Consider the following 144179-nt stretch of genomic DNA (forward strand, 5'->3'; position numbering starts at 1 on the left):
AAAGCTAGGATTTTTCAACCAGCCTTTTCTCCTCATCCCCTCATCCCATCAAATATTTATATAAATATATATATATATATATATATATACATATATCTTTATATGCATGTTTGTATATGTATATTGTGTAAATATGTATATATTTATGTCTAAGTATGTCTGAACATTTGCACATGTGTGAATATTTTTATGTATATATGCGTGTATATATTTATATGTGTGTATATATGCATGTGTACATGGATACACACACTTTTCCCACTGTAATCTACTCTTGCTGCCTGAGATAAGCAGGCTTACATGATTTGTCCAAGGTCAGTAAGCATCTGAGACCAGATTTGGACTTGGGTCCTCCTGACTCCAGAGCTGGTGCTCTATCTACTGCATCCAGGTCCACCTCCATTTGTCCTGATTTATTTGCTGCCACTGGACCCAGATGTCTCTGGAGGAGAAAGTCAGGCTGATGACCTTGCAGAGCCCTCCCTTACTTAAGTAAGGAATTAACTCCAATTCACGTGCAAGTGATGGTATTACCTCCTGTTATCATGGTCCTCTTTGAGAACAACCCAAGCTGTCCCTCTCTTCCTGCCTCCTAGCCCCAGAGATATTAAAACTGTGGAGTGAATTACTGAAAAGCAGTTAAAATTTCAGGATGCTGTGTGACCTTGGATAACTGCCTTTACCTCTCTGAATCTCAGTCCCTCAAGACTTCCCTCCTGACTAAACTGTTAGGGATTCAGGGAATGAATAAAGAGTTCATTTCACAGCCACACCAGCACCTTCTGGGTTGGAATTTGTTTGCTCCAAGTTCTAACCTAAAAATATTCTTCTCTGATATCAAGGACAAAATTTATAAACATGAAAGTGGTTATTATCGTTTAATCACAGGCTTGGTGGTAACGACTCCCGGCATTCTATCCATGATATTAACAAGAACAACGTAAATATGTCATTTGCTCGGTATTTTTAGTCTCCCCCACCACTCCATCCAGCGAATGAAAACTCCCCCTGCTCGGGATTCTTGTAGTTTCCAGGTCTCCCCCTCACCCCAGCCCTCGTTGTCCCAGAAGCAAAAACCAAGGAGGTTTTAGAGATAGGGAGTTGGATGGGGAGTGTGGAAATGCCAGTGGATGAGATGAGAAGAGGAGCTAGGTCCCCAGGAAGAACCTCCCTTTCGATGGGAACGAAGCCGGTCCCAGTGATTTCTGGCCATTCGTCATCCTGTTTCCCAACGGCTGAGTCTCATGCCCATAGCCAAGGATCATATATATTAGCAAGAACTTTGACAGGTGGCACATGTCCAGCATGATGAGGGAACTCAAAAGCATCCAAGGGAGCTGGGATGACTTAGCCTGGAGAAGAGAAGAACTAGGGGAATATAATCACTCTTCAAATAGCTAAAGGATTGTCACGTGGAAGAGGAATGGGATTTATTCTGCATGGCCCTAAGGGAGAGGCAGAAGTCACAAAGGGAAGAATTCATTTAACATAAGGAAGAACTTCCTAACAAATTAGAGCTGTCCAAAAGTAGAATGGGCTGCCTCGAGACATAACGGTGTCCCTACCAACTGAAGACGGTTAATCACAGACTAGATGACAACTTGTCAGGATGTTGAAAAGAGAATGACTTCCCTCCATCTGCACCTATTAAAGACTAATACATCCTGCAAGGCCTAGCTCAAATGAAGCTTTACTTTATCCCACTCTGTCTCCCACCCTCCCACCACTCCCCCTTGCAAGTTAAAGATGATCTTTCCTTCCAAGGATATCGCTTAGTATATTATTTGTATTTCTCCTTTGTATTTGCTTTTATTTTGCATTATGATTACTTCTGTATAGTACTTAAGGCTCTCCATCTCACCCTTGGCCCACCCCCAGAAAACCTAGCCCAACATCAAGGTATTTGTTGGGTTCTTATTCATTCATGAGTATACTTGATGAGCCCCTACCAATGTGTTTACTTTTACTCATCAGAAGATATAATTAGTCCAAATCAAAGATATTTCATGAAGTACCATAGTAAAGAAAATAGAATTAGAACAATCCTCACACCCCCCCCCAAAAAAAAAAAATAGGATCCATTCTCCCATAAAATCTCCACACTATTCACAAGAAAGGTTAATAGCCTTAGGAATCCATACAAGGAATGTCCCTTGTATGGAATACAAGTCTAAGCCAGGTCATTAAGTCAAAGATCTCTAATTCTGAAGACCTGCAATCAACCCTTGAGCCGAGAAGCCTAAGAACTGGGAATTAAATGAGTTCAAATCATAAAATTAGCTTCAATCAAACAAAAAAAGCGCCCAAACCCCAAATACCATTTTTTCTGCTGAAATGTGACCTAAATTAAAGTCTTTTCAAAAAAAAAATAGCTCAGTTTGCTTCCTGAAGTATTCCTTTTCATTTAAATTTTAAAATCCTCTTGTAAATTATTGAAATATTGGCCAATGCAGAAATAGCTAATGGATGGTTTAGGCAATAAACATAAACACATCCTTTGAATGTTTCCAATGGTGGTCTTATTTGATCTGTGGACATATCCAGGGAGTAACCCTTATTCATCTTATAATTGAGAACTCACTTTTCCATTTACATAATGTCATAATTTTCTCAAATCATATTCAGATACTGATTTTATCTGATTCTCCTAACACTCCTGTGAGATAGGAGGGAAGAGGTTACAGATCAGGAAACTCTGACCCAGAGAGATCCAAGCATTTACCCAGAGACTACAAAGAATTAGTGGCAGAGCCAAACTTAGGACTTAAGCCTCCTAACTCCCACTTCAGTGTTTTTCCTATTATGTGAATTCCCAGGAAACTAGGATGTGGACTAAGGAGGTATGTGTTTCCCAATTATATTTCTGTTTACTCTCCATTAAAGGTGGAAGCTCAGATAATTGTGCCTCAGGCAGAAGTCTGTAAATTACAGCTGTAGGGAGAGTAGGCTTGTAGGTGGCAGGAATGCTAAATAAAGACCAGAAATTTTGTTGCTTGCAGGTATGACATAATAAACACAAGAATGTAGAATAAAAGTAGAGCTGACAGTCCTTGCTGGCTTCACCCTTGGTTCTTGCCCCCGGGTGTGAGTGCTTGTCCACCAGGAGCATTATGGGAGTTGATGAGACTTTCCACACTCTCTCAATACATAGATCCTATGATACTCATTGGGCTTAGGGGTTGCAACAACCAGAGATTTAATGGGATTAATGGAAATTCAAAAGGAGTTTTCTAACCCCAAGTCAGATCATTGACATGGGTCAAATACATTGAATCAGCACCAGGAGAATATTAGCCTAGCTCTTCTTCTGGTTTCTGTTATCTATGCCACTAAGTATAATATCTCAGCCCTTTGAAAATAAACAAAAACTTTAGTTCACTCTTGCCAGGTAGAATCTTACTAGTTACTGCACTTCCAGAAGGTGGTGGCAAAGAACAAGAGATGCCCCTAAAAACACTGAAGACTAGCAAGTGGTAGTAGGAAACAACTCTAATAGAAATAATTCTCTTAATTCCTGAAAAAACCCCACTAATAACCCATATGATATAGATATCATATGATAATATGATAATAGAAATATCATATCCCAACAAACTGACCAAACATAGTTGTAATGATCTTTTTAGATGGATCAAATGTGCTGGGGGGGGGTGGATGGGGGAGGAACTTATCTTGCCCCTCAATTTGTTATTTTAGTTAATTAATTTTCTTTTTCTTTGAACCAAAAAAATTAAACTTTTTGGAGTCAGATCATGAGCTATAGCTTTGAAGGGATGCTGAGCCATGTTCACGATGTGCTTTGAATCTAATCTTGGGAGTATTCAGGGAAGCTACATGTGAGGATCATCCTTGGGTACTATACAGCCATCACAGACCACCATAGTGATTCTACTAACAGATGACTGCATTCAGGAATGTACTGATAAATGTTTAACAATCAGGTCTCAAAGAAATACATGCATGATACATTTGTCTTGATGTATTGCTAACTTTTTCTCCACCATTTTCTTAAGATCTAAACAATCAGCAAGATAACAAATCACAATAAATCAATTCCTGATTGTAGCCCTTGCTGATTTCTAAGGAGTAAAAGCTCATGCTGAAAATTTAATATTTGAGTCTTATGAGCTTGCTCAAGCAGGTTCCAGAATATCTGTGACTATATTCCTAAAAACCAGAACTCCCAAATTACAAGTCCCTACAATAGTATGTTGCTCTCCTAGAAACATAAATAGGTAATGTGACTCAGCTAAAAGCTTTCTATATATGTGAAGATCCAGAAGAATCACAATACTAGGACTTAAGAGCCTCAATGAGCTGACGCAGCCTGGTTCATAAATGATTGCCAGTAATAGGGGCCATTATCTCATAGTCCCTATCTAAAGGGATGTGAGTGAAATAGTTCCATTCTAACATTCCCAATAAGATGAAGCCACATTGTCAGCATCCCTGTTTGGAAACACTTGACACCATCTATGTTCCCATGACAACAAGGTACCTGGATGAACTTAGAAAATGGGTATGATTCTATTGAGGTAAGCATTTAGACTGATTGACATGCAAACGCCTGAGACTCATCCAGAAGGGAAATTAGAGCATCTCCAGTTTAAGTCAGGTTCTAGCCAGGAAGATCATGGGCAAGTACAATGGCGATAGAGGGAATGAGTGAAGGTCCCAAGGAGAGAAAAGAATTAATATTTCTTAGGTCAAGACAGAGGCTTTACCAGGATGACCTCTAAGCATAAGAAGGAGAAACATAAGCATGAAATGATGAGAAAATCAAGCCAGAATTATCAACTTTCTAGGCCAGAGTCAAGGAACCACCAGAGATACAAGTGAATAAAAGGGCAGTGTACAGGATGACAGCACCATAGAGAATACATGTTTGCACACAGATTCCTGTGAGCCAAAAGCTTTTCTAATCCCCATTCACACCCATGCAGAAGACTATGGGGCTCACATGGTGCTACATCTGACTTTGAAGAAAATGGGATCAAGTCCAGAGGACCACAGGGGTTGAGGAAATATATGGGAACTATAAATTACAAACACTCTTCTTTTATCTCGTTATATTGGTAAATGAGGATGATATAAAAGCAAAAGATGTTAACAGAATCTTCTTTTTAAAATTACAGTCATGTAAAATAAAATGGCAGCATGAAGGGAATATTTAAATAATGCCTACTATGTGTCAGGCACTATGCTAAGCACTTTACAAATGTGACTTCATTTGATCCTCCTATGGGAGATAGGTGCTATAATTATTCCCATTTTAAAGGCAAAGATCAAGTGACTTGGGCAAGATCACACAGCTAATAAGTATCCGAGGCTGGATTTTAACTCAGACCTTTCTGACTCCAGGCTCAAGATTTTAGCCACTGTGGTTACCTTAAATGGAAAGCACAATAAAAATCAACAAAACTGAGCTATATGATAGAAGCTCATATAGAACTTTAAAAGAAGTTCCATCCATCAAAACTACCATAAACTGAATAATAATTAAGTTTAGTCTCGAAGAGATATGAAAAGGCACATACCACTCCTTCTTTGCAGATATGGCAGACTATGAATGCTTCAACTGAAATATAATGTCAGATTTTTTTCAATACATTTGTTAATTTGGCTGAACTTTCCTTCCCGCTTTTTGGACTTTGTTATAAGAGACTGATCTTTGAGACAGGGTAGGGAAGGATGGAGTATGGGTAATTTTAAAACAAAAGATATCAATAAAAACTAAGGCAACAAAATCTGATCAGTATGTAGAAGAAGGGAAGCTAAATGGCAGATGGATAGAACACCAGGTCTGGAGTTAGAAAGACCTGAATTGAAATCCAGTCTCATACCCTTACTAGCTGAGTGATCCTGGGCAAATCACTTAACTCTGTTTGCCTCAGTTGCCTCATCTATAAAATGAGCTAGAGAAGGGAATGACAAAAACAACTCCAGTATCTTTGCCAAGGAAATCCCAAGTGGGGACACAAAGAGTCAGATATGATTGAAACAAGTGAACAACAACAAAACACAAAAGGAAAGGAGGCTAGAAGGATACCCATTGGATAATGAGTTCGCTTACATATGCTTCTTTTTGAAAATCAACTAAATATTTTAGTTTGTGTTTTCATATATGTTTTATCTTGTTTATTTGAATGTTTGTATTTGTTGATGATTATTAACTAAGTGTATATATTTAAACTATTTTTAAAACGAAAATATGTTAGAAGTTTGACAGTGGAGTTGACAAAGATACAGAGTAGCTATTTCATTTAACGCTTTATAGATCTGCCTTGGAAGCATGACCAAAGTCTCTCTTCTTTAAGTTTTTCCTTATCTTTTCCTAGTGGACCAGAGTCCCAAGAAAAGGTGGGATCAGTCACTTCAGCTTCTCTTCATCCTTCTCACTAAAACAATGACAGTGCAGATATTGGTGGGTCTGGAGATCCATTCTATTCCCATATCCTTCTGAGGGATGCTGTTTATGAAATGCTCTAGCCAGCAGACCCACCTATGGCACAAGGGATAAAGAAAGAAAAGAGCACAAAGTAATGTCCTCACTGGAGAAGATTTTAACTGTAGAATGTTAGAGTGAGAAGGGGGCCTCAAATACCACTCCTGTCTTCCTTCCCTGTTGCTAGAACATCATCAAGACTGGATCTACTACAAATGTACTTTGTGTAATCTTCACTGTTGTATAGTACTCCTTTTATTCTTCCCCATTTGTTTCTTTATCACAACATTCCCTTAACAGCTTTTTTAAAAATCTTATCTTTCCTCAGGTTGTCTTTGTTATCCCTAAGCTATCTTTGTTCTCCCTGTTAAGGATACAAAAGTCTCTTCTCATGAACCATAAAAGGAGCTTTAAAAGAAGTTCCATATCTTGGTGTCTCCTTCTGAAGACTTAAGGTTCTTAAGGTTCATAAGAGAGCTCACAAGAATCCAGAGATATATCATTCCCTTATAATTTCTGAGTCTCCAGATCAAATACTGATTGGAGTCCAGGGTAATATCCGTCCCTCTTGGTTGGGCAATAAATATAAAATCTACGTCAGCACCAAAGAGTACAGTGGTTTATCACCACCAATTGTCCTTTTAGATCATGAGAGTTAGTCTTATACCAACCAAGCAAAGATACTCAAATTACCTAGGATTCTGAACTATATGAAATTTTTGTATCACCCACTATGTATTTTCTAATGTCACTTTCTAATATCACAATTTTTTAGTTTAGCTTTAACTTAACAAATAAGAATTATTCTACAGGAAAATTGGGCAAAGAAATAACAAATGCTTTCTACTGGGAGCAAAGGAGAACTGCAGGCAGAGCTATGGGGAAAACAGACAGGCATTAAACTGGGAAAAGCTGGTGGTTATCTGCAAAAAGACTTCAGAATGGCAAGAAAACTGTGACAGGAAGCAGATATGGGGAATAATGATCCCATCAACTTCTGGGAGGCATGCAGGCCTACAAATAAATCAGTGAATGGCATTTCCCAATATTGCTAGTAGGCTTATAGACCAGAACACTAATAAAGAACAGCCATGAGACCCTAAGTAACAGATACATACCATGGAGCCTTGTTAGGTGGCACCTCCTACAAGCCTGCCTGGGGCAAAGATGCTAAGTGACTAGAATTATACAAGATTTTGAGTAAGGTATTTTGTCAGTGGGTATCATTTCCCAGGAGCTCTGAGAAAGTGCTATCTTTTTTAAAAATCTGTAAATAATGTTCATATTTTGAGCCTTGTGAGCTGTGTGCTTTTAAGGGGTACTAATATACTTGATGGTGTCAGTGAAACTCCCATTCTGTGTACCTGAGAACAACAAGCCAGGGAAATCAAAGTGTCATGAGAGACCCTCTTTCACAAGGGTGGTACATAGAAAATTAGGATGAGCTAGAAGAGACCTTAGAACACAGAACCTCAGAACTAAAAAGGATAAGCTTTATGATCCCCCTCACAATCCAGTTGTGAAAACAGAAACACAGTGAAGGTAAGTCACATAGCTCCCAAGTCTTTAGTTCACTGCATTAGATCCACTCTCTAAACTCCATCCCCCACATCCACTCAGCCACTGAGAAGGATTCATGATTCCTCCAAAGGAAACAAGAAACAGACAGAAGGGGAAGCAAGAAAACTTTCCCCAACACAGGAACAATTCCATGGATCAGAAACTCCCCTTCACCATATGCTCCTGCTAGCTGCCAAAACATCTAGATTGCACAGTCAACTTTTTTTTTAGAGGCACAAGAGTTTAACAACAATTTCTTTGAAAACTGGCATTCTTTCCAGCTCTATTCTTGGGAGATCCCATCTTTTGGAGGCCCCCACAGCAGGAGACTGGTACATCCTGAGTGATGTAGAGATCACATTGAATCTAGGCCTGGCTTTGGAGACATTAGCAAAATGCTAATTTTGCTTAGCAAAAGCAGGATCTCCAACCAGAGGGAATCCTTACAGTCACATAATTACAACATTTTAGAGCTGGAAAGGAGTCTTTAAGATAGCCTAAGCTAATCCACTCATTTTCTAGATAAAGAAACTGAGTCCCAGCAAGAAAAATTGACTAAAGATCATAGAGGGAGTTAGTAATAATAGCTAGTGTAAATTTGGAACTATGCTCAAACAGTTATCAAACTGTGCATACCCTTTGATCCATCACTGTTTCTACTGGGCTTATATTCCAAAGAGGTTTTAAAGGAGGGAAAGAGACCCACATGTGCAAAAATGTAGCAGCTCTTTTTGTAGTGGCAAGAAACTGGAAACTGAGTGGATGTCCATCAGTTGGGGAATGGCTGAAAAAGTTATTGTATATGAATGCAATGGAATATTATCATTCTGAAAGAAATGATTAGGAGGATGATTTCAGAGAAGCCTGAAGAGATCTGATGTTGAGTGAAATGAGCAGAACCAGGAGATCATTGTAAACAGCAACAAGATTATATAATGTCAATTCTGATGGATGTGGCTCTTTCCAACAAGATGATTCAGATCAGTTGCAATAATCTTGTGATGAAGAGAGCCAAATACACCCAGAGAGAAGATTGTGGGAACTGAGTATGGACCACAACATTAGCATTTTCACTCTCTCTGTTGTTGTTTGCTTGTATTTTGTTTTCCTTCTCAGCTTTTTTTCTTTCTTGATCCAATTTTTCTTGTGCAACAAAATAATTGTATAAATATGTATACATATATTGTATTTAACATATATTTTAACATATTTAACATGTATTGGATTACCTGTCATCTAAGGGAGGGGGTGGGGAAAAGGAGAAAATTTAGAACACAAGGTTTTGCAAGGGTCAGTGTTAAAAAATTACCCATGCTTTAATAAAAATAATAGCTAGTGTGAGATCATGGCTTTCCTAACTTATACTTCAGGGTTCGTTCAACTGTACCATGCCTCAGTTCTAAACATCCATAATATCTTAGGGTAGAACAAATGACATTGGGCTAGTCTAAAACTATCTATTCACAAGCAGGATAACAGATTATAGATGATGGCTTCAAAACTGGAAGGGTCCTCAGAGATCATGATCATCCCAAAGAGGGAATTGTGTTGAGGTCATATATTTAATAAATGACAGAATTAGAATTTTTAAAACCAAATTTTCTAATTCCACATCCAGTGCCATTCTCACTATGATGCCCTTGAAAACCCTTTTTTTCTGATCCTCTCTACTAGAGCCCATGAAAAAATATCGCCTTCTGTCACTACTGGTTAGGACTGTACCTGAGGCTATTCCAGTGGCATCACACAGCTGCAAGTCAAGGTAGTCTCCAAAAGTCTCCAAAGAATCAAAAATGAGTTTCACCCAAAGGGCAAAAAAAAAGGTACATGGTGTCCATGAGTTGGCTGTGACACATTACAAATGGGAAATTGCTAAGAGGCAGTGGGGGGGGGGGGTTAGGGTATGGGGGGGAAGGGAATAATCAAAGAAATATGTAGAAGTTAGAGGAGGAAAAGGAGAAAGAGGAAGAAGAGGAGGAAGAGCAAGAAGAATAGGTCCATTTTTTCTTGATTCCCAATAGGTCTGCTGGCTTAACCCTTAAAAATCCAGGGTCAACTCAGTCAATAACCCTTTTAAAATATGATAACCAGAACTATACTTTAGATTTGATGTGATCAGAGCAAAGAGCAATGGGACTTTTACTTCCCTCTATCTACATACATGAAATAGAAATAATAAGATCAACTAATAAGTAGAACTTGTCTCTGCCAAAGAAGGAAAGTACCTCATGGATAGTCCCTATCTTTTTTTTTCTTTTATCCCCAGTGCCTAGCACAATGTCTGGTATACAATAAGCACTTAAGAAATACTTGTTGACTTGTGATAAATTTTAGTATCAGAGTCAAATGCAAAAGAGAGCTATAAGAAGAAGCTGGAAGTTGAGAAAGAGGAATTAATTCAGATTGACTGAACAAAAAAGGAAGATGCAAGAGGAGGCTAGGCTAGAGCTGGGTAGCATCTGTTGACTAACTCTAAGGAATCAGAACTACTCTGTCCTTGCAGAACTTTTCAAGGAATATTCCTCAACTCTTCCAACTGAAATCAATTTTTAACCATACATTTGTTAAACATTTACTATATATAAAGCACTGAAAGGAATATTAAATTGGCACACTCCCTGTTCTGAAATTTACAATCCAATTTGAGGCAGGGAGAGGGGAGAGGAAAGGGCTAATTCTTCTGCAAAGAAATATCATAACAAATTTAAGAGGGAGACTTAAATGCACGGGAGCTCAAACAAAGGAATCTAAGAAATTCAGAGGTAGATATGCTTTCAAAATGAATGGAGTTAGGGAAAACTTAGTAGAAAAAGACTCGTACCATGTGCCAGGCACATGTTGCTTAGCACTCTACAAATATTATTTCATTCGATCCTTACAACTACACTGTGAGTATGTTCTGTTATTATCCCCATTTGACACTTAGGGAAATTGAGGCAGAAAAAGAATAAATGACTTGTCCAGGGTTATACAATTAATAAACAAGGCTCTGAAATTAGATTTAAATTTGGGTCTTCCTAATTCCAGGTCCAGTGTTCTATTCACTATACCACCAGCTGCACATATAGCCTGGTTCTTAAAGAAAGGAAAGCTTGACAGAGGAATTAAGGATTAGGGGAAAGTTCATTCCAGTCTGCATAAAGACAGGATTGGGATTGGTAAGTAGTCCATTTGGCAGGAATGTAAGATACAGTGAGTAGTAATGTGAAATAAATTTGGAAAGGTAACTTTTAACCAGTTTTCAAATGCCAAGCAAGGTATTTGTATTTTTATTCTGTAAATAGGAGTGAAAAAGCCCCGAGAGGCTTTTAAAAGTACAAAATCCTTCATTTTACAAGTGGGGAAATTGAGGCTCTGCTTGAAGAGGAAGCCAGGAACCCCCAACTTCATAGCTTCCAAAATATACCTTTTAGACAACTGCCTACACTTCTCCCACGCACCAGGCCTGTTCTGTTTATGAATCTTCTTAAGCCGTTTCACTCAGATAAGTACTGTCTACCCACCAAGACCGGGGAGCTCATCTTCCATGTCTGTTATCTCTTTGCAGCACCTGGTACATTGCTCTGCAGACAGTAGGCACTCAACAAATACTGTTGGCTCTCTCTCTCTCTTTCACACACACACATAGTGCTAACTTGGCTGAGAATAAACAATGGATGCTGTACCTACTTAATACCTTTTGGGAAAAAGGACAGGAAATACTGAGCTCAATTAGCAACCTTCCTGTCCTCCCAGGGTCACCTAGTTCTCCATAAGAAAAGCCCTCTGAACATCACAGCCCACACGCCTCCGTGCCCTGTGACAAATCCTGCCTGCTCAGGTTTGCTTTGAACTCTGGCTTTGAATGTCACTGTAAAATCTAATTCACACATTCCTACATTGCTGAGGGATACAGGAAGTTACTGTGAGCCCCACATAAATGGACTCAGGATGGTCCTGAAGGAGGGGGAGGGACAGTTAGAGATGTAAAAAACAACCAAGGACTGAACCAATGTGGTAGTAAGAGGAGGAGAGAGACAGAGAGATAGGATGATACCCAATATATTGGGCTTCGGTATATGTGTGAGGAAGAGAAGAAAAGGAGGTGGAATGGAGAAAGAAAGAAAAGAAGGAGGAAAAGGAGAAAAAATAGGAGGAAAAAGGAAGAGGGAGGTAGGGAAGAAAAAGAGGGAAAGGGAAAGGCTTGAGTATATATGCCTGTGACTGGTCTATGTACTAGGGTAAACTGGGACTTCTTTTCATTTGTATGTATATTTGGTTGGGCTCATGGAAAAGTTTGTTCTCCAAGATTTTGAAAATCTTATGTTTGGAGGTTTCCTGGCTCACTGTGAGCATCAACATGACAAAAGCTCCCAAGAGTGCATTTGAAAAACCTTACCTATAGAAACTTCTTCAAAGCCTGGAACATGATTCTGTCGGAAAGGATTCTATTTTCAATGGCCTGTAACGATAGCCTATCTATTTTTCTTCCACCTTTTCATGTGTGGTGTAAATGTGTTTAACCATTTTCCTGCTACCTCTTTGCCCTACTGACAAAAAAAAAAAAAAAAAACCTGTTCAGACTGATGAAGTCTCTTTAACAAAGTGTGAAATTGCTTTAAGAAGGTTAGGTCCTTGACAAGATATGAATTCCTCAAAACTGCATATGTTAATGAATCAACTAGCATTTATAAACGTAATTCTCAGTCCCAAACACTATGCTAGACACTGGAGGGGACCTAAATGCCAGGTGGTCAAATAAGGGACTATTGCAATAATTAGGCCAGAGGTGATGAAGCTTTATATTAATATAGCTATATGAATGGAAGGGAGACAGATGGGACACTGAGGGACACTGTGGAGGTAGAACCGAAGAGACTTGGAAACTGAGTGGATCTAGGGGTCAGGAGTGAGGGAAAATTAAAAACAAATAACAAAACCAAGGATGACTCATAGATTGAGAAAGTAGATGACTGGAAGAATGGTGGAAATAGGGAGATTGGGAGAAATAAGTTTAGAGGGGAAAATAATGAGTTCAGTTAGGGACATGTTGATTTTAAGATGCCTATGGGATGTCCAGTTTGAGATATTCAGCAAGCAATTAGAGATAACAGGCCTGGGACTCAGGAAGGAAATGAAGGCTGGATATCGAGATTTAGAAGTCATCTGCAAAATGATGATACTTGAATCAAGGGAGCTGATGAGACCACCTAGAGAGAAAACATAGAGATAAGAGAAGGCAATCCAGGAACAGGGCCCTGGAGTACACAATGCTTAGGAAGTACCTGAACACATCAGAAATCAGAGCCAGGGAGCAGAAAGAGACAGCTGCAATGGAGAGAAGCAAACTTCAAACTTATTCTTCAGTGGCATTGTGGATTACACAGATTATGCATGTGTGGGGAAGGAATTCCACTCTTCAGCCACAACAACTTTGTGTGTTTTCTCTATCTACAGGGAACCTTAAGCAGAGGTCAATAATTTAAGTTAATAATACTACATTAAGTCTCTTGGGAGAGTGAAGCTCACCAGAGAGGAAAAGATAAATATCTTGACTGTTAATGGGAAGAAGTCTTTACATTTTTGATTGGGTTAAATAAAGCTTGTCCGACAGTCAATATCTTGTTAGAGTGCTTACATAGGATCTGAAGGCTCTTTCTTTTCTGATGTGGAAACCCAGTTGTTGTTCAGTCATGTCCCAAATCATGACCCTATTTGGGGCTTTCCTGGCAAAGAAACAGGAAGGGTTTGTCATTTCTTTCTCCAACTCATTTTACAGATGAGGAAACTGAGGCAAAGAGGGTTAAGCAACTTGCTCAGGGTCACACACATACACACACACTGGATTTGAACTCAAGTCTTCTTGGCTCCTGGTGGAGTATTCTAGCCACTGTGCCACCCCACTGCCTTATAGAGACTTAGATACAAGTCAAACCTGGAGGTTCTCAAGGAAAACCCAAAGCTAAAAATTCTGACGTTCTCAAGTGAAACCTTGTTTGAGGGCACACACCAAAGAATACAATAACTGAATAGCCCCTGCAACTGAACATAATCCAACAATCCCAGAATCTTAGTTCTGGACCATGGATTATATTTGAATAAAAGGCACCTCGGTGTTACTCATTCAAGCAAGATCCAAATTAGCTTAGGTTGCAGTCATATCTCATTAACAATGAATACACAGCATAATTTGACTGGCTCAGGTCAGCTTCAGAGATTTTCTCCTTTAATACACAAATAGACATAAATAAACAGATCACCCATCAGACATCCTTGTGTTCCCAAGAGCACATGGATAAGGCTTAGCACCTGAATGAGCAGATCCAAGGGAGAAACAATGAATAAATTTTACACCTGGAAGTGAGCAGAACCAGAAGAATATTGTACGCAGTAACAGCAAGATTGTGTGATGATCAGCTATGACAGACTAAGCTCTTCTCAGCAATACAGTGATCCAAGACAATTCCAATAAGACTTGAGATGGAAAATGCCATCCAAAATCTAGAGAAAGAATTGTAAAGACCAAATGGGAATGAAAGCATACTATTTTCATCTTTTGTTTTGTTTTGTTTTATCTTTTTCTTGGTTTTTCCTTTTATAACATGACTAATATAGAAATATGTTTAAAATGATTGGACATGAATAATCAATATTTGATTCCTTGCTATCTTGGGAGGGGGAGAGAAGGAAAGAAGGGAGAAAAAAATTTGGAATTCAAAATCTTACAAAAGTAGATATTGAAAACTATCTCTGCATATAATTGGGGGAAAAAAGACTATTAAGTGAAAAATAAATCTATTATATATCTGGATAAGATGATTCCCAAAAATGTGAACAAGAAGGTTTTTTTAGAACATTCCAACTATGAAACAAAACAATGTCTTTCATTGCTCAATTTCTCAAATGAATAAAGGCCAAACAGACAAATAGATCACTAGCATCGGGATATATCTACTGCTGTTTCTTTTAGATTACTGCATTTTCATAGAAGGGAAAACATTACCTCAGATGAGAAACCATTCCATCAACTTCTCACCCATCCCCAGCTCCCATCTTTCAATAGTGCCCTTGTGACCTTTCTATCCTGGTGTGTTTGACAGACCCAGCCTCCATATTTTCTTGCATGATAGTCACAGCAGGGAGCTTTTGCCTAGCACACGTAGTTGTGTTCTCTACTTTCAAATAAATGCCTTAAGGCCTGTATGGAAGAAGGAAGGGAGTCGTGTCATACATTCATCAATGGCAACCATGTACAAAGCTAACAGCTCTGAATGAAGTAGTTTCAGGCCAGCTGGAATCAAGTCATTTAAAAATTAAGTCCTACTCACTGAACCAGGCTTCATGACCTAATTGTTTTTTCTTTAACTCATTCAAATCTTGTCACTTTGGAGGAACATGAAATAAGCAGTTATTTTGCATGTATTAAAGGGAGGCACATTCTCCAACAGCTAAATGAATGGTACAGCCTCCCTGAGCTCTGGGAATGGACAGGAGCTTTACAGACAATAGTTAATGTGCCATGGAGTTCGGAATTGAAATTCAAACAAATGATGTTAGCAGCAAACAAGAGAAAGTAATTGAAAAAGATAAAGAATGTTCTATAACCTTAAAAAGTTGCCCCAGGCCCCAAATGCATTTTTCATGGGGAAGCCCCTGTGTTAATGAAAAGAACAGACAATTTTTCTCTCATTTCCAACTTATAATTAGCATGTTTTATACTAGTCATGGGGATCAGTGCTGCTAATTATGGCCATCATCATTAAGCAGCCCTGGTGTTTCCCCCTCCAAGAATAGGAGTCTTGGATTTTGTCATTCTTAGCTTTCCCAATGTCATGGGAGATAGGATCTTAGAGCTAGAAAAGACCTTGGGATAAAGAATGTCAAACCTAGAAGAGGTTTTAGAGAATGTATAGGAGAATTCCCTCATGCATAAGAAACTAAAGCTTAGAAAAATTAGGTAACTTCCTCAAGATCATACAGTGAGTTAGTGATTAAGCTAGAACTAAAAATTTGCCTCAGCTCCTAAATCAATTGACCTTTTAGTGGAAAACCTGGGGTCACCTCTGTCTTTCCCTAAAGTCATCAAGCTAGTGACACAATTCTAGAGGAACAGAATGACCAATGCCCATCAGTTAAAAGAAAGGAAAAATAAGAGTTTTCTTCTTTGATAGTCTGCTGCAGCTTCAGGAGGAATATAATCAAAAGCCCTTAAGAGACATAGTTTGTCTTGCCAAATGAGCAAGACACCCCCTATATCTAAGGTAAGGTTATGAATATTGGCTAAAAAGCTCCCTGAACACATTTCCTTCAGCTTTACTAGACAGGAATAAGAGAGGGATGTGAGTTTACTCCAAGACCTTATTGGCCAATAGCTATATAACCATTGGCTAATCTAGTTGGTGCAATAAGGTCTCATCGTGGTAGGTTTTTAAGCACAATGGATGCCTGTTAACAAGGATATTATAAAGGATTTTCAGTCTTCTAATAGGGTTGGACTAGATGATGTCAGAGCTTCTTTCCAATTCTGTTTTTCTAGAATACAAACTGAATCACAAAATATTTGCACTGGAAATAACAGCATTATCAGAGCACTTTTAGGTTTACAATCTAAAAACATCTCATATTATTTTCACAACAGCCCTGGAAGATAGATGCTATTTTTATCTCTATTTTACAGATGAGATAACTGAGGCAGAAAAAAGGTAAGTGACTTGCCTATAGTCACAAAATTGATAAGTGTCTAATGCAATATTCGAATCCACTCCTCCTGATTCCAGGTCCAATACTCTATACCCCGCAGTATCATCCTGCATATCATTAGAGACCATCTAGTATTTAGCTAGTCATTTTGGGTCCATGAACTGAGATTCATAGATAAATTAAAGGAGGGGGGATATACCTTTATTTTACTTAAGTTTTCATTTCCCTCGTAACCTTAACCATTTTATTTTATGCATTTAAAAACATTTTTCTATGGAGTAGCTAAATAGCACGTGGATTGATCACTAGTCATGGAGTCAGAAAGACCTGAGTTCAAATCTGACCTCAGACACTTAACTAGCTATGTGACTCTAGGCAAGTCATAAGTGACTGACCCCAATTGCCTCGACAAAAAAAAACAAAAACAAAACAAAACACACACACAAGCACACACACACACACACACACACACACACACACACAACCATCCTTCTGAGAAAAGATCCATAGACCTTAACCAGAATACCAATGGAGGGATCCATGAAATGAAAATTATTAAGAACTCCCGATATAGTCGGACACCTTCATATTTCATTTTATTTTAATTTAATTTTTTTTTCTGAGACAACTGGGGTTCAGTGACTTGCCAGCTAACTCACACAGAGCTAGGAAGTGTTAAGTGTCTGAGACTAGATTTGAACTCAAGTCCTCAGGGCTGGTTCTCTAATCAAATTTTAGAAGAGAAAACTGCATCCCAGAGAAGGGAAGTAATGCCTAAGTTCATTCAGTTCACTAGCTCAGAATCAGGATTAGAACCTAGAACTCCTCAGACCCAAGTCATCATTCTTTCTACTTTATTATTTAAGGGCAAACTACTAGAGAATAAGGGAAGGAATGGATCAAGGAGATTGTGATCAATGCACTGAAGTTGAGATAAGAGGGAAAGAAAGGAGGAGAGCTGGTATTTTAGTGATGAGAAAAGTGTTTTATATTATCTTCCCTGAGAGATTTTTTTTTTTTGCAGATGTGAAGAAAATGTTCTAGGGAGAAATTGAGGAGAGGTTCTTGTCAATAACCAAGGAAGTCAATGACAGAAAAAAAAAGTTTCCAATACATTTATAGCAGAAAACTGAAAACAAAGTAAATTCTCATTGACTAAGGAATGACTACACTAGTTGTAATACATGAAAGCAATGTAATCGTTTATTATTGTGCTGTAAGAAACTATAAGACAGCTAGCAAGTTGGCACAATGGATACAGTGCCCGTCCAGGAGCCAGAAAAATTCTGTTTCCTGAATTCAAATGCAGCCTCAGACACAAATTGACTGGGTGATCCTAGGCAAGTTATTTAACCTTGTATGCCTCATTTCCTCATCTGTAAAATGAGATGGAGAAAAAAAATCGCACACCATTCCAGTGTCTTTGCCAAGAAAACTCCAAATGAGGTCGTGGAGAGTCAGACATGTATAACAAGAAGAACAATCGATATGATAAGAACAGAAAAGCATGGACTTAGGTGAACTGATGCAAGGAGAAGTAGAGCCAGAAAAACCACATACAGAGGGATGACAAGGTAGTTAGAACAACCCCACAAAAGCTCATTATGACTCAACAATCCATCAAAACTAAATACTGCAAATTATGAAGAACAAACAGCCCAAAGAAGAGATATGAGGAAATACCTCCCCCAACTCCTTTGCTTAGTACTTCCAATGCTTGTGAAATACTCCATAGAATGTCAGCCTTTTCCAGGGTCTCAGTGAGTTTTACAGATTTGTTTTCCTCTTTACTCTTTTTTTTAAGTTTTGTATGAGGGACAGCTCTCTGAGAGGAAGAAGCTCAGGATATCAATTTTTTTATCTTTTTATTTGTTTTTTAAAAGAGATAGGGTATTAGAAGTACAATGGGATATGGGATGTGGGAGCTAGTTCCTAACTTCACCTTATAAGAACCAGTCTAGCAGTTTTCCCTCCCTAGCCTCTAGTGTTTACAATGATTCCTGAATAAAAAACCCACCATCAGATCAGTAGAGTCTGATTCTACATCCTCTGGAGTCAGTGAAATTCAGTAGAGAGAGCCCTAAGTTTGAACTCACAAGCCCTGGGACTGAAACTCAGCCCTGACATAACTCACTATGGAACTCTGTCAAGGACATCTGCTTTGCAAATTTTAAAGTACTATCAATGACAGCCGTCCTATTTATTATTATTGCTACTATCTACTTCATAAGATTATCATAAATAAAACAATTTGTAAATTGTAAAGTTACATAGAAATGATCCATTCTTGGATGAGCTAAAAAATTAGCTTTGTCTGTTCAGAACTAGGTAGACAGCCAGCTTAGAAAGAAGAGAATCAACATCTGGATGACTTTTGACCAGTGAGTGAAGGAAATGAAAACATCTGGCTCACATATGTCAATATGCCTTCAGTGCACAGCTGTCCCTAAAGTGAGTTAGTGAGAAGAACAGGACTTTGCACAAGCAGCAGAAAACTACCAGGGGAGCTTGCTATAGGCTACCAGGGGATCTTTGCGTTCTATATGAAACAACAACAATAGCTGTATGATTAACACTGGCACCAACCTGTAAAAATGACAATTACAGAATTTCTGTTGGAAAGGACCCTACTGAGCATCCGGCCCCACTCATAACTATAAAAGAGTCCCTTCTACAATATATCCAATGAGCATTTATCTTAGTGTACAACACATATTAAGCACTTCATAAATATTTGTTGACTTGATAACAGACTTTGCTTGGAGAAGTCCAAGAGAATCTACAATTCCCTGAAGTAATTGTTGAGACAGTTATAATTCCATGCAATCTTTCCTTTTATCAAACTGAACGGTGTCTTTTCATCACTCCCATGAATTGTTCCTAGTTCTTTCCCCATTGGAGTCAAGGAGAAGAAATCTAGGTGAGAACAGCAAGATGTGCAATTGGCAGCTAGGCAGTACAGTAGGTACTATGGCATTAACTCAAGACGACCTGAGTTCAAATTTGGCCTCAAACACTAGCTGTGTGACTTTGGGCAAGTCACTTCACTTCTGACTTAGTTTCCTTATCTGTTAAAAGGAGATGATAATAATAGCATCTACTTCCCAGAGTAATTGTGAGAATCAAATAAGATAATTATTGTAAAGTGCTCATCATAGTTCCTGGCACATAGTAGGTGCTATATAAACAGTATTATTATTATTATTACTATTATTATCTTTCTATGTACCAATCCTTCGAACACTTTTAGTCAGCTCTCACGCTCTCCCTCATATCTTAAATAATCCTCATATGGCATGAACCTAAGGTCCTTTAATAACCTGGTTACTCTCTTTTCTAGCTTATCAATGTCCTTCCTGCAATATGGCACTAGAATTAGACATACTACACCAGATGTGGTCTGAGCAAGGCATAAAACACCCAGGATCATCTCAATGTAGTCTAATATAAATAGCTTTCTGTCAGTTTTTTAAGTCTCAGTCTGGAGTAAGAAGGATTTAAGTTTTAATCTTGCCTCATATACTTATCAATTATGAAACACTGAGCAGGTCACATAACTTCCCAGTCTCAGTTTCCCCATATGTAAAATAATATGATAATACCACCTACTTCCCAGTAATTATGAGGACCAAATGGTTAGAGGTAATGAGGACCTGAAAGGGGTTATATGTGTTGATTTCTGCCTAATTAGAGAGAAGGGGAAAAGATTGAGAGAAGGGGAGGAATAACCTTCAAAATTTGGTAATCAAATGAGATTTAATTGTAAGGTGAAGAAGGTAAGGAATCAAGATGATATTGAGATTGTGAGAACCAGAATGGTTGTAACCTTGACAGTAAAAGGAAATTTGGGAAATGAGCAAGTTTGAGCCAAGAAATCATGCAAAAATATCTGTGATCCAGATCACAATCCTTCCATGCCTTTTTATCTTTTGTGGTTCACTCTGTCCTACCCAAAGAAAAAGGGTTCAAACAAGGTTTTTACAGCTCATTGATCCCAAGCACCCTCTGAGGGGCAGCATTTTCCCAATGGCACTTGTGAATTTGCTATGGGTTGTATCATAAATCATAACTTCTCTGGAAGGCAGATGCCCTACTTAAGAAGGAAGAAGACTGAGAACTTGTCCATCATAGAAAAGGAAGGATTGAGGAAGTGGATTTATAATAAATAGGCTTTCAGACCACAAACTTCTCAAAATCTTGTTCAAACAGACTGTTACCACACTTGTTCTTTCTTACTCTTTCAGCATTGATTTCTTGAATTCTTTAAATGTCATCCCCTGTTTTTTTTTTTCTTTTATCTTAATTGTTTTCCATTGAGTTAATTATCTTCGTGTCATTTTTAAGTCTGGTAATTATGTCATCTCTGACTTACCCAAATTATTGATAAAAATTAAATAGTACAAGGTCAAGAACAGATCCCAGGGGCATTTCAATAGAGACCTCCTTTCTATTAATGATTATTCTTTGAATCTTGCATTTCTAACTATCTCTTTAATAGTATATTAACACCCACTTTGGGCTATTTTCCAAACTTGTACTCAGACTTACAGTGGTTAAATCCCAAGAGGGCTGCTATTTACATAAATTCTGTACCAACTCCTATTGCTATCATTCATGAGTCCCTACCCATGTGCTTCTTGGTAGCAGTCAGCCAAAAGAAACAATTATTAACAGAGGCATAATAAGAATATCTACAAAATATTACTCATATTTTTCTTAGTATATGCTTTTCCATAAATATGAACAGTATCTGAGAGAATAGGAGCTACAAACTTGAAGTATAATGGTAGTGAGACATACATGGAAAAACCAAAACAACATGACCAAGGCAACTCACAATTCCAGAACCACAAGATGCACTTAATGTAAAGTCCTCATAAAGTTCAATTCTCAATTGTTAATGCTAGCTTGAGTCTATAGCCAATTCCCTCCTATACTATAAGGGTCATGCTTCTGAAAACTGTTTCTGGCTTTTTCTGACTGCCTAGTCATACCCATGTCTTTTTTGGAAACTATTCATCGTTGCTTCTTGCTGGATATGTATCTGCTGTGCTTCCAACTGTTTCAAACTAATGAATACTCAAACTGCTGATTAGGTTATCCCCTACTAGGACAATTAAGTCTAGTGCTAAACACCAAGGCTTAGGTAAATGAATGAGTGGAAATCTCTCTTCCTCTCTGCAGGGGTCACATTTACAACTGCTCTGAACCCATATTCACCTAAACTGCCAGTATTCTCTCGTGCTCTGCTCTTTAAAGCCCTTGCTCATCCAAAGACATTACTCCCTTCCAACTCACAGAAAGGTGTTTATGCTTCATAAAAAGATCACTGGATATATTAGGACATTAACAACATCTGTGGTAACATTCTGTGAGGACGTCAATTGAGCTAAAAGGATATAATTTATAGCATGCTTTAGAATTTTTCTAGGAATCAAAGTCAATATAATTGGCCTATAGTTTATAGACTTTATCTTTTTAAAAAAGGTGAAAGGGGAGAATGTTTGCTCTTTTTCAGTTTTTAATGATACCTCTCCCATTCTCCACAAACTTTCAAACATCACTGGCAGTGACTCAACAATTATTCTGCCAGTTCTTTTAGTATATTAACACCCACTTTGGGCTATTTTCCAAACTTGTACTCAGACTTACAGTGGTTAAATCCCAAGAGGGCTGCTATTTACATAAATTCTGTACCAACTCCTATTGCTATCATTCATGAGTCCCTACCCATGTGCTTCTTGGTAGCAGTCAGCCAAAAGAAACAATTATTAACAGAGGCATAATAAGAATATCTACAAAATATTATTCATATTTTTCTTAGTATATGCTTTTCCATAAATATGAACAGTATCTGAGAGAATAGGAGCTACAAACTTGAAGTATAATGGTAGTGAGACATACATGGAGGAACCAAAACAACATGACCAAGGCAATTCACAATTCCAGAACCACAAGATGCACTTAATGTAAAGTCCTCATAAAGTTCAATTCTCAATTGTTAATGCTAGCTTGAGTCTATAGCCAATTCCCTCCTATACTATAAGGGTCATGCTTCTGAAAACTGTTTCTGGCTTTTTCTGACTGCCTAGTCATACCCATGTCTTTTTTGGAAACTATTCATCGTTGCTTCTTGCTGGATATGTATCTGCTGTGCTTCCAACTGTTTCAAACTAATGAATACTCAAACTGCTGATTAGGTTATCCCCTACTAGGACAATTAAGTCTAGTGCTAAACACCAAGGCTTAGGTAAATGAATGAGTGGAAATCTCTCTTCCTCTCTGCAGGGGTCACATTTACAACTGCTCTGAACCCATATTCACCTAAACTGCCAGTATTCTCTCGTGCTCTGCTCTTTAAAGCCCTTGCTCATCCAAAGACATTACTCCCTTCCAACTCACAGAAAGGTGTTTATGCTTCATAAAAAGATCACTGGATATATTAGGACATTAACAACATCTGTGGTAACATTCTGTGAGGACGTCAATTGAGCTAAAAGGATATAATTTATAGCATGCTTTAGAATTTTTCTAGGAATCAAAGTCAATATAATTGGCCTATAGTTTATAGACTTTATCTTTTTAAAAAAGGTGAAAGGGGAGAATGTTTGCTCTTTTTCAGTTTTTAATGATACCTCTCCCATTCTCCACAAACTTTCAAACATCACTGGCAGTGACTCAACAATTATTCTGCCAGTTCTTTTAGTGTCTGAACACATAATTCATCTGAGCTGAGTGACTTGAACTCATCAAGGGTAGATAGATGCTCTCCTTGTCTATTGTGTATCAACTCTGCTTTCCATTTTTGTTCTTTTCTTTCCAATCTAAAGTCCATCCTTGGCAGAGAAAAGAGAAGCAAAATAACAGCTGAGTAGTTATGCTGGCTTTGTCATCACCTAGCATCATACTAAATAATATGAATAGTGGTCCATTACCTTCTTTAGCCTCTTCTTTTCTCCAATATAACTAAGAAGAAAACAAAAATATCTGCATTGTCATCTTTAACTTATTAGCTTCAAGGTCCATTGTGAATTTTATGTTATCTAATATTGCTCATAGAGAATCATACTTTTATATTCATTCGTGATTGGCTACTTCTGTTTACATTTTCTATGTGTATTTTTTAATCTAATTTGGTTTGTGAATTCCATGTATATCTACATCACTCTGTCTAGACAATTCCTCTTTTACTCTCTCATTCATGTCTCCAAATTCATTTTTAAGAACTTCACAGTCCTAAGCTAGTGTCCTGGGGAAAAATAGTCCATGAATTCCTATTTATCCTTCTCAATGCTTTGCAACCTGCAAATTGTTCAGACACCATACTAGACTTGCTACAATTCCAGAGTCTAAGCGCTAACCTTCACTCTTCCAATGACAAATTCATTGTGTGATCTGGTCAAGTCCAATATCCACTCTGAATTTCAATTCCCTCTACTAAAAATGAGATTATTGCACTAGATGATCTCTAAGCACTCTTCTAGCTTTGGCATGATATATTCTAAGATCTTTTCTACCTTTAACATTTTATGATTCCTCCAAATATCAGTGCCCTGGAGTTCACAGATTTTCACCTTTCATTTGCCCTGAAATACATAATTTTCTCTACTCATTCCCTTTCTAGAGAAGCGGGATACTTTAATATTTGGCCACTATATCTACTCTTTTTGATACAAATCACTTCTGCACCTACAGAACTAAAACTGATAAAGGACAAATGAGACTTTGTCCCATCGTGCCTACTTCCAATATATGCAGGATCATACAACTAGTAATTGTCAGAAGTTGTATTTGAACTCAAATCTTCCTCCAGACACATGTTCTATCTACCATGCTTCCAGCTACATCAATTAAATCACACATACAAAAAACAATAACAAAAGTTCTGTGCCACCCTAAAGCTTAAAAGGCACTTTTGTTACAACAATTCTGTGAAATGAAGTATCATTGTACCCATTTTATAGGTGGGCAAAATGAGTAGCAGAGATTTTTTAAGTGATTTGCTCAGTTTCCGGTCATTAAATGATATTGTTAGGATCTGAAGCAATGTCTTCTTATTTATCATTAAAGGTGACCATGAAAAAAACAAAAAATAAAATAAAATAAAATAAAAAAATAAAAATAAAAAAACAAAAAATAAATAAATAAAATTAAAACAAGCAAACAAACAAATAAATAAAGGTAACCATGAAAGACTTCTTTGCAGAAGATGGGAGAATACTTCAGTCTTGAAGAAAGTCAGGGAAATCATAAGGCAGATATGAGAAAGAAAAGAATTCCAGTCATGTGGAATAGCCAATGAAAATACTTGGTGTCTAGAAGTGTAATATTTTGTGAAAAGAAGAGTAAAGAGTCCAGTATCACTAGAGTACTTGGGGGAGGGGAGAAGGGGGGGATTGTTCCTAGTTCCAAGGTCAACATTCTGCCCACTGTAGCATGCTGCTTCCCATGTCCTTGATCTATGCAATAATGTAATGGGCATTGTATACACAATATCAACTCTAACCAAGTCCATCCTGTTCCATGTTAGGAATCCTAACCATAGTCAATCTTATCACACAGGCCAAATTCCTGGATCTAAGGCTTGCCTAAGGCAAACTCAGCTCATCAAATCAGATAAAGGATCCTCCTTCCCCTGAGGAGGTACAGTAAACACATTCTCACCTTGCAAATAATCTTTGGGACCAAAGCACCCTCATTATCTTATATTATCATACTCTATTTCTTCTGGTCCCATAACGCAGTTGCAGATATAGACATAATATAAATGTGAGTTTGTTCTCAACTAGGCTCTTCCCTAACCCTCCAAACTTATTTCCCCTCTCCTTCTTCCCTCTGACCTTTAAATATCCCCATTCACTCATGACCCACTGCTAAATTGCTTTGATTTGCCAGTGTCTCTTTTTATAATAAAGAATACTTTTTAGCTATGAGAATGCCTTTGTGAGTTGCTCTGCAAGAACCTGGTACTTCATCATATATACTATTTAGTTTCTATGGAAAGAGAACCACAAACTTCAAGCAGCCATGTACTCCAATGCCTACCCAAAAAAATCCTTCCTGCAATATACCTGACAAAGACCACCCAGATTTTTCTTGAAGATCTCCAGTAAGGGGCTACCCATTCTATTTTTGGATAGCTCTAATTGGTAAGAAACTTGTCTTGACATCAAACCTAAATTTTTCTCTTTGCAACTTGTACACATTGCTCCTGCTTTTGCCTTCTGGGGACAAAAGAACCAATCTAATTCCTCTTCCATATGACAGCCCTTCAAATAAATGAAGGCAGCTATCAAGTCCTCCTAGCCTTATCTTCCCCAAGCTAAATGTACACATTCCTTCAGTTGATCTTTATAAAACCTGAACTCAAAGACTTTAGCCATTCTGGTTGATGTCCTCTGAATACTCTCCAGCTTATTGGTGTCTTGAATGCAATATTTCAGATATGAGCTGACCAAGGAAAAGTACCATGAGATTATTACTTATTAATGAAAGATAGCCTCTCAAAAAAAAAAAATCCCAAGTTAGCATTCATTTTTAGGTTGCTGATGAATGATATTGAGCTTGTCACTCACCAAAATGCCTGACTCTTTTGATAAATTTTTGTCTAACCATGTCTCCTCCCTCTTATACTTATAAAGTTGATTTTTTGAGCTGAAGTATGACTTCATAGTTATCCTTAGGAAATTTCATTTTATTAGATTCAACTTCACATTCTCAATTGCTGTCAAAATCTTTTTAGATCCCAACTCTAACATCTAAAAAGTTAGCCCTCCCTCCAATCTTTGTGTCATCTGCAATTTAATAAGCACAAAAGGTAAATCTTCAAATCTCATATTATTGGAACTCTCTGCTTATTGTATGCCATACAATTTCACAACACACTTTATCTGCCTTGTTGTAAACCAAGTAGTCCTTCAGTCTCCAAAAGAATTCCTATCAGGCTCCCTTGCTTCAAGGGAACTGGCCATCTAAACAAATCTTGGAGGATAAGCCTTGAGCTCCTTTCCCATAGATTCACCCCAGAACTCAGGGTCCTTCTTCCTATTCAGATCCTCTATTGTAGGTGGGTTCTAATAAGTTTAGCTTTCCTGAAAGTCAGACTGCTTATTAATGGTACATTGTTTGGATTGGTTCTTGTTCATGCTACTCCTTTTAAACATATAGAAAAGCAACTGAAATATGGGTCAATATATAGTTATGAGATATTCAATGACTCTGTACACTATATGAATCAGTCACCAGAGAGTGCTTTCCTCAAGTTTCCCTTAATGGCAGAGGGCTATTTTTGTTCATAATGTTCCATCAGACAATCAATAAATATTTATTAATCACCTAGTATGGGCAACTTAGTCCACCCCTGGGAAAAGTTTAGTCTCTTAATTTCTCTCCCTTTTTACACAATAAATTCAGACACGCAATGTGTGCATTGTTATGGTTTTAATATACATGACTACATAGGGATAGAAATTGAACCTGTGATTTCATTGTTTATAGAGAATTCCCAGGTAAGGAAAGTCCCCCGTATCAATATACACTGGCACTTTCTCTGTCCTAGAGAAGGAATTCTTGACTTAGAACCCCTGAACTTTGTGGATTGCTTTCAATATTTTGATTAAAATTTCAACATGATTTGTTGCCTTCGTAATCCTATGTATTTTACTTATTTAAAAACATTCTTCTAAGAAAGAATTTATAGGCTCTACCACACTTCCAAACAAAAAATGTTAAGAACCTCTCATTTAGGTAGCTGCCTAGAGCAATGAATGATTAAGAAATACCTAAATTCACAGACAGTGCTCTGTATCAAAACCAGAACCTGAACTCACATTTAAAACTAGCTCTTTATCTGTTATGCAACTTAAAATTAAACATACCAACTCTCCTACTCCTACTGAGATGGGCGTTGGAGTTTCTTTCTTTTCTTTTCCCACCCACTCCAGTTCTGGGGAAGTCCTCATGCCCTCCTACAGAAATGGAAAATGGGAAAAGGGAAGGACCTCCTTAGCATCTTTCAAAGACAAAGCAAAGTAAGGAAACGAATATCTGCCCAGATCACCCAGTCCAATTACTTATCAGGATCCATGACAGCTCTGGATTCATAGTCTCTAGTAATTCTGAGCATAATAAGACATTTTCCTACCTTATACATGTGACCCTATGTGATCCCAGTGTTTCTACCTTTTACCCAGCTAGTAGTCTCTTGGCTTCATCCCAAAATTTCAAAAATAAAAGCTGCAAATTATAACCATACATATTTTATTGCTTCCTTTGTCATAGAGAATTAGCATAGTCCCAAATTCCCAGAAATTAAAAAGGCTAAGATAGTGAAATAAAATTTTCCGGAGTTATACCAATTAATCAACAAACATTTAATAAGTACCTTTATGCCAGGCACTGTGCTAATCACTGGGGATACAAAAAGAGACAAAAGGCAGTCCCTGTTCTCAAGTAGCTTACAATCTAATGGTGGAGACAATATGCAAACAAATATATACAAAGCAGTTATCTATAGGATAAATAGGAAATCATTAACAGAGGAAAGAGAATAGAATTTAAAAGAATTAGAGAATACTTCCTATAGAAGGTATGATTTTGGCTGAGGTTTAAAGAAAGCCAGGGACATCAGTCCTCAGAGTAAAAGAGGGAGAATGTTTCAGGTACTGGGGACAGCCAGAGAGAAAGACTAGAATTAAGAGATGGAGTGTTTTGTTCATGCAACAGCCATCAGCCCAGTAGGATTATATGGTATAAGAAAACTGAAAAATAGGAAAGGGGATAGGTTATAAAGAGCTTTGAATTTATTCCTGAAAGCAATGAAATCATTAGAGGTTATCTGAGGATTGGCCCGTGGGGCTTTAGGAAAATCATGTTAGTGAAGAATAGAAGATGGATTGTAATGGGAAGAGACTTGAAACAAGCAGACCCACCAACAGGCTATTGTAATAATATAGGCATGTGATGATAAAGGTAGTACTAGAGTGATGGCAATATCAGAGGGAAAAAGTGGGCATATTTGAGAGATGGGGCAAAAGTAAATTCCACAGTTTTGGCAACAAAGTGGATACAGGAGGTGCCTCAAGAGATAGGAAAAAAATCCAAAATGTTTCATTGCAAGCCTTAGGGCCTGAGAGGATGTTGTTGTCCTCTATGCTAATAGGGAAGGTAAGAGGGGGAGGGAGGTAATGGAGGGGAAAGGATTTCCATTTTAGACATATTGAATTTGAAATATCTATTAGACATCCAGTTCAATATGGCTGAAAGGCAAGTGGAGATTCAACATTGGATATCAGTGGAAAGCCTGGGATACAATAGCCAGAATTGAAAATCATCACTTAGAAGTGGTAATTAAATCTATGAGAGATGATAAGATCATCAAATAAATGAATATAACTGAAGATGAGAAGAGGGTCCAGGACAGAACTCTGAGGAATACCTGTGTTTAGAGGGCATGATTTGGAAGAAGCATTAGCAAAAGAGACAAAGAAAGAGTAGTCATATGAGTAGTAAGAGAACCAAGAGAGAATGGTATCCTAAAAATCTAGAATAAAGAGAGTATCAAAGAGGAGAGAGTAATCAAAGTGTCAAGAACTTCAGAAGTCAAGGGAAATAAGGATTGGGGGGAAAGGCCACTGGACTTGGCAACAAAGGGTTCCTTAGTAACTTCAGTGGAATGATAATGTCAGAAGCCAAATTGTAAGGGGTTAAGAAGACTATAAGAGGAGAAGAAGCAGAGATATCTTATGGTAATCTTTTGGAGGAGTTTAACTTCAAAGATCAAAAGAAAGATAGGATAATAGCAGGAATAAAAGAATCAAATGAAAGTTTTTCATGATGGAGGAGAAGTAGCATATTTGTAGGCACTAAGAAATAATCCAGTAAACATTGAATGACTGAAAATAAGGGGAAAAATAGAGGAGAGGAGGGAAATCTATTAGAGGATATAGGATAGAATGGAATTACTTGGATAAGTAGAGGGATTAGTCTTGGCAAAGAATAAAAACCTTTCTTACATGAGAAAGAGGTAAAGGAAGAAAGAGTGACAGTAAGAAGGAAAAGAGGGAGTTCATAGTAGTTCCACCATAATATTTAGGAGGTGACTTCTTAAACCTAAGGTCAAATGCCATAACCAGCTCTATCACAAATTGTCACTGCTCGTGTTCTGCAGGGCTACATAGTAGTTCAATTTTTCTTTAAAATATAAGATTCTCAGTTGGGAGTACAGGAAGGAAGAGCCACAAAAAAGTTTGAAGAGGAATAGAGAAGTTTGAAAGAGCAACTATGCAGCATGGTGTGGTAAGTTGAGAAGGCATAATAGAATTATCTAGCAGCAATGAGAGCCCAGTTGAGATTATGTAACATAAATTTGTATTGGTCCCAATCAAAATGCTTCCATGATTTCCTCCATCTTTGTTCAGCAAAACATGTGTAGGAGTGAAGGCAATGAGTTTAAACACCAGTTTTAAACTACACACACTGACCCACCAAACAGAAAGTTACACTGATATTAGACTGGTATAGGTCTATCTTCCCACAGGCATATACCATGTACCTATATTTAATTTACACCAATTTTCACCAATCTCTCTCTCCTTCCCTCTCTCTCTCTCTTTCTCTCTCTTTTTCTCTCTCTCTGTTTCTCTTTCTGTCTCTCTGTGTCTCTCTGTCTCTCTGTGTCTCTCTGTCTCTCTCTCTTTCTGTCTGTGTGTGTGTGTGTGTGTGTGTATGTGTGTGTGTCTCACACACACACACACACAATTCCTAACCACCCAAATCTGGAACAGTCCATACTCACTTTATCCAAGAATGGAACTGAAACCACCCACCCCTTTTTATCTCTTATAATCTAACAATGATCAATTACCCACAGACCTTAGGCTAAGGATAGACTGAGAAAATGTGGCCACATCCCAGAGATCACCTAAAAATTATTGAGCAAGTTCATTTCAGAAAGCAAGCTTTCCAGCATTTACAAGGATGTGCTGGAGAAGCCTTTGCTTTAGTTCTGATTAGGGATCCTTCTCCCAGTGAAGACTTCTAAGCATCAAAGCTTCTGAGGGTATTAAACTTCCTCTCTTGCCATTGATGTCCTAGCATCATCCCTCTGAACCTGCAGAGATTCTATCTTGCCATCAATATCCTAGCTACATCCTTGGATCAACTGGCAGCAGTGTCTGTATCAGAAGTAAAGGAGAGATAAACACAGGTTCATCATGTTTGAAGGGGAACTAGTTGAGAATCTCACGAAAAGGAGAAGAGAGCTTTCAGCCTCAGGAATGGGTTTGCCCTTTTTGCCACATGCATTCTCTAAATCTGGACCCACTTTTTCTTAAATTCCATATGTATTTGTGGGACAGTATGTCCCATACTTTAGCGAGGTAATGTTTTATAGCAATCATTCTTAATTTATCACCTTAATAAATATACCTTTTTAGAACTATTTAAGGCTGACTGACTAAATAATTCTCAAATGATAGTTTTGGAGGGAGGGGAAGGGCCAAGCACACCAGTGGAAACTTCAGTCTATAGGAGTAGAAAAATCACCTATTATTCCTCAGGGCAATGCCTAGAACCATAAGAGAGAGATGTAACCAAGCTCTGGGTACCCAACTCATCAGTGAGAATAACAGTGGAAATTGGGATAGAGATTCCAGAGTTTACATATTCATCTCTAAAGATTTTTTAGTAAAAGGCTGGGGGGGCAGGGAGAAGAAGGGAGGAAAAATTTTTGGAATCATTCTAACTACAGTATACAGGAGGTGAGCTCTTAAACCTAAGTTCAAAGCTGCCCATGCCACATATAGCTCTATCCACAAATTGTCACTGTTTGTGTTCTGCAGGGCTTCATTACCGAAGAGCTAGCTACCCAGGAAATCTCTGTCTAGGAGACAGAGAGAAAGAGAGAGAGAGAGGTGTTGCCAGCTAGAAACACATTAACACCCCTCTTACTCTATTCCCTGACTGCCCAAATCTATTTCTCCATTTGTCACTCCCAGATCTCAAGAGGTGGCAACCTTAAGAAAGTCTGACAGCTTTGCCACCTCTCATGCTATTGGAAAGCACCCAAGAGGTTAAAGACGAGTGGCCTGGGACTGGGGATATGATGGGGGCCTCCTTAGCTACATTTCCATTAAGCCTTAAAAGCTGCAGCTGCTCAGTCTCTTCTGAGCTGGCTGAAGACCGTGGAGGTAATTTGCAATTAAAATGTGTTCAACTAAAAAAAAAATCTGACAGTTTACACTGTTGATATACAGCCTTTGATTTCATAGCCTGGGTTTTATGTTACCTTACCTTGCAGCCTCTAAAAAAAATAAACCCACAGCAGATTCGGAATCACATTTTATTAATCATAGCTAACTTAAACAAGTCTCTTTCCTATAAGAAAGTAAGATTCAAAGGGGTTATAAAAATACTCATTTCTAACATGTATTCTATCTATGCTCCCACCAAACTAAACTCTTCATTGTCCCTCATGTACATATCACACTTTCCTCCCTGTGAATATTTGCTCACACAATCTCTTATCCCTGGAATGCCTCTCACCCATTACTCCCATCTGTAAGACTCATCCTCCCTACAATATTTGTTGAAAGCCCTCCTCAAGCCTCTTCCATCGCCCTGCATTTGATTGCCTCCTTAGACAGCCTATTTCACATTTTAAAGAGGAAACAGAAGGTCGACTGATCCTTTGTCAGTCAATAACTAACCTCCCTCTAATTCCTTCCATTTTAACCTGGAAAACATCTTTACTCCTTATACAGAAGTAACAAAATGTAAATCACTGCTTTAAACTTTAATATCTTAACATCTGTTGTTTCTTTTATCAGTATCTCATCTATTGTTCTTTCATCAACTAGGCTATACTAGAACCAACTGATTCTTTCTAACCCTAAAGGAACAACTAAAAATTAATTGAAACAATAAATTTAGCCAAGTTGCAAGATATAAAATCAATCCATGTAAATCACTGACATTTCTGTATATTGCTGAGAGAGAGAGAGAGAGAGAGAGAGAGAGAGAGAGAGAGAGAGAGAGAGAGAGAGAGAGAGAGAGAGAGAGAGAGAGAGAGAAATTCTATTCAAAGCAATCTGCAAAATATATAAATTACCTGGGAGTCTATCTACCAAAACACTCACAGGAACTATGTGGATTCAATTACAAAACACTCTTTACAGAAATAAAGACAGACCTAAATAATTGGAGAAATATTAATTACTCATGTGTAAGCTATACAAATATAATAAAATGATAATACTACATAAATTAATTTACTTATTCAGCATCATGCTTATCAAACTACTAAAGGATTATTTTCTAGAACTAGAAAAAATAGTAATAAAATTCCTCTAGTTCAAAAAATCAAGATTATCAAGGGAAATAATAGGCTTAATTCTTAAAAAAAAAAAAAAAAAAAAAAAAAAAAAAAAAAAACCTTTTTTACCCTACTGCTGCTCCCAAACTATTGTGTTATATCTCTTGGGTAAATTCCTAATACTTTTAAGTTTCCAGTTCCTAACTCCCCACTCACTGCTCAATCATTTGCAATTTGATAACCCTGTAACTACCTTCAAGATTGCCAACAACCTGTGAAATGCTAAATTTTCTCACTTCCCTAAGTAGGTTTTGATACTGTTGAACACCCCCTCTTCTTGACTCTCTTTCCTCAATTTCCATGATGCTATCCCTCTTCTGGTTCCTCTTCTATGTACCTGACATCTTTTTCAGTGTCTTTGTCTGGATCTATATCCTATTCCACAAGAATGGATGTCCCCTAAAGTTCTACCTTGAATCCTTCTCCCTTTCTTCTTCTAGACTCTCTCTTTTGATGATGGTCTCATCATCTCATAAATCTTTAATTATCAAGTTTATCTAGATTTCCAAATCTATAATGCAGCCCACTCTCTCCCCTGAATTATAATTCCCCATCACCAACTGCCTATCGAACATATTTACCTGAATATCTCAAATTCAATATTCTAAAATGTAACTTAGTATATTTGTCACTAAACCCTTCACTCTTCCAAATGCTCACATTTACATTAAAGGTCTCATGCCCCTTTCATTTACCCAACTTCAGTGATCCCTCACTGTTTTTTCTCTATTATCCATTGTTAAGATTTCCATGTCTTATAAAATTTCCTAGCAGTTATACATGTTCCTTTTTCTCCATTCCCAGAGCTACCACCCTACTTCAGATCTCAACTCCACTCACCTAGACTGTTGCAAAAACCTCCAAATTGCTAGACTGTACTCTCTTCAATCCACCCTCTACTCAGATGACAAACTAACTTTCCTTAAACATGGTGTTACTGTCACTCTCCTGTTCAAAAAGCTTTATCAGCTCTCTATTTATTGCCTCTAAAATATAAACTCTTCTTCTGAGTGTTTAAAGCCCTTCACAATATGGTTTCAAGCTCCCTTACATATTACTACTTTTCACACAGTCCCTGTTCTGGCCAAAATGGTCTATTACCTATTACCAAAAGTGAGAATTCTATGTCTCACCCCATATAATTTTTTTTGAAACTGGGTTTCCTCTTCTCTCTCTCTCTCTCTCTCTCTCTCTCTCTCTCTCTCTCTCTCTCTCTCTCTCTCTCTCTCTCTCTCTCTCTCTCTCTCTCTCCCTCTCTCTTTCTTTTCCACAGGTTGCAAATATAGTGTCCACTCATGAGCTCCTATTCCACTTACTAATGGTCAGAGGAGCTTTGGCCTGCTCTGTTTCTGACCTGGTCTGGTTCATTTATTGTTCAGTACCTTAGTGAACTACCTGCCATTTCTTGAGTGAAGGGCTCACCATTTTTGTGCCAGTTTTAGTTTGAAAATTCCGTCAGTTTTAACCCATGATAGCTCAGAACTCTCAAAGTCAAACAATCCACAATCATCAGCCAAAGGGCTGATCCCCTAATAGATGGGAAGACAAATGTGCTCTTCTTATCCGTTTCACAGGATGTGTCCCCGGCCTGTAATCTTTAGGTCCCTTCAAAGTTCAATTCAGATGCCATCTTCTACAGGAAGCCTGCCTCTTCCCTTTAGTACTTTCTTCCTGTTCAAATTACTTTTCTTTTATTTACCTGTATAATGCTATAGTCCCACCCCAACACAGTAAAACATAAGATCCCTGAGGGCAGGAAATCTTTTTTTTCCAATTTGTCTTTGTACTTTCAGCACTTGGCACAGTGTCTTACACAGTGTAAATAATAAATGATTGTTGACTTGAATTATATATTCCATGACCCAATTTAAATACTTTCTCTTTCATAAAGCCTTCTTTTATCCTCTTAGCAGCAAATAAATGTTCACATACTAGAGTCTGAAAAATAGAGCTATCTCTAGAGCCAAAGGATCTGCATTCAAATCCTGATTCTGATGTTTTGTTTCCTGTGTAAATTTGGACAAGCCTTCTGTCTCCTCAATTATAAAATGAGAGGAATATATTGGATAGCCTCTGAAACCTCTTCCGAGTCTATAGTCTACGAACCTATGGCCTCAAATAGCACTTTGCTTATATCTTATTTGTGTAATTAATTATGTTCTGTTTTGAATCATTATAATTTGTTTGCATGTCATATTCCCCCTGCTAGACTGTAAACTCCATGTCTCATTTCATCTTTCTATTTCCTGCATCACCTAACACATTGTACTTGACATGGTAATTGTTGAAGAATAATGATAATGACCCACATTTCTATAACACTTAGCAGTTTGCAAGATATTTTCCTTGCAACAACTCTAAAAAGTAGATATTGCATAAGTGCAGAGCCCTTGTAACCCTCTCTAGGGACAAGGACCTCTCATAGTCAAATTTAAGGAGATTGAACTAATCTGCAGCTGACCACATCTGACCACAACTCTCTGCAACACTTATTTCCACAATGCTGATACATGTTGTCTGTAAGCTCTAAAGGAGCAGGATCCAGAAACCTGAGCAAACACCCTGGGAATATTCCAAAGAAAACCCAATGGAAAAAATGCTAGGTCCAATGCTGCAGACACTGCTGTATACCTCTCCACTGAAAGCAAGCTTTCCCCTGGACACTAAGTACTGACTTTTATCAGGACACCCACTGACACGGACCAGACTTTCTCTTGCCATCACATGCTTTCCTGTTTCAGTATTAGCCAGTTTAAGAAATCACAGGTTTCTAGATTTGGAGATGGTTAAGTTGCACATTTGATAGAGCATTGGGTCTAGAATCAGAAAGACCTGAGTTCAAATACAAACTCAGCCATATCTCACCAGCTGTGAGATAGTGGGCAAGTCCCTTATTTTCTGCTTGCCTCAGTTTCCTCATCTATGAAATGGGGATAATAATAGCATCTACCTCTCAGGTCTGTTATGAGGATAAAATGAGATAATTTTAAAATGCTTAGCATAGTATCTGGCACATAGTAAACACCATACAAATGTTTCTTGTTATTCAGTAGTTTCAGTCGTGTCCAACTCTCTATGACCCTGTTTTGGGGTTTTTCTTGGCAAAGATACTGAAGTAGTTTTCCATTTCCTTTTCCAGTTTTTACAGATGAGAAAACTGAGGCAAACAAGTTTAGGTGACTTGCTCAGGTTCACACAGCAATTAAGTGTCTGAGGCCAGATTTCAACTCAGAAAAATGAGTCTTCCTGACTCCAAATTTGATACTCTATCCACTGCACCATATAGTTGCCCCATATAAATGTTAGCAATAGTTAATATCAGGGGAAGTTAAGTGGAAATGGCAAAGCACTCCAGTATCTTTACCAAGAAAACCCCAAATGAGGTCCCAAATAATTGGAGGCAACTGAAAATGACTAAACACCAAAAACATTGCTAATATCATTTAGATCTGGAAGGGATCTTATTCCCTCCTTTTATATAAGAGAAAACTGAGGCTTGGATGCTTTGATCATAAGGCTCTATGATAGGAGTAGGATTTGAAAATAAGTTCTTTTATTAAAAACACTATGAGTGGTTTTTTTTTTTCTATTGTACCACACATAAATCTATTGACCCCAGTCCTTTCCTACATCCTGGCATCTTTAAGTGCTCTAAATGAAATGTCATAGCCATCAATGGCTCCTGCCTACTGGGACAGAAGGGACTCTCCATGCTACATCTGGCACTGCCTCTTTCCTCAATACCTCACAGCCCCAATCCATAATACCTCAATTTTCTGGTGACAGGTAGTATAGGTACTAAGCTAAACAGCAAAAAGAAATAATGACTTGTTCAAGGTCATACAGCTAGTGCCAGAACTAGGACTTGGATCTGTGTCTTCTGTTTATTAAATTGAACCCTTTTATTCAATTGTTCTGTTTGTTCTATTGTATTGAATAAATTCCAGGGTTCTGTTTATTAAATTGAGTTGAACTGAATAAAATTGAATGTCTACGCTGTTCTCTGTGTCTCAGTGAATAGAGTTGATTGGCCTGCAGCTACTAAATGTTCCCTTTGGGAGATGACATGAGGGAAAGACCAGTCAGGAAGGTATCAGCAGCCACAGCAGCTTTTCCCACCCACTCCCCCAACCCCCACCTTCCCTAGCTCTCCTGATTTTATATTTCTCTCTCTCTGTGAGCTCCTACTACACTGCTTCAAGCAGAGTGAGTCCCACTGCTGCCACCTTGTGTAAGGGAACACCTTACATTAATTTCTAACCTTTTTATGGTAGCTACACTTATTACTGTTAGTAGCTTTTTTCAAGGGTAGCTTTATACAAAGACAAAATGTTCCCCTGGCCCTACTGTGTGATTTGAGGGAGTTCTGGATCCCAATATATCAGACTTTGTTCCAGGTACTGAAATTTCCCACTTTGAACAAGATTATCAAAAAACCTATAATAGAATAATAGCTAACATTTATAAAGTTCTCTAAGGTTTGCAAGATACTTTATAGACATTACCTTATTGGATCCTCATTATAGCCCTGCTCAAAAAGGTGCTATGAATATCTTTACCTCACAGAAGAGAAAACTTAAAAGTCAGAGAAGCTCAATAACTTTCCAGTCACCCAGCTAAGATAACTAAAGTAGAGTTGTTTTTTATCCCAATCTGCATCTTGTTCAAGAGAGGAAACATATTAAGTAGTCACATTACACTTACTGTTGAAGAGGGAGCATGAAATTTAGTGTGAAAGAGCCCTAAAGTAGGAAATGAAAGACTTAAGTTCAAACCCTGGGCTATTCTATTCTATGTCCCCTTGGTCAATCAATCAAAAAAATCATTTATTAAAGTGCCCTCTCTGTACCAGGCATAGCACTAATCACAGGGATTACAAAAAGAGGTAAAAGATAGTCCTTGCCTTCAAAAAGCTTATAATCTTATTGAGACCACATATTAACAAACATATATAAAGCAATCCATATATGGGATAAATTATCAAAAGAAAGGCACTGAAATTAAGAAAAGTTAGAGACTTCCAGTAAAAGATGAGGCTTGAGTTAAAACTTAAAGGAAGTCAGGGAGGTCAGTAGGTGGAGTAAAGGAAGGAGAGCATTCCAGGCATAAGAGACAGATAGGGAAAATGGCCAAAGCAAACAAATAAAATGTTTTATTCATGGAACATTCATGAAGTCAATAGCACTGGATCAAAAAGTACCTGTTTAGAAGTAAGGTATAAGAAGACTGAAAAGATAAAAGGAAGCTAGATTATGAAGGGCTCTGAATGCCAAAACAGAGCATTTTTGTATTTGATTCTGAAGGTGATAGAAAAGGAAATAGAGGTGAAATTTATTGTGGGGAGGAGGGGTGATATAATCAGACATATGCTTTAGGAAAACCGCTCAAGTGTCTAAATGAAGAATGGATAAGAGTGGAGAGAGACTTGAGGCAGAATTACCTATTACCAGGCTATTACATTTATGATTTCTAGAAATGTAGCTCTGAAAAAAAGCCATACTACATTTATTTTAAATTAAGCTGCTTAACTATGCCTTTAAACCCAAATCACTCTGGTTCTCATCCAATGGCCAACCTAACCTAACCCTCAGTGACTCATTGTTTTTATTTTGATGGCTTAGAAAAGAGTGTAAATGGCAAATGTTTTCCATTCCAGCCAAAAACTCTAAGGGTATTCCCCTCCCAAATTGATAGTTTTGTGACAGGTCAACTGTCTCAATTCTTACCCAGCTCTTATTCACTGAATGGGCATTGCCTCAACTAACTCAACTAACTCAACTAACTGAGATCTGGAAAAGACCTAATTTAGAAAGGCTAAGTTCATCTACTACATCCTGGGCCAATCCCAATCATTTTGACTTTTCTCTTACCACAGGACTTAATTATTCTGCAGGAGAAAGTGAGGCTGATGACTACAATTCTGACTCACTTAAATCTAATTCACAGGCAAGTTAATTCTCTTTGAGAAAAAAAAAGATAAACAATAATCTCAATAGTCTAGGTATGAGGTGATGAAGGCCTGAACTAGAGTAGTGGCAGTGTCATAGGAGAGAAAGAGATGTATGAGAAAGATGTTGTAAAGGTAAAATTCACAGGCTTTGACAACAGCTTGGTTATGATAGGGGGTGCAGGATGAGAGATAATGAGGAGTTGAAGATAACACCTAGGTTGCTACCTGAAGGACTAGGAGAGTAGACAATAGAAACAGAGAAGGTAGGAGCAGGGGATTGGGGGAAAGATAATGAGTTTTCTTTTGGACAAGTTGAATGTAAGATGTGTACTGAACATCCAATTTGAGATTTCTGAAAGGCAGTTGGAGATGTGAGATTCGAGGTTAGCAGAGCTTGGGGCAGATATGTAGATTTAGGAATCATTAGAGATGGTAATTAGATCGAGGAGAAGTAGTATAGAGAATAAAGAGAAGCAGACTCAGGACTGAACCTTAAGGAACACCCATCTCTGAGCCTTAGTGCTCTTAATGAAATTAGCAATACACTTATACTACCTACTTTGCAGAATGGGGGTGAGAAAAATGGTTTGTAAATCATCAAGTGTTGTGGAACTGTGAGCTGCAACTCTTTTTTATTAACCAAGCCTTAGAGGAGTTTCAGCACCTGAGGTGATTGTTACAAGAAAGCTGTTTTTCTTGAAGTAAATGAGGAATGCTGATCCTAAAAAGGATAAAAAAGGAGTGAGAAAAGGGTAAGGGAGAGGAGAGGGGAAAGATGGAAAAAGAGACAGAGAGACAAAGAAGAGGATCGAGACAGAAGCAGAGAGAGAGAAAAGTAATAGAGTGCAAAGGAGAAGAGAAGGAAAAAAATGAGAAGAGAGGGGAGGGAAGGAAAGGAGAAGGGAAGAGACAGGATGAGAAGAGAGAGAAGGCTACAAAGGTGAAATAATTGGAGAGGGAGGCAAGAATATAGAGGGAGAAAAGAGTAAAAAGAGAAGAGAGGGTAGAAAATTGGAAGAGAATGAGGTGGTGGGAAGGAGGAGAAAGAGAGAAAAAAGAGGTGGAGAGAGAAAGAAACAGGTGGAGACAGAGAAGAGAGGGAGGGAGAAAGAAAAAGAGAGGGGGGAGATGGAGAAAGGAGAGACAGACAAAAAGATCCTTATCCTAAGGTTCAAAGGAAGTGATTGGTGATGGGAAAAGGAAAAAGGAGATTAGAAAGGCTAAAGCTGGTGTGACTTTTCAAAAGAAGCTGAGTCATTGAAACATACTTAATTCATTCCTGCATTTTCCCACTTACTGGTATGAGAGGGGCTCCTGAGTCTCCAAGGCCTGGAGATTCCTAGGAACTCCCCTCTTTGGAGCCTTGAATCCTGTCCCTATTGCCACTATCCCTAGGGGACCAATTGCACCTACTTCTCCCTCATTCTACTCCCAATTCCCAAATTTGGCTTTTGACTAAGAAGAAGGCAGGAAGAGACCTCTACTCCTACAAGTTCCCAGTTTTCAGTGCAGCACTGGGGCTTTAATTCCAGGAGAAACAATACAAGCATGGTTATTCTGGGCTAGTGCAAGGTTGACAACAACATCCCTATGCACTTTGCATATTTTGGTAGAAAAAAAACACTGGACTCAAAGATCAAAAGACCTAGGTTAACATTCCAGCTTTAATGTTTATTAGCTGTGTGACTTTTAGACATGTGACTTCTCTCAGACTTTTCTCATCTATATGGAAACAGGATGGTCTTTACCTCTACCTCAATTACAGCAGGGCCCAGATTTATTAGTGAATTGATCAATCAGAGGATGAATTAGATATGAACAAGAACTAGAAATCTCTACTGAATCAATCAATTGATCAAAGGTATTTTAAAAGACATATACCCCCAAATGGGGCCATGAAGAGTGAGACATGACTAAATAACATTAACAAAAAATATTGGAATGGAGCAAGGAGACTCAAACATGATCTGTGAGATTTGTCAAGCCAGCTCAGATTCTACTTTTCTAGAGATAAGCTCGAGCATCAGTTCCAGCCATGCCTCTGAGTAGGAACGACAGGGGAGAGGGAGGAGAATAGACTTTGAAAACTTCAGAAGTTGGATTTCTCATTAGTTTTGTATGTCCCAAAGGACCAGTGGCTAGTCACAGTGGTTGTGAAACTAGAAACATTAAGTAAAGGCAGTTTCAGGACTCTGCAAGGAGCCCTAGAAGAAAACTATATCGCACCTAAGGGGGATTTCCTTGAGAACCCAGCAAAATTCCAATATCATTTCCATTTTTCACTGGCTATCCCCAGTACCTAAAAGGCTCTCTCTCACTTCACCTCTAGCTATTCCTTCAAGACTCAGTTAAAATCCTATCTTCTGCAAGAGGTTTTTCGATAGTCTTCCCTACTCACCCATCACAAGTGCCTTTCTTCTGAAATTATTTCCCATTTATACTGCATTATACACACACACACACACACACACACACACACACACATAGTTTTTTGCATATTATCTCCACAATTAGTCTGTGAGCTCCCTGACTGAAGAAAACATATATTTGCCTTTTTTGTTACCCAATACATAAAAAAAAATCAGACAATTAGTCAGTACTTTAAAAATGCTCATTGATGATGATGAAAGGACTTTTTTTATTAAAGCTTTTTTATTTTCAAAACATATGCATGGTTAATTTTTCAACATTAACCCTTGCAAAATCTTGTGTTCCAATTTTCCTCCTCTTCCCCCTCCCCCCTCCCCTAAGTAACAAGTAATCCAATATATGTAAAACATGGTAAAATATATTTTAAATTCTATATATGCATACATATTTATATAATTATCTTGCTGCACAAGAAAAATCAAATCAGAAAGGAAAAAAATGAAAAATAAAATAAAATGCAAGCAAACAACAACAAAAGTAGTAAAAATGCCATGTTGTGATCCATACTCAGTTCCCACAGTCCTTTCTCTGGGTGTAGATGGCTCTCTTCATCACAAGATCATTGGAACTGGCCTGAATCACTTCATTGTTGAAAAAAGCCACATCTATTAGAACTGATCATCGTATAATCTTGTTGTCATGTACAATGATCTCCTGCTTCTGCTCATTTCATTCAGCATCAGTTCATGTAAGTCTCTTTAGGCCTCTCTGAAATCATGCTGCTGGTAATTCTTATAGAACAATGGCATTCCATAGCATTCATTTTCCATAACTTATTCAACCAACTGATGGGCATCCCCTCAGGATGAAAGGCCTTCTGGAAGCTGTGAGATAGGTCTTTTTGCTGTATGCACTCTAATCTTGAGCCTACATTTCCCTATATTTGTGGGAGAATGTGTTACAGACTTGGGGGGGCAGGATTTAAACCAATTATTTAGTTATTTTTAGTAAATACTCCTAATTTAAAGTTAATTAAATCTATCTAACTGATATCAACTGATAATTTCTGTAGGGAAGAAATCAATAGAGGTTCATGAGATATAGTATTAGAAAACTCTCTCTCCTTCCCCCATCCCCAGTCCCTCAGGATTTATCTCTGAGGGAAAACATAGTAAGTACCTACCTTCTAGAGACCTGATAGGCCAGCACAGGTGGGAACTGAGTCTCAATTAGTCTGACAATTAGCCAGAGCCTATATTACATATTACAATGGGCATATCCTATTATATACTTCTCAAGGCTGTTGTGAGGATGAAATGAGATACTATATCTAGAGAATTTTGTAATCACAAAATGCTATGTTACAATGATTATTGTCATCAACTGCTTAGCAGAGTCTCCCTAAGGTCTATCTTTATTTCTGCTAACTTGGAAACTAAGGTACAAAGAACTGTCCCTGATCATATAGCTTTAGTATTTTTTAAATGCTGAAAATTCTAGATTGTTGCTCAAGCCCTGTGCAAAACTGATTTCTTTAGTTTGCTTCCATAAATCTGATGCAGCAAAGTTCCTTAGAAACTAACTTGTTCCCAGGCCCAGTGCACTGTGTCCAGCTCATTACCCCATCTGCAATATTCTACCACATATTAAAGGACTAAATCAACGAGTTTCCCTTCTAGCTATATGTCATATAGCTAACACATATTAATATCCACTTTGTTTTTCTGATGTGGATGGCTATAACAATCTCCTTCGTGTTGCTGTGGATTCATTGTCAAGGCTTTTTATTTTGCCAGGCATCCGTATAATCATCACATTAACTGTGAATGAGAGTTTTTGAAGATCTCCATTAATAGAAAATCCTTTTTGTTGTTGTTCTTTTGAGCCTGCATATATCTTCCATGCCTGTAATTAGCAACCTAGATGAAAATTATAAATTGATAATATTTTTATATTAAGCAAACATTTTCATTGTATTCTATGATAAATTTATCTTTCCTTTCAGATAGCCTCCTTCTCAGTCTATACATTTGACATTGCTGACTACCCCAAGCCCAGTATATACTCTCCTCTTTGGGACTATGTAATACAGGTTCTCTTCCTATCTAACTGCACCTTTTCAGTCTTTGCCAAGTCATCATCCAGATCATGTCCCCTAATATGGGTCTTTCTTCTGACTCTATGCTGTATCCTCCCCTACTCTTTTTTTTAATTCTCTTTTTTCCTCTTCCCTTCTCTCTTCTTCTCTGTCTCTCTCTCTCTGTCACCAGTGCTCAAAAATTTAACTACCAAGTCTATGTAAATAAATCCTAGACATAAGTACATACATGCTCAATACAAATCCTACATATAAAAATGCATATATACAATATGTATGTATATGTACATAGCCCCATTTTATCTCCCAGGCTTCAATACTGCAGCACTAGTTTACCTAATGGACTTTTCAAACCAGATGTTACAGAAATTCAAACTGAAGAGATCCAAAACAAAACTCAATATATTTCCAAAAAACAAACTTCCCTTATTACAAATTTTTCTATTTCTGCCTAAAATATTATCATTCTTCTAGTCTCTCAGGTTCATAACTTGGTATTTTCTTCTAAACCTCATTTTCCCTGACCCAATAAATCTAAACAGCTGCTGAACCTTGCCATTTCTACCTCTAAAACATTTTTTGCATCTTATTTCTTTATTCACCCAGTTCCCACCTTATAAAGATCTCTTACCTGCATTATTGCCATAGCCTTCCAATTGATGTCCTTGCCTCAAGTCTCTCCCCACTTTAGTCCATCTTCCATACTGCTGCCAAAGTGATTTTCCTTAAGTGCAGATCTGACTGTTACTCCCCTACTCAATCGATTCCAATGGCTTCCTATTGCCTTTAGAATCAATTATAAATTCATAAATTAAAGTGAAATATAAATTAAAACCTATTTAGATTTTTAAATGGCTTCACAATCTTGCTTCCAACCTATCTTCTTGGCCCCACTAGACATTGTTCTCCTTCCCACATTATAAAATCCAGCCAAATTGGCTCCATGACTCCACCAAGCCTAGAATGTATTCCTTCCCCTTCTTTCTTCATAGAATCTTTAAGGTTTCTTAAGCAGTCAGGCCTTTACTTATCCCTTCAAATAAAAGAGCCTTCCCTTTCAAAGTACTTTGTATTTATAATTACTTTCTTTATAGTTTGTATACATTTATATATTTCCTTATTATCTCCCTCATTAGAGTATGGGCTCCTTATGAATAGATATTATTTTATTTATTGTATTTGGATCCCCATCACTTTATAGTCTCTGGTATATGCCAAGTATTTAATAAATGCTTGTTGATTGATTAACTTAATCATTTGTTTTGGCCCTTTTTGTTGTAGCAAGGAACTGGAAACTGAGTGGAGGCTCATCAATTGGGTAATGGCTGAATAAGTTATGGCATATGAATATTGTGGAATATTATTGTTCTAAAAGAAACAATCAGCAGGATGATTTCAGAAAGACCTAGAGAGATTTCAATGAGCTGACTAAGTGAAGTAAGGAGAACCAAGAGAAAATTGTACACAACAATAACAAGATTAAGGGATGATCAATTCTGATGGCTCTTATAAACAATGAGGTGATTCTGGCCAATTCCAATAGACTTGTGATGGAGAGAGAGTTTAGAGAGAGGACCATGGGGACTAAATGCAGCATTTTCTCCATTTTGTTGCTTGATTTTTGTTTTCTTTCTCATTTTTTTCCTTTTTGATCTGATTTTTCTTGTGCAACATGCTAAATGTGGAAATATGTATAAAAGAATTTCACATGTTTAACATATATTGGTTTATTTGCTATCTAGGGGAGAGCTAGGGAGAAAGAAAGGAGAAAAATTTTGGAACACAAGGTTTTACAAGGGTGAATGTTGAAAACTATCTTCATATATATTTTGAAAATAAAAAGCCATTTTGAAAAATAAAAATAATTTGCTTTGCCAACTTTCAATAGGCAATAAAATGTAGTAGAAAAAAATCACAGGACCTGAAGTCCAAAGAGATCTGTGTTTAAAATTCTGGCTTTCATGACTTAAAGGATATCTAACTTAGAGGGATCCCAACAAGTATCTTATCAGTTGTATGACCTTGGATGGGCCATTAAGTCTATATGAGTTTCCAATCCCCCATCTGCAAAATTTGCATAACTATACCACATTACCCTCCTTCACATATGTTTCTTCAAAAACCTACTGCAAGCGTAAAGTCCTTTTAAAATCAGCATCCTTTCAAAATTATAGCTAATAAGATAATGAATTTACTTTTATTAGACCAAGAAGAAGATATTTAATTAAAAAGCAAAGGATATTTAATTAAACAGCAGAGCAAAAGAAGTGACAAGAAAGACTTGTATAAGGTGATACTTTTCCATAGATTACCATCCCACCAGTGGAGGAGAAACTCCATCACAGAAACACTTATGTATGAGGAAAATACATAAACATCTACTTAGAAAATAAGAAATATACAATGCTGAGACTATAGAGAAATCAGGGTCTACTAAGTGACAGCATAGCCCAACTCTTTCCTATTTCTGCTGGTAAGCTTTTGTGAGTTGCTGCTCTCTGCTGCCATCTATTGACTATATAATGTATCTTCTTAGCTGGAGGAACGGTCTAGCAGTTCTTTAGCTTATAGTCCCAAGAGCTAGCTATCTAATTGCATTTTAATGTAGATCCCAGCCAGCCACAACTATTCCACAAACTACACACACACACACACACACACACACACACACACACACACACACACACACACAAAATAATAATAATAAAACAAAAAAAAACCTTTCAATATTCTTAACTCTCAATACAAACTTTTACTGAGTTATGGTTCAAAAGTCCTTTTAACTAACATCCATGGCTCACTAGTAGGCTCCATGGCTCATTAGTAGTCTTCTTCCGATCTTACAGGTATTTATTTCTCTTAACAAAATTACAGAGATTTTAAAGTTGAGAGGAAATGATTGAAAAGTTCAAGTGAGTTCCTGATGCAAGCATCTTGACTTTGTCCTACGGTGAAACATTTGAAGAAAACTTCATTGAATGAATCACAGGATCCTTCAAGGGACCTTAAAGATCATCTGGTCAACTTACCTCATCTTATAGAAGAGTAAAGTAGACCCAGAGAGATCAAGTTTAACTATGATAATTTATATAATGCATTAAGTCTCACAAAATTCTTATTTATATAGTTCCTTAAGGTTCATAAAGCATCTTCCTCACAACTCTGTAAGGTAGGTAATGTAAGTATTTTGTAGAGAATACTTTGAGCTTAGTTGCTGGTGGAAAGCAGAGCAAAGGTTGGCAGGTTTACAAACTTTCCTTAGCATTCCTACAATTTTATTCCTGAGTGGATTTGTATGACAGTTTGGGAAATTATAGGTACTGAAATGAATCTTCTCACTTCAATTCACCACAGCCAAGATGGCAGAATCAGGAACTTAGACTTTTCAATCATTCCCTCTGAACTTTAAAATAATGCCTCATATCAAATTCTAAAATAGCAGAGCTAACAAAAAGTAAGAATAAAACAATTTTCAACACAAGGCAATTTAGAAGATAGGCAGGAAAGGTCTGTCTCTCTAGGATGATGCCTTGGCAAGCTATCAACAGGTTTTAGAGACAGCTAAATCAATGGCACCATCCAGAGCACAGGTGGGAAAGAGATCAGACAACTGACCAGGAGGAGATGAAAGGGACCCTTTGCTAGTACTAGTTGAAGGATATTTGCATTGTCCACATCAGTTCTAGATCATAATATGAAAACAATAAGGACTACTAGAGCATGTGGCTATAGGGGACTGAAAATTTTGGTTATTGGGCAGAAAATAAAGAGCAGTAGGCATACTTCTCCTTAGATTATATCATCATAGAAGAATTGAAAACTTGTAGACCCCCAATAGTAGCTCTGAGAACAGCATCACAAAAAACCCAAAGCTTGGGATAGTTCTTCCTTCATTGAGGAACAGAGCCCACAGTTCAAAATTTAAAAATAGTCTGGAAAAAATGAACAATCAAACAAAAAGACTTTTACCATGAAAATTATTATTGTGATAGGAAAGGTCAAATATAAACTCAGAAGAAGACAACACGGTCAAAATAGCTATATCCAAGGCCTCAAAAAAATGTCATTTGGTCTCAGCTTCCCCCAGCCCCCAAAAAAAGAAATTCCAGGAAGATGGAGAGGGGAGTTTAAAAAAGCAAATAAGAGGTAAAGAAAAACAAATTATATTAATGCAAGAAAATCATGAAAAAAGAATAATAACTTGATAAAAGAGGCATGGAAAATACTGGAGAAAACAACACCTTAAAATAAATTTAAAACTAAAAAGACACCAAAATTCTTTGAGGAGAAGAATTCCCTTAAAAAGCAGAAATGGCCCAATGGAAAAAGGAGTATAAAAGCTCACTGAAAAAAAACAGGTCTTAAAAATTAGATTTGGGCAAGTGAAAATTAATGACTTTATGAAACATCAAGAAGCAAAAGCAAAATCAAAAGAATGAAACAGTAGAAGAAATTGGGTAATATCTCACTGGAAAAAAAAAGACTGAACTGGAAAACAGATCCAGAGAGATAACTTGGCAATCATGAGGCTACCCAAAAGTTATGATTAAAAAGAGTCTAATCATCATCTTTGAAGAAATTATCAAGGAAATCTTCTCTAATACCCTAGAATCAGATTGATAGAAGTTGAAATATCTAATCACCTCATGAAAGAGATCCCAAAATGAAAATTACAAGGAATATTATAGCCAAATTCCAGAGCTTCCAGATTAGGAAGAAAATATTGAAAACAGCTAGAAAGAAACAATTTAAATATTGTGGAGCCATAGTTAGGATTACATAAGATGTAGCAGTTTTTATATTAAAGGATTAGAGAGTTTGGAATATGATATTCTGGAGGACAAAAAAAAAGTTAAAATTATAACCTAGATTCACTTATCCAGCTAAAGTGAATTTAATATTTTGGGGTGGGAGGGTAATGAATATTTAATGAAATAGAGGACTTTCAAATATTCCTGATTTAAAAAAAAAAAACTAGAGTTAAATAAAAAATCTTACTTTCAAATATAAGGCTCACCAGAACCATTAAAAAGCAAACAGAATAGAGAAATCATAAGGGATTCAATAAGGTTAAATCGTTTGCATTCTTACATGGAAAGATATAACTTATAACTGTTAAGAACTTTATCATTATTAGGGCAGTTAGAAGGAATACACATAGAAAGCACAGGTGTAAATGGATTATGATTGGGTAATATATAAAAAAATTAAATTAAGGGGTGAGAAATAGGGATACATCGGAAGAAAGGGAAAGGAAGAGAAAAGATGAAGTTAACTATCTCACATAAAAGAGGTATTTAAAAAAAGATTTTACAGTGGAGGGAAAGATAAAGGAGGTAGGGAGGAAGTGCCTTAACGTTATCATGAAAATTGGCTCAGAGAGGGAATAACATAGACAGTCGAGCATAAATCTTTATTTTATACATTTTTCTCCTTTATTTTTCTTGTCTGTATCTTCTTTTATAACATGACTGGATGTGGAATATGAAAATATTTTACATGATTACATATGTATACCCTATATCAAATTGCTTGCCTTCTCATTTTTTCTTTGACAAAAGTTAGGTTTGTTTAGAAGAAAAGGTTACAAATAAAATGAAGGGATATAATAGCAAACATGAAATAGAGTGAGAGAGCACATAGAAAGGAAATCCAACAATTATGATGGAAAAAACAAGCTCTTTAGTGGAACTTAGACAGAAGAAAGGGAATTGGGGTAAGTGACCTCTCCAGAATCACACAGCCAGTAAGAATTTAGCGTGAGTTCAGATGTGAACTCAGGTCCTCCTGACTTCAAGGCCAGTTCCCTATCCATTGCTCCATCTAGCAGTCTTTCACTTTCTTGATAAGGAAAAAAAAAAGGAGGAAGAGAAGGAAATTTGGAACTCACAATAAAAAAATAATGTTTAAAATTGTTTTTGCATGCAATTGGAAAAAAATGAAATATTAAGGAAAATCTCCAGTGAAGAATCTTCTACCTTCCTTGGCAGCACATTACTCTTTGGGTCATCTCTAATATTTAGGAAGTTTTCCTTGTTTTGAATTCAAATATGTTTAAAACTAAAATCTGTCTTTCCACTCATTTCTTACAGGTATCCCTTCTGAGACTAAGTCAAAAGGAAAATCAAAATCTTCTTTCACGTGAAGTCCTTAAAAAATATATGACAACTATCATAACTCCACCTAAGTGTCCTCTTCTCTAGCTAAATAAGGTTTATTCCTTCAGCCTCTTATGATCTGTTCTCCAGTCACTTCAGCTTCATCAATACCAATCTTATGGATATAGTGCAGCTAGTCAATGTCTTTTCTAAAATGTGTCACCCAAAACTGAACATAATATAGAAGATGTATCAATTCTGTAGCAGAACTTCTCTCTTTATAGATCCTATACCTTTCTTAGGGCAGCCTCAAATTGTTGCCCCTTTAAACTACTTGTCATTCTATTGGCTTATATTGAGTTTATATTCTCCTGAGCCCCACCTTCCCAAGCTGTGTATCTCCCATCCACGTACATGTCGAACTAAGTACAGAAAGCTCCATCGCCAGAAGGCTGGCTGCCAAGTAATGAATTATTTTGGTCACATCTACTCATAAAACCATGCACTAAGGCATGGAGAGGCTGTGACCCATTCTGGAGAGAATATCCACACTGATGAAGTCATGAATCTTTTGAAGTCAGAGACAACAAAGGATATTCATTTAATCTGGGATTATTTTAAATTGCCAGGAACAAAAAAGAAAATGTATTACTAGTGTTTTGGAAAAAGGAGCTATAAAACTGAAAGGCAGCTTAGGTCACTGAGAAGAGCATTACATTAAGTGCAGAAGTCCTGATCATTTCCAACCTTTGCCCACTTTCTCTATCCAAAAGCTTTTACTGGGCAGTTATACCACCACTCCCAAAGAGCTAATACTGACCTTGGCAGATTTCAAAGAATTCAGAGAAAGCTTAGATAGGATCCCACAAACCCAAATTCTTCAGGACAAATCCCCCCTAAGTTTTCAAGAATGAAATTCTAAAAGGATCTACATGTGCAAAAAAATGTTTGTAGCAGTTCTTATTGTAGTGGCAAGGAACTAAAAACTGAGTGGATGCCCACCAGTTGGGAAATGGATGAATAAGTTATATTATAGAAATGTAATAATATATTATTATTCTGTAAGAAGCAATCAGCAGGATGATTTAAGAAAGACTGGAGAGTCTTAAATGAACTGATGCTAAATGAAGTGAGTAGAACCAAGAGAACATTGTACAAAGCTACAACGATTATGTGATGATCAATTCTGATGGACGTGGCTCTTTTCAACAATGAGGTAATTCAGGCCAATTCCAATAGATTTGTGATGGAGAGAGCCATCTGCATGCAGAAAGGATTGTGGAGCCTGAATATGGATCACAACATAGTATTTTCACCTTTTTGTTGTTGTTTGCTTGATTTTTTTCTCATTTTTTCCCTTTTTGAACTGATTTTTCTTGTTCAGCATGATAAATGTAGAAATATGTTTAGGAGAATTGCATATGTTTAACCTATATTGGATTTGCTGTCTAGGAGAGGGAGATAGGGGAAGAAAGGAAGGAAAAAAATGTGTTACACAAGGTTTTGCAAAGGTGAGTGTTGAAAACTATCTTTGCATGTGTTTTGAAAATTAAAAGCTATTTTTTAAAAATTTTAATTAAATTTTTAAAAAGAATGAAATTCTAAGAACACAGACATTACTGATAAGGAAAAGGAGTAATTGTCTAAAAAAAAAAAAAAAAAAAAAAAAAAAAAAAAAAAAAGACTGATGTGAGCCTATAGGAACTCATCAATCGATTTGGATTTTAGTCCTTTAAAAAAAAAAAAAACTGTTCAAAATGCTGGAGCCCAGAACGAGCAGGATCCAGTAAGAATAATAAAAAAGGACAAGAAGAGTTACTTTAAATTTTGCTTTACTGTATATTGCAGGAGGTGGGGGAGAGGAATAGATAAACATCAAAGTTGGGATAGGAGAATTGCAGAGAATAAATAGCAAAAATAACCAATGACTTAGAGAAAGTAGAGTTGCCCAACTCTTATTTTTCTTCTGTTTTCTCTTACTAGAGGAATGATGTTTGGACTGGAAAGGACAATACAGTCTCATAGAGAAGGTAAAATGAAAACAATCATATATAAATAAGATATATACAGGATAAATTGGAGTTAATCGATAGAGATAAGTCATGAGCAGATGATGAAAGGCTTCTCATAGAAGATGGAATTTTAGCTGAGATTTGAAGAAAACTGTAATGCCGGAGAAACTGAGGCAGGAGAGAGATTAGAGAGTTTTTAATATTTTATTAATGGGAGAGTAAGACTGACTGGACAGGACTCTGGCTCATCTCAAATTATCCAGTCAGACAAAGATAAAGATATACTGGGACCAAGGAATTCATGTTGGTCCCAGGGCTGAAAGAAACTGTATCCAGGTGCCAGCCTCCAGCAATGAATGGAGGAACCCCAACTTCTTAAATATCTTTTCTCTAAACAAAGGAAGGGGTAAAAAGTGAGGGAAAACCTCTATCAAGATGGGGAGGCCATAAATCTTGGAAAACCCAGAGACAGGATGTCTGAATACAAAGAAGTAAAGATATCAGTGAGATATCTTGGAATATTTTAGAGGGATATTGTAAATCCTTAAGGACAGAAAAGAGTCAGGAGGTCTACTCTCTTGTTTATCTTGCTAATTTATAACCTTTGAACAATAGTCCTCAGTCTTATTGGGTCAGAGGGGGATTTACAACTAAAGAGATTGAGACAGAACAGTTAAGGAAACTGAGACAAGGGAAATTCATACAGGGAAAATGAGTCAGGACAGTTAAAGAGAACTGTGGCATAACAAAACCAGAGCCACTTGCCACATTGAGAGTGGCCTTTTCTTTCCAAGTTTCTCCTTCAGTATAGTACTTTTCAATGTCCTCTCACCACTCTCACTTTAGTAACTGAGTGTTTCTTATCAATTGCCTCAGGCCTAGGCTAAAAGAGAGAAATGAAGAAAGTTCTACTTTTCTGAGAGAGTACAAACCCAAGATTAATGAGATAGTAAAAGACCATCTCATTGCTCTTTATAAGTTCTAGTCAGTAGATCCAAGTGACTTATATCCCAGAGAAAGGATAAGAAAGAAATATAGGACAGAATTTCAGTTAGTAAAAAAAATCACATTCAAATTCCACTTCTGATATTTCCCAGATGGGCAACACTGGGCAAGTTATTAACCATGCCTCAGTTTCCTCATGAACCTCAATAGCATGACCCCTAGTTGTGGGTATACCCCAAGGCTCCATCCTGGACCTTCCTCTATGTATTCATATGTAGATAGAAAGATAAATAGATAGATAGATAGATAGATAGATAGATAGATAGATAGATAGATCCAGCCTTTCAAACATATTCCAGAGCAGCCTCCCTAATTCATTATTCATCATTTAGAACTAGATACCCTGTAGGCATCTGAAATTCATTGTGTATAAAACAGAATTCATTATTTTCCCCTCCCCCCAAAAAATCACCCCTCTTCTAAACTTAAAATGATTATTGAGGGCACCGCCATCTTTCAACCTACTCAGGTTGAAAATTTTGATAATCATGAACTCCTCACCCTCACTCTGTGTGTGTGTGTGTGTGTGTGTGTGTGTATGTATGTATTGATGCATCTATGTATGTGTTTGTTTAAGTGAGGCGAACCTGAATAGTTTAGGACCAAGAGAAACTAAAGAATTGATCCCTGAAGCAAGAAGCAGAAGGTTCTGACAGAGACCAGTTTAGCTCTATGGTCCTGCCTTTTGGGGAAGTGATCCAATCTGAAATCCAAGTTAGGCCAAACTCCTGAGAGCACTCTCTGTAGAGGAATGGAGCAGTCTCACTTTGCCATGTCCTGTCAGGAATCCCAGTCATGTCCCTGAGGCTAAATTTTCCCTATAAAACAATTTATGGCCCATGACTTTGCTGCTATCTTCCTTAGGGTCAGCCTATCAGGTGCTGCCTGGTGCTGTCTTTCTCCGATTCCCCTTCCCCTCATGCCTCGTGGTGTCTTCCCTAACCCCATTCCACTTCCCACCCCCACTTCTCCTCCTTACAGCTAACCAACTCTTTGAGGGTGCTAAGTCCCTTTCAGGATTTAGGCTGCTGCTAAGGGCATGGCCCAGCCTCATGGGGTGCTCCCTATGATAATTCTGATAATTGTGAGTTCCACTCTCCCAACTCTATTTCTCATTTAATTTCTTATTTAAGAAATTTCTTAATTTCTTATTCCTCGGTGTCTATCGCATCCATTCATTTTGTCTGTAACCTTTTCCCTAAATAAATCTACCTCTTTCTAAAGAGAATGGCCATTGTGAATTCTTCATATGATTGAACCCCAACTTTTGGTGCCTGCCATTATTTGGTGCCAAACTTCAAATCATAGATCACATCATAAGTATACAATTAGTTGCCAAACCTTGCTGTTTCTTTCTCCATAATGTCTCTAGGATATACCCCTTCTTTCCACTCACACAGCCACATCTTCATAAATTCTCACCTGGTCTATTTTAGTAGTGGGAGAAAAGAATGGGCATTTATTTGGTTTTCACAGTTATGAAAATTAAATTAAAGAAATGAAACTTAAATTAGAAAATTGAAATCCAAAAAATAATCAAGGGTGGAAGTTATCTTCCTCCAAAAGAATGTAAGCTCCTTGGGGGCAAGGACTGACATTTGTGTTTAGGAGCAGTGGCCTGAGATTTGAAAAGAATCCTTTGTTCTTTATCCCTAGCCCTCCACTCTTATCTTCCTCCTTCTAAAATATAAGCTCCTTGAGAACAGGGACTGGCTATATAATGAAGGGTAGAAATTCAAGTTGTATAATTTCTGTAATACCAATTAATGGGCAATCAGGAGAGGGACTTATGCTTCAGGATAGGAAATAAAATACTGCCCTTGGAGTTTCAAAGATGTGTTTACTAACCTAGGGACCCATTTTTGCAAAAATGTAAAATAAATCTTTCCTACAATTCATCCGTGAACCTATGGAGTTCTAGGTAAGATATTATGTTGCTTACAGGAGTCTCCTAAATGGTCTCCCTACCTCAAATCTTTCCCAATTCCAATCTATCCATCAGTGATTTTCCTAAAACATAGATACAACAATTCCACTCACTATTTAGTATACTCCAGCAGCTCATTATAAAGATTATCAATAATATGAGATTATCTGGAATTTAAAGCCCTCTAAAACCGGTACCTTTCTATCTTTCCCTCCATGTTTTCTTGCTCGTCCCTCATACTCAACGAGGATCAAAGACATCACAATGTTAAAATCAAGGTATAGTGTGACTGATCTTCTACCACAGGTTGGGTCCAAATAGTCCAGTTGAATGTTTGGGTTGGAGATGTTTCTAGATTTACATACCTCATGTTTCCTTTGCACTGCTGCAATTCTCTTTAGCTCATTGAACACAGCACATTCTTTGATGCAGACAAACCATGGTGGGCAGTCCTGTGCCAGCATCTCCCATGTCTCACAATCACACACAAAGCCAGAGCTAGCTCAGTGTTTGGGAGGCTCAGAATGAAAGGGTGGGAGAGAAGAGGTATTAAGCTGCATACTAAACTGAAGTTCTGCAGAGCTGTTGTGTTGACTTCATTATTGTATACCTGTGAAACCTGAACAATCTATCAGCACCATGCCAGAAAATTGAATCGTTTCCCTTTGAATTGTCTTAGGAAGATTCTGAAGATCATCTGGCAAGATAAGGTACTGAACACAGAGGTTCTTTCTCAAGCTAAACTGCCAAGCATTCAAACTCTGCTGCAGAGCACAACTCTGATAGGCTGGCTGCATACCCCGAAGGCTAAACATTTATTTAAAAGACTATTTTATAGAAAACTCAAACAAGGCAAGTGCTCATATGGAGGTCAGAAGAAATGGTACAAGGATATTCCCAAGATCTCTCTGAAGACCCTCCATATACTCTATGGGCCCAGCCAGGATTTGTTGTTCCTCATGCAATTTGTTCTATCTCCAGTGTACTTGACTGCTTAAGGGCTGCCTTCATATCTGGAATGCTCTTCCTCTTTACTTCCAGATTTTTGAATTTCTTTATAATGTAGAGAAAGATAGCTATACATATACATACACACATATGTATCTATGTATAGATAGTTATATATTCATTCAGCCTCAGACATCTACTAGATGTGTGATTCTGAAAAAAATTGCTTAACTTCTTTCTGCCTCAGTTTCCTCCTCTATAAAATGAGGATAATAATAATAATACTTTCCTCACAGAATTGTCATGAGTATGAAATGAGATGATATTTGTAAAGTATTTAGCACAACGCCTGGAATATTTTAGATACTTACAAACTTGTTTCCTTCTTTCCCCCTTTTATTCCTTCCTTTTCTTTAGTTAAGCTGAGATTTTATCTCACTCCCAGCCAGAGCCCAATTACTCTTGGGTATTCTTGGGTCTATTCTAATCTGTATTAACTCCACAAATTTCTTTGCAGAGAAAAGGGGAACTAATTTAGTAAGAGTAAGCTAGATACCATCTTCTTCCTTAAGAGCAACTAGGGAAACAGTTCTGAACTCTTTTTACTCCTATCCTAGAATATTTGAGGAATAGCAGATAGATAAAATTCTAATCAATATCCCTCTTGGAGATAAGTGAGAGACTCCTCATATGTAGCAATCCTACCCTGAGCTCATCCTTTTCCCACTGGTATTGGCAGTGCTGGTACAGCCAATATTCTATTCTTCAAAAAGGTAGAAACTATAATTTCCCCTGAAGAATAGAACACATCAAAGATTAAATATTTATCCATATCACATATGGACCAGCTGCATTACTATGTTACATTGTCCAATCATATGTATTCTACATATAATTTACCCAGGTTTTAGCAAATTATTTGACAGTCTCATGCCACTTGTGCACAAAATAGAGATCATGGGCTACAGATAGATACATCTGGAATTGGTTGGATGATTGAATCAAAAGGATAGGTATTAATAGTTTAAGAGGAACTTAGAAGGTCTCTTATGAAATGTCTCCAGTTTCTATGCTTCACCTTGTTATTTAACATTTTTTCAAGGACTTAGCTAAAGGCAGAAATGAAAATGGAATAAACTTTGGAGGCATAGTTAGCATGTATAGAGTCAGAATTCAAAAATAATAAATGTCAACAGGCAAGTGTGCTTAGCCAAATCTGATGTGATGAATTTTCATTGGGATTTATGTATAGTCATAAATTTGAGTTTCAAAATCAACATCACAAGTACAAAGCATGGAAGGCTTGGATAGACAACAGTTTACCTTTAATAAAAAGAAAGGTAGAGGACTTTCAATAGATCACAAAATCATTGTGAATTAGTTGTGGAATATGAAGGCCAAGAAAGGTAAGGTAATTTTAAGCAGGGCAGCTAGTTGGTATAGTGGATAAAGAACTGAGCTTGGAGTTTGGAAAACTCGTTTTTATGAGTTCAAATCTTACCTCAAACACTTACTTTTTCCTCATCTGTAAAATGATCTGTAGAAGGAAATGGCAAACCACTCCAATGTCTTTCCCAAGAAACCTCTCAAATGGAATCACAAATGACTAAATGACTAAAAAGGAATCTCAAGTTGATCTGAGATGCATAGTGTCCAGATTGTAGGGGTGCTCACTGACTTCTGCTCAGGTAACATCTGGAATATTGTGGTCAGTACTAGATATACCACATTTTTAAAAGGCTATTAATAAACTTGAGACAATCTATGAAAATATAGCCAGGATGATAAAGGACCTCAAGACCATGCCATGTGAGGATCACTTAAAGGAAATGGGGATGTTCAGCCTGGAAAACAAATGTTTGAGAGAATGTGATAATCATCTTCAAGTATTTTAAGGACTATCATGTGGAAAAGGGATTAGACTTGTTCTTCTTGGCCCTAGAGGAAAGAACTAAAAGTAATAAATTGGAGTTACGCAATTTCCTAACCATTTGAGTTGTCTAAAAGTAGATGAGTTGCCTTGGGAGGTAATGAGTTCCTCCTCAGTCTATGTTTTCAGGCAAAGATTGCTGTGGGAATTGAATGATCCACACTGACTCCTCTTTGAGTCAATTCTGGATTGTCAGTTCCATTTCTATTCATTTATGGATTTAGTCCAACTTCTGTCTTGTGAGAAAACTTTATTCAGTTGTAATTGGAGCAAACCTTCTTGTATTGTTTGAACTTATCTGTGTGTGCCTGGGAAACTGGACCATTTCACCTTGTTGCTTAGAGACTTTTAGATCAGATCAAAGTCAGATCCAAAGATTGAGATGAAGAAGTTTTTTTTTTTTTTTCACAATTGTATACCTTGAGCAATCCATATGTTTTAACTGAAAACTGGCTCCATAGTGATCAATTACTTATTGTTTCCATGTTCCTTTGATTGTTTACAAACACTTGGGGGAATAGGACACTACCTTTTCTGATTTCAGGAAATTGCACCTTTTAACATTCCTCCTCCCAACTTGGAAAGGCCCTCATCTTTTATTCAAAATTTAATTAATTTAGTTTAATTATTTTATTATTATTAATTATATATTATTTACATATAATTACATATTATAGTATATATAAGTACATGAAATTATTTATAGTTATTAAATAATTTAATTAAGTGATCAGATTACTTAATGTTGTGTTGTTCCCTTTTAGTTAATTGGCCTTATGTGATTAATTGTTTTTAACATATAAAAGTCTCTTTCCCTGTATTTGAGATCCATCCCTAAGTTAAAGAGGTCTGGTTTCATTTTGTTAGGGGATCGGTAGGCATTGTTTAATAAACTGATATGCTTGGAAGCCTGAAACTGTTTTCTTCAATCAATTCATCTTTCGTCCACCATATTGTATGACCACTTGTCAGGTATATGAACTAAGGGATTATGCTTAAGTAAACTTCCAAGATTCTATGAATCTATGATTCTTTTACTGACTCAAATTAAAATTCTAAAAGATTTTACAATATTTCTTACTTATTCTGTATCAGTCTCATAGTTCACAACATTAACCTTGGAGCTGTCACAGAGCTGTCTCCTAAAAGCTATCTCTTGAGATTTCTGAAGAATCAAGTTTCCTGGGAAACCCAACTCTGTTCAAAAGAAACATGAAGTAAAAGCAACCACAACTGGCCTGAGAGCTGAGAATATCCAAGTTCTATTCCCAGCTGCCACACACCTATAGGATCATTTCATTTCTAGGAGCCTCAAGTTGTTGTTTTCTATCTATAAAATGGGGATAATCATGTTGTTACTACCTACTTCATAGGCTAATCCAACAAATTAATATAACAATCATGTGGTATGTTAAAGCACTTTGTTACCATAAAGCACTTCAAAAGTATGAAGTATCTGTAAAGTCTGATTTAAAGACACCAGAACCTGGAATTCAAAATTAGAGCTAAAGAATCTTATTATCGTCATCATTTCATCCAGTCTTCTCATTAAATGCCAGATAGGGTCATAGATAAAAGACATAAATGGAAAAAACCCCAGAGGTCACCTAATCCAAACCCTTTATTTTCCTATCACATGAAGAAACTAAATCTCAGAGAGATAAAAATGACTTGCTAGTCACCCAGGGAAATATTTGAAATTGAAACCCAGATCCAGTCATTTTAAATTCAACACCTTTTCCATGTTGCTTCTAATTCTCTTTTATATGATACCTTTCAGATATTTGAAACCAGCAATCATATGCCAACCCTAATCCCACCCAACTCTCAACTCTTCTCTTCTTCATTCCAACTTCTTTCAAATGATCATTATATGTTTTGAGTTTGTTTCTTTGGGTTTTTAAGAGACAATTGGTATTAAATGATTTGCCCAGAGTCATATAGCTAGTGTTAACTGTCTGAAATTAAATTTAAACTCAAGTCCTGCTTACATCAGGGCCAGTACTCCACTGTACATCCAGCTGTCCCTCATCATATGATATTGTTACAGTTCCCTTCATGATTCCAGGCAAACCCCTATCAATCTTTTCTAGCATATATACCCAAAATGAAATTTGTTACTCCACACACAGAAAGAAGGACATAGAGGACAGAACAGAGGGCAGACTCACTTTTTGTACTCTATGCTTCTCTTAATACAATCTATGATCACGATAGCTTTTGGTACCTAAGTTATACTGTTGACTCATGACATAATGGATGCACGTTTTTCACTAGCAAATAAATCTAAAGAGAAGGGGAGTGGAAATCCCATCTTTTGAAACAATAATAAAATCTACTTTTAGTTCTAAACCTGTGCCAAAGCCTCCATTCAAATTGAGTCAGAAAACAGTATCCAAGCTGCGATGAAGAGTTTGACATAACCTAAGAAAAAGAAAGTAGTAGCCAAAACATTGGTAGAAGGATCCCTATTTTTTAAAAAATGAGCAAAGTATATTTGGGTAGAGTCAAATTCTGTAGAAATTATAGAGATATTGATTGATGAATTGAAAGGGCAAAAATATGAGTCCAAGTAGAGGCAGAAACAGTGTGAGACAAGAGCTAGGCTGAAAACCTAGATAAGCCTGAGTGTTTTAACAGATACTTTGAGCCTATGCAAAATTAGGAAGGTCACTCAAGGAAGATAGAAAGGATGTTGGGAGCAGGAGGATTAAAGGGGGTAAAACTAGGGCTAGGACATGTCACAAGCTGAGCATGAGAATTTTCTGTGACCAGGATAAAATCTCCCAGGTCAAGAATCGAAAAAAGGCTATGTTCAATAAGTTTCCACAGAGGGAAGGACCATGACCATCCAATAAGTAGTTCAGATTCATAGTCATTGGTTCATATATACTTATGTGACCTAAATCTGAGTCTCAGTTTCTTCATGAATAAAATGACTATAATAATAGCTATTGCTGTTGCTGCTGTTGTTGTTTGTTCTTTGTTCTCAGAGAAGCAATGACATTAGGAAGTTGGTGTCTTAACTTGCAAGTGAATTAGATTAACGAGGGAGGATATTGTCCTCAACCTCACTTTCTCCTACAGAGCCATCTGGATCCAGTGGCAAGATGTAGATCAAGAAGCGTGGAGATGGCTCCAGATGCAATGGGAGACTTGATTTTTTTAAGCTAAAGTCTTTCCCAGATCTCAGTTTGACTGAGACAATGCCCATTCAGTGATTAAAGCTGGGTAGGAAATGAAACAAAAAAATGGTCTCTTTGACCTATTCAGTATGGGAGGAGAAGACCTTCTGGGTTTCTGGCTAAAACAGAAACAATTGTTATTTAACTCTAAAACCCAAACAATGACCAAATGAGGTTTATGTTTGGATCTCCTATTGGGAGGGAGGGAAGGAGGAAGAGTTATTGTGAGAATCAAGGGTGATTATATGTAAGATGAAGTGAAAAAGCCTTGAAGCCTAAATAAATGACAGTATAGTTATAAGACTGAGGGACCTACAAAAATATGAACAGACAACTTGCACACAAAGAAATTAAAGCCATTTTAGGTATATGAAAAAATGCTCTAAATCTTCTTGATAGAGAAATGCAAATTAAGACAATGCTGAGGTACCATTGTACATCTCTCAGACTGGCTAAGATGACAAAAAAAGATAATGATGAGTGTTGGAGGGTATGTGGGAAACCTGGGACACTAATACATTATTGGTGAAGTTGTGAACTGATCTAACCATTCTGGAGAGCAATTTGGAACTATGCCCAAAGGGTATATCCCAAAAAAGATCATTAAAAAGGAGTAAGGACCTATGTGTGCAAAAATGTTTGTGTCAGCCCTATTTGTAGTGGCAAAATATTGGAAACTGAGTGGCTGCCCATCCGTTGAAGAATGGCTGAATAAGTTATGGTATATAAGCATTATGGAATATTATTGTTCTATAAGAAATGATCAGCAGGATGATTTCAGAGAGGCCTGGAGAGATTTTCATGAACTGATGCTGAGTGACATGAGTAGAAACAAGAGATTATACATAACAACAGCAAGATAATACGATGATCAATTCTGATGGATGTGGCTCTTTTCAACAATAAGGTGATTCAGGCCAGTTCCAATAGACTTGTGATGGAGAGAGCCATCTGCATCCTGAGAGAGGACTATGGGAACTAAATGTGGATCATAACATAGTATTTTCCCCTTTTTTTGTTGTTTGCTTGCATTTTGTTTTCTTTCTCATTTTTTTTTCCTTTTTGATCTGATTTTTCTTGTGTACCATGATAATTGTAGAAATATGTGTAGAAGAATTGCATATGTTTAACGTATTGGATTACTTGCCATCTAGGGGAGAGGATGGGAGGAAAGGAAGGAAAAAAATTGGAATACAATGTTTTGCAAAGGTGAATGTTGAAAATTATCTATGCATATGTTTTGAAAATAAACAGCTTTAATTTTAAAAATTACTGAGGAATCTAGAAGGGACTTTTGAAAACAATTAACAAGTTAAAACTCATCATTTTATTGATGAACTATATGAGACCTATAGAGGTGGGCTTTGTAGAAAATTCATATAAGAAGCAAGTAGAAGAACCAATGTGTCAGTCCAGGTCCTTCGTATTTATACTTCAATTTACCTTATTTTCGCAACCAGGGATACCTTTAAAGTATAAACTGAGGGGCCAGAAACAATGGTGATAGCCATAATCAATCAATCAAATAGCAAACATTTATTAACTGCCTACTATGTTCCAGATCTACTGTGTTAGGTTCTGGGATACGAATACAAAGGTGAAATAGTCTCTGCACTTAATGATCTTGCATTGTGTCAAGAGGAAGTCACACATATGGAGACTAGTGGCCAAGGAAGGAAGCTTTGGTTTAGAGACAATTACAAGAATTGGAAATAATCTTTTCAGTACCCATAGTAATAGCCATTTAATTATTATTGCCCAAGGTGGAAAGTGAGGGAGATGAGTTGAGAGGTCTACAGGTTGCAGCAAAAATGACAAGATGCTCACATTAACTAGGCTGTGGTGTTCTGGTGGATAACTGGATTGAAATGTAACTTGGACTAGAGCCAGCTATACATTGAAGGGGAAAAAAATCTACCCCCTTCAAACATTAGTGTAATAGGAGCAAAATGTAAGAGGGAGAGGTGCCAGAATAAGAGTCTAAAAAGTGAACAGACGTGGTCTGATGACTGCTAAAAGCTCTAGTCCCAAGATTACTACAAGGACTTGAGTTTAGAGCAGAGTTCACACACTTTACAGTTTTACAGACACTCAATTTCCTAACAGGCACCTGCACATTCTCATGCCAAACAGGATAAGGTTTGCTCCTCCTACCAGCTGCAGCTGGACAGCTCCCTACCTTCAAGATCAGCATTTTTCTCAAAAGAAAAGGTCTTTTCTGTGTAGCAGTTGACAAGTAGAGGCTAGGAGTCAAGAGAGGCAGCATTTGGGAATAGAAGCTGAGTTTAGAGTCCTAAGGAAGATACTAATTCTTTGTAAAGAAATTCCACAATTTTCTTCTCCCAAATCAGAAAAGATTTCTTTCCAATTAACCACCTCTAAGCTTTAAATACTTCATTCCTGCTCCTTTCCATCTGGTTGTTTCAAAACTAGGTTTACCATAACAGCTGGCTTTGTTAGTAACTAGTAGGTAAATTTTCACCTTTGAAAGATAGATGAAAGAATTGGGCGAAGGGGGAGGGAAGACAGAAACAGGCACATTTAATTTCTTGCAGGATTATAAATAACGAACCACATTGTTGCAATATACAGAAAATGCCTCTCTTATACAGTAAAGCACGTGGTATTTTGTTTTTTCCAACTCTTCACCTGAGAGCAATTTCCCTTTGGAGACAGAGGGGAAGCAAGGCATATATTTTTCCACTGGCTTTATATGGGTAAACTGGTTGTCAGACACTATGTATAATTATTTATAGGACAGTAATATCCATTAAGCTTCAAATATACCAATTGGATCAGGTTTCCTTATACCAAGATAGATATGAATTATGAGAAATTTATCGTGTCCAATACATTTTGGTTAAAATCTGATTGATTCTGTGTCAGATTCTGGAATTTTCACTTTCACTTAGGGGAAGGGAGAAAAGAGGTTTGATTCAAAGGTCAAAAGGATGTCTCACTTTCTCCCCAAAACACCAGAAAAATATTTGATTAAATTCTTACACAGATAACATGTTCTAGAGAATTCTAGTCTGGGATTCAAAAGACTTGAATCCTAGTCCTGATCTTGTCACTTACAGGCTATGTGACTTTGGGCAAGCACTTCCTTTCTTTGCATTTGCTTTTTTTATTAAATGGGAGGCAGATAGTAGAGTAGGTAGGGAGTTGTTCTCAGAGTCAAGAAGATCTGATTTCAAATCCTGCTTTCTAACTATGTCACCTTAAACAAAGCACTTAGGTCCATATGCCTCAGTCAGTTCCCTGTGATTTATCAACTAAGTCTAAGAAAGATTAGGGTATTATCTTGTGATCTTCTATAAGGTATTCCCCAAACCTCATACTGACAAAATCTTGAGAAAAAGAAGGAAGGGAGAGAGGGAGAAAGGGAGGAAGTAAGAGTGAGTATTCATTAAGCCCCTGCTCTGTGCTAGGCACTGTGCAAAGCCCTGGTGCCACAAATATAATTGAGGAAGACAGATTTTGCCTTTAAGGAATTTATATTCTAGTGTTGGGGTGGGAGGGAGACAAACTCTAAAGGGGGAGCTAATAAAGTTGAAAGCTAGGGGATACATGGCTAAAAAATGGCTAGGAAGTGATGGCAAGGCCTGATTCTGGACAAAATAATTATGGGCTTACTTATCAAAGATTGGCATTCCAGGAGTGAAATGCAAGTTTTGAATGGAAGGCATATCAAAATAATGGTTGTAGTGCAGACAAACTGGAAATAAGAGGGGCAGGTTGCTGTGACTTATAAGCCCCTTCCAGATCTCTTTGATCAGATTCCCTGATTTCCCATGGGCCTTTAACTTGGATATAAGGACTCCCAACCTCATCTTAAGAACCGTAATTCAACTGTTCTCTATGTGCAACCCACTTACCAATTTTACACCCCATAGACCAGTTGTTAGCTGAAAACATGGAAGAAGGGGAAAGAGTCAAATAGGCTTGGAAGAAGAAATGAGTATCACAAGCTCCACCCCATCTACAAGGCAAAAAAATAAGTATTTAAGCTTCCTTAAGAATTGCCTCATGGTATATACTCTGGTTGCACTGATTTAACCTTTGTGCAAATTAGAGCATACTGTGTGAGACTGAGGAAGTAAGATACAAGTAAGGCTCCAATGAACTTGTAGTAATCACCATCAGATTTCTTTATTTTCTCTCTTCCCTGATGCTGTTGTGGCTGACCATCAACATTCTATCTTCAGGATAGGCAGTCAGAAGCTTTTGTTCTTGTTTCCCTAGTGATCTTATTGGATGCCAGTCATGACCTGTACTGCTTACAAATTAAACTATAGTGCATCAAAAGGAAATCTTGGAGATGATGACATGGCCCACAGATGTGTCCTCAGAGTTTTCGTATTTGTTTCTTCATGACTAAAAATCAGTCCTCCTTCACTGGGGAAAACTGACCAACCAGCACTGAGCATCTTTGTGACACACCTTGGAACCAATATCTTAGTCATATGTTTGTCTTTACCTTCAGAACTGGTCATTTTACTTCCATCTCCCTACTTCTCCTCAATATCTTAAAAAAAAAAAAAAAAAAAGCTAGTCATAAAATCCCACCCCCAAGCCACTAAGAACAGAGAGAGAGAGAGAGAGAGAGAGAGAGAGAGAGAGAGAGAGAGAGAGAGAGAGAGAGAGAAAGAGAGAGAGAGAGAGTATAGTATAGTATAATCTGAGAGACACAGGATAAGAAAATATAGAGACTTGGTCCAAGCAAAATCACAAACCTGAAAAACCAAAGCAAGAGCGAAATGACAGAAGCAATTTTTCCATGTGGGCAACAGAAAGCTGCCTGCCCTTCATTATCATTCATGAACGCCAAGAGGATTGTGGTTTAGAATTCTGAACAATTCAATTGAATTCAGCTTCTGTTTGATGTCACAAGGCATTAGCAATATATTTGCATTAGGCAAAGTATTACTACACTCAATGTAGGAGAAGGATTACAGGGAAAATAGGCATGAATTTATTAGCAAATGTCACTTAGCATATGTTGCAATGGAATTTACCAATTCCTACTATAAAGACTGACTCATAAAAATCTTTCATTGGGGTATGAATATTCTCCAGGATCAAATCAGCGATGTTTAAATACCTGTCATGCAATATTTCTAGACCTGGGTAGAGGAGGGAAGAAGGATGTGGAGAATGATACAATTGGGGAGACAAACAGCATTGGGCTTGCTTTTGAGGTGTTTCAAACTCTTAATAGAAGATATATATGACATTAGTTATAAAATACTCATACATAAATTAATTTATATTGTTGTAGGGTTAGCTAGGTGGTGCAGTGGATAGAGTACCAGTCCTGAAGTCAGGAGGACCTGAGTTCAAATTTATTCTCAGATACTTAACACTTCCTGGTTGTGTGACCCTGGCCAAGTCACTTAACCCCAATTGTCTCAGGAAAAAATACATATATTGTTGGATAGAGGCATCATGGTGCAAAAGGAAAAGCATTTTGTATTAGAAGTCTTGTGTTCAAATTTCTTGGTTTATTTGTGATTTGGGGCAAATCACTTGGGGGCTTTGGATTTCCCTCTCTTCATTTGTAAAATTTAGGAAGTTGGGCTAGATGAATTAGAGTTCTTCTATCTCTAAACCTATGATCTTCATAAAAACCCTGAGTTATAGATTCTCCATTTCATAGATAAGAAAATTGAAACCAAGATAGACTTATGGCCCATGTTCATATAATTAACAAATGACAGTAAAAACTTAAATCCACATCTTTTATCTCCAAATGCAGGGCCCTACTGTAAAACACAACTTCTCAGCAAAAAGTTTTCATGTTATATTATTCTCACAATAAATGAACCCCACTGGAACATAATCATAAAAGCTGATATTTACTTAGTGCTTAAAAGTTATAAAGCACTTTATATATTAACTTATTTGATCCTCACAACAACCCCCAATATGGTTATTATTGTCCTGTTTACAGATAAAGAAATTGATGTGACTTGCCCTGAGCCATGCAGCTACCACCTGTCTGAAAGTTGGATTCAAATCTTCCTGACTCCAGCACTCTGAACATCATACCAAGTTACTTATCCAACACACTCATATTGGACTGGAAGTTAAGAGATCATGGTTATCCCAGCTCGATATCACAATACCATGGGACAAATTAATTTCATTGTTTGAAGTTTCAATTTACTCTGACCCCAAGAAGTTTTTATCATAATTCCCTATTTATCCCTTTCTACAGGAGAGAGAGGTCACTTTGAAGATAAAGTATGGAAGAGAGTAGGCAAGAGACACTTTGGGCAAGCCAAGGAACTAAAGAGATTTTTTTCTAAGCCAAATTGGACCCTGGCTCCTATTAAGGCTCTTTTCTTCTTCCTGCAGCATCCCATCAAATAACAGCTAAGCATCCTGTGGGAAACATCTATGTTCAGCCACTAGAACAGTAAGCCAAGTCTACCCACCAGGCACTTCCTTGAGCAGCCACGTGGCATCCCACAAAGTATTCCACAAAAAGGCTCCACTATCTTTCTACCAGCCAAAGCCTTATGCAAAAATCATCTAACTAATGGTATCCAAGAAAAAATACTGAGGTATATAAAAATATTACTCTGCAACTAACTTGCTACATAGTGGGGAGCATTAGCTGGAATAGGGGTGACACAAAGGATTAGAGGGTGAGTGTTTCCATTTGAAAATCAGAGAATCACAGGCCAGTTCCAATGGCCTTGTGATGGAGAGAGCCCTCTGCATCCAGAGAAAAGAATGTAGGGACTGAGTGTGGTTCATAATATAGTGTTTTCACCATTTTTGTTGTTGTTTATTCGCATTTTGTTTTCTCTCTCATTTTTTTCCTTTTTGATCTGATTTTTCTTGTGCAGCAGGATAACTGTGGAAATATGTACAGAAGAATTATACATGTTTAACATAAATTGGATTACTTGCCATCTAGGAGAGGGAGTAGGGGAAAGGGAAGGAGAAAAAAATGGAAAACAAGGTTTTTACAAGGGTGAATGTTGAAAACTATCCAGGGGTCCTCAAACTTTTTAAATAGGTGGCCAGTTCACTGTCCCTCAGACTTTTAGAGGGCTAGACTATAGTAAAGACAAAAACTTTGTTTTGTGGGCCTTTAAATAAAGAAACTTCATAGCCCTGGGTGAGGGGGATAAACGTCCTCAGCTGCTGCATCTGGCCCATGGCCATAGTTTGAGGACCCCTGATATGCATTTGTTTTGAAAATAAAAAGCTTTAATAAAAGTTAAAAACAGAGAGAGAATCATTGAATTTTAGAGCTAGAATGAACTTTAGAGATAATGTAAGTTCCTTGGGAACAAGGACTATGTCTGCCTTTCTTTTTATCCCCATAGTCCATTTGAGAATCAGAGAATTTTAGGGCTAGAACAGGTTTAAGAGAAGATGCAAGCTCCTTGGGGACAAAGATTATTTTTGCCTTTCTTTTTATCCCCAACACTTAGCAATGGGAAGAGATTAATAAATACTTGTTGATTGTTTGACCTAGACCTATTCTAAAGAAAAGGAATCACAGCACCAGGTAGGGCAAATGATCAAACTTCTCCAAACTGAACAATGCCCCGTATAGTTATTTTCAGCTCTGTCTCCAGCTATTCCCCAGAGAGGCTCCACATGTGGAATTCCCTGACAGACTTAGTCTTATAAAGTCTACTCAGTATAATAACACCAATCTTTCTAAAACTGGCTCTTAGAGTACCATTTCCAGGCTGGCGTTTTTCCCCCCTGTTCCATTTGGTTTGTCACTGCCATCTGAAATGCTGCCCTGTGTTTTCTGATCTATCTTAGTGTTTTCATTTTGCACTTGCTGCCTGAGGAGTGCCACGATGCAGGAGATTTTTAAAACCAAATAATCAATCAGGCATGAAAGTAAGTTTTGGCCCCGGGCTGCAAGGAAATTAGGCAATGGGCCCAGAAGAAAGGACTCATACTCTGCCCTGCCGTGACTTTTTTCTTATTCCTTTTTTAAGCACTGGTAAAGTGATGTGGGGATAGCATGGTACAAGGTGGGAAGAGCACGGGGTCTGGAGTGAAAGCACCTGAGTTCGAATACCTCGGACCTTTATTTATTATCTGCATTATATAAGGCAAGACACTTTACCCTCTCTGTGCCTCAGTTTCCCCATGGGTAAAATGAGAAGATAAAGGCAAAGCATTTCTAAGGCATCTTTTGGTTTTATATTCTAGAGGATTGGGCCCTAGGCCATTTAACTCTGGAGCAGCAGGTGAGGAGGCTGGGAGTGAGGGTAGAGCAGGGGAAAGAGGGAGGCAGCAGCCCTTTGGTGGTTGTTTCCATGCTTCCCACCCCACAATCTTTTAAAACCTTTTGGAACATAAATATATAAATAATACATGGCAATGGTGCCAGCTGTTTAGCCCCCATGTTTTGGCGTTGTCCAACAGTACTTTCTTCTGCCAAGATTATCTTTCTGGGCAAGAAAATAATAAAAGCTCACATTTGTACAGTGCTTGAATGTGTACAAAATACTTTCCTCATAAGGACCTGAAGAAAGAGAGAGTGCAAGTTTTATTGTCCCATTTTGCTGATGAGGAAATCGAGGCTCAGAAAAGTGAATGATTTCACTTGTTCTAGTCATTTAAGTTAATAAATGTCAAATACAGGATGTAAAATCAGGTCTTTCAGTTCCACACTAGTGCCTTTTTCATTGTATGGTACTTCTAAGTCCATAGCTCAGGGAACCAGCTGTGTAGCTAGCTTCCTCTGAGCCCTGTTCTGACCTTGAACTATTGTTCCTTATTGGCTCTCACCCAAAAGTTTTGTAGCCTAGTTCCAATAATAGATGCTGTGCCACAGTTCCCTTTTATTGTGCTGATTCATTTTCCCCAATTGTCCTGCCTCAGTTTCCCTAAATTGTCCTGCCTCGGTTTCCCTGAATTGTTCTGCCTCAGTTTCCCTGATTGAAACCCCCCTTTTCTGCTCATTAGAACTGAGATAATTAGGACTGTGGAGATCTGGCATTCCAGAAGATAAGACTCCAGATGTCCTATCTCAGACACCTAATTGGTATTCTCTAAGCCCAGACTTCCTGGCTCTAGTTTGAACACCTTCTTAACTCCCAATTTGTTAGAACCTGTCAGAACCAGATTGATGGTCCCTGCCTGGAGATTCCCACTCACCAGAGTTTGGCTCCACCCCTCTCTGTGTGCCCCCGAGCTTAGAGCTACGTGTATATATGTCATTGAGAACTCCCATTTGCTGTGGATGTTTTGAGACATCAGCCCTGGGGGCAACATGCCCCCAACATAATCCCTCCCTCTCAGAAATCCAAATAAACTATTAAAAACTCTTTTATTTCTATCTTGTCTCAGTTTCTCCGGCATTACATAGGACCTTACCTTGCCAATCCTTCTAAAGACTAGAATTCTGCTCCTGAACCCTAGACCCCATCCTAAGAACCAAGATGGGCACTTGTCCTGTTGCCAAAGCACTTTGATGCCATCTGGCTTCTTGTCTGAATCTCCATTTATTGCCCACTAACAGACTACCTTGAAACTTCCAGGACACCCACCTGTTGTTAGATCTGATGCCAAATGACTTCCCTTGTTGCACATCCACATCTTGTTTCTTGCCAAACTCCCTGTTCATTTGGGAGGATGCCAGGATCCATCCCTTTCCCCAATCTCCACCAACACTTTCCTCAAGACCTCCCTGACATGGACCAGCATCCCATCTGGATAGCTACCTGGTATAGTGAGAAGGAGGAGGGTATGATTGAAAAGGAATCAAATTGAGAGTTAGGAGACCTAAGTTTCAATACCAGCCTGGATTCTAATGAACTGTGTGACCCTAAGCAATGTCATCTAATTTCTAGGAGCTGTGTCACATTACTAGTTCATATTAAGTTTCTAACCAACTAGAAACCCTGAATCTTTTTTTGTCTTGTTTATTATATTACCCAGGAGTTATTTTTGTGATTTTTGTTCAGTCACCTTGGTCATGTCCAACTCTTTGTGATTCCTTTTTGTTTTTCTTGGCAAGAATATTGGAATTATTTGCTACTTCCTTCTCTGGCTCATTTTATAGATGAGAAAACTGAGGCAAACAGGGTTAAGTGATTTGCTTGTCTGATATTCCTGACTCCGGGCCCAGAGCTCTATCCAGTGCATCACCTTTTTTCATATTACTTACTGCCAAACTATATCTCCCCCAGAATAAAATTTTTAAAGTAGAAATGGATTCTGGAAGTCATCTGGTCAAAGCCCTCATAAAACAGACACTTAGAATTGTAAAGAACCTCAGAAATCATCAAGTTCAGTCCTTCCCTGAAATGTGAATCAAACCCCCAAGACAGAATTTGCAATGTTATTCAGCTTCTACCTGAAGAACCGCAGGGGCAAGGCACTATCTCAAGAACAGCTCAAATCCTTTCTTATGATGGATCAAAATCTGCCTTTGTAATTTTAAGCTTTTGGTTCTAGTTCAACCCTGTGAAGTCCAGAAGAATGTCTCTAATCCCTTTCCCATAGGACAGTCCTTCAAATACTTGAAAAACAGCTATCATGACTTCAATTATTCTCTTCTCAAGGCTAAACAAACATCCCTAATTCTTTCAACCAATCCTTTTATGGCACAGTTTAGAAGCCCTGGACCCCCAGATTCTCTTCCAGTTTTGCAACAGCTTGGCCACTTAAAATGTAGTGCCCCAAACTGAACACAGCCCTCCACAAGCAGAATATCTACTTCACAGAGTTGTAAAACTCAGATGGGAGAATGTATACTAAACCCTCTGCAAACCATAAAGCAGTATAAAAAGTATTATTGTTGATATTGAATATTGCTGTAATATAAAGAATGACAAATATGAAAAATTCAAAGAAATATGGGAAATATCACCTGCATTCATTCAAGTTGTTACATTTATAACTGCACAAGATGGTGCATTGGATAGAGCACTGGACTTGGAACCAAGAAGAATAGAGTACAAATCCTACCTTAGATATGTACTAAGTGTGTGACCCTTTAATCTTTTGCCTGTCTCAGTTTTCTTATCTGTAAAAAAGAGAATAATAATAACAACACTTACCTTCCAAGATTGTTGTGAGGATTAAATGGGGGTAATTGTAAAAAGCTTTATAAACCTTATAGTGCTCTGCAAATGCTAGTTATTTTTTTAATTTTTAAAAATTTAACTTTTAATTTATAGGATAAAAGAAGCCTTTCCATGACATAGTATAAGAAAAAAAAAAGATGATTGTGATGAAACTACAAATCTGCTATGTACAACTTGCTATCTTTTTAAAATACATAATAAAGTTATCATACAAATGTCTTTTTTTCTCCCCCTCCAACCCTGCCTTAGATATATAAATATATAGGTATATATACAGCTTAAAAGAATGCATAAGCTTTTTTGGAATACTACATCACACTACTTTGCAAATTTATTTTTATTTATTGTTTAACATATAATACAAAACAGGAACATACTTAGCAATTAGTCCTCCACAAAGTAAAATCTCCAAACAGTAAAAGCATCATTAAAAAGTAACTACAGATAACTGTTTATGAAACCTTATGCTTCAGTGGTTATCCATTCAGGAAAAGAAAAGATAAGTGAGTGCTTTCTTAGACGAGTCATCTCAGTGCTTATAATTTGAACTTTGTTATCATCTGAAATGATAACATCTAATCAGTTATTGTAAATGGTGCATGTTGTTATTTTGATTCTGCTTTGTCATTATTCACAGCAAAAAGTTCTTACCATATTTCTTGGATTTTAAAAATATTTGTCTTTCCTTATGTTCTTGTAATATTCAACATAATAACAATATTAATTCATTTTATGTAGTGTTTCAAGATTTGCAAAGTGCACTAGTTTCCTCACTTTTCCTTTCACATAACACTCCCTCTCCCACTCCATGTCTTTGCACATGTTCCCAAGCCTGAATTCTCTCCTTTATCTCTATCTCCTGGCTTCTTTTAAGACTCAACTTCAATCCCACTTTCCATGAGATGCCTTTCCCAGTCTCCAAAGTCTAGTCACACACTAGAGCATCACCATCATCCTGGCTTGTTCCATTTTCCTCATTAAAAACTCTGACAATCTGGCCATGGCCTCCTAAACACATTTTCTACTGCTTTCAATATGGCCAATCCCTCCAGCCCTCAGTGCTTTCTCAGACCTTACGCTTGCTCTGCCCTATAATTAGCCAATTCAACTCTATAATAACCTCTATTTTTTAATTTTTTTACCCTTTTCCTATCATTCTTCATAATCCTGGATTATTCCTACTACTCCTACTCCCATTCTGCTAAAAACTATTGGAAGAAGTCACACAGTTGTGTAGACTGTCCCTTCAACCCACCTACTCAAACTATTATCACATATGTCTCCTCTTTTCTCAGCCAAACACCTAGAAAATACTATTTATTCTACCTATAGTCACTTTTCCTCTCATAAAATCTATAAAATATGGCTTCCCACTTCTTCACACAAGTTAAACTGTTCACCGCAAAGCAATCACTGATCTCCTAATTGACAAATCTGATGATCTATCTTAATTTTCAAAATGTCTTGATTGACAAATTTCTTGATCGTACAAATGCTTATACTTCACAGTCTATTGCACTTGATGACTTTGACCACCCTTTCTTCCTGTATATTCACTTCTTTTGTAATATTTCTAAAAGTAATTTCTCTAGAGCTTTCTCCCACATAACTGCTCCTTCTTCTTAGCTGAATTCATCACCCCATATTATACTCCCTAACTATGGGCAATTCCCCAATTACATTCCCTATGTAATTTCTGTCTTGGTAACCCCATCAATTCCCCTGATTCTATGATCATATCTATGCAAAAATTTCCCAAATCTATATATCTAACCTAGTATCTCCACAGAAATTAAATCCTATGTCATCAACTGTCTATTGAACATTTCAAACTGGGTGTCCCAGAGATATCTTAAACTCAACAACTAAACAGAACTCCTCCCCAAAAAACTTTCCCTCTTCCAAATGTTCCTATTCTGTCAAAGGTACCATTCTTCTAATCTCCCAGGTTCAAAACCTTAGTGTAATTCTCTATTTCTTACTCTCACTCACCCCACATATCCAATCAGTTGCCAAATGTGGCCATTTCTACCTCAAAATATCTGTCGCATCCACTCCATTCTCTCTACTAAAACAGCTACTACCTTCATCACCTCTGGTCTAAATTATTGCAATTGCATCTTAATTGTTCTCCTGGCCTCGAGTCTTTCCTCACTTTGGTCCATATTCCTCAATGCTGACAAAATAATTTTCCTTAAGTGCAGATCTGACCATGTCACTACCCATATTCAATCAATTCCAATGACTTCCTATTGCCTCTAAAATAGAATATAAATTCCTCTATTTAGCTTTTAGAGCTTTTCATAGCCTTGGCCCCAAACTATTTTTGCAGCCTCCTTGTATATTATTGCTTCTCCAGTGCTTTACTATCAAGCCAAACTGCTCTTTTCACTATTCTGCATTCACAACATGCCATATCCCTTCTGGCCCCACACACCCCTCTCCTTGACTTTACACTGACTATCCTTCATACCTCCTCACATTTGCCTTACAGAATGCCTCTTTTCCTTCAAGACACCTTCAAACATCACCTTCTTCAGGAAGCCTTTCCTGATCCTCTCAATTCCTAATGTCCTTCCTGGTTAACATAACTTGTATTTAACAACTGGTATTTATTCTTTTTATATTTATTCTATGTTATGTCACATATTTTACATATTATATCATAATGTCATATATTATGTTATGGATATATTTACAATGCAATATATTACATTCTGTATATTATATTACAATGTAAAATCCTCAAAAGCAGAAATTATTTCATTGCTTGTATTTTAATCTTCAGTACTTAGTGTTACATAGCAGGCACTTAATAAAATGCTTGATGACTGATTCATTATGAGATTAATAATGCAAATATGATTAAACCTCATACACACCCCTTTAATAAATGAGTAAAGTGAGAAAGTTTCTACATTTAATTTTGAAAGCACAAATATCACCAATGTTTCACAACTCATGGAGAGGTAACCTAAAATGTTGCCTCAAGGTCAGCCTTAGGTCTTTAGGGAACTAACTGGGGAAAAAGAAAGAATGAAGAAAAGGAAGATAGCATTCAGCATGATTCTAGGTATTTTGGGGACAGTCAAAGGATTAGCAATTCTAAGCAAAGTTTCCTAAAAGCTACAGTGATCTCTATGATAGTAAATTACAAGCTGTAATAATGGAGGTACCAAAGGATTAAAGTTGAATCACACATCCTTCTATTCTGTTAATAATTGGTAAACCATAAAAATGCAAAGTGACACATACTCTGAGTCATTAGCACTCTATTAGTCAGTTGTGTTTAATTGTTTTCAGGAAATGTATTTGGGGGAGGGGTATTTGAGTGTTGGGTGGCGCCTGTTGTGTCAAAACAAAATGTATAAGTAAATAACTATATATTGGATCAATTTGGCACGTCCCAGTAACAAAACTAGACCAATTCTATGAACCAACAGCAAGAAGGCAGAAGTCTCTTTCCAGAGTTGGACTTGTTCCCATAATATAAAATATCAGAGCTGGAAGAGATCTTGGAGCTTAATGTGTTAGAACCAGATGGAATCTTGGAACATACAATTCCAGGACTTCAAAAGACCTTGGGAATCAACTTCAAACACCCTCATTTTATAAAGAAGTAAACTGAGGATCAAAGATGTTGATCAACTTCACCCAGCTCTCTGCCTGAGGTTCTTTGCACTACAGCAATTCAATCCAGTCCAATAAGCTAGCACCTGAAACTCAACATGTCCAAAGCAGAATTCACAATTCCTACCCCCCACCCCATCACCCTTATCCCAAGAGATAGTTAACTTGATCATTCCTAAATTATAAATTAACTAGTTGTTCCTGATTTAGCCATCTCAGTCCTTCTCCCAGTCACCTAGATATGTGACTAATGTTCATCGTCTCATAAATCATAAATCTAGAACTTGCAAGACTTCAGAAGTTATGTAGTCCAATCTTAGCACCCATTTTACAGTTGAGAAAATTGAGGCTCAGAAAAGCTAATGACTTGCTGGAGATGACACAGGTTTTACATGATAGAACCAAGATTTAAGCTCAGATTCTATGACTCTAAGCTCTTTTCCCCCTGTACTTTGATTCCTCCTTCGTCATCCCATTCAATTAGGTACCAAGTTCTATTGACTTTAACTTTATAGTATCACCCTCCCTACTCAGGGCTACATTGGTATCAGCTCATTCTGGCTTGGAAGAGCCAGTTGTTAAAATTTCAGTGTGAATACTTATACCTCAGAAATATTAGAAATCAGAGTTTGATTTATTGTTTTGTTGGTTGTCTAAATTTAAGAAAATGATGAAAAAATGTTAATAATGTAGATTAAATTTAAAAGTGTGTCCCGTGGACTCTTCCAGAAAGCTGATTGTTAAACCATCCCTGCTTCCACCTCCCACTAAGTAACATGCACACCTCTGCAGTCCTGCTTATTGCTTAAAGTGGCAGGGACGAAGAGATCAAAGATTATCACAAAAAGGGTCTCCCAGTGATGTGACAAAAGGGTCAGGTCCACATGAATAACTTGCCCCTTCCAGATCTTGAGTGAGTTTCCCCCAGGTCTCCAGTACCATTTGAAAAGACAATACAGAAACCCCCAGCCCTGTGAGAGTAGTAGTGTGCTCACCACCTTCACAGTCTCAGCCTTATCTCTCCTTCCCAGGCCTGAAAGAAGATTAAGGCACAGCTGTTTCCCTGTGATGATAAAGCACTGCCAGCATGTCAGATTTCCCCTGCTAAAAGCTACCCCAGGATAAAGGAAACATTGGTAGGAGATCATCCCACCCACCCCCACTTTCCTTACCCCCAATCTCCCACCAACTTTCTCTCTGGAAGACCTTCCTCAACCTCTCCCCTATGTGCAGGAAAGCTGTTTTCTCCTTTCTCCACGAAATTCATCCATATTGCTTTGAGCAGAGACTTTCGAGTTACTATAGCAAGAGTGTGGTATTCATCCTTGTTGTGAGGGTACTTATTTCTTCCCCAGGAGCACCACCACAGAGTAGAGAATAGGAGAACCTCAGAGCTCCTCTATCACAAAAAGGCCACTTCTGTCTACTCTAGACCCAGTGTTCATAAACTTTGATTATTGACTACTGCAATCTGACCAATTCAGACCACTTCCTCAATTTCCCAAGGCATCCCAACAAATATCCTTCCAAAATCACATAGATGAATGTTCTATGTGCTCAAACCCAAAGTGACAAAATCCAAGAAAGATGTACTAACTCACACAGATGGATAAATTACAGAGAGTAGTCCAATATAGAAAAAAGGCCCCCAATTCGTGTAGTGTAGAAAATGAGTGTTCCTACCTGGGTACCCAAAAATGCTTTTTTTTTCAGCAGAAATCTGACAAAGCTAAATGACAACAAGCAGCAAGGCATGCTGAGGATTCCTGCTGATGATTCTTATGGGCCAGTGTTTTGTAAAGGGAAGGTTGGGAGAGGTAATCAGTTTATGAAACCATCCCAGCTGTGTGACTGCAATTGCTTCTCTTCCTCCACTTCACATTTGTGCATTTGCACATTGATGTGTGTTACAGCTGCTTCTCCAGAGCATCTTAAGGAGATGTTTAGTGGTGGGAAGTGATTTTTGCTACCCAAATGATTTATTTCTACCTTAAATATAACTTCTTTGGAAGAAAAGAAGAAATAATATCTCTGAAGAATTACTGTTTATTCCTTCAGAAAGAATGAAAAAACAAATAAGACATGAAATCACCAGTAACCTTCTCTCTGATATAGTTAGACTGCTGGAAGGGGAAAGAAGTTGGGGCAATCACTCATCTAGAAACAATAAGTCAACTCATTCCAGGTTATAGCAAAATAGCTAGGTGTCTCAGTACATAAAGTTCTAATCTTGGAATCAGGAGCACTTGAGTTCAAATTCTATCTTAAAAAACATATTAGCTTGAAGACAACTCTGAGGTACCACTAAGCACCCCTCAGATTGGCTAAGATGACAGGAAAAAATAATGATGAATGATTAGAGAGGATGTGGGAAAACTGGGACATTGATACATTGTTGGTGGAATTGTGAAATGATCCAACCATCCTGGAGAGCTATTTGGAACTATGCCCAAAGGACTATCAAACTGTGCATATCCTTTGAGCCAGCAGTATTTCTATTGGGCTTGTATCCCAAAGCGATCTTAAAGGAGGGAAAGGGACCCACATGGGCAAAAATGTTTGTGTCAGCCCTTTTTTGTAGTAGCAAGGAACAGAAACTGAGTGGATGCCCATCAGTTGGAGAATGACTGAATAAATTATGATATATGAATGTTATGGAATATTATTATTTTGTAAGAAATGATCAGCAGGATAATTTCAGAGAGGCCTGGAGAGACTTATATGAACTGATGCTGAGTGAAATGAGCAGGAGCAGGAGATCATTATACAAGGCAACAAGAAGATCATACGATGATCAATTCTGATGGACACAATTCTTTTCAAGAATAAGATGATTGAAGCCAGATCCAATGACCATGTGATGAAGAGAGCCATCTATACCCAGAAAGAGGACTGTGGGGACTGAGTGTGGATCACAACATAGCATTTTCACTTTTTGTTGTTGTTTGCTTGCATGTTATTTTCTTTCTCTTTGTTTTTCTTTTTGATCTGATTTTTCTTGTGCAGCAAGATAATTGTATAAATATGTCTACATATATTGGATTTAACATATATTTTATACTGAATTACATGCCATCTAGGAGAGGGAGTGGAGGCAAGGGGAGATTTGGAACACAAGATTTTGCAAGGGTCAATGCTGAAAAATTATCTATGCATATGTCTTGAAAATAAAAAACTTTTAAAAAATAAAGGAAACATACTAACTGGGCAAGTCATTTAACCCCCATCTGCCTCCGTTTCCTTAACTGTAATCTGAGATAATAATAATCTGAGGTATCATCTATCTCTCAGGATAGTTGCAAGAATTAAATGAGAGAATATTTGTAAAGTGTTTAACACAGCATCTGTCCACAGTAGACAACTAATAAATGCTAATTTCCTTTCTTGGAATAGCTTGATGGTGCAATGAATAGGGCACCAGATCCAGAGTCAGGAAAACCTGAATTCAAATCCAGCCTTAGCCACTCACTAGCTGGGCAAAGAGTTTCTTTGCCAAGAAACTTTCAAACAGGGTCACAAAGAGTTGGATACCACTGAAAAACAAAATTTCCTTTCTTGTTTCCACCTATGGGATTAGTTTATCTTTCACTGCACAAAGGAGGGACCTTAGCAAAACTTCAGTATACTCATCAGTAAAATAAAAATATTCCCCAAGATGATTTCTGAGGTCCCTTCCAAGTTTATATTCTACCAGCTATGACCATTGGTTGAAAACTGATACGCCAAGAGAACATTTAGATGATGATGATATATGTAAAGAAGAGGAGCATGGCAGACAATGCCGTCTAGAGGGCGCTCTAATCAAGGCAAGGCAAGGGAGTATGGACAAATCTATTGGTATAAGAAGCCAAAGGACCAAAATAACTAGAGCAAATTTGCATCCCCGAGAACAGTTAAGTAAATGAGAATCCCATTTTCCTTTCATAACAATTTGTTAAGGTGGTTTGTGCTTGTCCAGGTTGGGCTCTAGAGAGACATGGATTTAGAGACCACAAAAGTGGGACTAGAGAGACCACAAAAGCGGGATTGTAGAAACCACAAAAGTGGAATTGTAGAAACCACAAAAGTGGTGGGATTGTAGAGACCACAAAAGCAGGATTGTAGAGACCACAAAAGTGGGATTGTAGAGACCACAAAAGTCAGATTGTAGAGACCACAAAAATGGGATTGTAGAGAACACAAAAGCCGGACTGTGACCACAAAAGCAGGATTGTAGGGACCACAAAAACGGGACTATAGAGACCACAAAAGTGGGATTGTAGAGACCACAAAAATGGGATTGTAGAGAACACAAAAGCCGGACTGAGACCACAAAAGCGGGACTGTGACCACAAAAGCAGGATTGTAGGGACCACAAAAACGGGACTATAGAGACCACAAAAGTGGGATTGTAGAGACCACAAAAGCCAGACTGTAGAGACCACAAAAGCCAGACTGTAGAGACCACAAAAGCCAGACTGACAAACTAGCCATACCCAGAAGAAGGTGCCCAGAGAATTCTGTTATTCTACACTATGGAGAAAAAAGAAGTGAGGGAAGGGAGATCGTTACTAACTGGGGAAAATCAAAGCAGACAACCTAAAGAAGATAACATTCTGAGTTTTATTTTAAAGCATAAGCAAAAATTCAACAATTCTATCATTGTTGCTGCTGTTTTTGTTTTTGTTGTTGTTTGTATGTTTGTTTTTGTTTTTTAATTAGAAGAGCATTTCCATTATAGTAAATAGCACAAGCAAAGATATTAAGTTGAAAAAGTGTGATGCATGTACATGAGTTTGTGACCCCTTTTCACCCTAGAAATTTTTGTGTGATCCCAAGTATATAGGTATATAAAACAGATATACAAATCAAGCATTTACCAATAACAAAAATCATAATTTCATAACGCTCACATTCAGTTATAAGACTCCAGATGAGTTTACAAACCACAGTTTAAGAAACTGAAATCTATAATAAATAGCATTTATATAGTGCTTTAAGTTTTATGAAGAACTATCTAAATATCTCATTGATTCCCACAACAACTCTGAAAGATAGGTGCTATTATTATCGCCATTTTACAAATAAGAAAACTGAGGCAAGTCTTTGTCTATAGCAACACTTATCAAAGTGTCTTCTTAGGATCCCTAAAAATCCACAAGATCTTTTTAAGGGGATCCATGAGGTCAAAATTATTTTTATAATAATACTAAGACATTATTTGCTTATTTAAAATGTTCTCTTTTCCAACTAATGAAGCCAGATTTTCTGCATATACTTCAACCAAAACAATATATCACAACAAATTGAATGCAGAAGCAGATAGGAGAAACCAGCTGTCTTCTATTAAACCAGACATTAGCAATTTGCAAAAATATGCAAAACAATGCCATTCTTCTCACTACATGTTTTTGTATTGAAAAATATAGCTATTCTTCATTAAAAATTTATGTTAACATATAAGTTTATTATTTTTAGTGAATAACTATTTTTAAATTTTATCTATTTTAATTTCTAATATAATAATCAATAAAAATAACATACATAAACAAAAGTTTTTTATGATCCTCGATATTTGTAATATTTTAATTTAATTTCATTTAATATTTTTATTTTATTTATCTCAGTAAAGAGGTACTGAGACCCAAAAGTCTAAGAATCATTGATCTCCAGCTTGACATACATAGGACTTAAACAAAATGCTTTGTTTATAATTTTCAAACATAAAGATGATGAACCTGAGAAGATCTCAGAAAAAAAGACCATTGAAACCAAGTTGCTAATACTGCTCCATAATGAATTTCCTGCGTAGTCTTAGACAAGCCACTTGATTTTCTGTGCTTCTTTTTCCTCATCTATAAAAATAGGGAATTTGACTAGATTAGCTTTAAGGTCTTTTTTTATTTTAACATTCCATGTCTTAGAACATTGAGGTTTAAGGGGGACCCCAAAAAGTTTAGGGCTCCAGACTGGTGTCAGGTGTTTCAAAAAAAAATTGCAGGCTCGGACACATCTCCAAGTCAAAGGGCGAAGTATAATTGTAACACCAGGTGCTTCATGGCACTCTTAGGGTCTTGGAGGTGGAGTTAAGGATTAGTCTGGTATGCATCTAATTCTATGGCTCATAGGTAGGAAGGAATTTGGTTCTCTTTGACCAGATTATCAGTCACATTATTGTCTCTGGAGTTTGATCTGTGAGAATTCCCTGAGGCCAGAAGCTATCTGACTAAAGAGTGGTCAGAATCAGACAGATTGAGAGTGGGAGTTTCCAGAGGCAGAAAATCTAGTATCACTGACTTATTACCAGAACAGAAGCTCCCCCTAAAATCAGGGCACCACAAAATCATATTACATCAATATCAGATAATTTATTTATGCTTAATAGTGGTTTAAAAGTTGTTTACTTTTGTATGTTATTTACTATATTATACCACAAAAGTACTTATTAGTGAAAAATAACAATCAAAACAATTTCATTGCAAAATGGACACAGAACAAATTTTGGAAGAGAGGAGATTGGAACTCAAAATTTATTTTTAAAAAACGAATGCTAAAAATTGTCTTTACATGTAGTTAGAGGGAAAATAAAATATATATATTTTTTTAAATAGAGCCAGCTATGCTAAATTTACTAATTTATTCCTACTATCTTGTCAAGGTAAAGCTTATTCTCATTACAGATGCACATATACTGAGAACAAGGTTAGAAGACTAGAGCCGTAACTAGTCTAGGATAACCCACATATCCTTTATTCATTGGCCATTGCCTTAATTTGTCTTCTGTGACTTATCTCCTGGCTTTAAGTACTGCTAGTATATCTGATTTCTACCGTTAGAGGTAGGGAATAAGTGATGGATCAAATGAAAGTTGATGCTGCTTCTATGATAATTATTGTTACTTCTTATATATTGAAACTATATGTTTTAACCTCTATAATGGAAATTCCTTTCCTAAGTAGAAGGAATTTTTATCATAAGCATGATTTACTATAATCCTTTTTGACTGCATATAAATTAATAGTTTTCTTGGAAGTAAATGATGATATATTTTTACAATTTAAGTACTAGTGTCCAACAAGTTATTCTGCTTATAGTCAGATATGTTTGCTTGCAAAAATGCAACAATTTTTTTCCCTTTTTCCTCTACCTTTTACAATTTTTTTTTTACTCCTTCCCCACACTTGAAAATAACAATAGTTTCTGTCAAAGTCATTCTAAGGATCCTTATTAAGTATTTGGGCTTAGCAAAGTGCATATCCAGCAATAACTATCACCTTCCAATGTCATTGGCCATCTTTAGGTTAATTATGAGAACCAACATATCATAAGTTTCCCCTCAAACAGTAGCCGACATTAAAGGCTAATCATATCTTGGAAAGGTGCCAAAGTTGAGTTGCCTCAAAGACTGACTATTCAGGAATGTAGAAAAGATTGTCCACAGTTGAGCTCTGTGCTCTAATTAGCATTCAAAAAATTGTTCACAATCTCAGACACCAATTAGTAGTACTAAATCTTCAAGAATATCTGAAAACTAGGAACCTCACTGATAAAGGATCTAGGTCCAAATGGAGCTTTTTCACTGTACAAGCAAGAGGAATTCAGCCTCAAATTTCATTGCTGCTGAACTCTTTCTGCATCCTTCTGCCAGATGTTGGTACTTGAATCAGTGTGAAGAAGGCTTTTAGAGAACCAGAAAAAGCTCAACAGGAGTAGAGGTGTGTGTCTTCCATCTGAAAGTCCACAAGAGAGCCTTGGTAGATTTCTCACTCCTTGAATTCACTATCCATCTCAGATATGGTCATTTGTAAGGCTTTTACTACAATAATTCAGATCTTTCAAAAATCCAAATGGAATATAAATTAGTTATGTGGCAGGTTTTTACTTCACCTTTTTAGTGATATATGGGAAATGATTACTCCATAACTATTCATTTAGAAAGTAATTGCCATTAAATGTTGGGTAATGGTCAAATGGGACTAATCACCCCTCCAACACTTGGAATTAAGTCTACTATAGGACAGCAAATTACTGAAGAGTCAGTGGCTCACATAATCACAGCCCGATGACAGGGACAAAAGAAGTGTATAGCCAGGAGATGTCCACATATGCAGCAAAACCTCAATCTCTGAGTTCCCAGAAGCAGAGATCCTCTAGTATTTTTAGGACTTCTGATGTATGATCTCAAGAGAAGAAGCAGTTTCTTACAATCCCAGACCATATCTGGAGTATTGCATTTATTTCTGAGCACCACATTTCAAGAAAAATGTTAATAAAATGTAAAATTTTTTTAAAGACAGGGAAGGACTGACTTGATTTTTGTTTTGTCTCCAGCACCCAATACAGTGTCTGATATATGACAGGCATTTAATAAATGTCTGTTGATAAATTGACCTTGATAAGCTGAACCAATACAGAAAGAGAAGGATCTAACTAAATTCAGTTAATATTAATTAACTGTTTATTCGTGCAAGAAACTGTTCTTGCCACTGTGGGGGCAAAAGTTAAAATAATGTGTCAGGCCATTTTCTGGCCTACTAGAATTACAGGGGCCCCAGCCAAATATTACTTTCTCCTTCCTATGAAGGTACAAAATGAGAAAGTGCTGAGACATGAGCCCCATCTCCTGTCTTAGAGTAGCAGCTACAGCTGAGAAAGCCACCCAAGCATAACCAGCCAAATTTCTTTACTCTGGGAAGAAGCACACTCAGTCAGAGATAAAGCCTGAGCCTCTAATTCCATAATTACCTTTGGTTTCCAACTAAGACTCTAAGTTAGAGGAGTCACTTGAAGAGAATGTGTGTGTGTGTGTGTGTGTGTGTGTGTGTGTGTGTGTGTGTGTGTGTGTGTGTAACAGTCACATAAACCCAAAATGGGCTTCAAAAATGGCTTCAAAAATGGGCTAAAAACAAAGATCTAGAAGGAGCAATTATATGTCCTGGGAAAATGTCATCTGTTTTTGAAAGTGGAATTGTGAAGAAGAAACCAGGCCTCTGAAGAATAGATAGGACCTGGAGGAAAAGAAAAAGAGAGGGCAAGGGAGATATTTCACATAGAGGGAACATCCTGAGCAAAATAATGGAGTTGAGAAAATGAGGGGTAAGTTCAGGAAACAATAAAGTTGTATAGTTTTGCTGGCATATGAAGTATAAAGGGAAGTAACAAGAAAAAATATTGGAAAAAAAAAGTTAATTCCAAGTAAAGGAAGACCTTGAATGTCTTCTTAAGAAATCTGGGCTTTATTCTACAGTTTGTTACCCTATACCAAATAGCTACAAGCTTGATGTTCAGAAACTGACCTTATTATATATCCTAAAGTGACTTTGGGAACGCTAATACCTGCTAAAATGGGATTTCTGTCCTTTCCAATGTCCTAGAAGCTAAGCTTCCTGTTTCTTTGACTTTTTTTTTGAATTGTGAATGATTTCTGTGATATCTCTAAGAGATTACTCATACCCTCCCCTTTAGCTTAACCTCTACTACATATTCTTATTTTAGTCCATGAGTGCTTACTGTACTTCTAGCCTAAAAATGAGATACGGATAACTTGTCTCAACAAAAAAAAAAAACCCACCATAAGAAGGTTATCAGTAGCCTCCTTGACATCATCTCTAGAGGTTAAGGTCATCCCCATATATTCTAGTTCTTTTAGTAGTTAATTATGCTTCTCTCCCATAACTGAATTCTGCAATTCACCTCTTACTTTTCTGATTCTTCCCATAGCTTTATAAGACCTCCCTGTGGTTTAGCTTCATCAGCTTGGCTTTCATTCCTCAGAAGAGCTTAGAATAATCTGCAAACTTGGGAATTTCACAGTACACAACCTCCTCCAAATAATTAACAACAAAAATATTAAGTAAGAACATTCTTGACACTGATCCCTAGGAAAACCAAATGCTTATTTATATTTCTCTACCCAGAGAGATGCCCATTTGTCCCCAAACTTCATTTCAAGTCAATAACCCAGCTTCATTTTGATGATGGGCAGTATGAGATTGTTGATAAGAATAGTGAGGGTCATGGGTGTATAAGATAGGTGGAAGGTAATTGCTGCTTGTTGGTTAGATGGACAGTTTGTTATAGTTGTGGTAGTGATAGTGGCTGTGGTTTTAATTTGTTTCAAAAGCAGTCTCTTCTCCTGATCCCCATTCCCACCCTCCCAACCCCACCCACTCCTTTGAACAATTGATCTCAGTTCCCAAAATGCTGCTCCCAAAATTTAAGTATACTGTCACTAGGTGGCAGTAATGGGTTATAATCCCATCATTCAAGCATTATGATATATACCTTTTCCAAATTTGAGATAAAAAATGTCTATTTTCCCAAGATTTTTATATTTTCAAAAAATCCTTTTATGAAAGTAGCTATATAAGGTACATACTTATGTCTTATTAATCCTGTTTATCCACCTTGCTTAATTGGTACCAGGACCTTAGTCTAATTAATGTCTTTCCATTGTCGGCAACCAAGGATCACTACCCCTAAGAAAAACAAACCAGACATTTAGGGTCCTAAAGAAGTTGAGTTTAACCCAGTTTCATTGGAACTATCCATCCAAATTGAAAAGATAACATTGCCTCCTATACAATAGAATACTGAAAACAGTATGGTAGATAGCACAATTAATAGAGCAGCAGCCTTGGAGTCAGAAGATCTGAGCTGAAATCCTCCCTCTGATATTTATTAGCTGTATAACTTTCAGCAAGTCACTTAATCCCCTCAAAAAAAAAAAGTGTGATATAGTGCTAAGGACATAGCCCTGGAAGTCAGAAATTCAAATTTCAAAGTTCAAATCACAGTCTGAACCTTAAGAATTATAGTTTTACATCTAGAAAAGGAGCTAGACCCTACAAGTTATCTAGTTCAATTGCCTTATTTTAAATAAAAGGAAACTGAAACTTTGAGAGCTTTGGTAACTTGTCCTTCCCTTCTTACCAACCTTGCAATTTTGAATAAGTTACTTCTTTTGGGGTCTCACTGCCCTCATCTGTAAAATGAAGTGAGTGAATAGGATATTTTTTAAGGTTCCTTCCAGCACTATTTTCTAAGGTCCATGACAGCTATAACATTCTACCATTCTAATCAAACTCAAAAAATTCTACCAATAAACTGCCAAATCATTCCCATCTCTGAACTCCAAATTTCCTAACTGAAAAATGACAGTTGAATAATATGACTTTTAAAGTTCTCTTCAGCTCTAAAACACAGTGATTTCCATGAATTTCTGCACAGAGGGAAACAGACTTTTCTAATGGATTCAAGTCACTCTCAAATGTCTAGGCCCCTCAAAGATAGAGGCAGACTGCCTCTTCCCCATATGAGGCTATCTGAAAAGCTTGAGTAGACTATTAAAAAACAAAATTTTGTGGGGAGCCTCCATATAGCACTGCTCACTCCGCACCCCCACCTCATTGATACTCCAGCTCTCATTTCCAGCTTTAGCCAGTCTTCTATTCCCCAACACAAATCTTTAGAAAAATTTTAGCATCCCAATTCCAGTTCCATTCTTTGACAACACATCCATCCATTTCTCCTGCCACGTAGCTTTGGATTCCTATCTCCAGCCTAGCTCCAAGGAAGATTCTCAGCCCTTTTTTCATCTCATCCTGGTGTCCCAAATGTCCTAACCCTGGCCTCATCTCAGCTCTTCCAGGATCAACCTCCAGCTTGCCTGACCAAGCATCTGTCCAGTACTACTGTAATTAATCAAATACCACACCTGTGCCTTAGCTATAGCCCTCTGCTGTTTTCCTGCATTCTGGCCCATATTCTTTTGAGAAAGTCTTAGAATTCACCAAGTCAAATCTGGCAAAACCGAGCCCATCTAAAACAATTACAAGGCCACTTTTCTTCTGTGATAATAGCTAACTCAGCCTCCAAACGGTTTAGTTTTCTCCTCAGTAAAATGAGGGGAATTAACTAGATCAATAAACTAATTATTGATTCAATGCCTATCCTTATGTGGGATAGATACTGTGATGATTCAAAGATCCTTTTCCCATAAAATTCTATGATTATTTCTTTATTACTTAAAGAGATTAAATATCTTGGTGTCAAATCCTATCTAGAATTTGTGGCTGGCTAGTTGCCAAAGCCCTTGGAGGGTTTTTTTTTTTCTTTTCACATTTTGACTGTCAGGTTTCTATCTCAATTCACTTGAGCCTATTGATCCTCCCTTAGGTGTTTTAGTTAATCAAAGAAGTCAAGCCAGAAGTAGCAACATAAAGTATGTGGAAAGAAGTGAGTCCTAATCCTGCCACCAGTTTCTTCATCTTTCAAATGGAAATATAAAACATTTGCATTAAATAGTTAATAGGTAGTTATGATGAACTCAGTTCAAATCAAGTACCTTCAACGTGCAAAATCACAGACAGTGAAGTGTGGAAAAGAGTACTAATTTCATAGTGGGGAAAGAACTGGGTTTAAGTCCTCTCTCACACACATTACTAACTTTGTGACTCTCAATACCATTATTTCCAGAGAAAGTGGGGCTCTTTTGGATTTGACACAAAATTAAAACTCTAAGTAATAAGGAAACAATCCTAATTTCCTCACTTGGATCTCCCTAAATCAAGAAAATCACAATTAATTTTTTAAGTGGAAAGTATTATGCTAAATACTGGGTTTTCAAAGGGGAGGAGAGGAGAGGGAGAAGCAGCCCCTGTCCTTGGGGGTTTACATTCTACTTGGGGTAATAAGATTTGTTAGAAGGTAAATACAATGCTAGTTAGGGAATAGACAGGATGAAGAGAACATTTGAACAAAGTACTCTAGGAATATTGAGATGGGAGAGATTAACAACTAGGGAAAATTGGAGAAAGTTTTATGAAGAAGGTGGCACTTGAGCTGAACCTTCAAAAATGACCATTATCAAGGAAACTGAGGTCGGGAAGGAATGAGTTACCAGGAAGGGGACAGACAAAATAGGATACAGAGAACAACTGAGTTTGTTGAGTCTTGAGTGGAACCCTTTGTTGAAGAAAAGGTGTCAACCAAAACAGGTTATAGAGAACATTAAATTCTAGAATGAGGAATTTGTTTCTAGAGAATAGAGGTCTGAACTGGAAGTCATAAAGATCTAGTTTCAAATTCTACCTTCCACTAGTTGTGGGACCACAGGTCACTTTGCCTCTCTTGAGACAGTGTCCTTATCTGGAAAATGAAGGAAATAATATTTCTAGTTCCTACCTCACATAGATTGTCATGAAGTTCAAATGAGGCAATATATGGAAATCACTTTGCAAATTTAAATGTCAGTTATTATAATAATTTTATATTGGAGGCAATAAGAAATCATTTGAACTATTTATTTATTTATTTATTAAGCACTTACTATGTGTCCCTAGGAGACATTGAGATGGTTCAATGAATAAAGCATTGGGCCTACAATCAGGAAAACCTGACTTCAATCTGGCCTCAGACACTTATTAGTTGTATGACCCTGTCACTTTACTCTGTTTGCCTTAATCCATTAGAAAAGGAAAGAGCAAATCATTTCAATATCTTTGCCAAGAAAACCCATGGATAGCATTGGCGTGCTATGGTCCACAGGGTCACATCATGACAGAACTACCATGTGTTCCTATATTGTGCTAGGCACTGAGACTACAAAGGCAAAATAAAGACACTCATTGGTTTCAAGGAGCTTGAATTCTACTTAGGCATACGGTATATATACAAGTATAACCTTAAACCCAACATTAATTGATTCAAGACTCTTCTTTAATAAGAATGTGAAGATCTTAATGATCATTGGAACTCAGGTTATACAGGTATGTGTACACAAGGTCATATAGGTAAGCAGAAAGAACTAACACTTAGAAATGGAGGTAGAATCAGGAAAAAAATTCATAGGAAAAATGTCATTGAGGTTGTTGAATTGCTTCAATCATGTCCAACTCTTCATGACCCCACTTGGGGTTTTCTTGGCAAAGATACTGGAATAGTTTGCCATTTCCTTCTCCAGCTCATTTTATAGATGAAGAAACTGAGGCAAACAGAGTTAAGTGATTTGTCAAGAGTCATACAACTAATCAGTGCCTGATTTGAACTCATAAGGATGAATCTTCCTGATTCCAAGCCTAGTGCTCTATTCGTAGAACCACCTACCAGTTCAGGAAAAGTGTTACCCAAGCACAAACTTGAAGAGAGGTAATGTGATGAGGAAGATCATTCTAGGCATGTGGGGCAGTATGTGCAAAGGGACTCAGGAGAGAAATGCTGACTACAGGGGAATAATTTAGTCCAGTTTAACTGGAATGTGGAGTTTGTGCAGAGAGGCAATGTCTAATTAAACTGGAAAGCTAGACTGCAACCAGATTATAAAAGACTTCCAATTCCTGACTGAGAAGGTTGTATTTTATCCTAGAGGCAATATGAGCCTCCAAAGGCTTTTGAGCAGAAAAGCAATAGGGACCTGAACATTTGGATGATGATTTCAGCAACTGTGTGACAATTAATTGGAGAGGTAAGAGACTGGAAGCGGGGAGACTAATTAGGAGACTATTGCAATAGCCAAGGTGACTGGTGATTTGGGTCAGAATTAAGGTAACAGCTATATGAGTTGAGAGAAAGGAACAAGTGCAAGAGAAATATCATAGGGGTAGAATTCACTATGATAACTATTGGATAGTAGGAGTAAGAGAGAGAGAGAGGAGTTGAAAATAACTCCATGATGGGTAAATGAGAGATTGCTGAGAGATATTAGGAAGTATGGAAAATTTCATTCAAAAAAATGAGTGACTATTGGGCTACCTCAAGTCTTCAAAAGTCAAGCCCATAGACACAAACTGGAAAGTCTTCAACTTTAGCCCTGGCATCCTTCAGATCATCTGCCCTAACTAGGTTCACAGAAGATTCCTTAGTAAGATGAATACCAATTGATTAATTAGGCACTGGGAGCTATCAGTTAGTTCCATATAGAAGATGGTACTTGAACTGAGCTCAAAGGAAACTAAAGATTGTCAGAGGCAGAAATAAAGAAAGAGTACATTGAAGACATGGGGAGTAAGTGTGAGAGACAGCAAAAAGATCAGTTTGGCTGGACAAAGAGTACATGAAGGGGATTGATGCATAATAAGGCTGAAAAGGTAGGTTAGAGCCAAGGTATAAAGTGCTATTTATGACAGACAGAGAGGTTTGTTTGACCATTGTGGTAATAGGAAGCTATTGGAGTTTATCAAGTAAGGGAATGACATGGTCAAATTTGTGTGGGCTTCAAGAATATCACTTTGGCAGTTATGAAGAGAATGGATTGAAGAGTAGGAAACCATGAGTCAGGGAGACTAATTAGGAAGCTATTGCAACAGTCCAGTTGAAAGTTAATGTGAGTTTTAGTGAATAATAAGAAGGGGATGAATGAATGCCAAAGATGTTATGTAAGGAAAATAGACAAGATCTGGCAACTAATTGGAAATGTGGGGTGAAGGAGAATAAGGAATTTAGATTGACTCCAACATTACTAGATATACATATGCCTTTGCTGCATATAGTATATGTTATAGGCAAAAGGAATGTCATAAACAAAAGTACAGAGGAGATAGCTAGTATGGCATATGTACAGCATAGTAAAGAGAACAGCCCGACTAATTCAGAATCTTTGTGCTTGGGTATATTGGGAGATGAGATTGAATAGCAAAGTTGGTCCAAGTAATAAAGGCTATAAAATTTCAGGTCAAGGAAATTGAATCTGACTCAGTATATAATGTGGAGCTTTCGAAGGTTTTTGAATGAAGGAATAAAATCATCAGAGCTATATTTTAGATAAATAAATATAATAATACAGTATCATATAGGATAAACTGGAAAGACTGGAGGCAAGAAGAAATGGTAGGAGATTTGACAGGCCAATATTTCATCATTTTCCAAAAGAGGCAGTTGTTTTTCAAAAAAGATAACAAAACTATTGCCCAAACCTAATTGGCTCTCTGGTCACCTAAGGATATAAAAAATTCCACCCAAGTAATCTCTTCAACTTGGATGATATCTGAAGATCACATTGAAGATCATGTGAACAATTTTTGACTAGATACATTTCCTTATGAAAATGAAAGAGATCATATTTAAATAAATTAAGTGTCACTATGTCCTTGTTGCATTTCCTTGCTGTATGAGTGAAAAGTAAAACTCCTTTTATTTACTATTCATTGACTTAAAAGTATCTCTTTTTGCCCTCCTGAAAAATCAAATCTGAGCTAACAGGGTATTGCTATTAGGACCTATCCCTAAGAAGGGGCTACAGCAAGAATGTTAGTTAGATAATTAAAACTAGAACTAAGAGAAGGAAAAAAAAATGATGAGAAAAGTATGGATCCAAGAAAATTTTTAAAGAAAAAAATTATAACCGTTGATTAAATATTGAATATTAAGTATTAAATAGTTGTAATGCCATTGACAGAAATAGCGAGAGGATCAGATATGTACTATTTCCTATCCAAAGCCCTTCCTGAGCTCTCCCTCCCAAGTTGTTAATGCTCTCTTTTTGAATTTACTTATCCATATAAATTTGAAACATCTCCCAACCCAGTAAAATACAAGATCCTTGAGAACAGGGGTCAATTTTGTTTTTGTCTTTTCTATTTTTATTCCTAGTCCTTAGCACAGTACTTTGACATAGATGCTGCTTAAGTAATGTCAGTTGAATTCAATGGCATGGGTTGGAGAAGATCTGAATTCTGTTTTAGACTTATTGAATTTGAGGTAGTCTCAAGGGATCCAGGGAAACATGGTCTTTCCTGGGAGATACAAGATTCCTTCCTTCCTCTGTGAACTTCAAGGCACAGTAGTAGTCATCCCACTGTTAGAAATGTTATAAAAAGGCATTCTTTTTCAGGTATGGATTGAACTGAAATCCTTCTCTACTCTGATATTCTGTGATTCTGTCTTTAGCATGCCCAGGAAGTGGCTTTAGCTTTTGGGCCTACAGATCAGATGATAAGTCAAGACAGATGGAATCTTTTGGGTCATCAGCATAGAGATGATGAATTCATGAGAGCAGATCAGATCTATAAGGCAGACACTGTATAGAGATAAAAGCAAAAGGCCAAGGCCTGAGCTCTGGGGCACACCTAGTAAGGAGAAAGAGAATCCAGAAAAAAAAAAAATGGAGAATAATTGTAGAGCAGAGAGTAGAAGCAAAATAGTACATTGTCCCTGAAGTTAAGATGAACAATCAACAATTGTCAAATTCCACTCACTAGGGGGAAAAAATGAGAACTGAACAAAGATTGTTATATTTGACAAGATAGAATTTTATAATTCTAATGATCAAACAAAAGACCTGAGAAAAAGCAGTCCTTTCTCCATTAGTTAAAAGAAAGGCCTAACAGAAATTGTATATTCAGCTTCTCCTCTTTCCTAGTTTTAATAAAGTTTTTGAGGTATAAATTCTCTCTGTATATATACTGCTAACAATAGCTTCCATCCTCTTAAACTAATGAGAATAATCTTGAAGCTGGTTAAGGAGAAAAGAAGATGACCTTGGTGAGTGTGGGTGTGTCCAAAGCAATTTCATGGGCTTTGCTGCTGAATAGGTTTTGAAAATTATTTGTTTGACTGGGAAGTTACTTTTAACTTTGGTATTAAAGTGACCTCTAGTGGTAAAACAAAAGGGGGGGAAAAGACCAAAGGTTTTACAGAAAACTATTGTTTTCTCAAAACCCTGCCACGAGAGAATGGTACTAAGAGAGTTAATGTTTACCCTGAATTGAGGAGCTCGAGATTTTTCAGTCAAGTTGGGAGTCATAAATCAGCTAGAAACCCCGCAATATAAATGGTTTCTGCTAGAGAGAGTTGGAAGGGGAAAAATGATTACTGTCTTCAAATATCTAAATGGCTATCCTTTAAAAGAAGAAGCCAACTGATTTCCTTCAGTTACTAGAACCCACCCACCACCTCTACAGAAATAATTTTTTATTTATTTTCTATAGATTTTCATACTTATTTATACATGCATATGTTGTTTCCCCTGCAGAATGTAAAGTCTTTGAAGAAGGAACTATTTCATTTCTGTATTTTTATTCTCAAAGCAACACCTGGAACATGCAGGCACTTAATGTTGCATGAGTGAATGAATGAATGAAGACAAAACTAGAATAAATGTATGGGAATTTCAGGGAGACAGACTTCTACTTAATATAGGGAAAGTTTTTTGGTTTGAGTTTTTGGGGTTTTTTTTTAAGCAATTACAGTCATCCCGAAAATGGCACTGGCTGCTTCTTGAGGTCTCAGAATCTAAAAGTCTCATATTCATTCCCACCACAAATATTGAGTTCTAGGGACAGGATACTAGGACCAAGTTCAGCTGAAAAGAAAAATCATTTAGGCAGGGCTTGCTTTATAATGTATGAAAAGCTCTTTGCAAACTTTAAAGAACTACATAAATGTCAGCTATTATTATTGTTATCTATTGCTCCAGATATTGATGCACACTACATATGTGGGCTCAATAAGAACCAAGGTATTGACCTAAGCTGACAGAAACACCAACAGCCATGAATCACACACACACACACACACACACACACACACACACACACACATCACAATGATGACTCAGAAATAGATGCTACAAATAAAAAACCAGTCTGACTCCCAGCATTTAATTGTCTTTCTTCTATATATTCTCTTGTACATACTCACCTACTTCTTACACGATCATAGACTTAGGGCTGGAATAAATTTATTCATCAATAAATATTTATTTAGCACTAACACTGTTCCAGGCACTGGGGATGAAAAGAAATTAAATAGTTCTTCCCTTGAAAGAATAGTGATGCCCTTAGCAGGAACAAGAAATATATTAAGAAGAGAAGGCTTAGGGGAAAAGATAATGAATTAAGTTTGAGTTGCCCAAGGGATATTCAATTGGAATATATTCTATTGGAGGAAATGATATTCTTATGTATAAGTACATACAAAATATGTACAAGATAGTTTTAGGGCTGCACTAGCAGCTAGGGATTTCCAGAAAGATCCATGTAGAGTAGCCCTTTTATTGAGCTTTGGAGAAAGCTAGGGAGTCTAATAGGCAGGGATGAAGAAGGAGTACATTCCTGGCTAGCACATGGAAAATAAAATGTCATAAATAAGTAAGAGCAGGTTAATGTGGCTAGAATGTAAAGTGGGTAAAAGGGAACAATGTGTAAATAAAACTGTAACGGTAGTCTAAAGCCAGCTTATAAAGTATTTTAAATACAAAACAGAGAAATTTGTATTTGATTCTCCAGATAACAGGAAGCTCCAAGAGGTTATTGAGCAGGGAAGTTACATGATTATTTCTCTCATTTAGGAAGATGGCAGGGGTTGAGGCATAGAGGATGAATAAGAGAGAGAAGAGATTGGCAAGGAATGAATAATGAGGGGCCATTTCAATAATCCAGGCAAGAAGGTTCAGGAGCTATACTATGCAAGCTAAATAGAGTAGAAGATTGGGCAATAGACAGAGTGCTATATATGGAGTCTGGAAAATCTGAGTTCAAACCTTTCTCAGGTATTTTCTAACTTATGATCTTTATTTAACCCTGTTTACCTCAGTTTCCTTATCTGTCAAATAAACTGGAGAAGGAAATGACAAAACATTCCAGTATCTTATCAAAAAAAAAAAAAAAAGCAAAATGACATCATGAAGAATTAGACCCAACTACACTGAGTAAAGAACTATAATAACTATGAATAAAGAGATGGATAGAAGAGATATTATTCAGAATCATGAAGACTTGGCAGTTTATTAAATACTGAGGTTGAGAGAAAGGGAAAAATAAAGGATAACAAGATTGGAAACTTGAGTGACTGAAAAGATGGTACTGCCCTCAGCTGGAATAAGGAAGTTAATAAAGGCAGGGGGCTTGGGAGGTGAATGAATTACTTTTGGACAAGTTGAGTTTGAGACATCTATGGGGCATCCAGTAGGAAATGTGTGATTGGTTATGTAGGACCAAAGTTCAGGATGTTGACCATAGACTAGAAACAGAACTAGGAGTCAGCTGTCTAGAGATGATCATTGAATCAATGGAATACAGAAGGCATAGAAAGACAGAAGGCCTAGGACAAGACCTTGAAGTAATTCCCAAAGAGAAAGCATGGGATATGATCCAGCCAAGAAGAATAAAAGGGAGGAAGCAGACAGATAAGAGAAAATGCAGTGTCATCAAATTCAGAAGGGAGAGGTCAGAAGAGTTGAATACTGAAGAGAGGTCAAGAAAAATGAAGATGAAGAAAATGTCATGGGAATTGGAACAGATCTTAAAGATCATCAAATAAATCTATTTACTTCATTTTACAGATGATAAACCAAGTCCCAGAAAGTTGAAAGGTTGCCCACTCAATTTCTAAGTGGGAAAACCAAGATTAAAACAGAAGTCCTGATTCCAAATTAAGTGTTCTTTCCACTATACCACTCTCCCTCTGTCATCAATTGTCTCTAGCACTACTATATTCTATTAACACTAAACTTTTCTCTTTTCAAAATAATGGCAATCTCTGACTCACCACCATTTATACACCAAAACCCTTCCTGCTTTTTAGCTTCCATCAAAAACATAAAAAAAATAAGGTGCATAGGTGTTCGAGGAAGCCTAGAACCTCTGGTGTGAAGGCTTGCCAAGCCTTTTTCAGGGGTGCTCATCCACCTTTGATGTCCACCTAGCATTCAAGTCTCACCTGTGGTTCCAAGAAGCTGTAGTATGAGCAGCAGCCACACCCAAGTAAACCATCTCAGCAAATGGGTTAACCTGGGTTAGGGTAAACAACAGGCCATTCAGATCTATTAGTAAGTTGAGGGTATCTATCCCAAATATGTGAAGATTTCCCCTGATAGAATACACAGATAAAAACAATTTCTTGCAGTGACCATGAAGGCAGCTGAAGTGCCTGCACTGTGTCCTTACAACTTAGTCAGAGATCAAAAATGCCAAAGTTTTCCACTGCATCCCAGGTCTTTGCTAGTTATTCTGATTTTTGACTGGACTTCAATGACTCTGGAAGAGACAGTAAGGTTGGTGACTTTGTGCAACTCTGTTTCACTTAAATCCAATTTATGCTCAAATCAAGACATCACTCTGTGAAGTCTTCAAAAGCAAAGGGCAAACAATACAGGTGCATGCACTGTCAATGGGTCCCTTCCTCCATTCTCAAATTTCAGAGAAAATTTTCCCAAACCCCACAAACAGCTCCTGCTTAATTCTATGATATTCAACTTTAGAGAGTCTCAGTTTCCCATCTGTGAACAATACCGAAGCATCCTAGTCCAATCCATACCTGACCAGGAATCCCCTCTACTGCTCCCTGGCAAGTGGTTATCCAGCCTTATCCAGTTATCTTGAGGTCTACAAAGACAGGGAACTCACTGTTCACTAGAAGGAACCCAATACACTACTAAATAACTCTAATTGTTAATAAATCTTCCTTTATATGAAGCCGAAATATGCTTTTCTACACCTTCCACTAATCATAATCCTACCCTTGGAGAGCAAAAGAAGCAAATCAAACCCCTCTTCCACATGGCAACCCTTCAAATAACTGAAGGCAGCTCTCATCTCTCTTCTGAAAGCTAAATAACCAATTTCCTTTAGCTGGCCCTCATAGGGCAGGGTTTCCAATCTCCTTAATTTCTGATCACTATTCTCTGTGGATGATCTGGACTGGCTATACCTTTCTTAAAATATGGTACTCAGGTTGAATATAAACCTTTAAATAAGGTCTGACCAGAACAAAAAATAGTGAGACTCTTTTCCCTAGTTCTGTATCTTATTGCAACTTATAGTCCATTAGCTTTTGTGGCTACCATCTTACACTGTTGGTACATTTTAAGCTTAAAGCCCCCTAAAGACACCATAAACTGATGTTGTCAAGACAAGTCCCCCAATTATATATAATTAATATACAATTATAAACCCACATATCGAACTTTGTCCTTTTTGCACAGTGCTTGACATATGTTGTTGAGTCACTTCAGTTGTGTCCATCTCTTCATGAGTCTATTTGTGGTTTTCTTGGCAAAGATACGGTAGTGGTTTGCCATTTCCTTCTCCAGATCATCTTCCAGATGAAGAAATTGAGGCAAACAGGATTAAGTGACTTGTTCAGGGTCACATATATAATAAGTGTTTGAAACTAGATTTGAATTCATGAAAATGAGTCTTCCTGATTTCAGATCCAATGCTCTCTATTCACTGTGACATCTAGCTGTCTCAGATATATGATAAGTATTTTATTAAATTCTTGTTGCCTTGTCTGGCCCATTAAATTCCATCTTTTCAGATCTGGTTCATTGCTCATTTCTATCATCACTATCCCTTTGGATCTCAATTTTCTCATAGAAGGTATTAGCTATCCTTCATGGTTCCGTGACATCCCCAATTTTTTAAGTATACCATTTCTACCATCAGTTAAGCATTGAATAAAAACTGTTAAACAGAAGAGAGGAATTCCTTCAAATTGACAAGAATCTGTTACTTTTTAAGTCTGTCTGATCATTCAGTTACTTATGAAACCAACCAATTGTGCTATCATTCAACCTAAATGTTCTTCATAAGCATTTCAATGAGAGGCTTTATCGAATTCCTTTTCAAAATTCAGGTATATTGATATCCTTCCCCTGAACTACCAGTCTAGTACCCTGAAAAAAAAAAAAAAGGTACCCTGACATGATATGTTGGAATCTTTACAAACTGCTAACTCAGTAGAGTTGATAGATTATTGATCTGCTCTTACAAGAAGATGTTTTGGGCCAGAACCTGAAACAAGGTACTAAGTAGAACTAATTGATACAATGCTTGTGTTTGCACCTTTACTCATTGGAGTTCACACGTTTGGGAAATTTCAGGGTTTAGTATGAGATATCTGAATTCACACCTCCCTTGAAGCTCTTAGGGCCAGAGAGCACTATGGGAGAAAACCCATAATCCCTCTCTCTCGTATCCCACAATTCCTCTCTCTCGTATAAAAGAAACAGACAGAGGCTCTTGGACAGATTTCAGCGGAATCTCTCCAGAAGTCCTCTCTCCGAGGCAAGAGAGATCCATTCCAGTTTTCCACTTGGCTGGCTGGTGGTGGAAGAAGAGTTTTGAGAGGAAGAAGCTATGAGTCGAGAGTTCAGGGGAAGACAGAGAAGGCTCTCTCAGAGCCACAACCAGATTCATCTTCATCTCACACCACTGTGGTGGCTGGGCTCCTGCACTTTGCCCACTGAGACCACGCTGGTCTGAAAGACTCGACAGAAAGCTAGCAGAGCCCCAAGTGAAGGAGACAAGAGATTCATTCCATCTTTGTGCTGGCTGGAGGCTAAAGAAAGCAGAGGCAGAGGCTGAAGGACAAAACTTTGGATTTGGAGACATTCGGAGGGAGCTCTTGGAACCAAGCAGAGAGATAGGCCTCTAAGAATCAAGCTAACCGGGTTATATTAGAGACAATAAAACATCTGAACTTTTATTACCTGGCTGCGTTTTGAGGTGATTATTACTTTCAACTGATACCAAAGCTGTCTTCAAGAAAACCTCCCCCGAGAAACCTGCACCTCTCCCTCAGAGAGAACCATCATATATTATATTATTTTAAAGAAGAACAAGAACTCCAACATGATTTATTCTTGATATAACCAAGCCAGATCATAATGGTCCCCTTCTAAGTGCTTACAAGCAATTGCTTCAGGAAAATACTCTACAATTTTGCCAGGAATTAAAGTTTACGGGTGTCTGGTTTGAAAAATCTACCTTTTTTCAGAAAAAAAAAAAAATGAGTACACTGAAAATATTTAGTCTCTACTTAACCCTAAGATTTTGGAATTTGAATTAGAGAGGTGCTTATATCTACTTTACACTCTATTTAGATAGGTATTGTCCTTCAAGCCTTTATTGTCTCTGATAGGAAGCATTTATATAGTGCCTATTATGTACCAATTATTCTGCAAATATGACACCATTGGGTCTTTATGACTTCAGGCAGCAGATGCTATTATTATCCCCACTTTACAATTGAAGAAACTCAAGGAAATAGAGGTTGTATATCTCTCCTGCCTGAGGCCAAATTTGAATTCAAATGTTCCTGAATTCACACTCAGCACTCTATACATAACACCATCTAGCTGCAGTACCTCTCCGAGCTATTTAGATACCTCCTGCTTAGTCTCCCTGCCTCTATCCTGTTGGGTCTCTAATTATGTTTCCTATAACCAACAATGCATATGTCTTTATGCTCAGTTTTTATATGAGTCCTCTGCTCAAAAACTTTCCGTTGTCTATTGTTCTGGACCCAAGACAGTATCCCTGGTAGTTTAAATTTGATATTGGAATAAAATAAGACATTTGTAGGTCATTAATTTCTCTTCTACTTATTGATGTGAATTATGAAATTAGCTCATTCTCTCCCCTTCTCAGGAAATACTAAAATGTCCATACTGAGAACCTAGGTTTCTCAAGCTTGTCTAGTTAGCATTACAATCTTTCAGGAACTTCCCAGACGGTTTTAAGAATTAAAATGATGAGGAACTGGAGCTCATCTGGCTTTTTATTGTTAGTACTTCAACTTTTGATGGGAACTAAGATTTCCCAGACTCTCTTTTAAGGCAGTCTCAATATCTCAATATATATCCTAGTTCATGTCTTTATTTTCCTTCTTCGCCTGAGATTTTCCAAATTATGGTGTGAAACCTCCCCCCCACCACCACCATGTTATATTACCCCTAAAAAAATCTACTCTTGATGTGGATTTTTGCTAACTACTTTTCAGGAGTAGATCACCATGAGATTCTCTTTCCTACTCATGGTGTCTTTCCTTTAACGGCTTCTTCTTCCATCAATTGTGAGTTTCATTAAGAAACTTGCTTTTTCCCTTAACAAGGGAAATGGTTTTAATTAATTGTTTTAATTGTTAACAATTAATGTTAACAATTGTTAAATTAATTGTTTTAAAATAAAAACCTTTCCTTGCTAACTCTTGTATGCTATTCACATAACAATAGCAGCCCTTTGTAACCTGTGATGGATGCCTGACAATTTCTTCAGGTAGATTGAACTGTAACTGAATCTCTATTATAGTATTTTTTTAAAAACAATCTATTGCTCTATTTACCACTTCTGGTGCCTATTTTACCTCTTCGGTATTATGGAAATGCTTGTTTTATTTTTTAAGTTCAGAATAAAATGTTTTTTTAATTTTAAATTTTTTAAAAATAAAAATTTAATAAACATCAAGGTTTAATCACAGGGGACCCAATAAGGACAAACTGTTTGTGCTTTATATGTGAAAATATAAACCACATGTCTAGAATTGTCATTAATAATTGCGTAGTTCAAAAGAAAGATTGGGGTAAAGCTGAGTATGATGTGATTCTAAAAAGTAAAACCATCGGAAAAGATAAAAAATGTAATTATGTTATATGAATAAGGTACAGGAAGAAAAACTTGCATGGACGAAATAGATCAGGATAAGTGGGGGGGGGGGGTATTCTGGAATTCTGTTCTTATCCACAATGCATTAAAGAGGAAAATATATACATATCTATAAGGGAATAAAAATCATCTAAATGTATTTTTTTGAAAATAAAATGGGGAGGTAATAGAATAAAGGAAAAGAGAATAGAAAGGTATATAGATTAATGGGAATGATAAAAAGTGAGGGGGGAGGATAAGGGAGAGATGAGGGGAGGATAGGTTAATTAATAGCAAGGCAAGGTAGCAGGTAAAAATAAAGCAGAGGAGCCAGCAGGGATAGTATATAAGAGATACATACAAACATTATAATAATGATCAGGAATAGAATTTATTAAAAAAAATAAAAGTAGGGGTAGTAGTACTCATTGATCTCAGATAAAGTTAAAGCTAAAATAGATTTAATGAAAAGGGGAAAATGTCATCATATTTTAGACTTTTAAAAATAGAGTATTTAAAATAACTTGACAGTATAAGATTGGAATATTACTGTGGTATAGGAAATATTGAGTTGATAGACTTAGAAAAATCTTATAAAGACTTAGACTTATAAATGATATTATCCATCTTCAGAGAAACAAAGGACAAACAAGCATAGTACAGCTTTACATACTTATAATACATAAATGTATATGAATATATTTTGTGTATGATTATAGGTAACTATGTATATGTATCTTTATGTGTGTGTGTGTGTATACACACACACACACACACACATATACACACACACAAATACCTATAAATATATCTGTGCTTACCTGTAACCTTCTTGAAGGAAATGGAGAGAAGAAAAGAGGAAAAAAGAAGAAAGTAAAAAATGCTCAGCAGAGAATAAAAATATAGGATTTCTTGAAATGCAAACTTGTTTTATCTTTTGAGCCTTTTCATGTTCAATTGTGAACATGGTAATTTTTGTTTTGTTTGTTTTTAAGTTTTAAATAAATAAATATTTTAATTGTTTTTTGAAAATTTTTAAAAAGGTATTTACTCATCCAAAGCAGTAGAAGAATATTCAATCAAGAAAGGCATTGAGGAAAGGTTAAATTAGTTCAGCTGAAGAAAGATGTCTTGTCTGCAGTGTCCTTTAAGATAACCCAAATTTCAAACAACACCTATACTTCCTTATGGGTGATTGTACTCAGACATCGCCCTTTGATCTATAAGTGTCTTTGCTGGGTCCATATCCCAAAGAAATCATAAAAAAGAAAAAAGAATCCACATGTACAAAAATATTTATAGCAGCTCTTTTTGTGGTGGCAAGGAATTGAAAATAAAGTGGATGCCCTTAGTTGGGGAATGACTAAATAAGTTATGGAATATAAATATAATGGAATGTTATTGTTCTGTAAGAAATAATGAACAGGCTGATTTAAAAAAAAAAAAAAAAAAGCCTGTAAAGACTTAACATGAACTGATGCTGAGTGAAGTAAGCAGAACCAGGAGAACACTATATATAACAAGATTATGTGATGATTAACTGTGATAGACTGAGCTCTTCTCAGCAATGCAGTGATGCAAGACAATTCCAATAGATTTGGGATGGAAAATGCCAGGGAGAGAACTATGGAGAATGAATGTGGATTCATGCATAGTATTTTCATTTTTTTTTTTGTTTGCTTTTTCTTTCTGGTGGTTTTTTTACCTTTTGTTCTAATTTTTCTTGCACAATATGACAAATATGAAAATCTATTTAAAAGGATTGCACATGTTTAACCCATATCAGATTGTTTGCTGTCTTGGAAAGGGGGAAAGTAAAGAAGGGAGGGAGAAAAAGTTTGGAACACAAAGTCTTTTTTTATTGAAGCTTTTTATTTTCAAAACATATGCATGGATAATTTTTCAACATTAACTCTTGAAAAACTAGGTGTTCCAATTTTCCCTCCTCCTCCCACCCCCTCTCCTAGAGGGCAAATAATCCAATATATGTTAAACATGGTAAAAATATATGTTAAATCCAATATATGTATACATATTTATACAATTATCTTGCTGCACAAGAAAAATCAAATCAAAAAGGAAAAAAAATGAGAAAGAAAACAAAGTGCAAGCAAACAACAACAAAAAGAGTAAAAATGCTGATCCACACTCAGTTCCCACAGTCCTCTCTCTAGGTGTAGATGACTCTCTTCATCACTGCACAAGTGGAACTAGTTTGAATCATCTCATTGTTGAAAAGAGCCACATCCATCAGAATTGATCATCATATAGTCTTGTTGCTGTATAATGATCTCCTAGTCCTGCTCATTTCACTCAGAATCAGTTCGTGTAAGTCTTTCCAGGCCTTTCTGAAATCATCCTGCTGGTCATTTCTTACAGACCAATAATATTCTATTATATGCATATACCACAACTTATTCAACTAATTGATGGGCATCCACTCAGTTTCCAGTTTCTAGCCACTATGAAAAGGGCTGCCACAAACATTTTTGCACATGTGGGTCCCTTCCCCTCCTTTAAGATCTCTTTGGGATACAGGCTCAGTAGAGATACTACTGGGTCAAAGGGTATACACAGCTTGAAAGCCCTTGGGCATAGTTTCTAATTGCTCTCCAGAATGGTTGGATCAGTTCACAATTCCATCAACAGATTAGTGTCCCAGTTTTCCCACATCCTCTCCAACATTTGCCATTATCTTTTCCTGTCATGTTAGCCAATCTGAAAGCTATGTAGTGATACCTCAAAAATGGCTTAATTTTCATTTCTCTGATCAACAGTGATTTAGAGCACCTTTTCATATGACTAGAAATGGTTTTAATTTCATCTGAAAATTGTCTGGAACAGAAAATCTTTTTTAAAAAATGAATGGTGAAAACTGTTTTTACATATATTTGGAAAAATAAAATACTATTGAGGGAAGGAAAAAAAAAAAACCTTTGCCTCATTGAGCAGCTTCTGGGTACAATGGATAAAGAATTGGACTTAAGAATCAGGAAGATCCTGGGATGTGGTGATAAATGTTTAATAACTGATTCTGCAGGGGGGAAATGTACACACAACACATTTTCTAATCTGCATTATTCATGTTTTCTCCATCTTTTTAAGTCTAGAAAACAACAAAACAATAAATCAAGCACAGATTTGTAGCATGTGCCAATTTTGGAGATGTAAATACTCACACTGAAAATTTACCAGCTGGTTCTACAATACCACAGGGAAGATGACTTCAAATCCTGCCTTAAGCACTTACTAGCTGTGTGTCCTGTAGCAGATCATTTAACCCCATCTCAATCTCAGTTTCATCATCTGTAAAATGTAGATAATAATATCTATTTCAAAAAGTTGTGAGAATCAGATGAAATAACATATGTAAAACATCTTATAAACCTTAAAGCACTATGTAAATGCTATCCATTATTATTATATAGACTATTTAATTAATTTGTTCATACTTCTCAGTCCTAGAAAAATATAGTTAATGTGTTCATTCAACAAAAAATAATTATTTATTTTCTCTGTCTACTATTTCTATTTACTGTTATGCCTAATCACCTGGAGGTGATCTGGGACTCTTGAAGGCTGGACCAGCAAAACATATTCCCTGTCAGGTTGTACAATGCTAAAAAGATTTTGAATACCTTCTTAGCAAAACACTGATGGCTTTCCAAATAACAGCCTAACAAAGACCTGGGAGAGCTTACATCAATGTGATGGTCCTCTAAAATGTCATTCAATTCCCCACTTCTAGAATCTAAGTGACTCAAGATCAGGGATGAAGTAGGGCACTCACTGGAACTACATCAAGAGGACCCTCTTGCTTTTCTGATTAGTGTGAGCAGAATAGATTTCTCCATATTGAAAACATCCAGGAAGACATTAGCTATTGCTACTCTAAATTTGAGTAGAGAGTGCATTCCAGGCTTGAAGGGATGTCAAGACAGAAGATGGAGTACTGTGTGTGCAGAGCAGCAAGTAAGCTAATATAACTAATCCATAAAATACATCAAGTTTGCAATGTGTAAGAAGACTGGAACTCTAGGAAGGGAATAGGTTATAAAGAGCATTAAATGTTAAAACATTTATATATAAATTCTACTGGTAATAGGGAGTCATTGGAGTTTATTCTGCTTATTCTTAGGGAAAATATTTTGGCAGTTATATGGAGAGTGTATTTCTTTAGACAAGGAAGCTAATTAGGAAACTATTGCAGTAGTCCAGGTAAGAAGTCATGGTCTGAAAAAGGGTGATGGTTATATGAATCAAGAGAAGCAGACAAATTCAAAAGATGTCATGGAGTTACAAATCAGTTTAACAAGTGATTATGTAAAAGAGTTGAGTGAGAGTGAACAGTGGTGAATCTGAATAAGTGAAAGAATGGTGACACCTTCCCTCCTTAACAAAAGAGAAGTGAGGGGAGAAGGAGCAGGGAGTTCATTTTAGACAAGTTAAGTCTGAGATGTCTATGGCATATACACCTTAAAATGCTCTCTAAGTATTTTAGTATGCAGGATGGGAGCTCAAGAAAAAAAAAAAAAAGAAGAAGAAGAAAAAGAAAGCTCCAGGATATTTATAGATCTGAAAGTCATCTGCATGGAAATGATAAAGAATTGTAAAGATTAAAAGAGCTAGAGGTTTTAGAATTCATTAGTTGGAGAACCCCAGGAAACTTGTTCTCACCTTGCCTGATTGCTGATAAAATGCGGACTATAGATCTTGAGAAAGTCTCTTGGAATATCAGAATATTGTAGAATACATGAATGAATGAAAAACTTTCCATTAAGAGCTTATTATGTACAAAGCACCATATTAAGTCTTGGAATTACAAATAGAAAAGCAAGGCACTCCCTGCTCTCAAGGCACTGATATTCTAATAAGGGGACAAAGGAAGAAGATAGTCAATAACTTCAACTTGCAGAAAACAGCAAATGAAGACAGACTAAATGGGGGGAGAGGGGGAAGAGTTTGATCTAATAAGCATTTCAGCTTTATTTTCTTCTTTTTAGTAAAATTTTCTTTTATCATACTATGAACCGTACATTTGCAGATAGAAAGTTGGTCTCAGCATCCTGAGGGATCAAGAAATGTCAAGGAAAGTATTCATAAAGCCTGAGACACTGAGTTCATAAAGAGACTACCCTCTTAAAGAAGAAAGAGGTATTAGGGACGGTAGAACCATTAGATTGGGAAAATGTCCTTTCAGCCCCAAGTAAAATCATGTCACTAGCAGTATGAGCAATATTATCCATGGCTTTGAGATAGATATGACAACTCCAACCTGAATAGAAAATTGGCATTGGTCTCAGTATAACAGGATGTTGAAACATAGCCAATTCAGCTAAAGAGGGACCACCTTTTGGGAGAAAACAGCCTTCATTCCAAGAGCAGCTTTTCTAATTGGTTATATAGCTGGAACAGACAGTCAGGTTCAGACAGTCTTTTTTTTTTTTTTTTTTTTTTTTTTTTTTTATATAATCTCAGTAGAGGATAAAGGTCACATTTATCCACAGTATTTGATGCTATAAACTGGCTGGATTGAGAGAAGGACTCCCTTGCCTTCTTCCTCTCTCTTTTGCTGTGGCCCCAAAAATCAAACTAGGGGTTGTGTTTTCATTTGTTTTCTTTGTACTTTTAGGTTCTTGATGCAGGGGATAAAATCCCTCCTGGACCAAGGCAACCCAAAAGACAGGATCTCAGGCCAAAAGAATTAGCCAGCCCGACTGGGAAATCCTAAGAAGTCACAATGTCCCAAAAAGGACTTGGGACTTGAACTTGAGACTGAACTATATAGTAACTGAAATAAGGTATAAACCTAATCTCCTCTTCTATTCAGAATATGAGGGAACTGAAGGGGAAGTATTATGACCCTAATTGTTGCAAGAGATGTTTGTCTGTTTGTTCTTGGTATGCCATTGAAGCAAATATTTCTTTGTAAAAGCTAATCTAAATGCTAAAATTGAAATGGAATACAGGGGACCCCTTACAATTAGAAGAACACCATTGGTGGGGACTGAAGCCAACGGCAGAGAAACTAAACACATCTAAATTCCCTTACAGATACTGGAGAGCCACGAGAAAGGGCTGAAATGTAACATATTTGACCTTCAAGCATTAAGGCTAGGGTAGACACTTGTTACATGGGGAAACACTGTTCTGCTGGAAAAGAAGACCTTTAAACAGTGGAAGATATATGTTGCAGAAATGCTAAATTCCCTATTATCCACATAACCATAAAAACTGAAATGACTGTCAGAGAAAAGAAGGCCTGCATTAAGAATATGGTTGTTCAGTCATGTACAACTCTTTGTGACCCTATTTGAGTTGGGTTTTTTTGTTTTGTTTTGTTTTTGACAAAGATACTAAAAATATTTACTCTTTACTTTTCCAGCTCTTTTACAGATGAGAAAACTGAGGCAAATAAAATTAAGAATCACTAAATGCTCATACAGCTAAGAAGTATCTGAGTTCGTATTTGAACTCATGAAGAATGAATCTTTCTGACTCCAGGATCAAGACTCAAGGACTCTATGCACTCTAGGACTCCAGGACTCTATCCACTTAAATAACCCTGCATTAAGAATGGAAAATCGCCTATTATAACACTTGAAGAGGTTCTGAATGGTGAGCATAAAGAAACTAAAGCATTGATTAAAAGTATCCCCTGGGGCAAGTAGGAAGAAGGCCCTGATAGCGATCATCTTAGTTCCATAGTCCCACCCTTTATGCAGGTAACCCTCAGAAATTCAAGTTAAGTCAATTCCCTGAAGCTAAATTTTCCCTATAAATCAACTTCTGACTTTGACACTGCATGCCCTTGAGTCAGTCCACTTGCCTCATAATATCTTTCCCTTTGTCCCTCCCCCATGCCATGTGGTTTTTCCTAACCCCATCATGCCTTATGATTCCTTTCCTCTCCTGACCCCACTTCTCATTAGTTAACTAACTCTTTTAGGGTGTTAAGTCTCTTTCAGGATTTAGCCTGACAGCTAAGGGTATGCCCTAACCTCATGGGATGTTTCCTTTCTCCTGGTAAATGGCAAGTCCCACTAGGGAACTTTCCCTTTCCATCATTAATTAATAAAATCTCTTTCTATGCTTTGCCAATTTTATTTCTTATTTACCATTCCTGGTGTCTACTGTACCTTTTATTATCTGCAACCTCTTCCCCAGATAAACCTACCTTTTGTCAAAGAGAATGGCCATTGTGAATTCTTCACATAACCAAACCCCAACATTTGGTGCTCTCCTACAGCACATCTGGTACCATATCATTTGCTACACCAGCCACATCAGTACATGAATACTTGAAAGCATAAGACATTTGAGAACATGGCAAATCTTGAGATTGTAAATATCTAATTCCCAACTTCAATCTAAGAAGAGGTTGAAAAAGTCTCAAACTGTATAAAGAAGTTAGGAAAAAATGCTGTAGAAATTTGTTTAAAAAAAAAAAAGATGTTAGAACCATATTATGCTTGCTCATAGGATTAGGGGATTCTATAAAATGGACAGTCTTTGCTGTAGTCACATTTATCTCAAAAACAGAAGACAATTCCCTATTATCCACAGGTGATAGGAATTATCAGAGAAGAAAGGCAAACAATCAACAGGAATTACCAGAAGAAAGAAAGGTCAGACTAAAAGGTCCACTTGCTTCTAACTCAGATATTTAGATATTGGTAACCAGTATGAAGGAAAACTGATCAAAAAAGGTCAGGCTTTTGATCCTCCAAAGTACCATTCAAATTTTACTTGTGGAATTGAAAAAATTGAAGTTCAAGGACAGAGGTCAGCCTCTGGAAGGAACTCTACCAAGATGGCCCTCTCACTTTTCTTGCCTTCCCTCCATTAAGAAAAATAGACTAAAAGAAAAGAAAAACAAAAGACTTGTCATTTCTTTCTTTGGCTCATATTCCTACCTAGGTTTCACTAGAAAAAAAATCTATAAAATACAGTTTAGATACATTTTTGCCTAGGTCTCCCCAGATGTACAGAGTTTCTTCCCACAAAGATCTCAGGGGGACAATGGGCTTTCCTCCCACAGAAGTACTCAATGTACAACATGGGCATCAAGAGGGTAATGAGTTCCCCTCCCACAGAAGTAAGCACTCAATGTACAACATGGTCATCAGATGGGCAATAGACTGCCCACTCACAAAGATATTCAGTGTATAATATAGGCATGAGAGAAGCAATAGACCTCCCTCCACCAAAAGGTACTCATTGTACAGCTTGAGCATCAGAATGGACTTCTCTGCCACAAAGATATTCAGTGTGTAATATAGGTCTCAGGTATGATACAGCTTGTTTCTTATCATTGTTGGTAAGACCTTTACTTATTGAGTATGTGCAGAAAAATATCTGTATTTAAAGTGTACCTCATATATAATCATTCAATCCAGCACTTACTATGTGCCAGGTACTGTGCTAAATGCCAGGGCCTTGGGCAAACCTGAAACTAAGGTATGATAGACAGAATTTAGGAAGTAACAAAGGGAAATCAGACTGAGCATAGAAGTCATTTTGTTTGATTACCTATCTCCCCGTATCTATCCCTCCAAAAACCAAAGCCATTAAAAAATGTCATGGTGTTCAGCTGTACTTGTCATTATATCTGAGCCATTTTATGAGCAAGACTCCTTTTTAAGCTTCGAGAACTCCATGAACTTTAAAGGTACAACCCATATCAGTAGTATATGGTAGCATATTTAGAATTTCCAAGAGAGAACATGGATATTGGAAAAGACCTAGACACAGCTGCTATGGTGAGCAGCCCCAACTCCACTGATATTTCTGGAGTTTCCTTTTTTGACCAGAAGAAATTCAATCCTTTTCAAAGTATTTGGGGAGTAGTACAGTCAGCAAGCAGGAGTTAATTGCCCTCCTTGATTCTTCTACTATAATTTATAAGGGAATAGAAGGCAAAATTGACAGCACCCATGCAGAAAAGTTCCCTGGAACTTCAAGGCTGACAAGATTTAAGCTGTCAGCATTACTGGTGGGTTCTGAGAGATTTGGTTTTAAAGAGTGAAGAGTCTCCATTATGCAAAGGATAGAAAAACAATTTAAAGAAAAGATTCAACATTAGTTCTAGGCAGTAGAACTGCCTAGAACTTGTCTTATGTCATGCATAAGCAACGTGTAGAATATTGTTAATGTCACCATTGTTAAGGAATTTGGCTCACGTAGAACTAAAAGCAATCTTGGGGGCTGACCCCTAAAGGAGGGGTAGTTTATTCCTCTTTTCAAAATATTTTTTTCAATTAAAACATTTAACTTTTCTCTTTCCTTTTTTTTCCCACCCCAATAAAAAATCTGAAAAAAAAAAAAAAGTGGGGGAAGGTCCCTTTGGCTTGTTGTAACATTAATTGGGTTTCTCCAGAAAAATCTCCAAAATACAGCTTAGGTAAATTTGTGACTATATTCCTCAGATATGAATTGCAAAATTCCCTCTAACAAAGGTACTCGGGTACGGTATCAGGTATTATATAATTTTTATTTGACCCACTGCAAAAAATGTACAACACAAAAAACTAATACTTGCACGTGAACAAATACAAGTAACACAGTAGGTCTTTTCATAGTGACAAAGAATTGGAAACTCAGGCAATGCCCATAATAGTAAGTGGCTGCACAAGTTATGGTATTTGTATGTAATGCAATACTATTATACCATAAGAAATGATAAAAGGGTTGGTTTCAGACGGATAAACAGGTAAGTGGAATAGAACACTAAACACAGAATCAAGAAGATCCAAGTTTAAATTCTGTCTCAGATACTAGCACCTCCCTGTGGCTCAGTTTTCTCACATGTAAATGGAGAGATTTACAGTGCTAATAATAGCACCTACAGAATTTCTATGAGAATGAAATCAGTTAGTATATGTAAAGTGCTTTGCAAGCCTAAATGCACTATATAAATGTTAACAATTATTATTTCAAAAAAGCATGCAAATATTTATGTGAACATTTAGAATGAAGTGAGCAGAACCAGGAAAACAATTTATCCAATAACAGCAATATTGTAAAGACAAACAACCTTGAAATCCTTAGAAACTCTGAACAACACAAAGACCAAAGTTTCAGAGGACTCAATTTGAAATATTTTATCTTCCTCCTAATACAGAAGTGATAAGCTCAGAATTTAAATAGATTTTTTTTTTTTTAGACATGGCTAATGCATTCATTTGTTTCCTTTGATTATGTATGCTTGTGATAGGGGATATTCACTTTCTCAACAACATTGGAGGTGGGAAAAGGGAAAGAATATGGATTTGAAAATAAGATAAAATTTAATTTTTAAAAAGAACAGTATAGGCAACATAAAACACGCAAATAGACTATTACAATTGTTAAGCTCCTTTCTAAAAGGTAAAATTCCATTGTAAGACTGCTGAGCAAACATCCCTCATTCATCTCAAAATTGTATATAAACATTCTACAATATCGTGGAGGTCCAGATGGTCCTCTCCTCTCATGGCACAGTTTTAGTTGGCTATAGTGGAATCTTATTGCTGGACTTACTCATCCACAAGCTCCTTTAAAAAGCATGCCATAGAAGGAATCAGAAATTCAATGATTGCCCATTCATTGGGGAATGACTGAATAAATCATGGTATATGAATATAATGGAATATTATTGAAACAGGCTGCTTTCAGAAAAGCCTGGAAAAACTCACATGAACTGATGCTGAGTGAAGTGACCAGAACCAGGAGAACATTGTACATAGTAAAAGCAACATTCTACAATGATCAACTATGACAGATGTAGCTCTTCAAATACAGTGATTCAAGATAATTCCAATAGACGTGGGATGGAAAATGTGACCAACAATCAAAGGGAGAACTGTGGAGATTGAATGCAAATTGTAAACAATTTTTACCTTTTTTTTGTTTGCTTCTTCTTCCCCTTTGTTCTGGTTTTTTTTTTTTTTTTTTTTTTTTTTTTTTTTTTTTTTTTTGCACAGCATGATTAATATGGACATGATCAAAATGATTATGGATAATCTATATCAGATATTGTCTTGAGGAGGGGAAAGGGAATGGCGGGAAAAATGGAACTCAATCTTACAAAAATGAATGTTGAAAACTTTATATGTAATTGTAAAAATAAAATACTATTGGGGAAAAAAATCCTTCCCTTCCCCACAAAAAGCATGCCATTGCTCTGGGAGACAAGATGGTAGGGAAAGCAATAAATTGCTGAAAGTCTCCCACGATCATCTCTGGGAAATCATAAAATAGCATTCCAAGACAGGTCTTGAAACAGCAGAACCAATAAGGAGATAGGGCAAAACAGTTTTATATCCCAGGAAACTTGAAAGATCAGCAGAAGGAATTCATGTTACCTATGTAAAATATGGACAGGGGAATGCAGTCCAGAACAAAAAACTTCCCAATGAGAAATCGGGAAGCCCCACCTCAGCAAAGAAGCAGGAGATTTTGAGCCCCAGGGGGTTGGAGGAGGGGAGTAAATACCAACACTAAGCCTCTTCCCCCACAAGCCTTAGCATATAGGGAGCTGGTTGACTCCAGCTCCAGGAACCATGACATGCTTCAGTTAGCCTAGGGCAAACATGCATCCTCCAGTGGCCAGACTTCCACATGCTTCAGCACAACCTCAGGTAAACAGGTTGACATCAACCCTGTGGATATAAACTCTATACATACACCTCATACTTTAGCATATCCTCAGGCAAACAAGTAACCTCCAGAGGGTGTAGCCTCAGGGAAATACAGAAACACCCCACTGAGCTTAAGCACATACCAGGACTAGGACCTCAACCCAACACCAGGTAAACTGACAGACTCCTTGGGCCACCAGCAGCACTAGCCACTCCAAATTCTGCTCCCTTAATGCAGCACCAGTCTAGTATCCCCCACAAGCCTCAGGGCAACATCAGTGGAGCTCTAGGTAAAGAGCCAAACCTGCAGCCACGGATACGTGAAACTTGAGACAATACTCCTTCCACCTAGAAAGCAGAGATCAATTTTTTTAAAAAAGGAAAAAAGCAAAAAATTAATCTGACCATATAAAGTTATTGGCGAAAGAAAAGACCAAGACATAAACTTAGAAGAGGACAGTATCAAAATACCTATGGACAAAACTCCAAAGAAAAGCAGAAAGTGGTTTCATGCCCAGAAAAAATTCATGGAAGAACTCAAAAAGGAGCTTAAATATCATATAAGAAAGGTAGAAGAAAAATTGGAGGAAAAAAATAAGAGTGATCCAAGAGAACTATATAAAAAAGAATCAACAGCTTGGAAAACCGTTTAAAAAGTTTAATTGGCCAAATGGAAAAGGAGATACAAAAATCCACAGAAGAAAAAAAAATGCTTTAAAAGTCCAATTGATCAAATAGAAAAAAGTAAAAAGCTAATTAAGGAAAACAACATTTTAAAAATTAAAATTGGGCGAGTGGAAGCTAATGACTATGAGACATCAAGAATCAACCAAATAAATTAAAAAGAATGAAAAATTGGGGTGGAGACAATGGAAATTACCTCATGGGAAAAACAACTAACCTGAAAAATAGTTCCAGAAGAGATAATGTTAGAATCATTGGGCTACCCGAAAGCCATCAGCAAAAGGAGAATTTAGATATAAAGGGTGACAGCATGACAAATATGGAAACATGTTTAACATGTATAACCTATATCAGATTGCTTGCTCTCTTGGGGAGGGAAGAGGTAAAAGAAGGAGGGAGAAAAAAATTGGAACTCAAAATCTCAGAAAAATGAATGTTGAAAACTATATTTACATATAAATGGAAAAATAAAATATTATTAAGTAACCCCCTTTCCAAAAGCATGCCATTAATGAAATCTTTTTTCTATAAGAGACTGAAACCCAAGTCAAAAATCAAGAATTCTCAAACTCAAAATAACATGAGCTATCCCTCCAAGGATGGAAAATCTCATGATTGATAGTTTCTTGAGTATACTCAGAAAAGGAAACAGAAAATAGAAGAAAGGTGCCAGGAATTAGAGCTTCAGGAACTCCTCTCTCAGACTCACCCATGCCTTGCAACTGACTTCTCCTGCAAGTAGTCAATTTTTACTTTTGAGAAGAGTGGGATGAAAAGATAAAAACCTTCTTTCCCTCACCTTTGTTGCATTCTAGCCTATAAGTTCACTCATAAAATTCACTCCTAGAAGCACTCTTAAAGAAAAAAAGTGAAGCATCTACACCCAGAGAAAGGACTGTGTGAACTTGTGGTTCACAACATAGCATTTTCACTCTTTTTGTTTTTGCTTGCTTGCATTTTATTTTGCTTATTTTTTTTTACTGGTTTGATTTCATTCTTCTTGTGCAGCACAATAATTGTATAAATATGTATAAATATTGTATAAATAAATACATTAAATTTAACATATATTTCTACCATGTTTAACATATATTGAACTACTTGCCATCTAGGGAAAGGAGTGGGGGAAGGGAGGGAAAATTGGAACATGAGGTTTTGCAAGGGCTAATGTTGAAGAATTGTCCATGCATATGTTTTGAAAAATAAAAAGCTTTAATAAAAATTAAAAAAGGTGAGATTTTACATCTCACTCATTTAGATCACAAAGAGAATAGCTCCTCTAACTAGAATATATTCTCTTCTCCTGCTTGATCACCAGTTCTTTTGGAGGCAGCCCCACTCAGTGGAGACCAACCAGAGGAATTTTCTGGGTCCAACACTCCTGTAAAAGTGATTATTTCTAACAAAGGTCCCAGCCCTGAAATCTTATCAAGTTGACCCAAGGAAGTTATAAAATTTGTTTTTATTAAAGCTTTTTAATTTTCAAAAGATGGATAATTTTTCAACATTAACTCTTGCAAAACCTTATGTTACAATTTTCCCCCCTCCCCTAGATAGTAAATAATCCAACATATGTTAAACATGATAAAAATATATGTTAATATATTTTAACATATCTAATATGTATTGGACTACCTGCCATCTAGGGGAGGGGGTGGGGGGAAGGAGGGGATAATTTGGAACAGGAAGTTTTGCAAGGGTCAGTGTTCAAAAATTACCCATGCATATGTTCTGTAATAAAAAGTTTTAATAAAAAACAACATATATATGTTAAAATACATGTATAAATATATATGCATATATATATAGGGCATACATATTTATACAATTGTCTTGCTGCACAAGAAAAATCAAATCAAAAAGAAAAAATGAGAAAGAAAATAAAATGCAAGCAAACGACAAAAAGAGTAAAAATGCTATGTTGTGATCCACATTCAATTCCCACCATCCTCTCTCTGCGTATAGGTGGCTCTTTTCATCACAAAATCAATGGAACTGGCCTGAGTCATGTCACTGTTGAAAAGAGCCATATCCCTCAGAATTGATCATTGTATAATCTTGTTATTGCATGTACAATGATTTCCTGGTTCTGCTCATTTCATTTATCATCAGTTCCTGTAAATTTCTCCAGGACTCTCTGAAATCATCCTGGGGATCATTTCTTATAGAACAATAATATTCCATAGCATTCATGTGCCATAACTTATTCATCCATTCTCCAACTGATGGGCATCCACTTAGTTTCCAGTTTCTTGCCACAACAAAGAGGGTTGCCACAAACATTTTTGCTAATGGGTCCTTTCCCCTCCTTTAAGATATCTTTGGAATATAAGCCTAGTGGAAACACTGCTGAGTCAAACAGTATGCACAGTTTGAAAGCCCTTTAGGCATCGCCCCAAATTGCTCTCCAGAATGACTGGATCACTTCATAACTCCACCAACAATGTATTAGTGTCCCAGTTTTCCCACATTTCTTCCAACATTCATCATTGTCTTTTCCAGTCATTTTAGCCAATCTGAGAGGTGTGTAGTGGTATCTCAGAGTTGTCTTAATTTGTATTTCTCTGATCAATAATGATTCAGAGCATCTTTTCATATGAATAGAAATGGTTTTAATTTCTTTATACGAAAATTGTCTGTTCATCCTTTGACCATTTATCAGTTGGAGAATGGCTTGAATTCTTATAGATTTGTGACAATTCTTTATATATTTTAGAAATTAGGCCTGTATCAGAACCTTTGAATGTAAAAATGTTTTCCCAGTTTATTGTTTCGCTTCTAATCTTGTCTGCATTAGTTTTGTTTTACAAAAACTTTTTAACTTAATATAATCAAAATTATCTATTTTGTGATCAATATTGATCTCTAGTTCTTCTTTGGTCAGAAATTCCTTCCTCCTCCACAGGTTTGAGAGGTAAACTATACTTTGTTTTTCTAATTTGCTTATAATATCACTATATCGAAATCATTAATCCATTTTGACCTTATCTTGGTTCAATGCCTAGTTTCTGCCATATTAGTTTCCAATTTTCTCTGCAGTTTTTGTCAAATAGTGAGAACTCATCAAATTTATCTTGGTTTCCCAATCAACCCTCATTACATTAGGTTGACTAGTTTCTTATCCCTAACAGTCTGAGCTCAGATGTCCATAATTTGAATAAGAGCATTAGACAGAATTTTATTTTCTAGTTCTCATCCTGCTCATTCTATAATGACATATGGTGAGAGAATGGGGTGAGGTAGGGAGAGACAGAGAAAAAAGAGGCAAAGAGACAGACGGAGACAGACAGACAGACAGACAAAGAGAACAGAGAGAAATAACAAGTAAATCCCAAGTCTTATCTCCATGTACACTCCCTTAACATATCACAGTGACTATATAACTCCTGAAATTCACAAGCATGAACTGTCAGCCTCTGTCCTGGACTACATTAATTCTGCTATTGTGTCAAAACTCACACTTGAAACAGGTTTATTACAGCTGCTGCCTCATTTCACACTCTAGCATCCCCTGTAGCCAGAGCTACCCATCCTGTGTCACACATATCAGCAAATCTGTCCACTTCCTGATGTTCCTAAATTTCCTCTCTAGAATTTCAATTATTTCCCTTTCTAAATGTCTTCACAATTCAATTCAAATAAGATGTATTGTGTAAGTAATCTAGTATATTCATTGTGCTAGATACAAAGAGGGATAAGGTGGGGGGAGGAAGGGGGGAACAGTTCCTACCTTCTAGGAGTTTACATTTTACTCCACATTTTGCACTTAAGATGCTGGTGACATCATGAATAAAGTGCTGAACCTGGAGTCAAGAGGACCTAGAGTCTAAATCAAGCCTGGCTAATGAAGAAAGAGCTATGCCTTAGTCCCTATAAAGAGAGGTTATAGAAGGAGTTCTTTGCTTTGCCCTTCAGTTCAATTCTCCAATCATAGGGGCAGGAGCAGCTGAGTGTATTGATGAAATATGAGTACCAAAGCTAAAGCAGTCTCCATGAAGATGAGTTCCCTGATGATGAGCTTAAACCACCACCAGGGCAGCTGGTGGCAAATGAAAAGATGGCTGTATTTTTGAGCCTTCTATGCAGAGAAGCTGTGGAAGGAGACTGCTAGACCCTTCAGACAGGGAAGTTGCCCTTGTTTTTTTTTTTTTTTTTTTTTTTAACCTCACCTGAAGCATAATAAATTCTGCTCCAGCCTTTTACCTTCATTCTAAATGTATCCTTCTGTTTTAAATGTGTTTCTTACAAACAACATAGTGTAGGATTCTGGCTTTTAATCCAGTCTGCTATCTGTTTCCGTTTTATGGGAGAGTTTATCCCATTCACATTCACAGGTAAAATGATTAATTCTGTATTTCCTGCCATCTTATTTACCTCAAATTATGCTTTTCTCTTTTATTTCTCCCTTTCCCTCTTCACCAGTTGCTTCTGACCACCGCTTCCCTCAAACAGCCCTCCTCTTTTAAGCCCTTCCCCCTTTCTCATACTTTTCCCCTACTACTTCTGTTTTCCTGTCTATTAGCCTCCCTTTTTCCTTTCCTCTTTCCTGTCCCACTTCCCTGTAAGGTAAGAGAAGTTTCTCTGCAAAACCAAATATATCTAATATTCTCTCTTTGAGCCAAATCTGATGAGAGTAAGATTCATACAATGTTCATCCCCCTCCCTTCTTTCCCCTAATTATGATAGGTTTTCTTTGCCTTTTCATGAGATGTAATTTCTCTCATTTTACCTCCATTTTCTTCTTTTTCCAGTATAATCCCCTTTCTACCTCTAGTTTCTTTTTTATATTATCACAGTAAAATCAAATTATACCTGCACTAATTATACCCATAACAGAGATATAGTTCTCAAGAGTTCTTTCCTTTTTACCTTTTTATGCTTCTCTTGAGTTCTATATTTGGAGATCAAATTTTGTGTTCAACTCTGGTCTTTTCATCAAAAATAAATGAAATTCACATGTAGCATTGAATATCCATCTTCTTCCCTGAAAGATAATGCTCAATTTAACTGGATAGATGATTCTTGGCTGCATTCTAAATTCCTTTGCCTTTCAGAATATCAGATTCCAGGCCCTTTGATCCTTTAAGGTGGAAGCTGCTAGGCCTTGGGTAATCCTGATTGTGGCTCCTCAGTATTTGAATTGTTTCTTTCTGGCTGCTTGCAATATTTTTTCCTTGGTCCAATAGTTCTGAAATTCCTTGGAGTTTTCATTTGGGGTTTCTTTCAGGAAGTGATTGATGAATTGTTTCAATGGCAATTTTATCTTCTGATTCTAGGATATCAGGGAAGTTTTCCTTGGTGATTTCCTGAAGGATAATGTCTAGGATCTTCTTTTCATTATGGTTTTTCAGGAAATCCAATATTCCTTAGATTGTCTCTCTTAAATCTGTTTTCCAGGTCAGTTTTCCAATGAGATATTTTACATTTTCTTCTACTTTTCCTTTTTTTTTTTTTTTTTTTGGGTGGGGGGGTGTTTAATTGATTCTTGAAGTCTCATTGATTCGCTTCCATTTGTTCAATTCTAATTTTTAGTAAGTTATTTTCTTCAATTAGCTTTTTTATTTCCTTTTGTGTTTTGTTCATTGCATTTTTTCCATTTCATAAATTTTGCTTTTTAAGTTGTTTTCTTTTTCCATTTTGTCAAATCTATTTTTAAGGAGTGACATGCTTTTTCCATTTCACTAAATCTGTTTTATAAAGAGTTTTCTTCAGATAATTTCTGGTTTCCTTTTCCAAATCCTCTTGCAAAGTTCTCATTTCCTTTCCCCATTTTTCTTCTAACTCTCTTTTAAGATTCTTTTTGAATTCTTCCAAGAGAGCCTTGTAAGATGGAAACCAATTCATATCACCCTTTGGGATTACATCTGGTTACAATCTGCTTTTAGTGTCCTCAGGGTTTGAAATCTATTCTCCTCTCTCTCCATAAAATGTATCTATGGTCAGAGTTCTTTTTGCTTTGTTGTTCATTTTTTAAAAAGGTTGAGGTCTGCTTTAGGGCAAAGGGGAGATGGTCTAAGCTCCCTCTACAAGCAGCAGTGGCTGCCTTGGGTCAGTATTGACGAACTTCTGGTGATGGGTAGGCAATACTTTAGGGTTTAGGGGCTCACTATTTGCCTGTTGTATTTGCTTTGGATGTCTTCCAGCTAATCTGCTAATCTACTGGCTTGCAAGCAGGACAGAGTAACCAACACTGCTGTAGATTCCTCCCAGTAGATTCCTCCCAGTAGATTCCCCTGTACATGAAGCCCACACCACTCTGGGACTCTGCACTGCCCATACTCGGCCTGCTTCCCTCTGTCTTATTGAAACAGACCTATTCTGGAGATCTTCCAAATTATCTTCTGGTAGAAATTTATTACACTCCAAATATTTGAGGGTTCTGTCACTCCAAAATCAATCCAGATGCTGGATTTGCTATAAATTTGAGGGACATGGGGAGAATATGTCTCTTCTCTGCCCCCATATGCCAAATGAAAACATCATCAGGTCTTTATCCTCTACTGCTTGGAATCAAGTGCCCTAAATCCATTTGTGATTTTCCCCTCTCTTGCCCTTCCCAAATGAAGGCACCCATATCCCTACCAGCAAATAAGTTCCTCCCTTTTCCAGATCCTCTCCCCTACACTGACTTTGTTGACCTTTTCCAAAAAGTGGAGAAACTTCCACTCCACCCCAACCTACTTCTCTCCCTTGCAGCATCTGAGAAAGATGCGGCCTTTCCCATTGGAGCTATTGGTGAGCATGAAGAAAGGTGGAGGCAGAGTGGGCTATGCCAGGACAACCTTGGTAGTTCTGAGGTATAGGTGTCTAATCCTGAAACTCTAAGGAAAGGAGTTGGGGGGAGATGTATGGAGTCTTTCCCAAAGAGTCCCAAGAAATCCTGAAGGCCAGAAGACATATGAATTGTACTTCAATCCTGATAAATATTTTTTTGAAAAGAATTGTAAAGAGATTAAGAATCTGAGATGGATTGTCAAATTGGAGAAACCAATTGCATTTATTGTTTTGTGCCTCTACCTATCTCAGTGGACAGTAATGTATTCTTTTTTAATAAAGCTTTTTTTTATTTTCAAAACATATGCATAGATAGTTTTCAACATTCATCCTTGCAAAATCTTGTGTTCCAATTTTTTCTCTATCCCTTCCTCCATCCCTTCCCCTAGAAGGCAAGTAATCCAATATATGTTGAACATAGTTGAACATGTAGTCTTTAAAAAGGTATGTGTTTACATACTAGTATACACAATATCTGTAATGTCTGGTGTAAAACCTGTTACCACCAACGACCTAGTGTCTGAATGAGATATACTGCTCTCTTATTACAGGATCTAAACTTGGGAGCAAAAATAAATGGTTGTAAATTGTATGTTGTACATTATTTTAAGCAACTTGTTGCTTCCCAATATTTTTATTGCTCTAAGCTCATAACTCAACTAATTGTCACAGTTTGATTAGACTTGGCTAGCATGTGGGTGCCCTCAATACCTAGAAGAGGCAAGTAAGTTTTAATTGCATACTTTTCAATAACGCCAACACTGTAGTTTCATTTGAAATGTACTAAAAAGAGGATACTAATAGATATAATTAGAAAGCTACTCTTCTCATGCCAGGAACCTATTCAATCAGTTCCAAATGTTTTGGGGAATGATCCACAAAATATTTTCATTAAGAAAACATATAAGAATTCTCTTCTCATTAATGAATGAGATGATCTAATGGGTTGATACATTCTAATGGGTCAGAGCAATGCTCTGGGGACCAGAGAATTTCTTTAAGTACCAACTAGGGGCCATACATGATGAACTCATTTATAAATGTTAACAGTTCAAGGAATCAAGAATTCCTTCTCATCTGGGGACGTGGAATTATGCCTATAGGTTCTCAAGTTGGGAGCCTAGTCACTTACAGTGCCCTTTCTCTATCTTGGGCTCCCATGAAGATTCTGAGTCATGGTTCAAGGATCTTGGAAAGTCCCACAAGAGAAAGTGGGCCTGAGAAGTCTAGTATGATGTGTAGGAGCTCAAAACTCCAAAGGCTTCCAGTCAGTGTGTAGTAAGTTTTCTTGCAATAATAGCAGATATTTATGGAATTAGAAAATAATAACTTTCTAACTTTTACAACTATCCAGTAATAGTATACACAAAATTTTGAGATGGAAATACAGTCGTAAAGCTTGATTAGATTTGTTGGATTCAATAAATAATAATAAATATATAGAGTATTATGATTTGATATTGATTAGAGTGCAAAACTGCACTACTAGAATTAATAAAATTTTTGCTATACTTTAGACCTTTTTGAAGGTGAACCAACTGAACTATTCTTTATACTGCCATGTTCTGGCAGGCAGAAAACTAAGAGAACCCTCCCTTAGGACTATGAAATCAACCATAAGAAAATCTAGCCTCTAGGGCAGCTATGTGGTGCAGTGGATAGAGCACCGGACTTGAAGTCAGGAAGACCTGAGTTCAAATCTGGTCTCAGACACTTACATTTGCTAGCCATGTGACCCTGAGCAAGTCACTTAACCCAAAATGCCTCAGCAGAAAAAAAAAAAATCTAGCCTCTCAGTCAAGTTTTAGAGAATACAGTGGATGGGGAAAATATAGAGAATTCTGGACACAATCCAAAATTTTAGTACCCATTTTCCCAGAACCTAAGAAAGAATTCCAGAGGACTCTAAGTTTTGTAGATACCAAATTCTAACTTTGGTGTCTTGAGGGCTCAATTTTCTGAGCTATCTGCTAATCCATCTCTTTTGAGTGGGGCCTAGAAGAGGATATAGTCCCAGAAGATCTAGACTATCCAAAACTCTCTTCCTTTGAGCCCCTATGACAGCCCTTGTGAAGTCCATCTTTCTGTCCATAAAGACCAGAACAGTGAAACATTTGTCAAGCATTAGAGTGTAGCCTAAATAAAGGACTGTTACGTTTCTGCAGCTATGAGTTCCCCAAAGTGGCCATTCCCCATATTATTCGTGAAAAATAAATGCCTTGCCTAATACTGGGCCCTAATTGCTACTGAACAAATTCATACAATAGTCCTTTGCCCAGAATGTGCAGTTGTGAGTTGGTGGTTGTCAGATGGCCCCTCCAATAAGACAGACAAGGCACATAAGTACTCAATCATTAAATGCAAACAGTAAATTTGGAATGGTGCTCACTCCAGCCTCCCCAGCATTCATGTTCTTCATTACCAGGTTGTGACTCTGCCAGTCTAAGACTTCTAATCCAGTCCTTCTGTTAGCCCAATAGAGTCTGACCTGGATTTGGAGGATGCAAATTTACCTAAATTACCAATGTCCCATCAACTACAAGAGAGATCTATGGCCTTCAGCAGCTATATACCCAGTAATAGGTGATAGTCTAGGGACTAGGACTCCTGATGGACGTCTTCCAGGTGAACTATAGGGCACTTTAAGGGACAGAGTGGAAAAGAGCTTCATCTAATTAAATCCTAGATAGGTCTAGCCAAGTGTTCTGGGGCCTAGAAAAAACAGGCTCATAGAAAGTTTCTCCTCTTTGGACCAATGGAAGAATTTCGCCCATATGTTCCTCTGCATTCAGTTGTTTGTGAGAGCCTGTAAGTTTGCATCAGAGACATCTTGTGCTCTCTGCTTAAATAAACAATCAAATTGGAGCGATTAGAAAAATAGCAGAGATTGAGGAATTGATCCATTGCTAATCTAGACACAGGGACTCTGGCACTGTGTTATCCTATATCCAGGATCATGTGATTCCCCCTAACTAAAAGTAAAGATGCTATTCTTGCTTAACTGAACTCCTTGTGTTAGATGGAGCAGTCACCTAATCCAAGTGATCTTCAAACTACCCAACTGGAAAACTGACCTTTCTACACTATCTAAAGACAAAGAGTTTCCCCCTACTAATCAACAGCTGCATCATCATGCCTCTGATCAACAGCTGCATCATCATGCCTCTGACTGACCAGTTCAAGTAACTGGCCTCCTATAAGTCGTGTCTGTGATGGATTGCTGCCACCCTAGGAAGGGGAAAGGCTCTCTTGTACAATGATTACATCCAGTCTTCAAGAAGACTTACCCTATGAGGAGGTACCACTTTTGGAAATAGCTCCAGCTGACCCTTCTTGGGCCCATTCTCATTCCTTCTTTAGGGCAAAGTCAATTGTATCTTATGAACTTTCTCCTTCAGAGAGCTCCATATACCCAGGGGGAAACATTCAGGCTCCCCTCATTTAAAAGTATTTTCTTTCCTCCAGGATAGTTCAGATATAAAATGCTTCTTAAAAAGGGTTTTTCAGAGCATCAAAGGGTGAATGTGTTAGGAGGTACCTTGCTTTTTAACAGCAGGACAAAGGTAAAAAACTTACACTATTTAGCTATGATTAATGAATATAACCTTGGAAGAAAGGGGATCCCCTAACTGATTTTGTGGTAATCCTGAGTCTCAAGGTTAAGGTGATAGTTTTTTTCCCTATGGAAAAATGGGGCAAGCCCTCCACAGAAGCAAAGAAAACAAATATTTATTATCATCCCTCTAATGAGACTCTCAGAAAGCAGAATGTTTTGTATGTAAGCCAGCAAATACAGAAGGATGGCAAGAGGTAGGATGGGGGAGAACCATTAAGAATGATATAGGAAAAGTCTTATACCAATTTAGATCCTGGGACAGGTTGCCTGCAAAATCTCTTAGCTACTTTATTCTCAATAGCCCTTATGTGTTATAAATTAATGACTATGCCAGAAGTTGTACTGTGACCCTGTTGTTCTTGGTACTGCTTCTACCCACTGTCACCACCTTATATCAAGAGAACCACTGTGAATTGTAAAGATTTAATATCAGTCACCACATGGACCAGCTTATTGAGGGTGAAGGAAAATAATTTCTGATCTTCATTTTCTTGCACATCTTTAGTCATACCTTCAGCTAGACATTAAAAGTATGTTGTATGATTTTTTTGTATTTCTATCTTTTTTGTTTACTCTCACTTCCCCCACCCCACCAGACTTTTTCTGCTAGTATTGACTAGTCCAGGATGTTTGCATCTGCAAGACTGGGGTTATTCAGTAAAAACCTTAAAGCTATTTAAATATGGGAAAATCCTTTAGAACAATGGTGTCAAACTCAAATAGAAATAGGAGCCATTAGACCATTCACAAGGATCCTTGTGGGCCACATATTAACTTAGAAAATTACATATTGATATAATCGACATTCTATTGCATCTTTATTTTGTTAAATTTTCCTAATTATGTTTTAATTAAGTTTGAGCCACAAACTGAAATATTGCTTGCAAGCAATATGTTGGACATCTGTATTGTTGCTACCAAGAAGTAAGATATGATGTGATCATTATTGACCAGGGTCCTTGCCATCCCAACCATGTGGGTTAGGCTATTTTTTTTCTTTGAAAGGTAACAAAATATATAGAGACATATATTTGTATAGAAATTATACAAAATAAATATAGGGAAGAAAGGAGAACACTATCAATTAAAGTAACCTCACCTCATATAGAAAGTGGTACTTTTACTAAATCTTGAAGAAAACAAGAGGTTCTGTGGCCCACAGCTCTGGAAGAACATTCCAAGTACATGGGACAACCTGTGTGAAGACACAAAAGAAAAGAGACTAGGATTATGTGAGAGGAAGTGAAAGGAACAACAAGAAAGGTGTTTTGGCTAGACCACAGAGTATGGGAAAAGGCTGAAAGGGCTTTAAAAACCATAGTAAGTTATCTTTCACTCTAGAAGTAATGGAGAATCTAGAGTTTATTGAGCCAGAGAATAACCTGTCCTGTAGGAAAATCACTTGGGCAGATTTATGAGGGATAGATTAAAGTAGGGAGAGACTTAAAGCATTTCTACCAACTAGTTTATACTATTACAATAGTCCGAGTAAGAAAAGATGAGACCCAGAAGTAGAAATTGTGATTAGTAAAAATAAATAAATAAATAAATGAAAATTTAAAAAAGGAACACATGCAAAAGGTATATTGTGCAGATTAAAAGTATTATGGTGACTTTTAATAAGCATGATGAGGGAGTTTGGAAAATCAAGTATAATTCTGGAGAGCAATTTGGAACTATGGTCAAAAAGTTATCAAACTGTGCATACCCTTTGACCCAGCAGTGTTTCTACTGAGCTTATATCCCAAAGAGATCTTAAAGAAGGGAAAGGGACCCATATGTGCAAAAATGTTTGTGGCGGCCCTTTTCCTTGTGGCAAGAAACTGGAAACTGAGTGGATGCCCATCTGTTAGAGAATGACTGAATAAGTTATAGTACATGAATGTTATGGAATATTATTGTTCTATAAGAAATGATCAGGAGGATGATTTTAGAGAGGCCTGAAGAGAGTTTCATGAACTGATGCTGAGTGAAATGAGCAGAACCAGGAGATTATACACAGCAACAACAAGATTATATGATGATCAATTCTGATGAATGTGACTCTTTCCAACAATGAGATGATTAATGCCAGTTCCAGGGATTTTATGATGGAGAGATCATCTACACCCAGAGAGAGGACTGTGGGAACCGAATGTGAATCACAGTATTTTTTGTTGTTGTTCACTTGCATTTTGTTTTCTTACTCATTTACTTTCCTTTTTGATCTGATTTTTCTTGTGCAGCAAGAGAATTGTATAAATATGTTTACACATATTGGATTTAACATGTATAACATATACTGGATTGCTTGCCATCTAGAGGAGGAGGTGGGGGAAGAAGGGAAAATCTGAAACACAATGCTATGTAGGGTCAATGTTGAAAAATTATCCGTGCATATGTTTTGAAAATAAAAAGATTTTTTAAAAAAAGAAAAAAAATCAAGGATAATGCAAAGACTTGAAAAGTTAGAGAAAAGCTTGACAGAAATAGGAAAATTTAGTAGAAGGGTCAGTTTGAGGTAATAAGGGGACAGAAAGATAATGACTCCTGTTTGGAACATATGGAATTGGTGATGTCCGTGAGACATTCAATCCAATAAGTACTTTGTAATGTGATGCTAGAGCTTTTCAAATGAAATGATTTGAGAATTCAGAAGCAACTTAGGTTTGCAACATAGCTAAGGGATAGGGGGTTAAAGACAAGACTGACACCAGGGACGTAATTTGAGAATACACTATGTGATTCAAATTTTAAATGCAGTAAGATTTCAAAGACGGGAGAGAATAAAAGATAATCAATTATAAAATTTCTAACCTCAGAGTTATAGGGTTATAGACTTATATAGGTTATAGACTTTTAGAGAAAACTAAGATCCAAAAAAGAAAAGAGACCTATCCAAGATGATACAGTGAATTAGTAAATTATTAATGCAGAATTAAGACTATAACTTGCATCTCCTATCTACCAATTTATTGGGTTTTTTCACCACAATAAAACCATACGTATGCATATACACATATGCATACACATACACCCTTCACTTTTTTTTAACTTATATTTGAAATATTTATCATTTGTCTCTCCAAATAGACTCAAAGAGTAGACTCTAGAGGGCAGAGATCTCACTTTGACAGTCTATCCAGAAACTCACACTACTATGTATCTAGTATGATACTCAGAAATGTTTCTTGATTGATTCATTACTTAAGGGACTAAAATGAGACCTGAGATGGACCCTGAAGGACAAATGGTGTTTAAATAAATAAGAAACAAGAAACATAAGCAAAAGATGCTTGCCAGGAAACATTGAGTTTAATTGCTGATACATTATTTAAAAGTCAAATGTGAAAAGATGGTGGCAAACTAACTCTTGATTTTCAGAGAAGTTTTCTTTTTCTTTGGATAAAATCAAGTGATTGTCACTTGAAGATCTCCTAACAGTCCAAGCCCTCACAATCTCAGCACTTAGTTCAACTTTCAAGTCATAAAACAGGCAGTGTTTTTGTGTAAAAGGGTCTGAAAGTCTTCCAAGACTGAAGAATGCCATTCTATCATTCTATGAGGTCTCATCAATTTAGAGTGAAATTATTATTACTCTTGCCTCAGTCTTATAATCACAAGGAGAACAGACTTAATAAGTGACTAACATATCACTGGCCTTGCAGGAGTTTAAAGTCATAAGATGAAATGACATAAATTTGGAGCTAGAAGAGACCTTGAAGCTCACTTAGTTTAGGTTCTTATTTTACAAACAAGAAAACTGAGGTTTAGAGAGATTAAAAGTTTTCCCCCGGTTTATACAATAAGGATCATTGAAGTGATTGGCTCATATGACCTCAGTCATAGTTCAACTCAGCACAACTGAGATTCAAATCCAACTTCTCTAACTACAAAATTCAGTGTTCATTATCCAATAGCACATAGTCTTCCTTCTTTAGTAAGTAATAGAACTGGGATTCCAAAAGAGGTGAATGAGGCAGACAAATAGAACCATGGGATCACAGAATGTCAGAATTAAAAGAAATCTTTGAACATGGAATATGAAATGCTAGACCTGAAATGGACTTTAAATATCATCAAGTTCAGCCCCTTTTTACTACTGTTATTTTCAGTAATAATTTGCCCAGGATCACCCAACTTATTAGTGATAAGAGCTGGGATTAGATCCTGGATCCACTAATTCCTATTGTACTGCCTTTTCTGCTGCACCATATGGCCAATCTCAAGAAACTAACATCAAAGGTTCAGTCAATCAACAAGCATTTATTAAGCACTTACTATGTGACAGATATTGTGCAAAGTGCTGAGCATGCAAACAAAGGCAGAAACAGCCCCTGTCCTCAAAAAGCAAAGTTTGTAATAGGGAAAACAATATGAAAATAATTAAATGCATACAAAATATGAAGAGCATGTGACCTGGGTAACCTGGGAGAGAAAAGCACTAACAGCTTTGGGAAATGAGAAAGTCCTCTTGTAAAAAGTAGAACTTGAAAAAAAATAGATGAGTCTTGAAGAAAGATCATGGAGTATATGAAAGAGAGTAAAACATGAGAAGACTAGAAAAGTAAGAAAGGGCCAGGAAATTTAAAACTTAAAGATCAAACAAAAGACTTTATATTTGTTCCCAAAAGAAAAAGGATGTGACTGGATTTCACTGAGGAAGAGAGAAATAAGGCTAAACCTACACTTTAGAAAAACCACCTTGGCAGCTAAATGAAAGATTAAATTGGAGTAGGGAGGGCCTTGGAGAAGAGTCAAGCAGGCAATGGTCCATATTGGAGATCACGAGAGCCTCAAGTCAGCTTGTGTTTGTATGACTGAAAGGAAGAGACACATCGAGAGATGGTATGTATCATGTATTAACCTATATCAGATTGCTTGCTGTTTTAGGGAGGTGGGAGAAGAGGGAGAAAAATTTGAAACTCTGAATGTTTCCAAAAATGAATGTTGAAAATTGTCTGTATATGTAATTGGGAAAAAAATAGTATTAAATTTTTATAATAAATAAATTGTAGAAAAGTCAACAGATATGTTGACAGATGTTCAATAGATTAAATATATGGGCTAAGTGAGAGTGAGCAATCAGTGACACGAGTTGCAATTTGGAGAATGGCATTATCCTCAATAACAATAGGGAAGTTTGGAATGGGGAGACATTGAAGATGAAAGATATAGGATTCACAAGAGAACATTGTACACCTCAACAAGAAGATTATGTGATGATCAATTCTGATGGACGTGTTCTTTTCAACAATGAAGTGATTTAGGCCAATTCCTATAGACTTGTGATGGAAAGAGTCATCTGCAAACCGAGAAAGGACTATGGGAACTGAATGTGGATCACAAGATAGTATTTTCACCATTTTTAATATTGATTGTTTTTGTTTTCTTTCTCTTTTTTCCTTTTTGATCTGATTTTTCTTGTGCAGCATGATAATTGTGGAAATATGTATAGAAAAATTGCATATGTTTAACCAATATTGGATTACTTACTGTCTAGGGTAAGGAATGTGGGGATGGAAGGGAGAAAAAAATTGGAAAAGAAGGTTTTGCAAGGGTAAATGTTGAAAACTATCTTTGCATATATTTAGAAAATAAGTTATTATTTTTTAAATGGGGAATTAAAAAATAAAAGAAAGATAAAGGGTTCTGTTTCAGATATGATAAGTTTGAGAATCTACAAGAAATTTAATTTGAGATGTCCAAGAGGCAATTGGAGATATGATACTAACTCAGGAGAGAGATTTGGGCTTGATTATTTAGATTTCAGAATCATGTGCAAAGAGCTGATAATTAAACCCATGGAAGCTGATGAGATCACAAAGTGAAATAGCATATATTGAAAGAGAGCAGCCAAGAGGCATTTGGGGGAAAAATATTAGTGAGCATGACATAAAGAAAAACAAAGGAGACTGAGAAAGAAAAAAAAAAGTTTATCTAGAAAGATAAAGTGACAAGCTTTGCTAGATGGCTCAGCAGAAAGAGAACCAAGCCTGGAGTTGGAAAGACTTAACTTCAAATCTGGCCTCACATTTACTAGCTGTGTGACCCTGGATAAGTCACTTCACCCTATTTGCCTCAGTTTCCTCATCTGTAAAATGAGAGAAGGAAATGGTAAACTATTCTAGTATCTTTGCCCAAAAAAAACCCAAATCTAATCACAAAGTGTTGGACACAAACTGTAAACAACCAAACAGAAAAAAAAAATCATCCATAGAAATTTATGAGACAAAGTGCCATCAAAAGTGTAATAAGGAATTTAAAATAAAGTACTATGAGAAATTCAAAAAAGAAATAATTTATTTTCAACCAAGAGTATTGGGGAAGGCTATGACATTTGAGCCAGACCTTTTAAGGTCAACAGATAAGAAATGGAAAAGAGGGAAAATAAGGAAGGAGATTCATTCTTGGCATGAATCTGGGGTTGCCTGAAAAGGAGACATCTCTCTGCACACAAATAAATGAGGGCATACATTTATTACTTATTCCTATTTGGGTAGCTTCTGTACCTATTCTTGTTGCTGGTGTTCCCAAGAGGCATGTAAATAAATGTTTGTTTAATGATGGGTTTTGAAGCTACATACCAGCCCCTGGCTCCATTGAAGGCTTGAAAGTGTTTTGAGAGTTAGTGAATAGAACAATAGAATCAATGAAGAATAGTGTGGGAGTGAGGGGACAGGAGCATGAATGAGAACCAATGTGGCATGTGTGAGGCAGTGTCAGGAGCTTAAGAGACCCAGCATTTGTGTATGGGTATAGAATACAAGGATAAAGCAAAACACATACACAGAGTAGACAAGAGTAAGATGCAGAGACCAAGTTTGAAAGACAGAGACGGAGAAAGAGACAGACAGACAGAGAGGGAGACAGAGACAGAGAAGGAGAGACAGACAGATTGATGATGATGGCGATGATGATGATGATGATGGAGAATTAGAAAGAAACTCAGTGTCAGTTAAGATTGGGGTTTACAGCACAACAGATATGCAAAGTCTTGATGTGAAATGAGAATGTGTGCTTCTAGGGCTCATATAGATATGCTAAGTCCTAGGGCATACCAACTCCTACCCATAAAGTATTACTAGTATAGAGAGTAAGAAATACCAAACAGATTTTATTCATGAATAGCAAGTTTTCAAGGAATCAAAGTCTAAACATGGTAGGAACGAGTACTCCCTTCCAATCTAGAGGGATACAAGGGAACTCAAAGGGAGATATTAAGATATATAAAAAAATAAAAATTTCTGAAAAACTTATGATGAAAAATGTTATCTACCTTCAGAGAAAGAACTGAAAGAGTCTGAAAGCATCTTTTTTATTTTCTTTTTGTTTCCTTTTTTGGGGTGGGGAAGGGAGGGAAGAGTGCTATATTTTTTTTTTCATAACAAAGATTTCATAATCCCCTTGTAGGGAAATATATTTTGCAAGCTTGCACAAATTGCTTATCTTCTTAAGGAGGGCAAGGGAAAAGAGATATTTTGGAACTCAAAAAAAATTTTTTTATGAATGTTAAAAACTTTTTTACATGCAATTGGATAAAAATAATTTTTTTTAATTCTCTATCCTCAAAGTTTATAATTCTAAATGGAGAGATAAGATAAACAAATAAAAGTCAAATAACAATAAAAGATTTAAATAATAATTCAAATCTCTCCTTTATTCCATATATCCAATTGTCAAATCATTGAATTTTACCTCCCCAATATCTCTCCAATCTGCCTCGTAATTAATGTCCCTGACTCCAACTTCTCACCCCTTTAAGACTTCCTTCTCATGAGTGCCAGATTACTTTTCTGGATGTGTCTACCTGATCATGTCCCTCCTTTCCATATGTCTCTGTTACTCAGAAGATAACAATTCTTAAAGTCCTATACATTCTGACTGCAATTCATCTTCACAGGCTTATCTCACAACAGAATTGTCATCAGGCAGATATAATGAATTGCTCAATGAATTTGTACTTAAAATAATTACAATAGAAGCTCAGAGGAAATAATCCAGAAAACTATGTTAGTTTTTACTTTCATTTTACTTGCTGGCTCTCTTTTACTTATCTATAATTTCTTTTACCTGTGATGCACTTGCAGGCAAATTGACTTTTGGACATATTATAGCATTTTTTTTCAGGTATTCAAAATCCAGAAGACAAGTCAAAATCAATATCAATGGAACATTTATTAAGCACCTTCTACATACATAGCACCATGGGAGATTATGAAGATTAAATATGATAGTTCTTCCCTTCATGGAGCTTACAATCTAATAATCAGTGATGTCACATATGCAAGTAACTATAATACAAAATGATATGTGACAGGAAGAGGATTTTAAAGATCATTTAGCCAACCTAGCATTTTATGAGTAAATAAGCTGAGACCTAAGTGAGAGGGAGTTACTTGCTCAAAGTCATGTCCATGAAGAGTCTTATGGTGTTTCCCCAAGGAACTCTGCTCGTGGTACATTCCATCATCATTCCTAACACATGATTCTGCAAACCAGTTTTGCTCAGCTAACTATTGTCCTCAAGATTAATGTTTGGTATTTGCATATGTCTGTTTATAAAGAATGCTTTGATCCCAAAATATATTTACAGTGTCTATTATTAGTCATTATTTCAGGACATTCTTGTAAAGTAGGTCAGGAAGGTAAAGGCCCAAGATGGGCCGCTTCCCTGTTAAATAATGCTTCCAGATTACCAGTGAGACCACAAGAACACTCAAACATTCAATAAGGAAAGCAGCATAGGTCACTAGGATAACGAGACTAAAAATTAATATGCCTTTTTTCATATCCTTTATTTTCTCTACTGGGTCCCATCTTTTCTCCTTGTTAATCCTTTTAATGAAATGGGGGGCCTATAGGTAAAGATAATAGAGAGATGTGAATGAATGCAGGAGTAGATCTGATTTCTAAATTTTTTCTTATTCATTTCTGATTCAAGAATAAAGAAAAAATGCACAAAAAGGAGCAGAGAATAAACAACTAAAGGCACAGGGGGAGGAGGAAGATTTCACCAGACAACAAGCAGGTCTTTCCACTAAATCAGAATTTGTTAGTTTGCAGAAAAGAGAGGAATTATGCCAGGAACAGAATCTTAGCTGTGATTCCCAAACCAGGCTCTATGGAGGACCAGTAAACTATTTAATTCTTTACAATGCAGAGTACCATAGAATTTTGCCCTCCTCAACCTCAATGCAATTATTAAAAGAGAGGTAAAGGATTAAGAGCCAAGATAAAGAAGGAAGCCGGAGTTAGGAGGGGGAGAAATGGGACACGGGGAGAAGGAATTGGATGTTTGTTTATTTTTAAATATAGGTTTTTAAGAAATAAAGATCTTTGGCTGTAGAAGTTTTGTGGACCAATAATAATTTAGCCCATATTAGATGCCTGGTTGGAAAACAGTGGCCTAGAGAAACTGGAAACTATCTGTCCTATACTTTGTCCCCTTTGTAAAGGTATTCCAAAATTTCTGACACATGCATACCCATAATTATTAGATACCTACTAATTAACCTAAAATTGTTTTCATTCATTCATCCAGAGAAGTAGCATGATAAAAAAGAAAGGAGGATGGGTTCAGAGTCAAATAATTTGGCTTGTTCTCTAACTTACTAGTTAGGTGACAAGTCCTTTCACCGCTTACACTTCTCAATATCTTACAACTGTAAAAATGGAAATGTTGATACATCAATTCAATTCATCAAACATATATTAAATGCCCACTGTGCACAGAGTACAAAGGATTCAGTCCCAACCTGAATGAAGCTTCTATTTTACCAGGACAAACAATTTGTATACAGAAAAATAAATATAAAGTGAAAACCTAGGAATTAGGATATGGGAAAGGAGGGAGGAGAGAGGTCATAAAGTCATCCTTGAATCAAAGGGAAGCTAAAGATTCCTAGACAAGTGTATAACCTGGGTGTCAAGCCTAGGGCATTTTATATTTACATATTGCTGCTTAGGCATGATTCTCAATTGATAGTGATGTTCATGAGAGGAGATTGAAAGACAGAGGCAGAGAAACAGACAGAAACAGATAGAAACAGAGACAGACAAAGAGAGAGAGACAGACAGACAGACAGACACTCAGAGAACACAATTCTAGAATCTTCCGAGAATAGAATCCAAAGAAAAGAAAGAGAAAAATTCTTATAGATCTTTAAGGGGAAGCCAGATTTTCAACATGTTCCTGATTTCCAGTTCACCTCCATAGAGACCTTGAGGAATTTCCTTCTAGATGAGATCAGGGTTTCTTTACTGTTTGAATAGATTACCTCATTCCCATTTACAACTCAAGTCATTCTTGTGTTTTCCTTTCTTCTTCCTTCTTTCTTCCTTTTCTTTTTGTGAAGTAATCAGGGTTAAGTGACTTGCCCAGGGTCACACACACCCGAATTTGAACTTGGGTCCCCTGACTCCAGGGCAAGTATTTTATCCACCATGAGCTGCCCAGGTACATTTTTCTATAGAACTTACCTGTACTATACCCAGCAAAAGAACTCTGGGAGATGACTATGAACCATTACATAGAATTCCCAATCCCTCTATTTTTCTCCACCTGCATTTTTGATTTCCTTCACAGGCTAATTGTACAGTTTCAAAGTCCAATTCTTTTTGTACAGCAAAATAACTGTTTGGACATGTATACTTATATTGTATTTAATTTATATTTTAACATATTTAACATGTATTGGTCAACCTGCCATCTGGGAGAGGGGGTGGGAGGGGAAGGAGGGGAAAAATTGGAAAAAAAAAAAAAAGGTTTGGCAATTGTCGATGCTGTAAAATTACCAATGCTATAACTTGTAAATAAAATACTATAGTTAAAAAAAAAAAAAGAAGAACTTACATGTAGATTCTGTGTTCTGTACACTTGGATAAAATGCTTTACTCAATGGGTTCAATTTGTGCCAGTCTTTTATATAACTTATTTGGTAGGAAGGAGTCAATCCTATAGATCTATAAACTTGGAATAAGTACCCCATTCCCATTCCCCCATCTCTTACCCATTTTAAAAAGTTCTCACCAGGAAAGCAGTTGTTGTTCTTTCATCTAAAAATCATGCCCCTAGAGCATATTTCAGGAAAGCAAACATTTAAGGGGTAAGGCAGGTAATACCTTCTGTTATCCTTCTCAAAGGAGAACAGAATGTTCACACTCAGGTCCTTTTCTCCTGCTCTCCTCCAGGCTGAAATCAAAGTGATCCCTGGAGAAGTGTAAGTCACTTTTCAGAGATGTCTATCCATTACTCCCCTCAAGTCACATTTAAACAATCCACCTGAATGCACACATCTTACAAGGTAGCACATATTTTATATCTCATCTGAGATAAAAGTGGTCCGTTCAAATTTATAGGGTGTTCTCAAGAGATCCCTCCACCCAGGACTTTCATTTTTGAATACCCTAGTTGATGATATCCTAGAGAAATTAGTGGGAGAGAGGGGTGGTATTTTTTTTCTCTTTGTTTTAGTCCATAATTGTACAGTCATTTTTGGTAGCATATGTTCCTCTTACAAGTGAGCTCCTTTTGAGATGATTGTTGCAGATTTTCTGCATTTGTTGATTTATTGAATGTTTAAGAACTATTACTTTTATATTACTGAATTCTCTCCAAGTATTGCTCTTAAAACTAACATGAGAAAAATAGATCTTTGCATTACTAAGATGCTGGGAATTAGTTGAAAAATGTTAATATTTTTCTTTTGGCATTTAAATAGACTTAGACTATTTGCCTTATTATGAGATCTTTATGTACTGTAAATCTAGAGCATAAGGTTTTTCTACTTACTTAGAAATTCCAAGTAATTCTTGGGACCCTTTCCCCAGGGCAATGTTTCCTAGTAGATAGAGCACTGGGCCTATGATTCAAATTCAGACTTAGATACTAGCTGTGTGACGCCAGGCAAACCACTTAACCTCTGTTTAACTCAGCTTTCTCAGTTGCAAAATGGAGATAATAAAAATGGGGTCAAAGAAGAAAGTGTTAAAGCTGATTTGAAACTTACATCAAAAAAACAAAAACAAACAAAGAAACCAAAAAACACAAGATCTTGGCAAGAAGTCCCATGACTTTCTGGAAAAATAGGAGAAGAAATGGAAGCAGTGTCAGATTTTATATTCTTGGTCTTAAAAATCATTACAGATGATGACTAGCCATGACATTAAAGGATGCTTGCTCCTTGGAAGGAAAACTATGGCAAATTTGGAAACTGGAAAGCAGAGACATTACATCACCAAAAAAGGACTATATAGTCAAAGCTATGGTTTTTCTAGTAGCAATGTATAGTTGTGAGAGTTGAACTATATAAGGAAAGCTGAGCACTACAGAATTGATGCTTTTGAATTGTTATGCTGGAGAAAACTTTTAAGAGTCCCTTGGACAACAAGGAGATCAAATCAGTCAATACTTAGAGAAATTAATTTAATCTATTCACTGGAAAGTCAAATATTGAAGCTGAAGCTTAAATTCTCTGGCCACAAAATGAGAAGATGGAGCTCATTAGAGAAGATCTTGGGAAAGATTGAAGGCAAAAGGAAAAGGAGATGAGATGGATAGCTAGTGTCATGGAAGCAAGGAACATGAACTTGGACAGATTTCAATTGATGAAAGGATAGAAGGACCTGCCATGCTATGGTCCTCAGGGTCATGAAGAATAAGACAAGACAGAACAACAATACCTTTAAGGATTGTTGGGAGGTCAAATGAAATAATTTTTATTTTCATTAGATTGTAACTTCTTGAGGACAGGAACTTTCTATTGTCTTTTTTTGTAGTTTAAATGCTTAGCACACACAGTACCTGACTATGGTGAGTACTTAATAAATGTTTAATGATAATCCAACTTATTATCTCATTTTATTGTTGAGGAAACTAAAGCCCAAAGGAACTTGTCCAGGGTCACACAACTAGTAAGTGTTTGAGACAGGATTTAAACCCAGGTGATCTGACTTCAGGATTGGGTGTTTTTTATTGTACTATGATGCTGCCAAAAAGGAAGAAGAATGAAGAGTTGTAATTGATTTTGAGCTTGTAAACACATAATTGGAAAGATGGTGGTATGTTTAACCTATATCAGATTGTTTGCTATTTTAGAGGGGAAAGGGGAAAGAGAAGGTGAAAAATTTGGAGCATAAGGTTTTACAAAGGTGAATGTTGAAAACTATCTTTGCATGTATTTGGAAAAATAAAATATTATTTTTAAAAATCCTGAATAAAGAAAGGATCTCAAAATTAAAAAAAAAATTAAAGATGTGGTGTCCTCAAAATAAGTTAAGTTTTTTTTGGTGGGTGAAAGAATGAATTCTATTTTGACACTGACATTAACTTTGTACCTGCAAGTGAAAAAGGCCTGCAGGCAGTTGAAGATTCAGTCCTAGGGGAGCAGAAGAGAAAGCTGAAGGCTGAGTATATATATTAGAGTCATCTACACAGAGATGAAAATTGAATAATGCTTGGGATTTGGTAAAATCACTAAGAGAAAGAGTGTGGAGAGAAGAAGATGGACCAACACAGGAATCTCTAACTGATAGTGGATGGGACATGCACAATAACCTAGTGCAAGATATTGAAAAAAAGTAGACAAGAAGAGAATCCAAAGAAAGGAATTGCAAAAATTCAGGGAGAAGGCTATCCAATCATTGGTACCTTGCAGAGAACAATTTCCATTGAGTGATGAGAGTAGAAAACAGATTATAAGGGGCTGAAAAGTAAACAGGAGGTAAGAAAGAAAAACCAATGAGTGTATGGGTTGTTTTTTTTTTTTTTTAATCTAGATATTTGGTTGTAAAATAAAGGAGATCAAGGGTGATGAAAGGGTCAAGAGAAGGGTTTGGGGTTCGGTTTTTTTGCTTGGTTTTGTTTGGGGTTTTTTGTTTGGTTTGATTTGTTTAGGATGATGGAAACCTGGGCATATGTATATACCATATGGAAGGAGCCAGGAAATAGGCAGAGATAGGGATATGAGGGAGAGAATTGAGGGGAAAGCTACCAGAGAAGATGGAAAAAGAAGAGATCAAGGGCACAAGTCAAGGATTTAGCCTTGATGATAAGGGCTAAAGGAGGAGAGAGAGTGTTAAGAGATTTTAAGGTGTGTAGAATAGGAGAATTCCCCACATAGAAGAACAGAACTGAGATAGACTGGAAGACTTTGAGCCAAGAATTGAACTACTTGAAAAGGGAAGAAGAATAACCTGGAGCATGTGGGGTAACTGCCACAAGAATATGCTTAAGATGGTACAGATATATGGAGTGAATCTCAAAGAAGAGGCTATGGCTGATAGCAGCTTAGAGAGGATCACAAAACAGTCATGAAATATAAGAAATAAGCTTACTCTGCCTCCTGATCTGGTATGTTGAAAAATATGAAAGATACAATTAGGACAAGAGAGGATGATTAGTAATTTATTGTCTTTTAGCAAAAGCCAGTTTTTCTATTTATCTCACAAAGTTGTCATTGGAGAAGTGAAATCACAAATATGTATAGATCCCCTATAAGCTTTGAGTATCCTTACCTCAACTTCCACTCTCACTGATGAGTCAGATCTCCAAAGCTTAACTAACATTACCCTCTCAAAGTAAAAAAGATAACCCTGAAAAGTGAATAAGTCAGTGAATAAGTGCCACTGAATAAGACCCCCATGAGTACATTGTCCCCAAGACTAATAGTTAAGAATCATTTATTAAACCAGTTTAAAACAGCTTTGAGAAAAGGCTATAGTTTAAGGATATACAATAATAGAGGGTACAAAACATCCCTCACCAAAAGCCAGTGGCATATTCTTTTGAAAGTACATATATAATCCAGGAAAAAGTAGGCTTATGCTTGGAGATCATAGGGGTCAAAGAGGTAACTGACAGCTGTCAGTTGCTAACAGTCCATTTCTACAATTCCTGAAGTCTGTGAGATCCCCTAAGAAGAAGAATCTATATCTACCTATCCGTAGTTCCACACTGTCACCAGAGATACTAGGACACTATTGAGTATTCCAGTGAGAATGTGGAAAGTTTAACATCTTTCAGACCCTTTAAAAGGGAAAGATTAGCAAAAAAAAAAAAAAAATTTAAATAAAAAATAAAGATGAAAGATCCTTACTTCATCAAAGTGGAGAGAGAGTTTTGACAGGTTTCTGCAAGTCAGATAATTCTCCTCAATTAATTAATCAATTAGTCAATTAAATACTAAAAAGTTACATATTCTAATTTCTGGAAAAAAGTTTCCATGGATGAAGCAATACTTTTATACAGGATTCAAAGCATAAAAAATCCAATAGCCCATTGGATTAGATTTTTCATCTGGAAACATGTCACTTCCTTTATTTCATTATTATTATTATTAATATTATTATCATCATCATCATTAATGTACTAAGCTTTGAGAACCTAAAAAGAAAAGCAAAACAGTTCCTGTTCTCAGGAAACTTACATTCCTTTAGTAAAAATTATAGAAAGATAGATAGATAGATAGATAGATATAGATATATAAATAGAAAGAGAGAGAGAGGACATAAGCAAATATAATAAAACATAAAAAATATAACAAAACATAACTAATAAAACAAAATATGGAAGACTAGGAAAGGCCTCTGAAAGCAGAGGTGTAGATGAGATGAAGAAGGAGAATATTCCTTTGCATAAAATATCACATGACAAGAATACTAAGAAAGTTGATAAGGCAAGAACACCTAGTTTGTACAGAGGATTAAAGTTTAAAACATAAAATATAAGTTGTAAAGAGTTTCAAACACTAAAGAGAGGAGTTTGTATTTGATCTTATAAAAAACAGAGAACCAGAAGAGTTTATTGAGTAGGAAGGTAACATGGTCAAATCACTCTTTAGGAAAATACCTAGCATGGGCTTGGACTGTGCAATTGTTGTAAATTTGAATAGTACTTTTTTGGGGTTAATTTTTATTTATTTATTTATGAGGAATACTAGTAGTGTTTGGTTATACTGTGGCTATGGCTGAATGGAGAATGGGGAGTGAAGAACCACTTGAGAAAAGGAATTCAATTAGGGAATTCTTGCAGTGGTCCAGGCCAGAGTTGATGCATATTTGAAATAAGGAAGTGGCTATACGATTAGACAAAAACCAAAGAAGAAACAGCTACTAGGAGAGACAAGAGAGAGTTATTTAAACTCAAAGAGGAAAGAGTATTTAAGAGAGAAGGGTGCTCAACGAGTCAAATAAATATCTCAAAGAGTAAGAGAAAGGTGTGAGAAAATGTCACTAGATTTGGTAATTAAGAAATTGTTGGTTAATTAAGTGAAGCTATCAGAAGTCAGATTGTTAAAAGTTGAAAAGAAAAAGAAATGGAAATATCCTTTTTTCAAGAGTTCTACTAAGAACATGAGGTATGATATAGGATTATAGTTGTTGTCAAAGGTAAAATCTAATGAAGGTATTTAAGAGCTGTTATAAAGGTGAAATCAACAGATCTTGGCAACAAATTGGATATGAGGAATGAGAGATGTGGAGTAGAGGAGGTTGTCAGATGGGAACTGAAACAATGGTAATATCCTGGATAGTAAAGGGGAAATTTTCCTCCTTAGAGGAAAATAGGAGTCCATTTCAACATGCTGGATTTAAGATGTCTACTGGATATCCAATTCAAGAAATCTGAAAGACAAAATATTTACAGTTTAGAGAGGCTAGAGCTGGATAGATTTGAGAATGATCAACACTGAGATGGAAATTAAATCCATAGAAGTTAATTAACCACTAAGAAAAGTGGAAGTTGATTCTGTTTTTTAGCTCTAATTTATCTTGTATATAACATAGCTTGTTTGTACATATCTGTCTTCTTGTTGCTTCCCTCATTAGATTTGGAGTCCTTAGAAATAGGGATTGTTTTTTAACTTTCTTTGTATCCCCATCACTTAGCATGGTGTTTATCACTAATAGGAACCTAATAAATGCTTATTGACTATTTTATTAACTAAATATTACATTTATATACATTTATGTTTCTATAAATCTTTACAGAGATAGTTGTAATATCAATGTTCTGTCTTTTTTTTTAATCAACCACATGAACCTACTATTGCTCTGAACAGAAAATTTTTACATGACCTAATGACCACACAGCACTTTAAAAAAAATTTTGTAGTAAACATTACATGAATATTTCCAATGAAAATTGAAAATCTGCATATTTTATTTTATTTATTATAGAATGGTACAACATTTAGTACAATTTTATTGGAATATTCATGTCATTAGTACTATTTTCAAAGTTGCTTTCCTTTCCTTTACTAATGGTGATGTCACCTTTATGTTAGGCTTTGAATCTATCTCACATAATTTCATGTTTCCATAGCTAGATGACTCTAATTAAGAATCATGATTCAAGTCAATCATCACTTCTCCATCCATTTGAAAATAGGAAGGGTCTACCTACTTCATTCACAATTAGACCTAGGGACCAGACAAGATGATATGAACAAACTCAACTAGTTCACTGGTAGTTGATAAATCAATTAGAATATGTAGAGTATGAGGGATAAAAAGCAAAAATAACTTAAAAATAGCAATGCTTTTAAAATAAATTTTCAGCTACACAGCAATAATTAGTGTGCGAGAACATCTTAGTCACTGTGTACCTACACATATTAGAGGAACATTATAATATAGATTGTAGTTTTATGTACAAGATACTGAAAAATACTATTTGGGGCGCATATCAAGTTAATAAGATGCAATTACTCTGTTAAAGGACCTTATTCTCTAATATGGTTTAAAAAAAAAAGTACCTATAAGAAATGTCATTGTGAGTGACATAAAGCTACAAAGTACTTTGGGAATAAAGAGAAGAATTATCTGAAGTATTTTTTGTAGTTGGCTTAACCTAATGGTCTAAGAAAATTTTGGACTTTGCTCCAAAATTCTTCTTCAAGAAATTTTAAATCACCTTTTTTTTTGGATACTATCCTAATAAGCAATCCATTCCTTTCCACTTTTCTGCATATTCAAGAGCTAGAATTTTTAAAAGGAAAGATGACAGATATCAGGATCTGATTATAAAATGTTTGTCTAAAAAGGTCTTGGGAAAACAATTACCAAATAATTTGCAAATATCTTAAATAGAACTATACCAGAGCAAAAAGTCCTATCAGATGAATTTAATATCTGCAGAGAAAGTAACATCCTACCCATATGCTAACAGAGAGGTAGGTAATAGACTCATTATGTGGAATGAGTTCCACATTCTTGTACATGGTCAACATGGGAACCTTTTTTGTTTGATGAAGCATGTTTGTTACAAGAATTTTGCTTTCCAGGGAGAGGGGCAAGGATTAGAAAATGCTCATTAAGTGGAAAAAATTAATAAGAAAAAAGTTACAGTCTCAATGGGTCTAAGGGTAATAGAGCAGAAAATAGAACAATTTTCTTGTAACAAGGCCTTCAAATCCATCTCAATCAACTAGAAAAATGTCATTCAGACCATTCAATTATTAAGGTTTTAAATTTGGAACAGAAAAGAAACTTCAAGGTCATACAACCCAACTCCCCTCATTTTATAGTCAAGGTAACATTTACCCAAAAAGTTTAAGCAAGTTGTCCAAGCTTATCCAGGCAGCAAAGGCAGAATTTAAAACCAAGTTCCCTGACCTTAAATTGATTAATCTTTCCAATGTATTACTATAACATTACACAGAGAAGAAAACCGAGACATGGAAAAGTTGTGGCTTATTCACATAGCACATAGAGCCTGAATTCAAACCTAGCTCCTCCAATAACAAATTTTTCACTTTATCTACAGCATCACATTGCCTTTAAATTAAAAACAAAATCCTAGAGCAACCAGCATTCCCTGCCAGAGAATTAACCAGCAAGTCAAAAGTAGTCTCAGTAGTAGTTAGGCTTAGGTCTGTTTTCATCAGTAGCCTGAAAGGCAATATAGGTCAAAGGTCCCAGGATCTTCCTCTAATGGAAGACACAATGATGCAATAGAAAGAGTCTTGGATGGGTAATCAAAATTAATCAGTCAGAAAGCATTTATTAAGCATCAAATATGTGCAAGGCACTGTGCTGAATTCTGGAAAAAACAAAAAAAGGCAAAAAGCAATCTCTGATCTCCAATAATTTGCAGTCTAATGAGGAAGCCAATACACAAACAACTTTGTTAAAATATATATACAGAATAATGGAGAAAAGGCATTAAAAATAAAAGGGATCAAGAAAGGACCTGGATTCAGATCTTAGCTCCAATACTTAGTCAAGTCACTTTGTATCTCTCTACCTCAGTCTTCCTCACCTGCAAAATCAGAGGATTGGATCAGCTGTCCTCTGAGCTCCTTTCAGCCTCTGGAACTATTATTAATGAAATGTGTGTGTGTGATTGTGTGTGTGAGTGTATATGTATGTGAGTGTGAGTGTGTGATTATATGTATGGAGTCTGTGAGTGTGTGTATTTGTGTGTGAGATTGTGTGTGAGTGTGTGTGCTTGTGTGTATGAGTGAGTGGAAGTGCATGTGAGGTTGTGTGTGTGATTGTGTGTGAGTGTATGTGTATGCGTGAGTATGTGTATGAGTGAGTGAGAGTGTATGTGTGTGAGATTGTGTGTGTGTGATTTTGTGTGTGTGTGTGTGTGTGTGTGTGTGTGTGTGTAACTTCATCGTATTAGCAACATGTGCTAAAGTTTATTGTATGCTCCATGAAAGTAAAGTTTCCTCCCATTAGTCAGGAGGAGGAGAAAGAAGAAATAGAAGATGGAGATCAGAAGTTACAGGTATAGGGATAGAGGAGGAAAGAAAGTAAGAAGAAAGAAGGGAGGGAAGGAAGGGAAGAGAAAGGAAAGGAAGACAATACAACATAAGGGTAGAGGGAAGTATGGAAAAGGGAAAGAAGAGGAAGAAAAGAGAAAGCAAAAACAGATAGAAATGCCTGGTTATCTTCTTCACTCTCTCTTTTCCAGTTGTTGTTTATGTTTTTTTTGCCTCTGAGCCTGCATTTTGCACCTTCTGTTCCTGTGGGATACAATCTACTGCAGGGGTAAAGGATTCAGATGACAAAAAGAGACAAAAAGCACTGACACCTTCTCTTTCTCCTTTCTCCCTTCTACACAAGGTAGACTTCAGTTCCCTAGCCCTCTGAGAATTTATATGGCACTCTTATTCTTCTCAGAATCATACTCCCAGGCAGGGGGGCTCACCCTTATCCCAACTGTGTCCATTTTGAATAGAGAAACCTCTTCCCTTCCCACAAGGAGCCACCCTCAGCCCTGTGAGTAAGAGACCTCTTTCAGGCCCAGTGTGTTGAAAGGCATTGGAGATAAAGGCCCTAGAATCTAAGATGGTGTCTGGGATTCTTTTAAAAAGAATGGAGGAAGATGAAAAGAGCAAGAAAAAAAAGAGATTGAAGATTAAAGGAAGTTTGTTGATAATAGAATGGAGAAGGGAAAGGGGATTCCAGAAAAAAAAAAAAAAAAAAAAAAAAAGATGGAAAAGAAAGACAGAAGAGGATAGGGGCCAGAGAGGGAAGGCTAAGCTGAAATGAATAGGTGTGACAGAAACGGGAGTGGTGGCTAGGGGAGGAGCTGCCTCAGGAGGCTTATGCCTCATCTATTGCAATGTGAATCACCAGTATAAGAAAGAAGGGAGGAACTTGCTTGCCAGAGAACTGGGGAAGTACCAGTTGACTGGGCCCCCACCTACTATTTATCCTGTAATAATGGAAAACATTTTTCTTTTCAAACACCAAAGATCTGGAAGTTAAAGTCAGATCTAGGAGAAGAGGTCTGGGCTCTGTCAGGAAATACCTGCTTGCTGATTAGACTCCACCAGATCAGATACTCATGATCCTTCCAGGTTTATTTGGTTGTTTTTGTATCATCACTGCTTATCACAGTAATTATTAGTAAGCACTTTGTGCT

Source organism: Antechinus flavipes, chromosome 1, assembly GCF_016432865.1.
Source record: "Antechinus flavipes isolate AdamAnt ecotype Samford, QLD, Australia chromosome 1, AdamAnt_v2, whole genome shotgun sequence".
In the NCBI taxonomy this organism is placed as follows: Eukaryota; Metazoa; Chordata; class Mammalia; order Dasyuromorphia; family Dasyuridae; genus Antechinus; species Antechinus flavipes.